Below are 124,087 nucleotides of genomic sequence, written 5' to 3'. Positions count from 1 at the left end.
GAGGACATTTTGACATCAAAACTTTGGAAAAATGACTCATTTATTTTCTGTTATGCATTTTATAAAAACAGGTAGGAAAGCATCACAAAAAATGATTTGGCCAGCTCAGGCATCAATGGTACACTTTGTATTAGATATTTTATTTGTAGCTTTTCAACAGCGCTCAATGGGGGCTAGAACTTTAAATTCAATCGAAATCAACAAAAAAAGGAATTCATAATCTGGGAAAATCTAAAAACATGTAGATTATGCTAAATTATATATAAAAATGAAATTTGTACTCCAACAAATGCAACCCTGTGTCTGTCATTTCCTATTGATGGATTGAATTATAGTAACAGAGTTGCAAATCAATGCTTATTTGAGCTTTAGCAATTAGGAATCAGTGCTTGCTGCAGAATGTAATGCTACTTTCAAGGCAAGGACACACTTAGTTATTTACCTAAAGAAAGATAGCTTTGAATTGAACTTGTTTTATTGTGATAATATGGCAGCAGCACATGGCTTGATAATGGTATTACCTCTGTGTAATGTAACTGCAGTTTTTTAACTTCCACTGCCATGGTTAATGGGTTTGGGTAATAGGGTTGCGCGCATGTTAGGGAAACACCTCCAGTTATTTAAATGAGATGGGTGGATGTATTAACAAAGAAATAGCACAAAAAAGGAAGGTATAGTCCTGCTTTAAATGTTGTATTAGACATTCAAGTTGGTCACCAAGAAGTAGGGACAAGAGAAAAATGCCATTTTCGAGCTATTTGATGTTTTGAATAATATTTTAATACCACTTTTTCAACAAGACAAGTATATTTAACACAACAAGTGCATTTTCAAAAATTGTGGGCATGAATTATTTATCATTTTACAGGTGGGACAGAATATGTCTTCCAACACAACAGATTCTTATTCAAACCCTGAGAGAGATTGGACTTGTAAGACTGGTTTAGCAGATCAATCAGTAGCTAGAGTGAAAAACACCCTTACTTACAAGCAACTCAAATGTCTTGTTCGTCACTTACATGCCACCTGAGCCAAAACTATGCGAATTTCTTTTCAGCTTTCAGGTAACGTCAATGTCATTTTCAGTAAACAAAGGCATGGCAAGATTAAAGGGGATCTCCAAAGCGTCGACATAAGAAATGAACAATGAGGAAATACATGTAATTCTTCCAATTATAATGAATTAATTTGCATTTCCGTAGTTCTGCTCTTACATGTGCTATTTTGAGAGCTAAAGTAAATTATTAGTGAATACGTGGCATAGGGTCATCTCCCTCCTTAGGGTATTACCTCGTCAATAAGGATAATTAATCATTGTGTGTTTAATGTATAACACCACAAGTAATTCCACTATTCACTCTTTATCCAGATTCTGTCTGGAAACCAACGCTCAAACCCGCAGTTTTCTTCCGTCCTGCATCAAGCGTTATCAGTGTTGTGTACATCCGGTTACAATAATAAACAATTTCAAAATAAGATGGTATTTCAAAATAAGACAGTGTTGTGGTTACTCTTAATTATTGATTATTATTTCTTACACTGATTACGATTCCCATTATCGATTAGTGAAAACGATTTATTCCTATTCGATTCTCATTATTCGAAAATTCCACTTTGGGGGGAACCAAAGGGACCGAATAAACTCAGTTTTGATAACAAAGCATTTTCTAGGTTTTAAATGAAAAAAAAAAAATCTGTTGGAAGACATGTTGTAACTTTTGTTAATATCTCAATACACATTTGTGTATTAATGTGAGTGCTAGTTTGTATAAGATGTGGGGAGCAGGTGTCGACGTTGTAATTGTGTGTTTATGACCTTCGTGCGTTGCACTACAAGATTTCTTTGCATGTGATCTGTATTTGCGACAGGGGAAAAAAATTAACAGGTTTCTTTGCGGCGAATGACACATATCTGCGCTTTTACTGTACATGAAAGTGTTACAAAATACAACTAAAAACAATGGGGGACTGAATCATTTAATGTCAAGAACAAAATGTTAAAATTCACATCCAACAGGTGGCATTGTGGTGTGTGTCTTGTGTTGTGTGCTAGGTTGTGTAATGTCATGGTGTTTGTGTTGGGAGTGTGTTTGAGGTCTGCGGAGGGGTGAGGGAGTGTATGATGGTGTGCAGTTGGTGTGGGGTGTGTGTGCCCAAAGAGTAGTAGGACTGAAATACTAAACCAGTTATTGCCAAATATGAGCTCTTCCTGACTGTTCCATGAAAGGGTACAGGATCGTCGGGCCAATTAATGGTGTTCCCGGGAGAAGACTCCTTCAGAATGGTGGAAGGTAGACCTGCAACATGAGAGTTTTGGAGTCCAGAAGCTTGGCAGCGTTCTGCTTGTCACCAACAAGTCGGTCGAAAAATATTCAGCAGAAGAATGGAGGGCAGAGCTTTTGGAAACGGGTTTCCACCCCATGCTGGCCGTACTCAAAGCGAGGGCTGTAAGAGTATTGATTTCTTTTTTCTATGTCTGAATAAAGATAATTTTGACCAACAATCACATTTACTACCGAAATTCAGGGTCTACGTAAAAAATGGTGCAAACCTTAACAACAAATTTGTAATCACGTACATTCTTCTATTTGCATGGAATTTATGTTGTCCTACGAAAATAGTAAGCCAGAAGCTAAACGGAGCAAGTGTGCTACCTGAGTCCTAACTACCTCTCGCCCAGAGTCATCATGCTTGTTCAAATCTAATGAATAGGCATTTGTTGAATAAAAGCAATTTGGAAAATAAACTAATTTCACACCTCTTTGATTAAATAAATGAGGTCACCGTTCTCTGCTCCAGAATCCGGCGCAACTTACTGCATTGTTTCAAAATAGCTTACATTAGAAATAGCAGTATTCCTTCCCTAACTTCGATCTTGCCAAAAAGTAAGTTAATTAAACATCTATGATAGAAACGATGGCTTGATTAACAGAAACATAAACTCCCTTCTTATCCCTGTCAATTTACTTTTCCAGAAAGGCCTGTACAAATTTTACAGGAATATAGGTACAAGGGTTATCGTGGATCTAGGTTAGACCTAGTTGCTACTTTAGCCCAAGGATCAGGTCGGGTTCAAAGCTTGCTGCATCACGTCCACAGAGACACTTTCAAAAAACCCACACTCCGAAAATTGCTCCCGTGTTGTGGTGCGCAGAGTCTGTTTAGTATTTGGTCAGTATTCCCGGCCGTGGGGTAATCAACAATTTGAGGGCAAAACGTGTGCCATCACTCATTCTGAATCTTTACATGGCTCCACTCTTTGGCCGTTTTAAAACATTAGGGGTGTTTAGCCTTAAAATACATGGGTCCCTGCCGTAATCCAGCAACTACCGCCAACGGTCAATTTTCCAGACTTAACTAATCATCGGGAACCTTGATAGCTAAATATCGACAATAAACCGTGCGGGCTGGAATCTATTTGAGAATCCGAAGAAAACAGCATGCCGCGGTTTCATGGCATTGTACACAAGAACCTGGTTTTTTCATATCTTGCGAAATGGTTCTGTTTTCAAATCCCTTTTATCTTATTATTGATTATTTTTTACTCTTAAGCTTCATTATTTAAACATTTATGTTTTGAAAAGTACTATAAAATAAAAGTTAGCCTTGTAGATTCATGGGTTCACTATTCAATACATGTAGCATTAATGGGTGTTGAAACAGGATGACCTATTTTTGTAGGCCAACCCGGAAGTAAGCTCACCTTGGGTTCCTTCGACAAAAAAATCAATGCAATTTCTCCGTAGGATTTTGGAATATTGTAAAAAAAAAGAAAGAAAAAGATCTGTGGAAAACGAACCTGTTTGATAAATGCACGTTTTGTTCAGCCGGATAATCTCCACATGTCTACCCTACTTTTATCATTTTCGAATCATAAATCTAATCGCCAGAAGCAAAATGCTAACGTTATGCTATAAACGAACTACAGAGGAGCACAGAAGGGTCGCACGACTTCAACGTCACACCACCTTAAGAGCGTTTCAACTGACCTTCGTGCGCTTGCATATTTTAACAAAGATTTTCCTTTTAGCCACACTGAATTAAACTAGAAGTATTTCAAGCAGAACAGGGGAAAACAAATTTAGCGGGAGTGTTTACGTGTTCGGCGTAATGACGTACAACGTCCTCGACCGCTTCTGTAGTCCTATTCAGCCACTTGTTAACACTCGTCGTTTTTCAGATACGTAAACTCTTGAAAAATCACCAGTGTGTGTGGGGGGTCACTGCTGATGTATTTAATGTCATAGAACAAAACGTGATCTGACAAACCTTATTTCGAGCTATTTTCCAAAATCCTACGGGAAAATGGCATTGACCCTGAGACAACCGGAAGTTGTAAAATGCTAACTTAGGCACTGCATTGAGCTAAACGCTAGCGCTGCAATGCTAACATGCTCACAATAACAAGGCTAGTACTCTGATGTTTGGCAGATATAATAGTTGTTATTAGAGGGTACACTGCCCGGCCCAAAAAAGGTCACAAGCCTGTGGGGGCTGTGCTATGATCGGGAGTTGCTGCAGTTGGTCTGGTGTAGGTTCAGCAACAAGCCCAAAAATGAGGTCAGCTGACTCCCTGAATATACTGAAGTATCAGGTTATTCCATCCATGGATTTCTTCTTCCCTGATGGCACGGGCATGTTTCAAGAGGACAATGCCAGGATCCATCGGGCTCAAACTGTGAAAGAGTGGTTCAGGGAGCATGAGACATCACTTTCACACATGGATTGGCCCCCACAGAGTCCAGACCTGAACCCGATTGAGAGTCTTTGGGATGTGCCGGAGAGACTTTGTGCAGTGGTCTGAATCTCCCGTCATCAATACAAGATCTTGGTGAAAAATGAATTCAAGACAGAAATAAATGTTGAGACGTTGCAGAAGCTCGTGGAAACGATGCCACAGCGAATGCGTGCCGTACTCAAAGCTAAAGGCGGTCCAACGAGTATTAGAGTGTGTGACCTTTTTTTTGGCCGGGCAGTGTATGTCTGTAATAAAGCAAAGTTCTGTACCAGGGGACATTTTGAGGTGCCCTAAATGGAAAATGTGACAAGTAAAACTAACAGTAAAAACGAAAATCAAAGTGTAAGAAATGTAAACAAATCAAATGTAGATCTTAACTTATTTGGCCATTGAGGAGTTTTAAGATATGCTTGTTAACAAAGCAATAATTAATAAGTGTCTGATTTTGGAAGCCTTACAAGATTGGCAGCTGGAGTAGGTAATAAAAAAACAAAAGCTCTTTCACACGCCATCTCTGCCACAACTATTCAAATCTGCCAGGTACAAACAACGTGTCATCGCATCGCAGACACTTCCCCCATAACGTCGATACTGCTATTTGTGTTCAAAGTAGGCTTGGTGTTTACAAGGGGATCTCCAAATGTGGGGGAAATACAGTCTATCTACCAGTTCACCCGTACTTCATTTGGACAAAATAAAGATTGTCAGTTTATTTTCAAACATTACTTATTGGACAGGAGTTCAGTTTGATTGGCTTTATGTAATTAATCATAATATAACATGTAACAGACTCCCCCCACTGTTTCTTATCTCTGTCACATACTTTTGCACAGGTTTAAAGAAAACACACTCAGTAAAGGAGTTAAGATTACAGGAATATACGGTAGCAAAGTGGTTTATCTGTGAGAGTCTCGTGTAGACTAGTCTGACTACTTACTCCTGCCAAGAGATCAGAGTCAGGGTTTCACAGCGTCTTCCTGCAACAACACAGATACACATTTCAGAAGACACAGTTTCAGGCAAAAAAATCTCCCCTAGCTCCCGAAAAATGTGCTGCAGAGGCTTGCTGTTGTTGTGCATGATGCATGCAAAGGAAGTCTGTCTTTAGTATTTGGTCTATATGTGCAGAGCCGGCCGTGGGCATAGGCAGTATAGGCGAATGCTTAGGGCACTAAGAGAGTGGACCACATCACTCCAGTTCTGAAGTCTTTACACTGGCTTCCTGTCTGTCAAAGTTCTGCTGCTGGTTTATAAAGCATTGAATGGTTTAGGCCTTAAATACATTTGTGATCTCCTGCTACATTATGTACCATCCAGAACTCTCAGGTCTTCTGAACGGGTCAACTTTCTGTCCCCAGACTTAGAACTAAACAAGGAGAAGCAGCGTTCAGTGATTACGCTCCAAATATCTGGAACAAACTCCCAGAACCCTGCAGGGCCGCTGCTACTCTTACTACTTTTAAATCCAGGAAGAAAACATTCATTTTTGCCGCTGCTTTTAATTGCACTGTTCTTATGTAACATTGCACTGTGGTTTTTATGATGTGTTTCTGCTGCATTCTTTTTTAACGCTCTTAATGTCTTTCATGTTTGTAAAGCACTTTGAATTGCCTTGTGTTGAAAGAGGCTACATAAATAAACTTGCCTTGCCTTGCCTAGGGCACATCCATCCATGGGGGGTGCGGTAAATGATTGGGGCACAAACTGAAATCTTGACTAGGGCAGCACATTGGTCAGGGCCTGTATGTGGAGCCAGAGTGAGAAGACAATCGATTTGTTTTTAATCCCAGCGGTAGTTCAACAGCTGATTCAATCAATTGCTGTGTGTGCAAGATTAAGGAGTTTGCATGCTTTAACAACCACAATCTTAGCCAGATAGCAGTTTTGCTGAATTGAAAAAATGCTTTCCCGCACCACGCTATAAATGACCGTAAATCATTTCCTCCCTTACAAAAAAAAAATCTCTGAAACATGAAGACATTGTTAACATACTTTATAACCACTAGGTACATTTACTCAAGTACTTAAGAACAATTTTGAGGTACTTTACTTGAGTATTTCCAATTAATGTTACTTTGTACTTTGACTCCACTACATGTATTTAATCCCTTTAGTTGCTAGGCAGATTAGGATTAATGAAGGTAAATATAATCTCCTTAAATCAGACTGTAGTTCACCTGCAGTAAATCCAGCAGCTACCCTGCAGTATACAAAGCCATTCAAACTAGCTGCACCTTTACCAGCTCTGAGAACACTTTAATGATCAATCATTATAAAACATATCAGAGATATTATTCTGAAATGGACCAATCAGACAATGACTACTTTTACTGTCGCTACTTTAAGTACATTTAGAGGAGAGTACTTTCTACTTTCACTAGAGGAACATTTAGAATACTTTTACTGTGACAGAGTATTCCTACACTCTGGTACTTCTACTTTACTCAAGTACAAGACCTGAGTACTTCTACTTTACTCAAGTACAAGATCTGAGTACTTCTACTTTTACTCAAGTACAAGATCTGAGTACTTCTACTTTTACTCAAGTACAAGATCTGAGTACTTCTACTTTACTCAAGTACAAGATCTGAGTACTTCTACTTTTACTCAAGTATAAGACCTGAGTACTTCTACTTTACTCAAGTACAAGACCTGAGTACTTCTACTTTTACTCAACTACAAGATCTGAGTACTTCTACTTTACTCAAGTACAAGACCTGAGTACTTCTACTTTTACTCAAGTATAAGACCTGAGTACTTCTACTTTACTCAAGTACAAGACCTGAGTACTTTTACTTTACTCAAGTACAACACCTGAGTACTTCTACTTTTACTCAAGTACAAGATCTGAGTACTTCTACTTTACTCAAGTACAAGACCTGAGTACTTCTACTTTACTCAAGTACAAGATCTGAGTACTTCTACTTTTACTCAAGTATAAGACCTGAGTACTTCTACTTTACTCAAGTACAAGACCTGAGTACTTCTACTTTTACTCAACTACAAGATCTGAGTACTTCTACTTTACTCAAGTACAAGACCTGAGTACTTCTACTTTTACTCAAGTATAAGACCTGAGTACTTCTACTTTACTCAAGTACAAGACCTGAGTACTTTTACTTTACTCAAGTACAACACCTGAGTACTTCTACTTTTACTCAAGTACAAGATCTGAGTACTTCTACTTTACTCAAGTACAAGACCTGAGTACTTTTACTTTACTCAAGTACAACACCTGAGTACTTCTACTTTTACTCAAGTACAAGATCTGAGTACTTCTACTTTACTCAAGTACAAGACCTGAGTACTTCTACTTTACTCAAGTACAAGACCTGAGTACTTCTACTTTTACTCAACTACAAGATCTGAGTACTTCTACTTTACTCAAGTACAAGACCTGAGTACTTCTACTTTTACTCAAGTATAAGACCTGAGTACTTCTACTTTACTCAAGTACAAGACCTGAGTACTTTTACTTTACTCAAGTACAACACCTGAGTACTTCTACTTTTACTCAAGTACAAGACCTGAGTACTTCTACTTTACTCAAGTACAAGATCTGAGTACTTCTTCCACCTCTGTTTATAACGCTCTAACTGACTTAGCTCCAGCTTTTATGTTTGTTCTTCTAGATATTGTGTCTTTAACACAGGTTCATCATGTGTTCATTTGTGTGTCTCCACCGCTAAGCTAAAGGTGGCTAATGTCGGCGTGATGACGTTTAGTCTCATTTAGACTCTTGTTAGCAATCACTGTTTTTATGACACATAGAAGCTGAAGACATTCACCAGCTGGGGGATTTAGTGACGTATTTTATTGAAGAAAACGTCTGAATATCTTCAGCTTCCGTAAACTGCAGACTTCTTCCTTCTCTAAGAGGCTGATAGTGATCAGCAGCTACTGCTCTCTCCAGGAACTTGGAACTGTTTCTGTCCATTGTTCCTGTTTGCATGTCTAGGTAAAATGTGTGGTTTGTATTCATTCAGAAAAACATCACTGCAATGTTTGTCTAGACACAACTGGCTGGCGGGATCTCCACCCTACTGAGAGCACCTACGTATATTGTTAGACAAAGGACCTCCAAGAACATAAGCAATGGGATGGTTTGCTAAATGTAAAGGGCTCACAGTATGTGCGTCAGACAAATCATTGGCCCTGATGCACATGTTTTATCTTCTATCCAAAGATCTTTAGTTGCACTTTAAAGAGGAGTTGTTCTTCCTCTTCCTTCCTGCCATGTTCTGGAGGGAAACAACGAGTATGTGGTATACCCCTCAAGGAGATAAATTGTGCATATTTTGCTTTTGTTTCGACAGAAAGGACGCTCCTCTTGTCCAATAATGTCTTAGCTGTCCTTTCTTTTTCTGTCCTGCTCATGTACAACAGGGACATCTTGTGGCCACAACCTGTATGCACAGTTCTGCATGTGTAAGTCTATCACAGGTTATAAAAGAGCACACACTACAGACACGTATTTATTCATCTTTATTTTATTTCATCACACTACTCTACAGGCTAACAGCATTATCAAATATTGGAGACAGTTCTGTTGGTGGATGCAGATATGATTCCTTTTGCTTCCCTTTCACACACCTGCTTGCATCCACAAAAGTTCAATCCTTTCAATTTACGCAATAACTTTTTGGAAATGGTGACCCATGCTTTTCTGGCTGTGGTGGTTTTGCTTCTAGTAGGGGATCGGTCCGTAGTAGGCGGTGTAGGCGGCGATGATTCCCTGAGTGTCCATCATGTCCTCACAAGCCATGTTTAACTCACACACCTCTCTCAGGCTGAGGGGACACACAGTAATGGTTTGAGGTTATTTGTGCAGATAGTGGCATTCATGATAACTTTCTGTACACACACCAACACTTTTAGGACTTCAGTGTACGACTTTAAATGAACCTGTGTTCCTCATTTGGGATGTATTTTTAATTTCAATTCAATGTTAGAAGTCCAACCTCAGCCTCTATAATTAAGGGTGTTGCCATAATACAGATTGTCAGAGCTCTAAAGACAGTAATTTACCCTTTGAAACCAATTTAAACCACAACTTTGACAGTATTAAACCATGCTTTATATTATATAGGGCTTTACATTTAGAGCCCTGTCTTCAAAATTGTAGTTTTTATTCATTTTGATAAGATTTTCTCAAGTTTTCCATATCTGCTAATGTGCTAATATCCTGGACCTTCCATAAACACGCTTTAAAATAATGCCGTTGCTTTTCATTGACATAAAACAGACTGTGAATCAAACATTTAATTAGCAGATATAATAACCTCTCCAGCTGATTCAGGGACAACTCAGCAGCTCTCTTCTGCCTCACCACCGCGGAGGCCTGCTCCCTCTCCACAAACAGACCTGTGAATAAATAAACAACAAAGGTGTGGAAACGATGTAGTTCAGTTCTGATCTTTAAATATGTAACGTTGTAAAATTGATGAAAATCACATTGCTGATTCATGATCTCACCCTCCTCAGCAGGGTTGTCAGCAGGATGGGAACCTGTGGAGTCATCTGTCCAACATCAGGGAAATATATAATAATCATTTTAATATTTTGAATCGTATTGAATTGAAAAAGTAATTAGTTGCCAGTAAAAAGAAATCAAATGCTTGCCGGATTAATAAGTATGAATAGCCTTTAAATGTTGTTATCACAGTATGGTACAGTATGTTTAAATGTACTGGAAAAAGTTATAGTATATGAGTCAAAGTATCAGGAAACTGTCATACTGTAAACATGTGTCAAAGATCTCCTTAAAAAGTCATGGTACTGTGTGTCGAACACGTCAGAAACAAGTCATACAAGGGTGTGACGAATAACTGTCATATAGAATGTTGAAAGTCTGTACCATACAAACACCAGAGAAATTCATAGGAGAGTTTGTCCAAAAATGAACAAAATAAGTTAGTATGTAAAAACAAAACAGACATATAGAACTTCAGAATTCATATATGTATACCCAAATAATATACAGTAGGTGAGACCATCTCAAATGTATCTGTACTTTGGGTTAGGCTTAGGAAAACTAAATAAGTATAGAATGTTAAATGTGTTTACAAAAAGGTTAGAGCATAATATGTCGGAAATACAAAGTCAAAGTATAGTTCCAAAGTAGTCAAAGCCTCAACTCATCAGAAGAAGTCAGAGTACCTGCAGTCAGACAGATGACAGCCAGGGAGCAGAGAACCAGGACGACCAACGTCTTCATCTTTCAGCTTCTTTCTTCAGCAGAATCAGCTTCTCGCTCTTTATTCCTTCCTCTTATATCCATAAATACGCTCTGGGTTTATATATCCGACTCTCAACATGACATGGCTAATGTGATTGGTTGGGGAATCATATATCACACACCCACCAAATGAATAGATACACATCTCCACATTTTATTTATATTTTTGGCAAAAATGGACGCATACGTAAAGTCAGAGAAAGAATGCATGCTGCTGAAAGTTGGGTTTTTAAAAATCCCTGAGAGCCAAGTAATAAAAACAACCTGATTAGACCTTTTCAACGCTTTTCCTAATTGGTTTTGTCTTGTTTAAGCAGATGATAAAACTGTTGTCAGGAGACTATTTCTTAGTTAAGGTTAGTTTTTTATTTATCTCTTAAATAAATTAGCAAAATCTAATCTAATCTGATCTGAAAAAATAAAGGTTTAATGGAATTTTGAGCTCCTCTAGGTGAACTGAGTAATTTGACATTTCCATTTGGGATAACAGGTGTTTTGGCAGGTCACATTTCTTTTGTGAGTGTTTAAGAGCCTGAAACGCACCACTAACCCATGGAATGAACACTATATTTTGACCGAGCCAGTTATTTTTTATGTTGTTTAACCTGCCAACACACACAATGTAAGACTAACACAGCAACAACAATCCTAAATTGATTATAATAAAAAAAGGGACATTTATCTGACGAATGAATCAAAGATATTGGGACTTTTTTTGAACCTGTTTTTTATTATTTATCACAGGAAAGAAAAGTCAGAAAATACATTTGCTTACCATTTATTTAAAGACCTTTAAAAATGACATCATAAACACAAGAGAGAAAACCACTAAGAAAGTTATTTACCAAAATATGTGTTTTATTTTTGGCCTTCCAGGGCTTCCATAGTTCGGTGCCAGAAACCGCCACTTAATTTGTCTTTCATTTAAAGATAGTCACATCTTTTTCAGGTCATTTCATTTGCTGCTAATGAATCAGATTGTGCTTGAATCATTGCGTGCATGTACTACATCTTGAAGTGGAAGGTTTAAGGTATGAAGTGGAAAGAAAAGTAGTCAAATGAACAAAGTAAATGCTGAAAACACTGGAAAAAGTGCTGCAGAATTATGTTATATCACCAGGCCTTTTGCTGCATGCTGTAAAAACCTTGAATGAAATGTGAGGAATGCAGTGCCAGCTGTGATCCTGGAGAGGTCAGAGTTTCCACAGCGAACCGGCACACTCCTCCAGTCAGAGACAGCAGAGAGAAGCATGTAACACTGTAAACTAAAGAGGGGAAAAACCACGTTATGTAACAGGATTTTAAACTCCAGGCTTTTCTCTCTTTTATTACAAACCACTGCGATTTCCTACAGAAGTAAAGCAACATTTAGAAACAGTGTGTTTTAACATTTGTGGGAAGGGTAATTTGAAATGCAGGGAAGATATTTTTACCCAAAACAAGAGGGGTGGTTTGCCATTGAAGTGGTGGAAAGGTTTACACAATGGCAGCAGGACATGTTCATTAAAACAGAAGTAGAGCTGTGTTCATGTAACCTTTGACCTTTGAAAAACATCTTATTCTGTTGCATGTGATTGGTCGATTAAAAAAAGGAACCGCTAACGTTAATGCTCAATGCAGTCACAGTTTCAGATTTCTATGACCCTAGAGCTGCACCATATGCTCACAAAACGTCTTAAATGGCATAACAAAGAATACAAATTAAAACAAATTTATATATTTTTTTCTTCTTTCAAGACCCATAGAATGAGCCTTTGCAATAAGCTATTTAATCAGAATAAATATCTGGTTCATTGCCAAGAATGTGACAGAAAACAGGGAATTTGCTAAGTTTATACGCTGCATAAATGAACACAAAAAGAGGAATTAAAATGAACAAAAATCCATCTATTTGAACTGCTTTACAATAGTAAAAAATGCAAGAAAAAATATATAATTATGTAATATTTAAATTAAAAACAATCCTGTATATCTATTCTATTAATTAAAACTATATATATTTTCCCTCTTTATTTTAAATTGCAGACACACTTAAAACTCCCTTTATGATATATAAACGTCCTTACAGATTTCCTTCAGCTGTTCTTGTTGCTTTTTCTGACAGTGTTATACAGGGTGTAATTTGACTGTCTGGGTCAATGTCACAGACCTCAAGGATTCAACCTCAGCTAGACTTTAATTGTGCACATTTGCGGCGTTTGTAGGAACAGAAAAAAACAACAACATCCAGAACGACTGTCTGACAGGCTGCTCTCTTGAGTGTCTGTCTGCAGCAGCGAGACACTGAAGCACAGATTCCTCCTGAGATTACTACAAATGATCTACACTTAAGTTAACTTCACAGTTTGAAATCAGCAGTAAATGGTGTCCTTGTACAACCCCTTCAATAAGCATGAGGTGGATGCTACCTAGATATGTATTTCATGGCTTTAAATCTTGCAGAGTGCTTATACTGCCTCTGTTTGCATTAATTTGGCATTTACAGTTACTGGTTCATTTGCAGAGATAGATTGTTTGTTTTCAAGGTTAAAGAGGACATATTAAGTTCATTTTCAGCTTCATATTAGTATTTTATTCCTTTAAAGAGACATGTCTCCATGCTTTAATGTTCAAAAAAGCTCTTTATTGTTCTCATACTGCCTGTGCTGCAGCACCTCTTTTCACTCTCTGTCTGAAACCAGAGCCCAGTCTGCTCTGATTGGTTAGCTGCTTCTGCTTGAAGTACTTCTAGTTCAGGGGTGTCCAAACTTTTTTCACTGAGGGCCAGAAATAGAAAAATATACGAAGGTCTGGGCGCCTTACTAGAGTTGAGGTATATTGCCTCTTAAGTTTGGTTATAAATTAGCAAAATCAATCAAATGTAGGTGAGTTAGGCTTGATACTTGAATATGCTGTAGGAAAAAAACAGCCTACACCACAGCTCTCTGTAGGGCTCGCCCAGAGTGCTTATAATAAGGAGATAATGAAGGGTTCATTTTGAGCTTGTTCTGTAAATCAGTTTTTTTTTAATGAACTTAGATTTGTTAGAAAATGTTTTCAACTTTAATTGCCTGAATTTATTTGAAAAGTGGGCTCTTTAACTCATGAAAACAGTGTAATATATGTTTACATATCGTCTTGTGCTTGACTCATATTTAAGTACAATATAAGACAAGCACAAGTTTCATTCGTGGGCCATATGACATTATCCTTTTGAATTAGCTGAGGGCCAATTTAAAATAGCCTGTGGGCCGCATTTGGCCCCCGGGCTGTAGTTTGGACACCCCTATTCTAGTTTAATTCAGTGTGGCTAAAAGGAAAAGCTTTGTTAAAATATGCAAGCGCACGAAAGTCGTTTGAAAGGAATCTTTAATTGGCGTGACGTAGAAGTCGTGCGACCCTGCTGTGCTCCTTTATAGCATAACGTTAGCATTTTGCTTCTGGCGATTAGATTTATGATTCCAAATGATAAAAGTAGGGTAGACATGTGGAGATTATCCGGCTGAACCAAACGTGTATTTATCAAGCAGGTTCGTTTTCCACAGATCTTATTTTTTTTACAATATTCCAAAAGCCTACGGAGAAATGACACTGCTTTTTTGTCGAGGGAACCCAAGGTGACCTTACTTCCGGGTCGGCCTACAAAAATACGTCATCCCCGTGGCGCTCTACAGAAGCGCGACTGTAACGTAATGATGTCTCTATGTTACAGAAGCAAACAAGAGTCAAACGAAGGCCATCCCTTGATCTTGTGTACACATTCAGGATGTTCTAGGCATATACAGTCTATGATTCTAGGTCTATCTTTAACACAAGGAGCTGTAAAATCAGCACGAGCGTCACAGTAATTGGACCGAATCCAAGGGGATGTTATTTATTTATTTCAAAGCATTGGAGACACTCACTGACAGCAGTGCTGGCCTGGATAAATAAGGATAATGTAAGAAACAGATAGTGCATGGCGAGCGACACACTTCATCCGCGTGCATCACGTAAAGCTCTTTAATGTGAACGTGTGATAATAGTGGATAAAAGTTATCCTGAGAATACATGAAGGATTTCTACACGTGTGTAATGATGGGATATAAGTTACATAAAAGTTGTGATACGTGGAGCGAAGGCACGCCGTTCATCCGAAAGACGGTTTGATGGTTCTGCAGGGACTTCCTGTTCAGTAAACTGGTCTCGGGGGCAGGTTTGGGTTTCCAAAGTACCTCTGGTAGGCCTTCTGGAACCCGTTGCTCCTGGCGTAGAAGCGGCAGGGAGTGTAATCCTCACAGGTCTCTGAACGCCTCTCTGCTACAGTCTTTACCTTCCTGCACCGAGGGGGAAGAACGGGGAAGATATGAGTAAAAGGAGCAATAATATGCAGTAAAAATACTCGGTTAAAAGTAGAAGTATTACTAAAGTGTTCATCAACATTGCACTTTATGACTTTGCCAGTTCTTGCTGCTTTCTGTTCTATAGTTTCTCTGAATTTCCTGTAAATCCTTTAATAGCTTCTTGTTCGCTTGTATTACATCTCAAGTTCCTTTGAAAATGAAGACAATTATTTTATTAATTAGATGCATTATTAATATTTAAGGTCATATTATTATTATATCCAGCTTTGTTATTATTAGGGGCGGCAGTGGCTCAGTCAGTAGGGTCTTGGGACCGAAGGGTCGCCGGTTCACGTCTCGATCGGACCAAAAAATAATATGGCGCAAGCTGGTAGCTGGAGAGGTGCCAGTTCTCCTCCTAGGCCACTGCCACTACCTCTATCTGCTCCCTTGGTGCCGGGTACCTGGCTGCCTTTCTGCTCTGCCACCTCTCTTCTGCATGTGGTTGTGTGTGCATGTATTTCCTCTGTGTGTTTAATGTGTGTCAACACAACGGAGTAGAGAAAGCAATTTCCCTGTAAGGGATTAATAAAGTATGTCTTCTTCTTCTTCTTCTTCTTATTGTTATTATTATTATTGTTATTGTTATTGTTATTGTTATTATTATTATTATTATCATAATCCGTCCTTGTTATTAATATTTTAAATAATTTATTTATTATAATATTTTGAATGTATTAGTAATATAAGCATCAAAATATACTTTAAGTACCAAAGGTATATAATATATAAGATGCATTAATGTGTTCATCCCTTCAGTGTCAGCTGTTAAAGGAGTTATTATAAATACTTTATACAATGCTTGGTATCTTAGCTTATATTAATATACAGTATCGGTATAATGTAGGATAATGTGAAAAATACTCAATTGGAGTAGAAGTACCTCAATTCTCTGCCTCCATACAGGACTTACAAATGCAGACAGAGACAGTTGGAGAAGGGTGAGGAGGAGGGAGAGGGTTGTAATCAGAAACAGCTTCAGTCTTTGTTTTATTGCCTTCCTTCGTGCACTCTCACACATGAAGACGTTTAATATTCTAATTAGGTTTTCCCTTAATGGCCTACCATAATGTGTGCCTGTCTCTGCGGGTGTGTGGTTTTTTTCATGAGTGAAATGTGATACTGATGTGCTGTGGTTGTGTCTGCTACCTCCTGAAGTTGTAAAAGTGGCGGCCGTTCTCTCTCGGCGGGTTGTGTACGTTCCCCTGCCTGATGAACGAGTTGGCTTGGCCTTGAGGCACAAACAAATCTGGAAGCACAAGAGTTTACTCGACAAAAAATCCTTGTTTTAATCACATAAGACATGCCCGACGTGCAACTGAGGTTACTGATGTTAGTGAGGGGAGACACTACAGGTGGATAAATGAGAATATTTAAAGGGGCCCTATCCATATCAGTATGTAGTGTCTCTCCTGGGACATGTCTCCATGCTCTAATGTTCAGAAAGCTCTTTATGTTTCTCATCCTGCCTGTGCTGCAGCACCTCTTTTCACCCTCTGTATGAAACCAGAGCCCAGTCTGCTCTGATTGGTTAGCTGGCCGGCTCGGTTGTGATTGGTCAAACACATAGAGACGCCCCTTAGACTATCACATACAATATGTTGGAGCGCTAGCCAATAGAAGTGCGACTGTAACGTAGTGATGTCACTATGTTGAAGTAAACAAAGGAGTCTAATCGAGGCGTTACAGACAGGGGTTTCACACTACAGGAAAGGGAAAACATACAAAAGCTAAATAGGGCCCCTTTAACATAATAGAGCTCAGAAGTCACTGGCTGTTTGGATGTGTTTTGGGTTAAAAGCCTCAAATAAGCTGATGGGTTTGAATGTTTTGTTCTACAACGTAAATTACATCAGTAAATACCCCACTGGTGAACGTCCGTTAAAAAGGTTGGTTGCTAACAAGAGTCTCAATGAGACGACTAAACGCCATCACGCCGAACATTAGCCGCCTTTAGCTTAGCGGTGGTGACCTGAGGTCATGTGCCCGTGCTGTAGTTCCTTTGAAGACAAACGTAAGCCATTTTTCTTTTGGCAATTGCAATTACGCCTCAACTTTGATTCTAGTTTTTGCAATATTCCGAAAGCCAATGGAAAAGTCCCATTGACTTTTTGTTGACGGGGCCCTTGCAATGCTAACTCCTGGGTCCACTGCTCTGAAGATATCACAGATCATACCTAAACTTCCCCAGCCTAATATAATATAGATCATATAAAGAAATGAGGATGATCTAATGCTACTTGTAGGATCTAAGTAGTCAAATAAAAACATAAACTTCTATTCTTTGGGTGTTTTCTTTACTCTAGTCAGGAAAAGTACTCGTCATGCACGCTAAATACTCCCTACATTCATTAGTAGATGTTGTTACCTGTTGTGTCTCACCTTAAAATACAATACATACAGCAGAGCGGGTGGTTTAGTATTTTTTGCATGCATGTTTTTCCATGAACAAGAGACAACATTTAATCACCTTCAATGGATTCTGTGCTTTCATGAGAGTCTACGGGAAAAACATGGGATGAGGTTAAGCATAGATGATGATAAATGGGATGTTTTAAATGTTATGAATGATGGAAATATGAATTGGGAGGAAGGAGGAGGGGGGGGGGGGGTGTTACCATAGCAGATGCAGAAAGAGACCACAGCAAAGATTGCCAGAAACTGGAAAAGGCTCTTCATCCTGGGGCTGGTTTTACCTGCTGGAAAACAAGGACAAAAAGGTTCAGTGAGGCGTAGTGAGACGGGAAGAGAAGGAGAAATGACAGAAGAGGCTCGGATATTTTTTTAAGTGGGTAAACAGTGAAGAACCACACGCGGGGATAGAAGTGTGAAAGCACCGTTTCTAAATCTGTGCTTGAGGTTTCGTGCATACGACCTGGACGTATACATACATACATGCTGGCAGTTTGATGCAGACTTTACCCGGCAAACACCAGAGTTATATATATTTATAATAACAGATTTGCATGGATATAAAAAAGGGCTTTATAGAGCACCAGTGCACAAACTCCTTCAATAGCTGGAGCTTTGTTTGTAGACAAACAATAAGGAGAACTGTCAAATAAATGAAAGCTTAAATGAGAACTAAGCTCATGTTTTAAAAACTCCTATATGCTTTTTCATAGGTCAATGTTATATAACATAGGTAAGGTTTCATGGTTAGCTTATTTATACAGCAATGTGAACAAAGAAAGGTAATTCAGAGTGCTTACATAAGCGTTCACACACAATACAAAATCAAATATGAACACGTAATATTTATATATCGTTATGTTTACTTTTTTATTATTGTGTTACAACTAAAACAGTCCCCCATTCACGTCTATGGAGCAGCTCCAACTTTATTCTGTACCTCGCAAATTTACCTCTCTTGGTTTCTGGGCTTAAGAGACGGTGTGTGATGTTCAAAAATATGAATTAAACTCTCCTTAGCCATGCAAATAACAAAATGCAAAGACATTCATTTATGAAGCGTTGCCCGTTGTGCAGGGAAACAACTTCCTTATTTTTCATGAATAGAAGCAGGTTCTGTGCACACCTGCACTCTATCACATGCTAAACTGACAGTAAGGTGTTTGACATCTGTACAAACACTTATAACAGATGTGTTTAGCAGAACGACACCCAACACACACACACACACACACACACACACACACACACACACACACACACACACACACACACACACACACACACACACACACACACACACACACACACACACACACACACACACACACACACACAGGTCTGCACAGCAGAAAAGCTTTCATACCAATCTTGTGTTTGTGGGATTTGGACGGGATTCTGTTTCAGCAGCAGCCTTGCTTTTTGCCATCAATAGCAGCTTTCATTATACATAAACACTCGCCAACACACACACACACACACACACACACACACACACACACAAACACACACACACACACACACACACACATGCAACACTCATAACACCATCCCTCAGGCAGATCTTGGCTCACAGACTCGCAGTGGGCACAGAAACAGAGAGAGCCCCGGCACAGAGTTCACAGAGACTGGCAAAAAACATCTAGATGTGTGTGTGTGTGTGTGTGTGTGTGTGTGTGTGTGTGTGTGTGTGTGTGTGTGTGTGTGTGTGTGTGTGTGTGTGTGTGTGTGTGTGTGTGTGTGTGTGTGTGTGTGTGTGTAGTGCTGACATGTCTGCAGAGTTTTTATGCCTGTCTGAGACTTGGTAGGGGTCCTGGTGGGTTTTTATTCGCTGCAGGCAGAATGTGCCCACCTAACTGGAAAAAGCCACAGGCATGATGCTGACATGCACACAAAATAACCTGAGGCTGCAAAAGTAAACAGGTATTGTTTTTATATGTTACGTAATGTGCACATTTTTACTTACGTTGTTATTTTTATACCAATATATTTTTCTTTAAATGTTTAAATAAATATTTGTACTTTATTTTAGATTTCACAATTTTACTTTATGTTGAATGCAATTCATTTTCTATTTCACATTTTTATTGAACTTGTTATTTTTAAATTAACATTTTTACTCTATTTATTCTTTAAGGCACATTTTACTTTAACCTCTTGTGTTTATATAATCATTTTTATCTTATTTCTGAATTCAGCAATTTGGCTTTAACTTGTTAATAATTGATTCTATTTAATTGCTTATTTGTTTGAACATTTTTACTTTAACTTCTAATGTTTAAATACATTTTTCTTATTCTGTTTTATTTTGTGTTGCACATTTTTACTTCTTATATTTATGTTATTATTTAAAATCTTTTTTATTTTATTTTTTTATTGCTCATTTTTACTTTACGTTATTTTTTCACATTTCACTTTAACTTCTTACATTTATGTAAATAGTTTTGATTTGATCATTTTTTCATTGCAAACTTTTACGTTAAATATACTTTTATTTTTCAGTACTTTAGGCCTGTCTAAGTTTGGCGATTGCATGTTGCAGCAATGAATTAAAAAGCATTACGTAAATGCATCAGGTAATTCACAAAAGTTAGTTTGAAAGTCCTACTTCTACATTTCCCCTGCATGAAAAACAGTGTCTTTACTCACCGTTAGATTATAATGGAGTCTTGGAAAAATCTCCCTCTGTGTATTTTCTCCCCAGGAATATTTCCTAATTCCTCACAGCAACTGTTTTTATACTCACCTCTCCTAACCCCCACCTCTCTTCATTTCTCCCCACCTCCCCATTTAGCCCTCGCCCTCTTCCCTCCCCTCTCACACTATCAGTGTTCTTTTCCAGCATTTAATCAGAGCCGAGGATTAGCTCACTCTCTCCCGACTCCCACGCCTTCGAAGAGGGAGGCAGAAAAAACAAACCGGGGGTAAACAGGGGGACAGAGGAGGGTGAGGGGAGGCTTTATAACAGGTACCTGATGATATTCACTGCTGTTTGCAATGATATGAAAGACTGGATCCACCTTCTGGCCCACATATGTGACTCTGACAAAGATGTGCAGCAATACATGGGTTAGTAACCACAATTCAAGGAGACAGTTCATCATAGAAGTTAAAATACATATCTGACCTCCTACCAGTGAGGAGAACTGAGACAAAAGCAACGACGCGTTTTCCTGTGAGCTCATACAACCTTGACATGCCTCATACGTCAGCATGTACAGCCTGCAACACTAACCAGGACCCGCGTGCAAACTGTATGCCATACTTTTGAGAAGTTGTACCAACATTAAGAAGCAGTTTTGGACCAGGGGAAGTAAATACACTAAAGCAAAGTTAGTTTTTTCTCACTTATGATCATTTGACAGACTAATAAGTAGGCTACTTAAGTACATCCAGAAACTTTGCCATGTCAACGTTTTCTGTTAAGAAGTTCAGGTTTAGCTGTCGGTCAGGACGGTTGTTTCACGCCGTCGCATATGCAGCCACATTGTGCGTGTTGCAAGGTTTAAAACAACATGTGTGTCATGTTATACCAACAGAATGAGCAGAGAAAGAGGGTAAGAATGGCTGCAAACCATATCACCACGCAGAGGACGATAGGAAGCTTCTGATATTAACATAAATGGCATCCTTCGCAGCTAAGCTGTACCGTCAGCTAGTTTAGCAGAGGCGCGCATTGTGCAGTGATACTCTTAATGGCAATCAATCAATAGAGCTTGTTGTCAGTGCCGGCGCTAAGGGGGGGCATTCGAGGGCCGTGCCCCCCCTAGCGGTCATTGATGCCCCTCCTAGCAGCTGTGAAGCATATTCTCGATCTGTCACAATCGACTATAATTGACGCTGAGTTCGAAGTTGCTAAAGAGTTTTTAATGTCACAAAAGCGAGCAAGCCCCCCACCCCCCGCCAATGACCCAATGCCCCTCCAGTAGATCTGCTCTGGCGCCGACTCTGCTTGTTGTTAGCAGTTTCCTCTAGGAACTACTTTCTTTCTACTGAACTACACCTGACATCAGTTGTTAGAATCCAGAGTGCATCTACATGAGAAGCACATTATAAGACATAAACGACGTCTTTATCGACTGAGCTGTATCTAACGTTAGCTGGATGAATAGCCAATGCTACGTCTGTGCAGTGACACTGCTCGCAGGTTAAGAAATCTTACTCAAGATATTCCACAGACCTTGTTATGAGTCATTTCCTGAGGGAACAATTTTCTTTCTGACGAACTACACCTACAAACCTCGTCACTGCTCCGAAGAAAGCATGCATCTGTTCATTGACGAGAAGTTCGTAATTGCACAAGATAAGCATAAATGAACGCCTATTTACCATATGTGGGTGCGGTTGGTTAAAGAAAGTAGTTTCTGTATGAAACTTGTTTGTGAAAAGGTCTGTAGATTATCTCGAGTAGCTGGGTCATGATTTCTGGAAACATACATTAAAGTCAGACGTCTCTAAACTCTGCACGCCAAAACAATACAGATCAAGTTAGAAGTTTATATTCGGTAAAATGACTCAGCACAATAAACCCCATGGTGTGTATCTGAGGGTTACGTAACACCACATCACTTTTGGCTCAGGTGGAGTTTCTGTGAATAGCCGTGTGGAGGCAGTCCCTCGCCAGCTGTAAACAAACCGGAATAAGATCTCGGGAGGTGCCAGGAATCAGCAGACAGACAGATAAACATCGAGGCAGACATGCAGATGAGATAAACCCGGCCGACAGATACGCCTGAGAGGAGGGGAATTCAGGATTTTGGAAAGACAGGAAGCACATGCTGTTGAAGTGGTGGATGTTTTTGGCGCTGAGGCGGCAGTGATGTGGTGTTATTAGAGCTGTAAAGTGCAAACCCACTGAGCAGCGCTTTGGTCCTCTGGTAAAGATATTAAATGTCTAATTTCCTTCGATCAGATACCAACACAAAGCTGGGAAAGAATCATGACTGTTTTTGTTTAGACCTTTAAAGTTTAATTCTAAACATAGACAGGGAGGAAAAGGGTGAATGAGAAAAAGGTGGAGTGGGTGAGTCAGAGTAGATATTATTCACCCGTCTCCTCTCAATTTCCTCCTGTTAATACCCTCTCTTAAGTCCTTTTCCTGCTGTTGTCCTCATGTGCATGCCCTCTCTTTACCTCCTTTCCCTTTCTCTCACCGCCTCTGATGCAGTAAACACTTCTGCTTCACTAAAGTTTTTAAATGTTGGCTTTTATGGGTAAATACATATTGGCATTTTGGCAATAGGGTGATTATTTCCCAAATGTTGGTGGTTAAACCTCCCATAAAAAGTCTATAATAAAACGGTTAGCCCAAAATACTTAGATCTTTGACGGGAATTCCTCACTGAAACCCATTACCACCACTAGTTTTTACACTTCCTTTAAAATTGTACATTTGACTATTTTCCACCAGATCAGGAAACTTGACTTGTGTTTATTCACCTGAAACCACAGTGAAATAAACGGATAGAAGGCAGTGATGATTAAGACGGACGAACCTGGAAAATCAGTCATTTTAAAGAGTTTTTTTTTTTAAATTCAATATTTTTTGGGGGCTTTTTGCCTTTAATCGGATAGGACAGTGGAGAGTGACAGGAGGATGGGAGAGAGAGTCGGGGTGGGATCCGGAAGGGACCACGGGTCGGGAATCGAACCCGGGTCACTGGCATACGGTGCAGGTGCCCCAGCCAGTTGCGCCGGGGCCTCACGCGAAAGTTTTGTGTGATCACGATGACAGTTCAAGAATGAGTTAAGCTGTATTTTGACCTGGGACTTCATCACAAAGACAGAGTTACTTCACTTGCAAGTCGTCACCGTTACGTTGTGTCTCAAAGACATTTAAAACGAATTCTGAAGTCGTGTGGTCTTTCTCGGCGCAAGAACTACACCACTTTGGATCGTGTGGTTGAGTTCATTGAAGAACAGTTAAAAACATCTGGCCAGCTCTGTGGGTATAGGCGGATGTACAGAAAATGCATGGGGAATGGATTGCACGTGAAGAAAGAAGAGATCCGATTAATTCCGAAAGAACTTGACCCACGGGGTGTTGAAGTCAGAGGACTAAGACGTCTCCATCGCCGAAGCTATTTTGCAGAAGGGCCCAATTATATTTGGTTAGCATATCTGATGGCTTCTTGTTTCGAAATACTTTCTCTTTCCCGTGAGCACGAGAAACTTTCGCGTGATCTTGGGCTATGAAAATGTAAAATTGTTTTTGTTTTCTATTCATAAAAACAGTAGCATCATGTAAAACATAAATCCCATTTAAATGTTTAGAATACTGAAAAAAAAGTGTTTATTTTTTCAATCTGAATCAGCACCAAGAAGCATACAAATCCCATCATGAAATGCATCATGTAAACACACAGGCATTGAAAGGGTTAACATAGTGAAGATGAATGAATAATTGGTAGGTATGATCAGAATTCAACTTGGCTTAGAAATGAGACTCAGTGAAAGTGGATCATAATATTTATATTTAACTGTATGGCGTTTGTTTTTCACCCAGACACTTTTGTCCTTAGATTACCTTTTCTCACAAGTGAGTCAGACGGGTTAGGTTCCGGCTCTGACCGGTTAGTTTCGGTAAGACGAAACTCTTGAGAAATGTTATGACTGCATGGACGTGCGCTGGAGTTTTGTTTTATTTATGAACAGCGAAGAGTGCCAGAGGCTCAGATAAAGGATAAATGAAAAATAGGGGGAAGTGGAAAACTGGACGGGAAGCGCCCTGAGCATGAGAGGGCTAACAGAGAGCACGTGTGCAGCACAGTGACTGAACAGTGGTCAATACAAGAGCTGGAAAAAAGCTTTTTCAACTGAGGCAGATCGGAGGGAACTACATGTCTATGGAGGAGAAAAAATTCTGAGTTAGACTCTATGAAGAAGTGCAGGAGAGAGTCCTAAAACCGAGAATGAGTTAGCATTTTAGCATTTCCTGTAGACCGGATCCCAAACTGAAGCACGTTTTTACTTTCGGTCAGTTAAGAGAAGGAAGAAGTCAGCAGTCGATACCGCTAAAAAAGTAAATAATTAGAGAGCTGCAGGAATGAGTTCTTAACTGAGGAATGAGTTAGCATTTTTAGGACTTCCTGTAGTCGAGATCCCAAACTGAAGCAGATGTTCACTTTCGGTCAGTTAAGAGAAGGAATAAGTCAGCAGTCAATACGAGTAACAGAGCTGCAGTGATGAGTTCTTAACCCGGGAATGAGTTAGCATTTTACCATTTCCTGCTGGCAAGATTCCAAACTGTAGTAGGTGTTGATCACTTTGGGTCGGTTAAGAAGAGGAAGAAGTCAACAGTATAGAACATTAAAATAGAAAGGTGCAGGAATGAGTCTGGAAACCAGCTAATGAGTTAGCATTTCAGCACTTCCGTTTCCCTCATCTGGAAGTCAATGGTCTTTTGGATGTCTGTAGCTTCTTTGAAAAATTGCAGTTGCTAACAAGTGGCTAAACGAAGACTACTAAATGTCAGCAGGCCAAACATTAGCCAGCTTTAGCGTAGCGTGTACGTATTATAAACGTGTGTTTGCTACGGATGTTGTTTTCCTGCAACCAACGGAGATCCAATGGAAAAGTCCCATTGCTTGTTGATGAAGGAGCCGACTCAATACCAATTTCAGGGTGGGCCTACAAAATGACATCAGCAATGCACCACTCTATTATGCCTAAGAATCATCATAGCAAGAGTCTGTTTAAAGAAGTGCAAGTTACGGGAGGAAAAATGAGTCTTTGGCGGGAGAATGAAAGTAGCAGGAAAGTACCAGCATTACATAACGAGGCCTCGACCACCATATAAACTATCTATGTGTGGGCTGCTGTTTCCGTTAGTGGTTGAGCAGGTGTACCTGAACGGATGGACAAACATCCCTGCAACAACAACAACTCCCACATAAAGTCGACCCCTTTTAAAAACACTATTTTTATGTCTCATTTCTCTGTGATTCACTTTTTAGGAAGACTACTGTAAGTGATTCGGACAGAAAACATCATGTGAGTGAGGTGAGTTTGGTCAGACATTACTCAGAAATGTCCTCCATCTCTCAGCCTCTGATGGCCCTGTTGTCCTGCGGCTGTGAATTTTACCATATGAATGTCAACATGTCATCCTGCAGATTGATGCTGGTTGCAAACGCCGGCATCCTGCGGGACAAATGGACCGTTTTCTACCCTTTTGCAGTGACGGATTTTATCCAAATGTGTGTGATATGCACGTGCACATAAGGAAAATAAGGGTTCTGGTTGGTTGTGTGTTTGTCAACAAAATCCTGGAAAAACTGATGGCCCAATTTTCATTAAATGTGGTGCATGGGTGCAACCCAAACCAAACAAGAACCAATTCATTTCTGGAGCAGATCTGAATCACGATGTAGATAAACAACTTGTTTTCCATCTAGTGCAAACCGCCTTGGCAAAGATTTACGATCTCCGTGTTTCCTTAAAGCCATGTTTCATATTCTGGAGTCATTTGAAGAAAAAGCCGTTTGTTTTTTGGGGATATATTTGCCCATCAGTTCTCTTTTTCTTCAGGCATGTTCATGAAACCTTATAACCTTTTAGTCAAAATCCAGGGCACGTCGGGCCCGGCCTCACCACTCCATCAACACTTCACTTTCATCCCCTGTTCTGGAGAAAAAAAGCAAGTGATGAAACATTTACAAGAGGCTGTGAACTCAACTTCTTTTTAGGCAGGTTGAATGTGGGTAGAAGATTGGAAACCAGAGGCAAGAACACATGGTGTGTATGGGAAAGACAAGACAAGGCATGAGTGGAAGAAGTAAAGACATCAAAACCAGTGCTTTGACACCAAATCTGACCTTTTAAATGTGTTGCTGTTTAGGATATGTATATATTGCAACGGTTTGTTTCAAAAGTTTAAAGTTAGAGGTACAACAGAGACATTCCTCATTCCACAAATGAATATTACTTTCCTACGTTCTCTTGCAGTCTTTATGCTGAGCTAAGCTAACTGTTTAGTGCCTGTTATCCCAAAACCTTTGCAAGAAAATCTCCCAAAGCTTTAAATATTTAAAACTTACCTAATCAGTCCATAAATTAACAATATTATACACTTTGTTCCGTAAAAATAACAATGCTAGCCAGACCTCTGAAGCGAGACTAGCTGCTTACATTTGTTTGCATCATGCTAAGCTACCGTACAGTCCTCCTGCTAAGTTCCCCTAACTGTTGCTTTAACGGTATTTTCTATTTTATTCATGCACTTTTGCAACTTGCCCAATAGTTTACATATTAACAATCTTATCCTATATTCCTTAAGTGCTACAATGCAATGCTACCAAGACAGCGGCGGTAGTTTTTGTGATATTTGAACAGAGCGAGGCTAGCTGTTTGCAGTCTTCATGCAAAGCTAAGCTAACTGTCTGTAGTCCCATATTGACAGGCACCACCAAAACTTGCGCAAAAACATTTTCCAAAACTATGGCTTTAAATCACTTCTCCTTTTGTTACACATGTGTTTAATTGCAACTTGCCCATCATCCCACAAATGAACAACATTTTCCACTCCTAAAATGTAACCAGAGCATGTTTTAAATGCTATCGTCGCTAATGATAAAGAACATCTTTTCTACTCTGGAGACCACTTAACTAAAGTAATTCCCGCTGTTACATGACTGAGTTGAATTATATCTGGTTTGCTAATTCCTCTGGCAGAGTCAATGTTTTCAGTGGGATTTTGGCTCCTGAGGCACAAATGACTCATCATATTTAAATGCTCCTCATCAAAAGCCTCTGCAAACAAATCAATCGAGCGAGCTGCCAAAGATAAACCCAGCAGAACGTCTCACCTCTTTCCCTCCGTCTTATTTAATCTCTCGCTCCTGCAGCCAACCTGTTATTACAGAGAGATCACACAAGTATAATCCCAATTAGGAAAGAGTTTGCTTCACTTTAGGATGAAATGGCATCAGGTGGAGCTGCATGATTTTGGTTAGAGATTTCACAACATTTTCTACAGTATTTCTATTTCATGCTACATTAAACTTTTACTCCATTACATTTTAGAAGTACTTTAATACTCAACTAGTTTTATTTGGCAGCTATAGTCACTTTAAAGATGTAGATGATTAGCTAATACAAAATGTAAATCAACTAATAAATCAACATTAATATATAATTGTAAGTTTCAAACTGTACAAAGCATTTTCCAATTAGCACACAGGCTAAGCTAACAAGCTAACATATTGCTATTAGCTTTATTTTCCTCTAAAATCAACTAACAAATAAACATTTACACATATTTACAGGTGAACATACCATGAAGCAGTATGCAAAGTAATTAAAATAAGAATGAATCAGTAGTTATGATCCTGTAAGGATTCAAAAATAGGCCATTCAGCATAACTAATCCTTTTACTTTTGGTACTTTAAGTTGATTTTATTGGCAAAAACTTTTACTCGTATCATATCTTAATCAACCTGGTGTTTTGGAGTGAAAAGTGCTCCACACAAGAGGAATCGTTTACAGACATTACCGGAAACCCCTTGATACTGGTAAAAATAAACTGTGTGAACACATTGTCCTGCTAGCGGTTAAGCTAAGCTAACAAGCTAACGAGCTAGGATAGGTTAATTTCCCTCTGAAATATAAATTTGTCTGAAACTTTTCTATTTTTATTTTTTGGCAAATATCTGCTTCCACCACTTCCTGCAACAACCAAACATTTATAAGTCTTTGGCTTCGAGGCTCGAGCTGTAAAATCCAAAACCCGCACTAAATAATTTAGGTAGGTCTTCAATGTGTTAATAATTGGGGTGAAATCAGGAGACGTAGCACATGTGTTCTGGTGTGTTTCTGTGTGTATGGGTTTCTGTTGCTGGAGTACAATCTGCCACTATTTCTCATAAGAGCACTATCCAAATCTTTCCGTTTTATGTGCTGTTTACTTTGGTGCCCCGCTGCTCTCCTGCTGTGCCAAATCTAACAAACTGACCCGCCTACTCCTGTCAGGAATCTCACACACACACTCACACACACACACACACACACACACACACACTCACACACACACACACACACACACACACACACACACACACACACACACACACACACACACACACACACACACACACACACACACACACACACACACACACACACACACACACACATAAAAACTCTGCATCTGATAACTCGTAGCTCGCAGCACAAACAAGCAATCACTGGCGGCGGCAGCTGCCTTTAAGAAGCGCAGACGAGTGCGGTGATATGAGAGCACAGTAGATTGCTCTGAGGAATTTCCCCAATCAAAGATCCCCCTCAATGATTGCTGCTCTCTCGCCCACAAACACACTAACTGCATCAATCTGTTCATCTGTAAACAAGAATAAACCGACTGCCTCCTTTTTGCAGCATGTCAGATTCTTGATTCCTGCTTCCTTTCTTCTACAAAATCTTTGCCCCTCTTTCATTCTGCATCGTTTCCTTTTGGCGAAGTATTCCTGCTGATTATACAAAGTTCTTGGACTCTGGGTTCATTTTGGGTTTTTCTAAACTTACACGTCAAAGCTGGGGGTTTTGAGCTGACTGTGCAAAGCCAGTCTCAGTGTGTATATATGATATGTGGTTCAACTTGGGTGAACTGGAACATGCACATCTGCACCTTTGACCTCTTGCAAGCTGTCTCGACTGTACGGTTATAGGTCAAAAATGAAGAACGCTTATGAGCTGTGTTGCAGTCTTTCATGCAGTCTGTCAGAGTAAAACTGCTCTACACAAGAGGAATGGTTTAAAGCAGGGGCGTCAAACTCATTAATTCAGGGGCACATACAGCCCAATTGGATCTCAAGTGGGCCGTACCAGTAAAATCACAGCATAATAAGCTATAAATATCGACAAATGGTTCCCTTTGTTTCAGTGCAGAAAAGTACTTCCTGAAAATATAGTGTTTTACTTTTTCATCAAAACAACTTGTAAACTTCTGTGTAGTAATCCTGACACACCACAATACAAACTAAATTCAGGCTATTGGGGAAGAAAGTTAAGTTAACCCCTGCTTTGTAAATAAAATTTTTGCATAAAGGATACATAAATGTTGTGGCAGTGCTTGGACAAGGGTTCCACCAAACCAAACTCTTTGGTACTCAAGCTCTGACTGACATTTGTTTGCACGTTTAAATTTTTACACATTGTAAAGTCATCCCGTGGGCCGGAATGGACCCTCTGGCCGTATGTTTGACACCCCTGGTTTAAAGACATAACCTAAGACCTTGTTGGTAAAACGGAGGGTTTTTTCAGATAGTTGCAGTCTGTAATCTCACCACTAGATGCCACTATTTCCCATGTGCTTGGTTTTTTAATAGACCCCTCTATCTGTGTTTTTGAGTTTCTCTGATGATGTACACCAGGCACCCACTCTCTAAATGCAAATTGGAAAAGTAAACATTAAAGTATTGGCAGACCCTTAACATTACACACTGACCCAATGGATGATCTGGCAGGATTACTGGCATTTACACCAACCTGATAGCAAAACATTGAATTAAGTTAAGGGAAACTGAAGCTATATAAATATTAAGATGACTATTACTATTGCACCTAGTAATTATAGAAATGGAGAGGAAACCAAGAATCTCCTTTACGTCTCGGGTCTTACAACTTGCTTATTATTATATATAAAGCGACTGCAGTACCGCTCCCGCTGCTCCGACTCTCCGGCCCATCTCACGCTCCATTGTTCCCTCACTCGAGAACAAGACCCCGAGATACTTGAACTCCTTCACTTGGAGTAAGGCGTCAATCCCTACCTGGAGTGGACAGTCCATTGGTTTCCTGCTGAGAACCATGGCCTCAGATTTGGAGGTGCTGATCCTCATCCCAGCCGCTTCACACTCGACCGCGAACCGATCCAGTGAGTGCTGAAGGTCACAGACCGATGAAGCCATTAGGACCACATCATCTGCAAAAAGCAGTGGTGCAATCCTAAGCCCACCGAACTGCAGACCCCCTCCCCCACGACTACGCCTCGAAATCCTGTCCATGAATATCACAAACAGGATTGGTGACAAAGCGCAGCCCTGGCAGAGGCCAACCCTCACCGGAAATCAGTCCGACGTGCTACCGAGGACCCGGACACAGCTCTCGCTTTGGGAGTACAGAGATGGGATGGCCCTGAGTAGAGACCCCCTCACCCCATACTCCCGAAACACCTCCCACAGTATCTCCCTTGGAACCCGGTCATACGCCTTCTCCAAATCCACCAATGTTTACATTTATTTATTAATGTATTTATTGATGTCAAGTGTGCCCTGAAAACACAAGCATTTGTTGATCACCTCACTTCCATCTCTTGTTATTACATATTTTAACAATAATAGTTATCAATTTTAGAAAGCTATGCGATCAAATTCAGGTTGGCGCCAAGACCAGAAATCTCTGCTTGTGATCCTCTTGATAGAATCTAATCTTTGTGTTTGTCGCCCTCTTTTATCTGTGTTTTCTCCAGCTCTCTCTTGCCCCAGCCTTCTATCTTTTCCATCCCGTTGTGGTTGTCAGAAGCGGTCAGTGTAATCACACGTATGCAGCCCCAAACACAAGCAGAGAAACCGACACGTCGTCTGAAGCCGAGCGGTGACACGCAGGCAGTCGTTGGTTCGGAGTGACAGCGAGCCACGACGCCGGTCGATGCACCCGACGACCCTTTCAGCTTCTCTTAAACTCACATCCGCTCAGCTGTCATCTTATTTTGGGATGTCTTGGAGAGGGGAAAAGAGCTGTATCCTCGAATGACCAACGAAGAATGTGTAATCATAAGGTTTTATAATCCTAATTGCTGAGTAGCCCGTTCCTTATCAGTGAGCTGGATAGGAGGTCTGGGACCCGGGAGGACATTTGTTAACTTATTTATTATTATTTAAACTATTTCAGAACCTATTAAAAAACACGTATTTGAGTCTTGGAAGTGATCAGAAATGTTTCTTAAGTGAATGAATCCAAGTTAGACGTCCCCAAATGCACTGTTAGAGTTCAGTCTCTCTGTGGGGTCCTATCATGCTTTCTGTGGTTTCCCCTCTCTTGTAGTGTGTTAGATCCCAGAGTTCCCTCCAGAGAATGTGCAAATCAAGGCCACTTTAACCTAGCTTACAGAGGTTTCCTATGAAAGCAATGCAAACCATGTTTTTTTCCAAACCCCCCCCCTGCAAATTTCTGGGAAAAGTTAGAATGGAAAAATGTTTTTTGGCTAACCAAAGCATCATTCTCTGGATCGCAGAAATGAAGCTGTTCCCTGGGTTCTTAATTGGCACCAATGGATGAGATACACTTCCTGTATCTCAATTGGGGGCAACTACATTCTTTGCAACTAAAAGCCTTATAAGGGGTTGTGAAAATGAGTTAGCAGTTTCGCTAACGTTGATGACATTTTCCAAAGATTTCAGTGACAATAAAGGGCAAAAATAATCTGTGTTCACCTTCACTTCTCCCATCATAGTGAAGAGATTCAATACCTGGCGCTGGCTAGTCTCCTGAAGGGTAGTTTAATGCAAAACCCTCGTATTAAAGATTATGCATCCTTCTGAGCCGTCTCTGGCTGACTGTAACATAAACACTGATTGGTATTAAGTTATCAAAGTACAACACACACCACATCATGGTCCTGTTGTTGTTGTCTTTAGAGGCGTCCGCCCCCTGGTGGTCATGGATGGAAACTCATTCTGTTAACCAGAAGAAAAACCCAGATTGTGTTTCGTTAACCAAATCAATTAGAGGTTAGCACAGTGGGATATAGCATGTCATGGTCTATACCTATTTGTATTGGTATATAAGCTTACAAATAAAGATTTCATGCATAAACTCAGGTCTTATCAGAGGAGTTTCAATGCAAACACACTTTGGAGCAGACACCGAGAGCAACAAAAAACACACACTTTATTCATAGCTGAGTCTTGTCTGTGTGAAGTGTGTGTGATGCAGTGTGAACCCACAACAATCCCTCCTGTTTCCCCCTCTCCACCACAGAGACTGGAAGTGAATCAGAGGGTTTACCTGCAGGACGCTCTGCAGAGTGAGACTCATCCGCCCCCTGCAGGAGGAAAACAGTCATTACACTACTGTCTGCATCACGGACTGAAATATGTGTATGTATACAACAAACACAATCAAAAAGACATTTCATATATTGAGAATAAATTGCCCAAGTGCTGCCTTTTTCTTCTGCTCACTGTCCTTTCCTATCTCCTCTCCTCTCGAGTCTCCTCTCATCTTCCCCTTTTGTCTTTTTCCATCCTATTTCCTTTTCTCCATTGCCCTCACATCTCGTATTCTTTCATCTCCTCTTCACTCCTTTCCTCTTTCCCAGTTACTCTTCTTTTGTCTGCTCATCTATGTCTCCTCATCTCTTGTTTTGTCTCCCCTTCCCTTGTCTGCTCATCTATGTCTCCTCATCTCTTGTTTTTTGTCTCCTCTCCTCTCCCCTCGTCTCTCATTTGTGTCTGTTCTTCTGTCTCCTTTGCACTCCTCCCCTCATCTGTTGTCTCCTCTTCTCTTTCGTGTCTCCTCTTCTCTTTTAACTTGGGTCCTCTTCTCTCTTGTCCTACTCTCTTATCTTCTCCTCTCCTCTTGTCTCCTCTGCTCTTATCTCCCTTCCCTTGTGTCTCATTTGTCTCCTTATCGCTTGTGTCTCTTGCTCTGAATTAATAAGCCTCAACCATGAGAATGAAAATCTCCATTTGTAACATCTTCTCCTCTGACTAAAATACACCACATGAATCAGTGCAATCATACAAGTGTTACATACTCAGAATTACTTTATTCATCCCAAACTGGGACATTTTTTAAATACTCCTCAGTTCCCACAATTCTCTAAACTGAAGCGCCTCCTAAAGACTCCTCGGAGCTCCTCTGTGTCTCCAGACTGTTCTGCTGTTAATCTGAACGAGCGCCTCCCGTTAGCCGGAGTCTCTGGAGCTCTCCTGACCTCCCTCTGACTGCAGAGCGCCGCCAGCTAAGACTGGTAATGAGATATAAGTCCTGACAGCAGTAACAGGGGAGCCGTGCAACGTGCTCTTCCCTTATCTCCCCCTCTCTTCTCCTCCCTCACCAGCACCGCATGAAGATCTATCTCTCCTCACTTTCTGCAGAAAGGTGGAGCATCTCCACTCTATTGGCTCTTTCTCTTTTAACTCCAGTCTCCCTGTTTTCTGTGGGAAGTCTTTTTTACACCATCTAAAAGGGAGAGGGATTCAAGACAACCTGGGCTCCACATGACACAGCTGTAGTGTATACGAGACTAAATATACCGTAGCAGAGGTATGTCTGAGCCTATATACCGCACATATATGTCTCCACAGACACATCGATCTTACAGTTGGAAGGCCAGATGTTGTTTATTAGCATGTTTTTGGACGTCATTTTTTCCAGTTAGGGTTTTTTTTATCCCTTCTGGTCATTGTGTGTCTTTGTCTCGCTCATTTTTACCCCTTTGTATTTGTTCTTGTGGAGGAAATTCCACACAAATCACCCTTTTTGGAAAGAAATGACCAAATATAGAAGTTTAAAACCAAGTTGTGTTATTCAATAAAGTCAAAGAATTTAAGAGATGTATTCTATTTGCTCTTGCACGAGAAATGGAGTACAAGATCTGACAAGGTTACACCAGAAACGCAAACAGTAAAAAGACAAAGGGAAGGTCTGAGCCAACATTTTGCTTCACAGGTTATTGAAATGTCGGCCAGATGAGGGCAATGCACACGTGGTAATTACAAACCTAACATCAATCTGATAACTTCCTAACAATGCTAAAGGGGACAGCCCTCTGTCTGTCAAAGCTTGAGAACATTTAGAAGCTTGATGTGAATTTAAACTGCGAGAACATCAACCACAGGCAGAAAGTTACAGAGACCTAGATATAATTAAATGAGGCTTTTCTACAATATCTCTTTTTGAAGCTGTTGTGTCTTATAGGATTCTATTTGTCTCCATTGTGTGTCTCTCTGTAGTCACTGTGTTCCCTGATAGTTCGTCTGTTATATGTTTCTTGGAACTAGTTGCCATGTGTCTCTTCGTAGTCATTTCTTATGTCTCTTTGAAGTGATATTGTGTCTTGTTTTAGTCATTTTGTGTACATATTCCTGTGTGTTTGTGGTCGATTGTTGTCACATGTCATGAAGTAAAGTTATATTATGTTTGTAGACATTTTGTGTCTCTTTGCAGTCATTTTCTGTCTCTGTTTAGTCATTTTGTGTCTCTGTTTAGTCATTTTGTGTCTCTTTGCAGTCATTTTGTGTCTCTTTGCAGTAATTTTGTGTCTCTTTGCAGGCATTTTGTGTCTCTGTTTAGTCATTTTGTGTCTCTTTGCAGTCATTTTGTGTCTCTGTTTAGTCATTTTGTGTCTCTGTTTAGTCATTTTGTGTCTTTGCAGTCATTTTGTGTCTCTGTTTAGTCATTTTGTGTCTCTTTGCAGTCATTTTGTGTCTCTGTTTAGTCATTTTGTGTCTCTTTGCAGTCATTTTGTGTCTCTGTTTAGTCATTTTGTGTCTTTGCAGTCATTTTGTGTCTCTGTTTAGTCATTTTGTGTCTCTGTTTAGTCATTTTGTGTCTCTGTTTAGTCATTTTGTGTCTCTGTTTAGTCATTTTGTGTCTCTATGCAGTAATTCTGTGTCTCTTTGCAGTCATTTTGTGTCTCTTTGCAGTCATTTTGTGTCTCTGTTTAGTCATTTTGTGTCTCTGTTTAGTCATTTTGTGTCTCTTTGCAGTAATTGTGTGTCTCTGTTTAGTCATTTTGTGTCTCTTTGCAGTCATTTTGTGTCTCTTTGCAGTCATTTTGTGTCTCTTTGCAGTCATTTTGTGTCTCTGTTTAGTCATTTTGTGTCTCTTTGCAGTCATTTTGTGTCTCTGTTTAGTCATTTTGTGTCTCTGTTTAGTCATTTTGTGTCTCTTTGCAGTCATTTTGTGTCTCTGTTTAGTCATTTTGTGTCTCTGTTTAGTCATTTTGTGTCTCTTTGCAGTCATTTTGTGTCTCTGTTTAGTCATTTTGTGTCTCTTTGCAGTCATTTTGTGTCTCTTTTGTCTCTTTGTAGTTATTTGTGTCTCTTTGAAGTCATTTTTCATCTGTTTGTTGTTATATTTGGTGTATCTTGTTTTATATATACATTATTTACTGTCCCTTTGTATTAATTTAGCATATTTTTGAAGTTATTCTGTGTCTATTTATGGTGACTTTGCATCTCTTTCAGTGACATTTTGCAGAACGGCTGTAGGTACGTATGAAACACAGCTTCAGTGTGTTGTGCAGCTGGAACATGAAGTGGAAAAACAAAACTGGGATGGATTTGGTTGGCAGTATTCATTATTAAAATACTCTCGGTCTATTCAGATCATATTTCCTGGTTGAGCTATATAGACACTAACTGTGCTCTCAGGTTCACAGGGTTTGTTTTCAGGTTTAAAAACTCCTCATGGTGTTGGTTTCATTATCTCACAGCCTCTCACAAATATAGGATCTATAACAATGTGGATCCTTCTACTTCCTGTGCTTTAATGACTGCCTAAGAGCAGCAATCACTGCATCGCATTGTTATAGACTCTGTAAAGTATTAATGAGTGCATTACTACACTGTGGCCTGGAAATGGGATGTTTAGCTAGCCTCGGGGTGTTTCCTGCTTTGTACACACATGGGACTGAATAACGAAGCAGAACAGATGCGGACAAAGACATAAACACATAAATAAGCAATCATCTCGTTCACTGGCAGTACATTAAGGTGTGCGGCAGGGAGAAAAACCGGTTTAAATGTGTACTAAACCGTGTTTGGTTGCATTAAAATGTATTTTTTGAAAATATGTTGATCACTTCTTCAAGCAGATGTCTCCGTCAAAAGCACTCAGGGTGTTTCCAGCAGTAAAATTAGCTAATTAACGCTTTTATAGTCAAGGCTAAAGCTCTATAAGGCATTGACTGATCAGCGATGAAACACACCAGCTTACTCATTAATTATCCTAGCTTTAAAAAAATGTTCTTTCTTTTCATTCCCAGAAATGAATGCAACATGTATGAGGTCTGCAGGCAGGAGACATGCACAACATGAATTTAAAGAGAGGAATAAGACCTTGTGACGCCGCAGAATTTAAAATCACATCACATTAACTCAAAGGATTAATTTCCCCCTCTGAGGAAACTCACTCAACACAACTCTTCCTTTCTCTCCAAGTTCAACCTCTTCAATCTTTTATCTGCTTTCAATCCATTCTCCATCTGTTCTGCCCTTTTGTTCGCACCTTTTCTACTTTCTTTCCTCCTGGTTGCCTCACAGCTTTGGCAGCAGAGTAAGTAAACAGATTTTCTGAGGCAGTGAAGGAATGTAATTACAGCGAAAGCATTCGTTCTCCGGACGTGTTCCACATGCCAACACCCAGAGATGTACATTAATCCCTGAGCATGTTATTTCTCTCTCCGTACATAGCAGAAAATACACAAGCACATTTACAAAAAAAACTCTGCTAATGGGAACAATTTTTTCCAGATACGTATTTCCATTTTACTCTACAATATAAAACATTTAGAGGAAAATGTTGAACTTTTTACTCTTCAACATTTATTTTTCATTCACAGTCAATAGTTACTTCTGAAATATAAAACACATTTCTATTATGATTTATTATACGGCTCAGTAGAATACTGGATTCTGATTGGGTCAATTTGGACATTTCAGAGGTTGTTAATACTTGATAACAGACTGTTGCTAAGGAGAAATGACTGTTGCTGTGGAGAAATGACTGTTGCTATGGAGAATCGGCAGAAAGAAGTCAGCTGTGGACAACCAACAAGTTTTCATTGATCAGAAAACAACGTGAAATACTTTCTGAGTATTCATTCTATATTTTTGGAGAGCACACAAACGTTCCTTCACTTTCAGCTTTCGTCTTTTCAGATAATTCACTTAAATAATACTTTATTATCGGCAATAATACTTAAATTAAATATTTAAAGCACGACCTAATGTTCCCACTGTTTTGAGTACCAAAAGTTGGCTCAACATTGACTAAATTTAAATGCTGTGACATGAATTTGTATGCGTCAAAAACAGCACATTATAATACTGTATTATTTACTGTAAAAAGGGCCGTTGTGCATAACGGGTATTTTTACTTTTGGTCCTTCAAGTACATTTTTCTGTACTTCTACGCAATTAATATTACAATTTTAGGGGTTTAAGTTCAAATCAAGTATTTCCAGAATAAAGTATTTCTCCTTGAAGCAGCATTTAGCTTGTCATTGGTTTTAAATGTCCTTTTATAAAGCGTTTTCTGTTGCACTATGTATTAATGCATTTCATATTTATTGTAAAGCACTTTGAATTCCCTTGAAATGTTAAAACGGGCGAAATAAATACACTTTCCTTGCCTGCTTTAACTTAGAGAAAGTATCGGAGCACTCCCTCTGAACCTGAGTGTGTGTGCGTACGTGATGAGTGTGTGTTTCTGTTCCCTGGTTTGCCTCCGCCTCCATCAGTTGCCTTTAATGCTTGTTTCCATTCCTCTCGAGAACCGTGAACGTCATCCTCTATCCTCTGTCCTGCTTCATGACAACGTCAGCCTTTCTGAATTGGTGACATCCAATTAGTCTCTGCATCCGAGGAGAAAACGCTCACCGCTCCAATCTATAAGTGTCCCCTAATACCAAAGGAAGCCTTAAAGCCCAGATTACAGCCTGACCCTTTCTTTTTCAAATCCACTGTACCTCACTTTTGCTGTTTTGCTTCTGAACCTCTCTCTGTTTCGCTTTCTACACACACTCCTGCTCGACTGCTTTTTTCTCGAAGTCTGAAAGAGTTTTCCAGACAAAACAAACGCTTCTCCCGTTGTCAGGTCACACTTATTCCAAGTGATTACCTCTCTTATCTTTCAGCACGTTTTCCTCGGCATTATGTATAAACTGTTGCTGCTCAACAGTCCACTGTGCCCTCAGGGAGAGATCAATTCAAATGTGGAAGGCAAATGAAATATCATTAATATGCTACGGGGTTATAGTTGTGAAAAATGCACGAGATACTGGTGAGCTTTTAAGGAAGACAAATGAAACAGCCTTTACTCAAATAATGAGATCTGTTAAGGCTATATATCCACTCCTATACCTATCTTCCTCCCTGCTTTGTAATTGATTTCATTTAAACTAGAAAGACCTGCACCAAGTTTCATGAAAAGTAGTTCCTCTGTAAGCCTGCTGACAAACAACCCAAATGGAAAAGGTAACCCCCTTGGCTGAGGCAACAAAGACAAGGGCAGAGTAATCCTCTTTCTGTCTTAGTTTCTCCGTTAGTTCATCTTTTCTAGTGTCTTCTCTACTCAGTCAGACTCCCTTATAGTCCTGTCCTCGCTCTTATGTTTCTATAAGCTGTTTTGTGTGAAGAGAAATTGATTCAGGGCCAAAAGATCGAGAGGAAAATCTATTTCCCTGCCTATTGTACGACTTAAAACAGCAATTTAATCAAAGTGGAGGTCAAATCTGCCGCCCTTTCTCTTTATTTCTTGAATTCTGTGTTCAATTTCCTACAATAACATTCTTTACCATCACCGAGAGTGAAACCAATCATCCCTTATGTCAAACCTCACATCAGTTTGGCCGGCACATTCGGAAAAATCCATTACATCCTTTTTCCACACGGTCATTTATGCGGATGGATTTTGAGCCGGAGAGGCGGTCGTTTTCACCGTGAAGAAATGTTCACTTTCATTCCTGATTCATATAACATCAAAGGCAAGGTCGAGTGTGAACAAATGGTATTCATGTTACACCGTGCCACATGAATCTCAATGTTTATTCTCCTCTTTTATATTCTGGCTCTGGCTGCAGGTAAGAGAAATTGTCCACTGCCTCCAACCTTTTATTTTGAGCAATGTTTTCATTCCTGCCTCAGATGAACTATACCATATTAATAATAGCAGACCCACAGACCTGCTGCTGCACATGAAGCTCGCCTCAGTCTATGAGGGGAAAAACTAACAGGACATTACGGCACAGAGGTTATAGCTGTGACTCTCGTCTTTGAAAAGTCACTCTTGATGTACAATGCATAAAAACTAAGATTGCTTTTGAGTGTTAGTCATTTAAAGATACCTTATAAAGCTTTTTGTGGTTTTCCCTTTCCTGTAGTAGTTTTATTGGCTAGCGCTCAAACACATTGTACGTGATAGGCTAAGGGGCGGGACATCTCTAAGGGGTTGACCAATCACAACAGAGTCGGCCAGCTAACTAATCAGTGCAGACTGAGCTCTGGTTTCAGACAGAGGGGGAAAAGAGGAGCTGCAGCACAGGCAGTATGAGAAACATAAAGAGCTTTCTGAACATTAAAGCATGGAGACATGTCCCAGTGTGTCCTCTTTAATAGATCAAACATTTGTGTCCTAAAATGTCAGAAAATCACAGAACCAAAGAAATGGCGGACTTTCTGAACTCAGACTTCTGCCTGAAGGATACAAGGATAACATTGTATCTGCAATCTGGCAGGAGTGGCTAAAGAGTTCCCTGAAAAAGTTAAGAGAAATTCCCCATGACGACAAACATTGTAAGCCTCTGAAATGAGATTCAGGTCAATCTGCGCTTCGAAGAACTTCTCCCAGCGTCCGATTAGCTCAGCATGTCGGCTTCTTTAAGTCTTACAAAACACTGAAACACAAAGGACGTGCACAGCAAAAAGAAACAGACAGAACCAGATGCTAAAACAATGAAAAAGGATCTAAAACTGTACCTGGTATCTGTTCAAAACAAGACATAAGTTACTGAAAGCAAAGGAATTCAACGTGCTATCAACACCATAACTTCCACAAACACCAGAGTGTTCTGTAAATGCTTAATCAACAGAACAGAAATAAATTGGAAGGTTTGAAAGGAAATAGAAAGTGATCTTCAAATATGAAATGAATATGTTTACTACAGGCAAATGCATACATAAAAGAAATGTTCTAGTTGCCATGAAAGTAAAAGATTGAGGCTTAAACTGAAGGGTTTGTGCACTTCAAAGCTTAAAGAAGCATGGCGGATAGGAAATGGAAATGCATAATGTGTGTGCATGAATGAGTAAAATCATTAGTGGCATTTGAAAGGAATTTCTGTAAGCCTTGCCGTGGAATTTCAATCACAAAGGGGGAAAGGAGAGGCCTCTGATTGCTGACTGAAGTGAAATTAAAATGACTTATGTAAAATACAAAGTAGGGTTGTTAGGATTTTATACTTTATATTAATGCAACAACATCAATAATCTCGTTATGAATAATATATTTATGCAGCACATAGTGCACAAAGTGCTTCCTTACCAGGAGACATGCAGTGCAGATCAAGAAAGCTATTCGGTAAACAGTGAAAAAACCCAGTAATACATCGAAGAATAGAAGGAGCATCAAGGTCGTTATGAATACAATTAATCAGATCTGGCGGAGGAGACTAAATAAGAAACATTAAAAGATGTTAATAGGTTTTAATGAGTGATTGAGTGAGTCTTTGTTGCACAACTCTGACTAAAAAACCTTGATTAACCTACAAATTTAGTCTGTAGGATCAGGAGATTGAAATGAATGCTCACTCAGATATCTAAAGGCAGCCCGAGGACAAAGACTCCCATCCCATAGCTGATGTTTAAAGGCTTGCTGCAGTGTTTTAAACTGACTGGAGTCACAGCGGTGTCTCATGTAAAACAGAAGCTCCTGAGTGATCAACCTAAACCGCAGCGGGAAAGGAAAAACTCTGTTAGAGGCTATTCACCATTAAAGACACAGGGGGAGAGTATCCATTCTGAATCACTTAGCACAATGAATCCCAACCAGGTGTTAGCCTTCTTCTAACTTATGCCATGAGTGAGGTAACAGAGAAATTCAATCAGATGGCAAACAGTAATGGAAAATGGTCGGACTGTCAGTAGTGGGTAGCCAGATGTATAGAGTAGCTGCTAAAAGGATTACACAACACAGTTGAAATAGTTAAGCTATGCTAAGACAAGCTAAATATAAAAAAAGTGGTGGCAAATCATCTTTATGTCAAATCATGTCGGGGAAGAGATGAGGAGTTTTGTTTTGAAACAACATTTTGAACTGAGCCATGTTGGTTTTCAAAAAGCTGACTTTTCAAAATGAAACAGATCACTTTTGAGTGTTTAGATTATTTACTATAAGTAAGCTAATGGTTAACTGGTTTAAATATTGGCTAAAAATGAATAGGTAAAGAAGAAAAATGCGCTAAAAGTAAAGAAATAATGGCTAAGGTAGAAGTAATAGCTAAACAGTTGATTCACAGTTGCTAGCTGCAAATATTGGAGAAAGCAATTGAAATAGCTAGCTTAAACTAATGGATTGATGGACGAAAACTGAAGGTACAGTTTGATATAGTTAGCGTAGTAAACATTACTGAAAAGTAGTGAATTTAATGGTTGAAATATATGCTAAAACTAATGGATAAATAGTTGATACATGCTAATGGGCTAAATGTAAAAACATAACTAAAAGGAAAAGATAAAACGTCAAAACATGCTAGCCAGCTAAAAGTGCTAGCTAGCATGAGACAGTTGAAACAGTGAGCTTTAAATAAAAAATGATTGGCTAAATATATACTGAAATAAGACAGATGAATACCTTGTTTGATTATTATCTTAGAGTAATGGATATTGGAGAAAAAATCATTTAAATAGCTAGCTTTAACTAACTGATTAAAAGTTGATGCAGTTGATATAGTTAGCGTAGTAAACTTTAGCTAAAGGCTATGAATGTATGGTTGAAATACCTGCTAAAACTAATGGCTGAATAGTTGATACATGCTAGTAAGCTAAAGTAATAGGTAAGGTAGAAACATTAGCTAAAAGCAATAGGGTTACTACATGCTGCTATTCCGACACACCTCTACTCCGACATTGACGTCTAATTGTCGGAGTAGAGGCACTTTACTTTGTTTTCAAACATCCCGACATGGTGCGTTGGGTCTGCATAGCTCCATTTAAGTGGAAGCATTCGGAGCGGTAGTTGACACTGTCAGACATGCAGGGCCCCCCTCCTCCCTCATGGACGCTTCTGATAGCCCTCCCGAATCCACCGCCACGGCTCCTCCAAGTCTCTCCGTCGTCATCCCAGCGCCTGGGTAGACTGGCGGTACTAAAATTGTGTCGGAATAGGGGCATGTCGGAATAGAGGGTGCACCCCGGAGAAATGGATAAAAGGCCTAAACATGCTAGCTAGCTAAAAGTGCTAATTAGCATGAGACAGTTGAAATAGTATGCTTTGAATAAAAAATAAATGGTTAAAATTTAGACAAATTAATACCTTGTGTGATCATTATCTTAAAGTAATGGATAAACAGTTGAAAAATATAAGCTCTGCCAGTTGTCAGATGAAAAGGGCGGTGGTGGCAAAGTCCATAGGGGCTTGGCCTGGGAACTGGAAGGTCACCAGTTCAAGTCCCCGAAAGACCTAGTGCCACCGTGGTGTCCCTGAGCAAGACACTGGTTACCTACACTGCTCCCCGGGCGCCGTACATAATGGCAGCCCACTGCTCCTAACACTAGGATGGGTCAAATGCAGAGACCGCATTTCGTTGTCCTAGTACTTGTACTCTGTGCAATGACAATAAAGTTGAATCTTATCTTATCTTATCTTAAACCATCTTGACGAATTCAACTGTAACACTTCAAAAGCAAACATATCCAGAACATGACTGCTGCTGTTGGTGGAAGGCCCTCTGAAGTCATGGGGCTTTAGGTCTGGCACTGATTCAGTGCATGAGTGTGCAGTTCTGTAGTCAGCGGTCAACGTTGCTTTTATAAACCCCTCAGCATGTTAAAATGGGATTAGGGAGTGTAACAGGTCAGGAGAGGCCTGCTGTACATCACACTCTGTCAACACTCATACTGTCCCAACCAGCATCTGATCGCATATTCAGCAGCATGCCAGACAGTCTGAGCCTCTATTCATAGGGGGCAGACATGTTATGTGTGGTTCATGCATAAGACTATTATTAGACCAGGTGCTACTGTACACACACTTTTATTTTAAAGCTCAACCCATGAAGGCTGGAACGGTGGCTGCTTAACATTTCTGTCTTAACCGTGACAGGTTTTCATAGTAAGAGTAGTAACCTCTCCGCTGTATTTTCTCCAATATATCCAAATAAATGCATGCAGTTGTTAGGAAAGTACAATATTTGATCTTTCACAGATGAGTAGGGGTCTGGAGATATAGCGGTGTAAGCCTGATCGTGATATTTACATATTTTGTAATATTGTGTTAATACTGTCATCAAACCCCTCGATTTCCTCCTATAGTTCACTTTTGTATAGTTATGGTTACAGAACCTCCATTAAGTCATATTTTCAGTGATATTCATTTGCAAAAATCGCACAATAAACAACGTTAATGGTGACTTTGACTGATCTTTCCCCCCCTAAATGTTCCAAATATCCTGATGACATTGTTAGCTTGAACTCTTGCACCGATAACAATTGTATAGGCTATCTTTTTGGTAGATTTTTCTTTATTTTGACCATTTCTCCTCTCTTACTGTAACCACAAACATCATATTGTAGATGTATCTTACAACCGTAACATCCTGGGTTCAATTCACAGCCCTTGGGTTCTTTATAATACACCTTTTTGAGCATTTCCACCATGTCCTCTATCAAAAAACATATGGAAAAGCTACAAAATACAGCTAATATTTCACCCTTGGAAGCCCGATAAAGGTTTGAATGGAAGCTGAGTGAGTGTTGATGTGTCTGGAGTCTTTCCCTTTATATCCTAAGTTCTATTTTTTGGGGGAAACCAGTGCCTTTAATATAGTGCAGTTCAGAAACGGGGAGACAGAGGGGAAGACGAGTGGCATGGGGATCAAACCTCAGTATATAGCCACAAGCTATACCCACTGAGCTATACAACGGCCCTAAATTCTATCTTTATGAGAGAACTTTAAACCAGTTTGTGCTCATGGTCACGTTTCTACAGCTTTGAACTTAAACATATAAATTACTCTTGGTGTTCAGAGTCCAAAGTGAGAGTATAGAGACTGTGGTTCAGTCGTGTCTAGACCCTTTCTGATTTAAAAAAGCTGCATTCATACACTGAGAATAGTCAATCATGGTCTCTTTGAGCTTTCTGCAGAGTGGGGAGCAACCCTCCATACATCCAACATCCTCATATGTGTATGGCTGCACTGTGTGTGGTGAAAGCTCAGCTGTAAAAAGAGTTTGGTTTCCTCTGAACACACACAGGAATTCATGCTTCATGAAAGAACAGATCTGTCAACTAAAGTCATACTTAGCTGATGTTTGACAAGCTGATAAATGAACACACACACACACACACACACACACACACACACACACACACACACACACACCACACACACACACACACACACACACACACACACGCACGTCTAACCTCTGCGTCATTGCACTGGCACTGTTCTCTTTTTCAAAGTCCCTCGGTTAATTTAATTAGTGGCATACGCACAGACTTAAGGAGTGTAAGCTCAAAGATTGAAATAATGACCTACAATGAAGACGTCAACAACCAAGTACAGCTCAGCGCAGTCATGGATGGACGGTAGCGAGCTAAAAATGACATATAAAACAATTCAGCTCAAAGTGAGAGAGAAAATGATTGAAAAACAGTTGATGTTTATAGTGACATTAGCTCAAAAGTAAAGCTGTGAGGGGATCAGCCCCTTCCTACATCCAGAGCCTTGGTTAAACCATACAATCCACCACGTGCACTTTGCTAGACACACTGCAGATCTTCTGTTGCAGACTGAAAATGCATCTGTTTCCACTGCAATTAAATGCACTTTATAGAGTTAGCTTAGGCCTTGTTACAAATTCCCCAGCTCTTACAATGGTGGGACTTGCTTGAAGTGAATATATTCTGCACTTTCCTTGTTGTTCAGGAGTTTGATTCTCTACGTTTTTCGCACTTATTGTAAGTCGTTTTGGATAAAAGCGACTGACAAATGAACTGTAATGTAAAAGGAAAGGATGAAGGTTAATACCGCTAGCTAGCTGAAAGTAATGATTCAAACAATTAAAATAGATAACTCAAAGTAACAGAGAAATGGCTTAAAAAATGAAGTAGAAATGAATAGCTTTAAGTAGTATATTGTTAATAAAGTTAAGAGCAACGCTAGCTAGCTAAAAGTCCAGGAATTGTGATCACTGAGGAGCATTTTGCTAATGATCTGCCTTCATACTCACAGAAATCACAGATAAACACGCCTGAGTTAACTGTATTTACAGCTACGTTTCTGGTGTCAATACACATAGTTAGCACGTTAGCATGTTAGCATGGCATACTCGATTTGTGGTGTGATTGCTTTGATGAAACAGGCTGTTCTTTCACTACAGACGGATAATCCAGGGTGCAAAGACAGCAGCCTCCACACTACTGAAGAGGCTCACCCATTGTCCTCGCCTGCTTTGGGAAAAGACTCAAAGATGCACATGTTTGCTTAAGTTGATAAATGTACAGCACACGCTCAACAAGGATTGGAAATTGCTTAAAACATGTTGGGTTTCTTTCTAAATATATTGATTATCTTTAAGACTGAACTTGATTTCCTTGTTATTCTAAAAACCCAAATACTTCTCATCACCATTTAGTGAAGCTTGCTTCCAATTTCACATGATCTGAAGAACATCTGATTGTACAAACTACTGAAAGGATAGACGTTTAATTAGAAAGGCACGTCTAAAGCACGCACCTCCAATAAGTTATTACCTGTGGAAGTCTGTATTTGTTTGGATCATTTCAATCATTCTTTAATTAAATCCCGCGGTGACGTTAGTACCAATTAGCGCTCTGTGTTGTGGCGTCAGAACGTGTCCCATTTCAACAAGTTAATCCTCGATCCTCCCTTTGAGATTTCCATTTTCCACAAGCAGGTGCCAGAAATCATCACGGCGAAACGCTCTGTTATTAAATTCACCCCAGTCTACATTTTACATCCTGCACCTTGACATTTTGGCAATTAAATATGGGTTTTTTAATTCATCTCGTCCAAATAAGAAGTACGTAGGTAGGACGTTTAAGGCAACTTGACCTGCTGATTCCTCAGAAACTCCAGGTCTAGTATCATTTGAATATGGGAGGCTGTGGTTACAGTGGGTTAGTGCATTGGTCTTCGGATCAGGGGAGCACTGGTTCCATCCCCGTGTCGTTGTGTCCCTGGGCAAGACACTTCACCCCAAGTTGCTCCTGAAGGGATTGCCCACAGTATTGAATGCGTGTAAGTCGCTTTGGATGAAAGCATCTAACAAAGTCTATTTACGTACCTGGTGTTAATCAGTTGTAATCACTGGTCTTCCCCCATTGGTGGCAGCTCAAAGTACAAGGCTGTGTGGTACCCCTTTACAACGGGTTTACGAATAGTTTGTAATTGATTTATTAATTAGGTTGTGAACACTTTATAGATCCTCAATAAGCTTTTATAAGACAAGAGATAAACAGGGCAACTGTGACCAGCTTGCCAAATAGTGAGCCCGCATTTACCTGTACTGCTAAGCGTTATGTTGGCTACTTAGCTTACTCCGTCTTCTTCATGAAAGGGGGGGAATCAACTCAGTGAACAACAGATACCAAGGATGCTGCCTGATGAAGAAGAGGGAGGAAGCTAGGTAGCCAATATAAGGCTTAATCATCTTGCCAAATAGTGAGCCTGTGTTGCTCTATGGCAGGGGTGTCCAAACTACGGCCCGGGGGCCAAATGCGGCCCGCAGGCCATTTTGAATCTTTATTTATAAGGGTAGTGTTATTGTAAAGTGGTACCGACTGTGTTGTTTTTTTTAAGGATAGGAAGGAATTTACCTGTAAAATAAGGTTTACTGAAAGCTTACAGAGAATGGAGAGTGTAATGTTTGGTGTTAAAGAGGACACCTACTCTTGTCACAAAAGCATCATTTTCACGCCCAACGATGTTCAGAAGTTTGTCCTAAAGTCCAAAACCTGATCAAGGGAATGATTTCCTAAAAAAGTATTTTAAATTCCCTCTTATTCCCAATGAAACATTCACTTCATATATCAGATGAAGTTGAGGCTTGTGTTCAGCTTGCCTTAATAATCTACATATCTATATCTGTATCTGTGATAGCGTAATCCCACACGTGGACAACAGCTTCTCACATTGACTTGAGACACAACAAGCAGATCGTCGCCTCACAAAGCTAGATGCAGGCGTGCTGGGGTTTAAGAGGAATTAGCCAGATCAGATCCTAGCAGATTAATCTTTGACATTCTCTGCCCAGCAAATTGGGTGATGGGAACAAGGACGATTAGAGTCAGGGATGGGGCGGGAGGTTTCCAGCTTTTTCGGTGGGGAGGGGGGGGGGGGGGGGGGGGTCATGTGACTTGAAAGAGGAGGATGTGGGGATTAGAGGGGATATAAAAGCACGACGCAGGACGGCGCACGTCAATTGCTAAAGGAGAATAGAGAAGCTGATCGGCGGTGGCCTCTTGGGATATCTGTGACAACAGGTGAGAGCGACCTTACTCAGGAATGACAGTCTAATTAGGAATTAGATCAGGACGAGTTAGAGTTTAAAAGATGGGGAATGGCTAAAACTGTAAAAGTAAGAAGGGTACAACTTGAATGCAAATGGCTAAAAACTGTCTTGGCTGGCAAATGGATAAGACTGGATAAAAACTCTTGGTTTGAGTACAGATAAATGTGCAATAAAACAAAAAGGACAACAAGAAAGAAAGGCAGGAGTACAAGCTCGAAGTCGGCGACAGGTGTGTTTTTCTAATCCCCTCGCACTAAGAGGATTGACTTTAAGGGGTTTGTTAAGGGCTTTTTTGTTTGTCTTATCGTGTCTCCAAGCATAGACAGATAAATTCTCAATCTAGATCTGTTACTGCTAAAGCAACTACTGCTTCAGTTTGAGTTTACAGCGGGGTGGTTTTTCTGTCTTTAACGGGATTATCAGGGTCAGACGTCAAAGGAAGGGGGGGGGGGGGGTGAATTAAGGAGCTAATGATCCAGAGCCTCCGTGATAGATCCAGCGTCATTGGGTTAGCAAAAGATGTGCAGGTTTGCTGATGATGTGATTGTATTAGTTGGTATTTTGAAGTACCACACATCAGTCCAATGAGGGTCTAAGTTGAAAAGGCTGAGGTCACAATGCATATCGGTGATTTCTGAGAAGGGTAATTAGCCGTCTGCGCCATCAGAGCGGGATTAGCGCTAATCTGGCTGTAGGAACTAATCTGTGTAATCTGGGATAAGCAAAGGGCATCAGAGGAGGGGGGGTATGTGTAGGGGAACATTTCAGTGTGGTGACACTTGCCTTCTGCCTTTTCCAGAGACCCTCAGCAGAAATGAACACTGCGCCCCCGGCAGGAAGTGCCCTGGCCCCCGGGAGCACAGCGGGCCCAACCACACCCAAGAAGGGACCCCCCAAATTCAAGCAAAGGCAGACGCGTACATTCAAGAGCAAGGCACCCAAGCCAGGCCAGAAAGGGTAAGAAAAACTACTGAAAATACAGTAAATGCAACCAAATGAAGGCAGGTTTATTTATCATGTATTCAGAAATAGTGGATCTGAAACCTGATAGATACGAGTCGTTCAATTAATAGCAGCGGCAAAAAGAAAAGTCTTCAGCCTGGACCTTAAAGTAGTTTGAGTTGCATTCTGGGAGTTTGTTCCAGATATTTGGAGCATGATAACTCAGCGCTGCTTCTCCACGTTTCATTCTGACTCTGGGGACAGACAGCTGACCCGTCGCAGAGGACCTAAGAGTTCATAACGTAGCAGCAGATCAGGATAACCCACTCGCTCACCTGCTTGTGTTCTGTCCTCCAGCTTTGGCGACGACATCCCCGGCATGGAGGGCCTCGGCACAGACATCACGGTGGTTTGCCCATGGGAAGCCTTCGGCGACATGGAGCTCAGCGACTTGGCCAAATACGGCATCATCTAAACCTGATGCCTTCCTTGCCTGCCTGCACCTTTCCTCGGTCTAATCCCCCTCCTCCCGGCTCGGCATGCCGCGATAAGGCTGCCCGAGAACCCCCCTAATGCCCTCTCGTCTAACTACCTCATGCTTCGCTCCACTGAGTGGATAGAAAAGCATAAATATGGAGTTATTTTTATATTAATACATGATGCTGTTTATATTATACATATATATATATATACTTGAAATGAGAAGACGAGAACTCCACCTTCCTTATTCCCTTCATCCATCTTTGATAGTCCTTTACTTCTCCTCCCCTCTCTCCCCCACGACACTCCTCGACCCACGGCAATGGACGCAAGCAAAACACTAGTCACCACTAGAGTGTATTTGCTTCTAGCTGTCTATAAAAATGTAAATATTTTGTTCTCAGTGTTTTGACCTTGTACTTCCACCCTACCTTTTGTACTTCCTCCCGCTTTTATTTTGCGTTGTATTTTGTACTCCTTGTGAACACAAGGTTACTGTGAACACCAGGGGATGCAAGGAGAGCGTGCAATATTGCTGTAACGGTGAAAACTACAAGGCGTTTTCACTTGATCGTGGAGGATTAACTCCCCTTTTTATCCCGAGTCTATCTCCTTGCTGCTATCTGTCCCTCTCCTTAGAGCAAACAAAGGCATGTACTGTTTGTTTTGTGCTACAAACACACTCATAATGTACTGTGCACTGGTATGTCCTGATAGCTGCAGTAAAATGAGAATATTTTAAGTAATCTTGTTGTGTGCGTCTTTTATTTCTGAAACACCTCATGGAAGGTTTTACATCCTCCAAACTACCATGATTAAAGGCCTTGGATCATAAACAAATTGACTCTCTTCCCTTCCCGGCAGTCTTCTAACTCAAATTGATGACATTTCCTTCTGTGTCTCCCGACCACAATGATGTCTGAGTACATCTGATAATAATTACCGCTCACTTTAAGGCTTCCTGACATCAACCCACTCCGACACGGCTCTCTGTTGGAAAAGGAAAACAACAAGCCATTATATCACCAGTTAATAAATGATTCGGTAGCAAGTGTAGGATCCGTCTCACAGATCCAACCCCTTATTGCTGTCATGCAGTAAGTGGTATTACAGACATTAGCTAATCATACTCATCTAAAGAATCATATAATCCCTTTCTACTCTATTTAACAGGATTTACAGTCACAACCGAGCTCAAAGCTAACAAAGCATGCTCTCATCTTCACAATGACAATGCTAACATGTTTACCATTTTAGCATAGCATTTTAGCATAGCATTTTAGCATGCTAGCCTTCGCTAATAAGCTCAAAACACAGTGGAGAGCTGATGGGAATGTCTTGAGTTTGCCAGTGTAGGTAGACACACCCTTTTTGAATTATATCAACCCATTACCTGGGCGTTAGCAGGGGATTTGAGCATTAACACATGGTTTAGGAGAGGCCTTTTACGCCTATGAGTAGGATCAGAGAGCGGTTATCATATATTCACATGTTGGCTCTGATAACGTAGCTACACTAAGAGCTTGAGGGAGAAAGCAAGAAGGAAGGATAGATGGGCAAAACAAAGACTTTACTGACCACAGGCTTAGGGTTAGGGTTAAAACTACACTTTTGATTTGTATTTTGACATTATCATAGCGCCAGATGCAGTAGAGGGGACTTATTGCGGAAGTCTGTCTGTATTTAGTCTTTTTTCCTACTTAAGCAAAGGGATGTGCGTACTTCAACCCAATGCTTGATCTTTTAACTCAAGCTAACCATATAGATTTGGCTCGTAACTGAAAACTAAAACCTAATGAAAGCGCTCCCCTTCCTGCCCTTTGGTTGGTGTAGTTGGTCTTTTCTGAAGCATTAGAGCAGGGGTGTCCAAACTACAGGCCCGGGGGCCATTTTGAATCGCCCTCTGCAAATTCTAAAAGTATAATGCAATACGGCCCACAAATTAAACTTCTGCTTGTCTTATATTGTACCTCAACAAATATATATATTAATTCATGAGCCCAATTTTCAAATAAATTCAGTCATTTAGAATTTAAAACATGTTCTATTAATCTTAGTTGATAAAAAAAAGCCCAATAACTTATTTCTGTACCAGCTTGAGATTTAACCTTCATATTTACTCTTATTATCAGCAGTCTGAGGCTCCTGTTTTAAGGAATGAGCTGCCAACAGAATAAATGAACACCTAAAGACAGACTGTTGTAGGCTTTTTCCTTAAACCATTAAGTATCGAGCAATATTCTCCTACATTTGATTTGTTTTACTAACTTATAACTTACCTTATGAGGCAATATTCCCCTCTAGAAGTGGCCCAGCTCTCTGTATATTTTTATGTGGCCCTCGGTGAAAAGGTTTGGATACCCCTGCATTAGAGGAGTAGCAACAACAACTCCTATTGTCTTTATTAGGGAGATGCATCAAACCTGCAATACTTCCAATGGCCAACAGGGGACGACAAAACTACTTGAGGAATAAACATTTTGATTGTAGAGAAGTCTATGAGAAAAGGATCCTGATTTATAACCTAGGTTAACATTTCCTGGATGAATTTAAGGTCTTCATTTCTTACCACTGTCATATAGCTTCTGTCAGTGTCCCAGTAGAAGTGTATCCACTCTGAACCAGTTGATTAAGACGCCAATAATTCCTCCAAATGTTCATTTCTTTTTTGCAATATTCCAAAATTGTACCTAAAATTCTCTTAAAATGTAATTAATTGGCTTCTGTAGTCCTGCAGGACTCTTTCAACAGTATGACCCACTATCATTACTGAGTGCCTGAGAATCTGAACCCACTCCTTTCCATTCACACCATGATGACAGTTACAAATTTTGCGGGAAACTTCAAATAAATGACGTCATGCTTAAATTCCATTGGGATGAGGCTACACGTCAAGCTTGATATATTCACTGTATGGATTTTATTTTATAATCTACACACACATGCATCTATGCTGCTCCTGCAGCGCGATGATTGAAAGAGATAAAGTTGTGTGTCCCATGACAAAGGGGACTCTACAGTTGAATAATGACTTAAGATTCAACCGAACACACCCTATAAACTCTGTGCTTGTGCGGGCACGAGTGGAGGATTTACGTACAGGCTTGTTGAGGACAACAGTTGAAAGAACTCTCTTCTACCTGACGCAACTCTCCCCTGAGGCTGAATCACCGATCCCAAATGTTGTGGCTGTGGTTTGTGCAGTAACTAAGGTGACGCCAGTTTCTGTTCTGCAACCAGAGGAGACTGAGGTGAGTAAGTTGGACCCTCACCTGCAGGTTTGGGGGTTTACAGGTAATTGGATTAGGTAATCAAGTTATAAAGAAAAGGTAAATGTATTCCCTTACAGGTACATAAAAGCAATCAGATTACTGTTGAATTTCTCGAAAAAGCGGATTACTTGCAGGATAAGAATACATTTTAAAGTACAAATCTATTTATGACAGGTAGACGTACTACCTGAGTCTTTTTGGTTTTCATTAAGCCTACTTTTTATTCTTTATTTAAATTCATTTGGCTTTTCATACATGTTTCAAATTAAATCAGCATTTTTAAACTTTACTATTCTGTAGGGCTGGCCTTCAATTCGACACATTTTGGGATAAAATATCCAGTTTTCTTACATTTTTCTTAGTAAATCTTTCTTAAGTTATTTCTTTCCTCTTGTATTTATTTGCAATGCATTTGATATTCAGGTAAATGAAAGTAAAGGATGGTAATCAGGTACCATTACTTTAGGTTATTTCTTTACATGTAACTAGTAATTGTAGCGTCATTTATATATATACTATACTATATATAAACTATATACTATAACTATGTATATGGGATGTGTTTCTGCTACTGTGGTATGAGTCTATATCTCTGTTGCTGCAGCATTTTGGTTTATATACACCGACCTGCCTGCCTGCCTGCCTGCCTGCCAATCCATCTATCCATCTATCCATCTATCTATCCATCTATCCATCTATCCATCTATCCATCTATCTATCCATCTATCCATCTATCCATCTATCTATCTATCTATCTATCTATCCATCTATCCATCTATCCATCTATCTATCTATCTATCCATCTATCCATCTATCTATCTATCCATCTATCCATCTATCCATCTGTCTATCCATCTATCTATCCATCTATCTATCTATCTACCCCAACACCGCTCACCTGATCTCCATTACAACAACCTGTTGTGATGAAGTGTTTCAGTTGAATATCTACTACTCTACTCGCTCTGGTTATCAAAAACAGGGATGCAAATTCTTATGGGAAACGGATTCATAGGTAGGGAGGGGTGAAATCTCCTGTGTGTTTTTGTGTATCATCAGCTCCAGGTGTGTGAGCCCCACCTTTATTCTGAGGGAGGGACACACACACACACACACACACACACACACACACACACACACACACACACACACACACACACACACACTCTGAGACAGGAGGGGTTGGACAGTGAAGCTATGAGTAGTGATGCAGGTTTCTCTGCTTTTTGCCCAACCTGTTGATTGCAAGGCACAATCTTTCTCTCCCAGTGGCTTCAGACCTCCATCGCTTCACACTCTTTGCCATCTTCGAGCTCTTGCTGTTAACCCTCGGGCCTGCGGAGATATGGGAACATTATCGGGATAGGAGGCGCATTTAGCAGCCGTTTATTCACACACTTTCAGAGAAACTTCGAAGACTTTTGGAGGAATATTTCAAAGTGTTTCCAAGGGTATAAAGGTAAGTTTCCCAGTTTTTTTTTGAAAGATTTTAAAGAGTTTGGTCCTGCTTTGGAGAAGGCATCTTATTGTGGAGTGTGTAGACAGTTTAAGCCACTAAAAATGGTCCTTATAGTTCCGAACAACCGAATATCTGCACACGAATATGTCTTCTAACAGCTATTATAATTGGCTATTATTCATCAGAAAATGACTTTAAAATATGCCGTTCAACATCTTTCTTACACATGTAATAAAATAGAAGCAATCCCAATAATTGGTGTCTTTTTCACCCATTGCTTTACAAATCTGTCCCCCATTGTATGACCTCCAGATGATCCATATAAAGACATAATTGAGGTGTTATGTTTACTGTGTGACAATCCCACTAAAGGTCATCTTTGATTCGGTGTCGCTGAAACAAAGGCCTTGTTTCAGGCAGGAGGAAGTGGCCATCAGATATCTTGAGTGGATATCTCTCACTTTAATCTGTGTTAAATCACAACGCCCTGCTGCTGCAGTGCTGTAGAGCTGATGCAGCAGAAATGTTATACCTGCTTCGTTGTCCCAGCCTCACCTCCATGTTCTGCTTGTTTCTCACACACTCACACACTCCTCGGCCTTGTTCTGGCATGTTTGTGCGCTCCCTCCTCCAGCGTTGTTAAGTCTCAAGCTGTCAAACGGCTCTGCCTGTGTTTCTTCCACGCCGTGACCTCTGTGTTATCCTGTCTTCCATTTCATCTCGTTTGTTGTTTTTTTTTACTTGTCAGTCACGGACTGAGCTGGGAATGTGCTTGAAGGCATATCTAACATTTATGCAGTATTCACTTATTGTCCCAAAAGTCTCCTAAAACAATCTGTCATTCTGATCAGGGCAGTGCATCTGCTTCTTTTGGACGCCTATAATTGCAATGTATTCCCTTATTAAATGCTTCAGGGTTGTGGTTGTCTGCTGGAAGTTGTCATAGATTAACTCTTCATCCAGTTTAAAGCCACAATTTAAGATTTAACTTCAAAATGATTGGTTGTTTTTTGTAACTTTTGATTCATCTTCAAGTACACGTTTGTTCAGTGGTGGGCCGTCAGGGCCAGCAAGGCCTTCTCTGCTGGCCTAAACATCATCAGAATATAAATTAAATGTTGATATATTTTTTCCACAAATACGTATTGAATTATTCCCCATAGTCTATTCTCTTCATTTTATAGCGTTCGTCTTGGCTGCGCTGCTTCCAGCCTCAGAACGAGATTTGGAGGGCTGGCCTTTATGTTAGAGCTTTTATCCAATCATATTTCAGCCATAATGTGTTGCTAGGGTCAAAGAAATCTGCCCTTAGGCCTTCAGAATCAACAGTGCGGGCGCCTGTAGCTTAAAGTGAACGCAAACAAAATTGTGGCGTTAACCAATCAGATTTCGAGGTGGCGACAACGGGCCAGCTAGCAGGCGTACGCTAACGTTAGCACGTGCACATCTTCTGATTGGATACGCACTATTGAGAGGCAGAGCTAGGCAGTAGGCAGAGCCATACAGTCTATGGGCAAAGCTAGCAAACAGAACTAGAACTTGAGCGAGCTAATTTGTGTAGATTTCTACAAGCTATTTTTTTCAACCCACAATGGCTGAAGGAGGAGAAGAGATCAATTTGGTCGCAGATATAATTACAACGCCATTTTCAAAACGAACTTTTCAAGTAAAGCTACACATCTTGAGAAGGGAACGGCCAACTCCAACGCTAGCGAGCCTAGCACAGCAGGGAAACTACGAGCGGTACCCCTGGCTCACAGCCTCCGAGAGGCACTGCAAATTGTACTGCCGGGAATGCCTGGTATTTGCAACTGATCGATTTGGTGTTTGGAGCCACACTGGATTTGCAAACTTGAGTTGTCTAACCAAGGCAGCAACGAGACACCAAAGCACAGCTGGGCACTTTTGGGGACACCCAAGTGGATCTACAGCTCAACGAACAAGTGCGCAGGGAAACGGAGCTCCACAACGAAAGGGTGAACAAAAATAGGGAAATATTGAAAGACTGATTGATTGTGTCCTGTTTTTGGGTAAACAGGAACTTTCATTTAGGGGACACGATGAAAGCGCCGAGTCCAGAAACAGAGGAAACTACATGGAGCTTCTTTCTTTTCGTGCTGAGAACAACACAGATTTGCATTACCACCTGTACACAAACCACATGTTTACTGGGACGTCAGGCAAAATACAAAACGACCTGATTTATGCTATTGCTGAAGTGATGGGAGGAGAGATCAAAATGAAGATTAAAAAAGCACCCTTTGTCGCTGTTATGGTGGACGAGACGTCAGATGTGGGTAATGTAGCACAGCTGGCACTTGTTCTGCGTTATGTGACGGACACAGGTGTCAAGGAGCGGTTTGTCAGATAATCTGATTAATTAAGTTAACTGTAAATGCTGATGTATTGATTATGCTTCGGAAATATTAATATAACTCTGTACTTGACTATGTTAAGGTGATGCAATGCCCGGTTATACTGCGTTTCTGTCTAAATGTATAGTTTCTAGAGCCATGGCGTCATAATGATGGCATTAAGAGGTGGAATAATTCAGGTAGGACTGTGTAGGACATCACTGAAGGCCTAGGTGTGAAATGCACGGCCCGCCACTGCGTTTGTTGGATCCACTTCTGGAGCTTAAGTTCTTAGACAAACAAGGCTAGCAAACTTTAGCATTAGCATCATAGAAACACCAATATTTTGGAAAGAGTTGTATTTTTAAGTGTTATTAAAGATGTTTTTATTACAAAGTGTGTCTCTTGTGGAAAGGAGGAGACCTCTTTGGATAATTTATCTCCAGAACAACTTTCATCATGTCTGGATTTTTACGTCTGCAGTAACGAGCAAAGTTAAGGTTAGCTATTGGCTTCCAGCCAAACTGCATTGGAGAAACACAGATTTACATGAAACTACTTAATTCTGTGTTTTAACCGGCTTGATTCACATAGTACATTTGTTTTATAGGTGAGTAAACCTTTGTAGATAAGGTGAAAGCCTCCTAAACAAAGAACAATGGAGGAAATTTAACCAGGAAAAGCCAACATGCTATTTAGGGAATGACGGTGAACTTCCATGATGCTACATCACGACTCCACCCATCGTTCTCTTCTGTTTTGGGTTTAATTGAGGGAAAGCTAATGGCAGTAAATGACATACTGTGCTTTAAAGGAAATGTTGTCCTTTTTGTTTCAGGTGGAAAACATCTTCCAACTCTAAGGACACGTAAAAAAGAACGGAATCCCTGAGTGGATTACCAAAAATGAACATGGCCTTTTCATCCGAAAAGCACAAATCCCTTTTCCCACTCCTCCTCTTCTTCCTCGTCTTCGTCCCGCTCACTTGTCTATGCCAGACAACCAACACCAGCTCCTCCAATGCAACCACCAACATCCAAGCCACTTCCTCTCCGTCCTCAAATGGTACCATCCTGAAGCGAATACCTGGCTGCAAAACAGGACTGAACCCCATCTATAGGTAAGACTGAGGATAGCATTCAAAAAAGCTCTCAAAACTTTCCGGTTCTATCTTGCTTTCAACCCACCCCTTCCCACTTCTTCTACTTCGCTCAGGACTGTTTTTGTTTCCCTTGCATTTTCTTTAAAAGCACCATATAAATATGATGTATTATTTTAGGTACCTGTGTGACCGCCGGGCAGCCTGGGGGATCGTCCTGGAGACCCTGGCCTCCTCCGGCTTCCTGTTCAGCATCTTTCTCCTTGTGAGCCTCCTCCTCTGGTCCCTGTGGCTCTGCATCACCTTCAGGAACCAGCGCAGCAGCGTCGGAGGAACCGTGGCCTCCATGTCCCTGTTCCTGCTCGCCATCGCCGGGATCTTCGCCATCACCTTCTCCTTCATCATCCGACACACGTCTCAGACCTGCCCCACCAGAGTCTTCCTCTTCAGCGTCCTCTTCTCCCTCGCCTTCTCCTGTCTGTTGGCTCGATGCCTCGCTTTGCTGGGCTTCGCAGCGGCTCGAGGATGGGGGGAACCGGCCGTGGCTTTGGGACTTTTTACTGTCCAGGTGAGTGGTGTAAAGTCACATTTACTCAATACATTAAGATGCACCTTTACCAGCTTTGATAACATTTGAATGCATCAATTAAAACACATAATATATTACTCTGAAATGGACCAATCTGCACAATGACTACTTCTACTTTTACTCAAGTACAAGATCTGACCTCTCCCACCTCTGGTCCAGGTTATCATCTCTACCCAGTGGCTAATCATAGTCTTGGTCCGGGACAAGAAGCCTTGCGAGTACAGCCAGGAGGAGTTCGTCATGCTGCAGATCTACGTCATGTGTCTGCTGGCCATCAGCTTGATCCTCTCCATGCACTTCCTGTGTCGCTCCTGCAACACCTACAGCTACAGCTACACCGGCGCCATCGGCCAGCAGAGCCGACTTCACGCCACGCTGATCTTCCTCACGCTGCTGTTCTCCGCCTGCATCTGGGTGGTGTGGATCACGATGCTGGTCAGGGGGAATCCAGAGTTGGACCGTCGGCCTCGATGGGACGACCCGGTGATCAGCATCGCCTTGGTGGCAAACGGTTGGGTGCTTCTGATAGGCCACGGGTTGTCCCAGATCGCCTTTTTCTGCAGGGGGGAGGCCAAGTCCAAGGAAATCCCTCTGAGCTTTGCAGGATGGACGAGTCCCAGCGCTGATATACCAGGACTGAACAGCCCCAAGGAAGGGAAGGAGAACGGGAGCTTTGAGAGCGATAGCGAGACCAGAAGAGGTGAGAAACTGAGTGGTATAAAGGTGGTGAGTTATGGCAAGGGGCATTTTAAAAAGTGAAGGTTGCAACTAACCTTTTTTTTTTTGGTTTGGTCAATAAAATGTAAGAAAATAGGACAAAATCATCACACCTACACTTTTCTTGTTTGGTCAGAACTAATCTCTTGGAACAGATTCGAAGTTTTGGAATCGGAAGCGTCCTGATTTCTGTGAGTAGCTTAAGTAGACTTTTGTTTAAAAACAGGTAAACAACAAAGACTTTAAAGCAAGACTATGTACCTCTTTCTTAACTGTGGTTACTCCTATTATATGGACTAAAAGTAAAAAGACCAAACCTGAGCACAACTACAGAGAAGTTAGGCAACTGACCCTGCTGTCTGCACAATACCTAACCAGAGTTTGCTAACGCTAGCTAACATTAGCAGCCATAAAGTAGTGCTAAAAATCCTTAACTTATGCAATAGTGTTTTAACAACTAGAGATTCAAATGTTCATATAGAAAGGGCAAGAAATTGAGTTGTGATTTTAGGGGCTTATTATCAAATAACACCACAGCTAAATGTAGATATAATACTTCTCTACAAGCAAACAGGACAGCAAGATCTTTTACTAAGTTAGCTAACATTAGCCACCATTAGCTAGTAGTCGTAAAAGTTAGGCTGTAGCAACACAACTCTTCAATTAAGCTATATACGTTTTAATGGGTAAAAAAAACACGTGTACTGGTTTTACTTTAATGGGCTTTTAGTCAAATAACAACACAGACACATATCAAAATAATATGTTACCCTACAAGCTAGCAGCAAAGCAAGATGTATTTGAAGTTTGCTATGCTAAGCTAACGTTAGCAGCCATAAGCTATCGTTACAGAGCAATTTAGACTGTATAGAAACTAAATTATGGTTTTGTTTTAAAGAATTCTTTGTGTTTTACGTTAAATGATACAACTTGATGTAAATATTCTATGCTAACCTACACACAAGCAGCACAGCAGGATCTATCTGAAGGATGCTAAGGTAAGCTAAGCTGTGGCAACAAAACCACTACATAATGCAATGGTGTTTTGATGGTCATACAGCCGCAAAAAAATAAGAGACAACTTCAGCATTATCATTCTCTCCTGTTTTATTATTTATAGGCATGTCTTTATGGAAAACTTATTATTGATTTCCATAAACTACTGACAATTCTTCTGTGTTGAAACTCAGCAGACACTGGACTGGCAATTCGGAGTGGTCTCTTAATTTTTTGCGGATCTGTATATTTAACTTTTTATGTATTAAGGGGTTTTTCTTCCTGTTTGGTGTAAATTAACACAGCTTACTGTAAAAATCTGATGCTACCCTAAGCCAAATATTCACTGAAGGCTGAGATATTACTACAAGACACATTTAGTATGGAGCCGGCGTCCAACGTTACTGAATGACTCCCAGTATCAGTCAGCCCAGCTCTCACTGCGAGCCTTTATGATGAACAGTATATAATGAAACGATAATTAGTGAACTGTATCGCCTGTCTCCCCACAGGCAGGAGGACGGAGCAGTCGCTGCGATCACCCTACGAGTCTGGATTCTCCATGACAGTGAGTAATAAACCGGATTAACAATCTCACTTCACACACTCGGCAATTAGACCCCCGTGACCTTTCACGACTGCAGCCAATTAACACCAAGTAGGGTGAATGAACGCACAGTTTATCAAAGGCATTATTAACCGCTCTGACGTGATGAATGTGTGTTTCCATGTTTCAGGACATCGACCCCGACAAGGATTACACCATCCCTCGCCCGACGACCACCAACTACCTGGAACCTTATGATGAATATTGATTGAATATAATTGTTTGATTCCTACACACACACACACACACACACACACACACACACACACGAACATAAACTGATGTATACCAAAGACAACACCAATGACCCAACTCATGCACTGACCTGTGCTCTAAGGGATACTTTAGCCACCCCGCAAATACCATTTAAATATCGATTACTCACCGAGTGTTATCTTGAATTCTTGAAAAAGCTTTACTGAATGCAGACGACAAATCAAAACACTCGGAGAAGTCTTAATGAAGGGAAGTAAATGGTCCGAAAACTGCATTAAACATGACTTACAAACGTTTGCACGACTTTCAGGGTATAATTGAAGTCCTTTTTATCCAAATATATGCAAATTATTTTTTAAAACATAGGTATTTTTCCGAATATCTCACTATTTAATACACTTTTAAAGACCTGTGCAAACGCGCTACAATTGCCCGAAACACAGCGATGTAAATATAATAACACACGTGCAAAAACGCATGCAAATGAAGAAACTGAAACTGCCTAAATGAAATCAAGCAACAGAAACGGGGACGCTAATAAGTGACGCACACAGCTGTTGACCTTTGCGGATTATAAAGTTCGTCCACTGTAACTGTCACAGAGTTAGCCTGTCTCATAACTCTTAAGTGTTTCGTCAGGATATTTGAAAGCACTACGTTAGCTATGTTAGCTTACAGCAGATCTGCATTAATATTGGAAGGAATCGAGCCTCGTCATTGTTTAAATGAAACCAATTAGAACTCCTAATGGAGTGCGTTTACCCCTGTCGGCCACCGTATCGAACAGTTACGTCTTGTCCTTGCAATCTGGGTTTTGTTGTTAAATGTGGGCCTGATTGTATTTAATTAATCAATAATTCAAATCCGTTTCTTAGCTCTTAATTCACTGTAGAGGGACGCAGGAAGAACGCTAATATTTATCCAAGAGTTTAAGGTATCACCGGGGTGAGTTGATATTTACCGTCATATTTTCATTTTGTGGAAGAAGTATTCCTTTAATGTACAAAAAAAATGTGTTTCTCTACTTTTCATTTCCTTGTGCAAATGTAAATATGTGTCATGATGTGTTTTAAGAAACGTTACTTTATAAATGTGCCAATAGGATGTAAAACCCTCTCTGCTCAGCTGCCCGAGTTTCATCATGGAGGAGCGATGGGTTCAGCTCATGGGAAATCCACCACCAAATGCTCTGTGATGGTGTGTGTGTGTGTGTGCGCGCTGCTCTCAGAGTGTATATAAAAGCCCTGAGGTGAGAGAGGAGGCGTGAAACTGCCGAGGAGAGGAAGGATGAAAGTGTGGAGGGGGATTAGATGAGAGGAGACAAGAGGACGACGGTGCCATCAGCGATTAACATCTTCATATTCAAAGTCACATTACGCTGGGTTTTGTTGGTGCTACAGAAAACAATGTGCACTAATGACACGAGGTGGGCCTCTCAAGTGACTTTCTACACATGCTCAATAAAACGTTTCATCTATAGAAGTTGTGTTTGCTTCTTCCGCTTTGTGCATTAGTATTCTAACATATTCTGTGTTTCATATTGTATATTCTTTCAAAGATTCAAAGGCTTTATTGACATTTATACAAAAGCTAGGGTGTAGTTTTGGCAGTAAAAAAATGCAAGTCTCCTCCAAAAATGCAACATTATACACCCACATGAGACAAGAAAAGAAATGGAACTAGTTGAAGAAGAAATAGAATCGGAGGATGAAACCCTCTTTATTGTCACATACATGCACACACAGTGAAATTGGTCCTCTGCATTTAACCCATCCTAGTGCTAGGAGCAGTGGGCAGCTATCGTGCAGCGCCCGGGGAGCAATGGGGAGGGGGGATTGGAGGTGTCCAGTGCCTTGCTCAAGGGCACCACAGCAGGGCCTAGGAGGTGAACTGGGACCTCTCCAAGTAGCAGTCCACTTTCCATATTTCAAGTCTGTTCGGGGACTTGAACCGGCGACCCTACGATTCCCAGTCCAAGCCCCTACTGACTGAGCCACTGCTGGACAACTTAATACTAATTAAACAGTGCAAGAGAATGGTGCCAATGAAGTGACACTAGTGCAATTAAAATGCATAAATAAGTATACTATAACCCCCCCCTCACTGGGCACTTTATTAGGTAATACTGTTCAACTGCTCGTTAACGCACATATCTAATCGGCCAATCACACGGCAGCAACTCAATACACTGAGGCATGAAGACATGGTCAAGATGACTTGGTTAAATTCAAAGAGAGCATCAGAGTGGGGATGAAAAGTGACTTTGAATATATATATATATATCAGTGGCGGGCCGTGCATTTCACACCTAGGCCTTCAGTGATGTCCTACACAGTCCTACCTGAATTATTCCACCTCTTAATGCCATCATTATGACGCCATGGCTCTAGAAACTATACATTTAGACAGAAACGCAGTATAACCGGGCATTGCATCACCTTAACATAGTCAAGTACAGAGTTATATTAATATTTCCGAAGCATAATCAATACATCAGCATTTACAGTTAACTTAATTAATCAGATTATCTGACAAACCGCTCCTTGACACCTGTGTCCGTCACATAACGCAGAACAAGTGCCAGCTGTGCTACATTACCCACATCTGACGTCTCGTCCACCATAACAGCGACAAAGGGTGCTTTTTTAATCTTCATTTTGATCTCTCCTCCCATCACTTCAGCAATAGCATAAATCAGGTCGTTTTGTATTTTGCCTGACGTCCCAGTAAACATGTGGTTTGTGTACAGGTGGTAATGCAAATCTGTGTTGTTCTCAGCACGAAAAGAAAGAAGCTCCATGTAGTTTCCTCTGTTTCTGGACTCGGCGCTTTCATCGTGTCCCCTAAATGAAAGTTCCTGTTTACCCAAAAACAGGACACAATCAATCAGTCTTTCAATATTTCCCTATTTTTGTTCACCCTTTCGTTGTGGAGCTCCGTTTCCCTGCGCACTTGTTCGTTGAGCTGTAGATCCACTTGGGTGTCCCCAAAAGTGCCCAGCTGTGCTTTGGTGTCTCGTTGCTGCCTTGGTTAGACAACTCAAGTTTGCAAATCCAGTGTGGCTCCAAACACCAAATCGATCAGTTGCAAATACCAGGCATTCCCGGCAGTACAATTTGCAGTGCCTCTCGGAGGCTGTGAGCCAGGGGTACCGCTCGTAGTTTCCCTGCTGTGCTAGGCTCGCTAGCGTTGGAGTTGGCCGTTCCCTTCTCAAGATGTGTAGCTTTACTTGAAAAGTTCGTTTTGAAAATGGCGTTGTAATTATATCTGCGACCAAATTGATCTCTTCTCCTCCTTCAGCCATTGTGGGTTGAAAAAAATAGCTTGTAGAAATCTACACAAATTAGCTCGCTCAAGTTCTAGTTCTGTTTGCTAGCTTTGCCCATAGACTGTATGGCTCTGCCTACTGCCTAGCTCTGCCTCTCAATAGTGCGTATCCAATCAGAAGATGTGCACGTGCTAACGTTAGCGTACGCCTGCTAGCTGGCCCGTTGTCGCCACCTCGAAATCTGATTGGTTAACGCCACAATTTTGTTTGCGTTCACTTTAAGCTACAGGCGCCCGCACTGTTGATTCTGAAGGCCTAAGGGCAGATTTCTTTGACCCTAGCAACACATTATGGCTGAAATATGATTGGATAAAAGCTCTAACATAAAGGCCAGCCCTCCAAATCTCGTTCTGAGGCTGGAAGCAGCGCAGCCAAGACGAACGCTATAAAATGAAGAGAATAGACTATGGGGAATAATTCAATACGTATTTGTGGAAAAAATATATCAACATTTAATTTATATTCTGATGATGTTTAGGCCAGCAGAGAAGGCCTTGCTGGCCCTGACGGCCCACCACTGATATATATATATATATATATATATATATATATTTAACCTTTGGGATGTGGTGGAATGAGAGATTGGCATGATGGATGTGCAGCGGACAAACCGATGCAATTGCTTGTCAACATGCGTCTGTAACAAATCAAATTCCCAATTGGGGATCAATACATTTAATCTAATCTAATTTAACTTTTTGCACACTTTCACAGTTTAATTCAAGTCCAAATTTGTAATATTTCTATCACAAAACATGTGCACTCTCTCTAAAATGCTACTCTTTAATACACTTCTGAATAAACAGGTATTACTCGTCCTTGCAGCACAGGCTTTGCTGTAAACGTGGCCCCCATTTGTCTTCAGTTTGTGTGTTGGTATTTCATTTACTGTAGTTAAGAGACAAATATTTCCTAAGGATTTAAGGTGACAAGGCTGTGAGTTAATGATGCACAAAACCCTACATATCACATTACAGGAAAGGACTAACTCCAAAAAGCCATTTTAAGCAGCAGAGGTGCAGTAACACTTTCTGAACCACCAGGGGGCAGTGTTTAGACATACTGAGACGAAACTACCCGAAATTAACTGGCAGATTTAAACAGTATGAAGGAAAAAGTTTGAGCAGTATTGGCAGAACAACACTCTACAATACAAATGGTATAATATTCACACATAATAAATCGACTAAAAAGGTTTCTGCCACTTATTCTCCCCCCCTGTAGTGACACAGCCGCCCACAAAAGGTCAATACCTCACTTCAATAGATTCACCAACACCCCCTCCCACCCCCTCCCCCCTCCCTTTTTATCAGATGGCCTTCAATCTATTCTTCCAAATAACTCGACTTCAATTACTCAGAGAGCTTGCCATCAAATTGGCAATTGGCCTCTTGTGCATTGGAGCAATTAGCAGGATATGAGTTTTCCCGCCTCATTCAACCCATTTACGGCCATTAACTCCAGATGCAATTAAAGATTGTTCCAGATTGTGTGTGACCCCCCACCACCCACCACTCACCCAACACCACCCTTGGCACCCAAAGCAACTAGATTTACTCGAGGCCCATTTGAGGTACTTTTGCTTTAAGGTTATTTAGATGCTAGTACTTTTGTACTTTTACTTGAGTAACATTTTGAATGCACGACAGAGTGTTCCTACACTCTTGTACTTGTACTTTTACTCAGGCAGATGCGAGTACATTAAAGTCAATGCATCCCAAGTGTTTTTCTGTTCATCAATCCCCTGGAAAGTTTTGTGCAGACAGTGAAAGCGTGCTCCTCGGTTATCCTGTAATCAAAGCATTGCAGCACTTTCTCTCACCTCCTGTTCGGGGTTTCATCTCGTTTGAGAGTCCATTCAGACGCCCTTTCTCTGCCTCTGATTGGATACCATCGTTACAGCCAAACACTGGAAAGAAAAACGATAAGCCGTACACAATCGTGGGAAGGAAATGCGTTAATGGTTACCAGCTGCTGAATCAGAGGGAGTGTGCTTTATCAGCTCCTGAGGACTAGTGTAAGGGCTCGGGTTCATGTGTTAGAGGGACTGTTCACTCCAGAGTCAAATACACATACAGTGGGGCAAAAAAGTATTTAGTCAGCCACCAATTGTGCAAGTTCTCCCATTTAAAAAGATGAGAGAGGCCTGTAATTGTTATCATAGGTAAACCTCAACTATGAGAGACAAAATGAGAAAAGAAATCCAGAAAATCACATTGTAGGATTTTTAATGAATTAATTTTCAAATTATTGTGGAAAATAAGTATTTGGTCAATAACAAAAGTTCATCTCAATACTTTGTTATATACCCTTTGTTGCCAATGACAGAGGTCAAACGTTTTCTGTAAGTCTTCACAAGGTTTTCACACACTGTTGCTGGTATTTTGGCCCATTCCTCCATGCAGATCTCCTCTAAAGCAGTGATGTTTTGGGGATGTCGCTGGGCAACACAGACTTTCAACTCCCTCCAAAGATTTTCTATGGGGTTGAGATCTGGAGACTGGCTAGGCCACTCCAGGACCTTGAAATGCTTCTTACGAAGCCACTCCTTCGTTGCCCTGGCGGTGTGTTTGGGATCATTGTCATGCTGAAAGACCCAGCCACGCTTCATCTTCAGTGCCCTTGCTGATGGAAGGAGGTTTTCACTCAAAATCTCACGATACATGGCCCCATTCATTCTTTCCTTTACTCGGATCAGTCGTCCTGGTCCCTTTGCAGAAAAACAGCCCCAAAGCATGATGTTTCCACCCCCATGCTTCACAGTAGGTATGGTGTTCTTTGGATGCAACTCTGCATTCTTTCTCCTCCAAACACGACGAGTTGAGTTTTTATCAAAAAGTTCTATTTTGGTTTCATCTGACCATATGACATTCTCCCAATCCTGGATCACCCAAATGCCCTCTAGCAAACTTCAGACGGGCCTGGACATGTACTGGCTTAAGCAGGGGGACACGTCTGGAACTGCAGGATTTAAGTCCCTGGCGGCGTAGTGTGTTACTGATGGTAGCCTCTGTTACTTTGGTCCCAGCTCTCTGCAGGTCATTCACTAGGTCCCCCCGTGTGGTTCTGGGATCTTTGCTCACCGTTCTTGTGATCATTTTGACCCCACGGGGTGAGATCTTGCGTGGAGCCCCAGATGGAGGGAGATTAGCAGTGGTCTTGTATGTCTTCCATTTTCTAATAATTGCTCCCACAGTTGATTTCTTCACACCAAGCTGCTTACCTATTGCAGATTCAGTTTTCCCAGCCTGGTGCAGGTCTACAATTTTGTCTCTGGTCTCCTTTGACAGCTCTTTGGTCTTGGCCATAGTGGAGTTTGGAGTATGACTGTTTGAGGTTGTGGACAGGTGTCTTTTATACTGATAACGAGTTCAAAAAGGTGCCATTAATACAGGTAACGAGTGGAGGACAGAGGAGCCTCTTAAAGAAGAAGTTACTGGTCTGTGAGAGCCAGAAATCTTGCTTGTTTGTAGGTGACCAAATACTTATTTTACCGAGGAATTTATAATTAATTCTTTAAAAATCCTACAATGTGATTTCCTGGATTTTCTTTTCTCATTTTGTCTCTCATAGTTGAGGTATACCTATGATAAAAATTACAGGCCTCTCTCATCTTTTTAAATGGGAGAACTTGCACAATTGGTGGCTGACTAAATACTTTTTTGCCCCACTGTAGGTTACTTTACTTAGTGCTGCTTATCATTCTGGACTGTTTGAGTTGCAGAGTGTTGGAGGTAGAGATGACTCCCTTCTCTTTAGTATAATGGAAGTACATGGCACTTTGTTTCTGGTGCTCAAAGCAACACAAATATACAGTTACAGCAATGCCTCCTTCCAAAAATCACGACTTGGTTACTTAAAATAAAACACAGACCTTGTTGTGAGCAGCTTCCTGTAGGAACTACTTTCTTTCTACCAACCTACATCCTGGTAACGTATCCCTACACAGAAGGGATACGTCCATTCAACTGTTATAGGAGAACAGGCCCACATTAATTATGAATCCCACAAGAAGAAATTCTATGTTTTCAGAGTACATAGAGTACACCTGAAATATAGACACATATAACGCTTGCAGTTTTAGAGATGTGTCAGAGCAAAGGGACTCTTGGTTTGGACTAAACGAAGACTCCCTTTTAAACAATGACCATCGATCCAAAGCCAAGCCTCTACATCCAGAGCCATCGCCACATGGTTTGGTTGGGTAGAATGAAAATGTGTCCTACTGGTCTGTAAGGGGACTCGAACCAGCTACCCTCTGAATAGTTTCTGCATCTGCTCCGGGATTATTTCTTGAGTCAAAGGATCATCATATCTGTGAGAGACATCGGTTTAGAGATTTGCAAATGTTTTTTTTTGAGCATCGCAAACCAGGGGCCATGTAGTTCCTCCTCCCTATTGGAGACATCTCCAACATTCGATAACTCACACTAATAACGCTACAGCTAAGAGGAAACGTATGTATTGTTGTTTTTAGGGACAACCCTCTTTTTAAACCTGATAAAGGTCTATGAGTTTAGTATTTGGGGAGGCTGTGGTGCAGTGGTTGAGTGCGCTGGTCATCAGGTAAGGGGAACAGGGAAGCACCGGTTCAATCCCACCTGGACCATCACTGCAGTCATCAGGTCTTTGATCCTTGAGCACGTGTAAAAGCGCTCAAATGTATTATTATTATTAAGTATATATAAGTAATAAGTAATTCACAGACCAGCTTAAAAACCAAACAGTTTATTTATTATATACATTCAATAATAATGGAGAGAATAAACAGAAGGCAGACACAAGGATGGCAAAATAAAACACGGTGAGAAAATACATGTCACTTATTGAGAAAAAAAATCACTTGGATAAATGAGCTTTTAAGAGCATGTGACATTACAAAAAGAAAAATCCACATGCAGTTTAAATTCTTTTATGAAATCCCTGTACAAAAAAACCTCCCACTGGTTCGGCTCGAGTGCAGGGGAGTCGGGGTCAGAGGAGAACTTTGTCCCAGCATGCACCTCTGCAGCAAATCCGATTCACTACCAATAGAGTTAGCGTCGCAACGGCTCCAACGACAGAAAGCCAATGGGATTTTTTTAATTAGCTTTTGGAATATTGCAGGAATTAAAATCAGTGGCAAACACATTTATATTATACTTCTGTTCAGCAAGATAATATCCATGTTTTACTGCTAATTGTATTACTTTGAATGTGCTAATGACGGCTAATGTCGTCTCTCTTGGCCCGCTTGATAGCAAACTGTTGGTTTTCGAGCACCTAAAAGCTTTGGATATTTACTAGTGGGTTATTTACCGACATATGTCCTGTAGGAGAACAACACGTAAGAATCTTGTAAGCTAACGTTAGGCTAAAAAGGACTTCACGCCACATGACTAAGCTAAAAGCGGCTAACGGTCGGCCCGATGGCGTTTAGTCGTCTCTTTTAGCCACGTGTTGGAACAAATCATGACATTTTCTTTAGTTTGTGATAACCACAGACCTTACTTCAGGCTTCTAACCAAAATATAAATTAAAAAAAACCCATTGAGTTTGAGACGAGGGAGTCTAAAATGCTAACTCATTCCTGCACCACAGTGGCTGCTCAATGCACCAGGACGGTGGAGCTAGCTCTGTTTCACCAGCCTCTTCTTTTCACGGTGAAGCCGAATGATCATACGGGGATTTTACTTTCGTTATAAAAGAGAACCGGGGGGAGGGGGGGTCGAGACGTCTCAAATTAAACTGGTGATTACAACAGAGGCACCGAGCAGCCGTAACCCGGATTATTGAAGCGGATCGAAATCAACTTCCAATCCTCATCGGACTTTTTTACTCCTCACATCCTCCTCTTGTTTTGTAAACACCCACCCCCCCACTCCCCCTTCTGATCTCCCTCCTCCAGCACTATGATTTTTGAATTCATGCACAAAATGAAAAAAGGATTCTGTCTTCCTCTCTCACAAAAGCATGCATAGCAACACTTCTGATAATACTTGTAAGGAATAATAAAAAGACCCAAAAAAGAAGAAGAGGTAATGCTCGTCGAAAATACTCATTGGACCTACTGCACACAATCATACAAAAACTCCTCGCACTGGAATAAAAAAAACAACAGACAGCAGGGGACGTTTGTTGTCCTGTCAGCTGATGATTAATGGCTCTCACCTTCACGATACCCCTCCGCTCTTCCCTCTTTGTCTGGACGTTTCTCCTCCATTTACTTCACTGTAATTTGGCCCTAATGGCTAAAAAACTATCCATATAATCAGCTCAGTCTTCCTGCTTATCCCTCATGACTCCATCTGCTCTGACGTCCCTTCTCTTGTCAATAAATGAGTGGTCTGAATTTGTTTTTGTGGGTCAAAAAAAATCCCAATCCTGCTCCTACTGTTGCATGACATTTCCCAGGGTGCTGCACTGAACCAAATAAAAGGCACAAACGAAAAAGAAAAACCACAAACAAAACAAAGGAAATGCATCAGGACCCAGATAAAACAAAAATGTGCTTATTTCAGAATCTTTGGAACCAAAAGAAGGCAAAATAAAAGCAACAAAGTGAGGGTATATGGAGACACGTACAAAATACTCGGACGCCAAAAACAATCCCAGAGCAATAATGACGGTGTCCTTAACGAGGATGAATATAAATATCAAAGACTCTCTAACTCTGTCTAATTCTGCAGAAATCCTTCTCTGATTGGCCAGGAGGGACTCCCCATTTGGCTGGATGACGAGCGTCCCGAAAGTGTGGGTGTGTTTTCCCGCTTGAATCGGATTGCTCGTTTTCATTTGCAGGAATGTGTGACGGGTATGCTGGAAGAAGCGCTACGAGGAGAAAATCGAGGACGAGCCTTTAGAGACGGAAAAAAGGACGGAGATACAGGATCCCGTCTTAGTGTTGCAGGACAGGAAATGAATGTCTCTGAGGCTGAAGACGCTTTATATACCGATCAAATGGCAGCAAAATAAGAAACAGAAAAAGTGAGGTAATGCAGAAAAAAAGAGTCCGTTTGATCGTCTTTTCCCTTGTCGTTTTTTTCTCTAACATGATTGTAAATTCGGGGGAGAGTAAAAAGAATCCCATGCCGTGTAAAGTGGTTTCCGTCAGTATGAAGCTCCCAGTTCCTCTCGGATAAATGCACAAAAACAATAATAATTCCTACATTTTGTTTCACCATGATGGTCTTCTGTGCGGGGGGGGGGGGGCTTTAATGTAGTGTTTAAAAGCAGAAGTACCTTTTAGAGGAGCGTCTTTCTGAAATGTAGAGGACACCTTAGTGTGTGTAGAGGTGAAATGAGCTCCTATAGGGCGGTGGGTATACTCTCAGAGAAGGGCGGGAAAAAGATGTACAGTCTCGCTCCTTCCAGGTCCCGCAGTGTTGTACAAAAACGTCCGAAATCGTGCCCTCGAGTTCAAAGTCGCAGGGTGGTTTTTTTTTCTTTGCGTGGCAGTTTTGGTTCCGACAGAAGAGGACAGACAGTTTGATGATGTGGCACGATGACCTCTGTCGCCACAAGATGACAAAAATAAAACATGAGTGGTCTCCGTTGTCCGCCTGCAGGAGAGTGGAGGGGAGCTGCTGCCAAACAAAGAGCTGGAAAAAGGTTTTTTTTTTGGAGCGATGTGAAATTCCTCAGATGTGATTTGTGGGCTGTTTTCTTTTTTTTAGTACGGAGCAAACCTACTGTATCCTGCCCGGTATAAACTGGCCTGGAAGAGACAGAAAGGGACAACGTGTCATCGAGAGGACACTGTTTGAATACAGCAATGCATTATTCATATGAAATCTACAGATGTTTACGGAGTTAAATCCACAAAAGATGCATTTATTGGGATGCAAATGTGCACTTTTTTTTTCTCCGTCTTAACTCACTTGCAACGTGAGTGCAATGTCCTGCTGAGGACACACAAAGAAGAAAGTTCTATGGTGGATCCAAACATAGCTTAACATCTGCAGACCCCATGCATCCACTTTGCCTCCAAATACAGAGGGTGCCGTGCATCCTAACCTCCTCCCCCCCCCCCCCATAAGAGTATGAATGGTTTGTGTTTCGTGCAGAGTGGTTTTTGTCAGTTTTACTCACCATTGCTCCCACTCCGTACGCAGCAGCAGCTGGAGTTAACCCGTGGTAGGGGTCTGTAGTGTACACTCGGCCATAACTAGGAAACACAAGACAGGAAACAGGAAGTTACACAATCGGGAGAAAAACTTCAAGGCTTTTTTTTTTTACGGTTAAACCAGAGATAATGTTTTTATTGTCTTCATTGTTTTTTGTTTGTTTACTTATTGCATGCATGCATTTTTAGATGCAACTATAACTGTTATTCTGGTGGAGTAAGGTTTACTATAACACAAGTGAGGGGAAATATTGCAATCTGCTTTACTAAAACTCTTAATATTTCAGTATTGTATTGATTTATTAAAAGCCCCATTGATATGATTTTTAATATGATTATTTCTCAAGAATTATTATCTATTTTCACATTTTTAATTCAACATTTGTAATTATTTTTTTACCTTTATTTATATATTTTAATGATTTATTTTTTCCTTCTCATATTTCTAGGTTTTTTTTCCTGTTAAACGTCACCTTTTTCCAGATAGTAAACACCCTAAGGCATGTCTCTTTTTGAAATTGTATTTACACTATGCATGTTTGGATGAAGTCTATAAATAAACATATAATTGAAAATGTCCCTGATGGTTGTTTGGGACCAGACCTCGGCCCTGTGACATTTCAGTTTGTTTTTAATTGGCTCTCCTCTTTTCCTGATTAAAGGCAGAACTGTGATTCTTAAAAACTCGTTTCCACTCAACACAGAGGGGGTGGATTCAAACGTCTGGACCCAGGCAACCATCAGAGTCCACATACCATGCTGCAGTAATTGGAAGAGAGGAAACTAAATCCAAGGAGAAGTCTCGGCAAAAAGTGACCCGGTGTGTGTGGGTGTTTGTGTGTGTGTGTGTGTGTGTGTGTTGTCCTCACCTGTCGCTGTAGGCGGCAGCTGCAGCGGTTGCTCCGGTCACGGCGGCCGGCTGGGCGTAGCGGTAGGCGGCGGCCGCGGCAGCAGCGGCAGGATAACCTCCCTAAACACACACACACACAGAAAGAGTTAATCATGCGTGTATGAGGAGGAGGAGGAGGAGGAGGAGGAGGAGGAGGACACTAAGGTGTGGGGAAGATGGGGCGCCATATAGAGGTGGAATATACTGACATTTCATTCCAACAAATATTAGGGGTCTGGAAATATGAGGGACTTTTTATAATTCTCTAGATATGTGGCTGTTTTTGTAATCTATGGGATGTTTCGTGCACAATGCAAAGGTTAACGTTTAGAAAGTTATATTGTTATGCAGTTATAGGCTTTATAAACTTTTATTAAACACATTTTCTCTCGTGTTTAGTAAGAAAATAGGTACCAAAATATGTGAAAGCCTCTTTCTGAACCTTTCACAGCTTCTTTTGTGGCTGGTCTTTCATTGTGTTTAAAGCCTTGGAAAAATACTTCAATCCTACAAAATATTCTGCTTCTTTAACACATATTTGTTGGCTTCTGGACTTTAAAATAACCAACATTTCAGAAAATCCCATTGGCTTTTTAATCAAGGGAAACAGGGAGATGCTAACCTCCAACTAAACGCCATCACGGCAGCCTCTATGATAAAAAACTGATGTTTTCCTCAGTTTTTCGGGTGAAAGTCATAAAAAAGTGGCTTCCAATCCTAATAAATGTACACGTTGGTACAGCCTCTAGTAAAGAACAACGTACATGTGACGCATTAAGGTCCAAAAGCTGTTTATCACACATATAGACTAGATTATATACGTCCAGAAAACCAATTCAGTGTCAGTATATTGCATTTCTGTACGGGGGGTGTTTTATCAGAGAGACAGAGGGAGGAAATTGAACTGTCGAGGGCGAGTTAGACTGTATTATTATCACTACGGGAGGTAAATCAGGGGGAGACAGAATGTTCACAGTCGAGACCGTATAGAAAACTCAATGTAATTATGGGACACGTTTGTTGTTGTTGTTATTTGTGTTTGTTTACATGGATTTCAGGAAGAAAAGAGGAAGATGGGGGGGGTGGGAAGTCACACACACACACACACACACACACACACACACACACACACACACACACACACACACACACACACACACACACACACACACACACACACACACACACACACACACACACACACACACACACACACACACACACACACACACACACACACACACACACACACACACACACACACAGAAAGCCCCGTGTCATCAACAGAGAGAAAGAGCAAGGGTTTCTGGGTAAGTTGGATCAGTGTGTGTGCATGCAGCAGCTGATCAGCACATGCTTCAGGTGTTATCCACGGTTCATTCAGGAAGAGGCCGCGCTCTCAGAGCACTGACTAACTCACATACTCCGCTAATGCTAACCTCTCTGCTACAGTGTCCATTTTTTTAAGGAGCCAATTTTTTACTATCAATATCTTTGGGTCCAATTTGTAAATGTTAGGGTTATCATTATTGGGACTGTCACGATCTTAAGGATTTCTCCAAGTGATAATTGTGACTAAAACTATATTCGATGATGATATTAAAGCAGGAGGGCTCGTTAAAGAATTCACGGTTAAGGGTTGAGTTCAATTTTCATCTTAAGAAATTGTAGATGTTTAAAATCTAGACCTTTTAAAGATCCATGGAGTGCTGATAATGCCATAAGTCCAATTAAAATGTGGTTTAAACTGAAAAACACCAATAATAATAATAATCCTTATTATATATTTTAGGTATCAAGATTTTTTACAAACGCTCAAAGATGCTTTTCAAAATAAAACGAGCCTAACGACACAAAGTCTCTGTTACCATTACTGTATATAAGCGTACCAAAAATAAAAAGTTCCCATCAATTACATTAGAGCCTCGATCGAGAGAATGGATGTATGGACAGGATATTATAATGTGTATTTAAGAATAATCTCAATATTTTATTCTGAAAATATCATGTTTATCATCAATACGTGTTTATTGTGACGCTGGAAATGTTCATTTTGGCTGAAAAATAAGGATTTCCTTTAATTTTACACAACCAGACAAAAGAGACCAGGCTCTAGTAGAGGAAGAAATGTGCACACTCACTTTAGTGATTTAGTAAACAAACAAGCACACAAATCCGAAGGGTCGCACACTTCAGAGAGTTAGTAGACAAAGACAGGAACTAGTGAGCTATGAACACCAACACAAAGTCAAAGCAGTGGTCATTTAGTTTTTAAAAGACAACACGTTCCAGATCAGAGGATGGTTTATCAGAGGAGGGGGGACAGGAAGAAGAAACACACTGTGGGTGACCCTACCTGAGGCAACCTGGGACTAAGGACTGAGTCCTGAAACACTAGTCTATAGAGAGAACAGAAACAACTGGTGTCAACCCGGATACACACACACACGCACACACACACACATTCATACGCTCACACACTGATGCACGCTGCCACATCCGCCCACAGAGCAGCCCTCATGGTGTTTGAGATTCCTAAGATTTTGCAGCTATTTTTAAACCTTTTTTGACCCAAGCTGCGTTCAATGACATAATGAGAGGTGTGTTTACTTGTTTACAGGCAGCTCTGTGCAGCGCATGACTGGACACACATGCAGCATCACCCCCAGAGGGAAAGAAAAAGCAGGAGAAAGCTGAGAGGAGGAGGGGGAGATAGAGAGGGTGTGTTGGTGGGAGGTGAGTATACTTACATATAAGTCTGCAGCTCCGTAAAACCCATCCTGATACACCACACTGAGAGAGGGGGAAGAGGGGAGAGAGAGAGAGTGGGAGAGGAGGGGGTGCAAATGGAGTGGTGCACAGTCCCGAAAAAACCAGAGTGGAGGAAGGTCACACAGCAACAAAATAATAGAGAGAGACAGGGAGAGAGGGGAGACAGAGAGAGAAAAGTTAATTCACACCCATGCAGCATGCAGAGGAAATACAGCCTCCATTTAAGCTCCACCACTCAGATAAAACATGTGGAATAATAAATGCATAAGGCTGACTATGCAGTCATAGGAGTGACATCAAACACAGACTGAATCTGTAGAAGAAAAGTAAAGTACATGAGGACACATTAAGATAATTAATTAAAACAATACGGGGAAATAAATAAATGTGGAAATACATATTTAAATAATTACAAATAATTTAAAAAACAATGTGGGAAATTATTATTATTAATAATAATAATAATAATAATAATAATAATAATAATAAAACAAATGTGGAAAATAAAGAGAAATAAATACAATTAAAAATGTTAAAGCAAATAAAACATTTATAATGTAAAATAAAGACAAAGCTACATTTAATATATGACATTTAATTTGAAGCATTTATTTTTATTCACATTTATTTCCTTATTTATTAATTAATGTTAATATTTTTTTTGCATAAAGGCGATTCTCTATGTGTTTATTTTCTAAATTGATTTATTGTAATTCTTTATTATAAAATGTCAAAAACATATAAGATATAGGGATACAGAATATATTATAAATAATCCCAAATCAAATCAAATATTTTAGATGAAATTCATGAGAGTTTAAATAAAAGATGTCCATCTTTATTTGTTTACATATTTCCCTTAATATTTCCACACTTATTTTCCTCATCTTCTACAGAACGGCCCTCCTATGACTCCATAGATAACAGATTCATTTCCTTGATCTGAAATGCCACCATAAAGATCGTGTATTCCCCTGCTGCAATAACACCAGGTCATTAAAGCTGCTTTGATGCTTTTATGAAATCTCAGAGGTGTGCTTTGTTGGAGCAGATATGGAGAGGGTATTTCCTGCAGCCATTCAGTTTCATTTGAATCATCATCATCATCATCATCATCATCATCATAGTAAGAAAGGCCATTAACCAATCAATTCTGCTTTGATCTGGAGCAGTCACGACCCCATTAGCCAATCATCACAGCACAGCAGTAACATGCACAGTACACACAGCGACTGATGGACAAAACACACACGCTAACGTGGAATTATTCTGCGACTGCTCCTGCATAATGACTCGATGTGCTTTGTGTTTGTCTATGCTAATGTACTGACGGCCCGCTATCTGCGAGCTTTTATTCAAATGAACCTCCACTGGTGCAATCCCATCAGTGCTGAAGAGCTTATGAACTGACTGACAGAGTGCCAGTTGGACCGCTGAAGGGATGTGGAGTGTGAATAATGTGTGAGCTGGAGCGCCGCTGTATTAAACAGAGAGCTGGGGAATGGTATTCATCGGGTGTTGCTCAATAGATTTACCAGCCACTCAACAAAACAATTGATCCTGACTCTTAGTACTTCTCAAATGTGTTGTAACAAACACCGATATAGGGCAGCTGCAAATGTGTGTAAAGGCAATAACTCTCGTAGTTCTGATTTCAGAATCAGATTTATTGCCAGGTACGTTTACATATACAAGGAATTTGCTTTGGGGTCTGGTGGCGGCTAAAACACACTTTTAATTATGCATTTCAGAATCATACTCTTGTCATTTATTGTAAAAGAATATTTCTATTTGATTAAATATTATTAATTGATTCATTTATAGCACTGTTTTAATTCACTGAATTGTTTGTATGAATATTTAAATTCTATCTTATTCTTTATCCTTTTAAAGCACATTTTACTTGATGTTTTCACGTTTAATTAAAGCACGTCTTTTCTTACCCAGGGTATGTAGGGATGGCGGGCTGAGGCACGGCTGCACGAACAGCGCTGTAGACGGGTCGGCCCCGGCCCCTCAGGTGGGCACCGCGAAACGCTGCTGCTGCTGTGGTGGCTGCTGCTGCTGCTGAAGAGTAGGGGAACCCTGGGACTGAAGGGGGGGGGGGGGGGCAAAAAAGAAAAACTAATTAAGTATTGATAGCAGAAGCTGCATTGTTGCTTTCTGAGACCTTTATTTTGAAAAATAAGCTTAAACCTGAGCTTCCTCAAAGTATCAAGTGACTCTATGGGACTTTTATTTTGAAAAATATGACTTTTCCTGATCTTCCAGCGAGGACACCGTAAGAGGCTTGCTTTATTTTGAAAAACAAGCCTCCTCCTAAGCTTCCTGTAAGGATTCGTTAACTTTATGGGTCTTTTGTTTTGAAAAACCTGTCTCTTTCTGAACTTCTAGTAAGGATTCACTTACTCTATGGTGCTTTTACTTTGGAAAAAATGCACCTGGTTGAGCTTCCTTAAAGGATACAGTAAGTCAATGGGGCTTTTATTTTGAAAAACTTAACTCTTTCTGAGTTTCCTGTAAGGATAGTAACTCGATGGGGCTTTTATTTTGAAAAACGAAACTCTTTCTGAGCTTCTTGTAAGGATAGTAACTCGATGGGGCTTTTATTTTGAAAAGAAACGGTCTCTCTGAACTTCTTGTAAGGATTCCATTACTCGATGAGGCTTTTATTTTGAAAAACGAAGCTCTTTCTGAGCTTCTTGTAAGGATTCCATTACTCGATGGGGCTTTTATTTTGAAAAAAGGAGTTGGGTAACTATGTTTGGTTTTAAAATTTTAAAAATGCCTCTTCCTGAGCTTCATATAGGGACACAGTAACTGTATGGAGCCTTTATTGTGAAGGAGTAAGGGGGTGTGATAGGAAAGGGCACTGCTGACTCTGCCGAATGACAGACTGTGTGTCGTTCTCCAGTAACACAGACTTAAGGGGAAAAGGGAGATGAGGAATAATCCAATTGCTGCCTTGAGGGTCTCGTATCAATAAAAGTGCCAGGGAGGAGAAATACTACGCAAGCAGAGCAATAATATAAATGAAAGATAGGAATGTGATTAAAATGTAAAGTAGGCAGCAGAGACAGTGAGAGAGGTGGGAGAGTTACCTGCGTAGATCTCAGGTGCGTACATGGCTCCCATCATGGGACTCAACTTCCACCCGGCTGGCATTCCCAAAGAGAGAGCATCGTTAATTTGGGCTGTTTATAAAGAGCAGAGTATTTAAAATTCACACACGCTCTTTTCTCTACACAATCAGTGCCATTTCTTGTCCTTTTTGGTTAGTTTTCATCGTTCACAAGCTACTTAAAAAGCCAGTTCAATCACAGCGACAGAGAGAAACAGGGAGAGCGCCACAGAGCAGCGATTCTCCCTCAGCAACTCTAACTCTGGAGCTCTTCCCTTTTAGCATTTTTAAGTAATATAAGAAACATTTCATTAAGATTTTACATTGTATTAGAACTGAAACTATCTAAATACAACTGCATATATCAACACTTACTATAGCTGTGTCATAAACCAGCTGAATAGGGGGACTCAAGTCATGATTCTGAATCATTTTAATACAATACATGTCAGTGAAGTCACTATCTATCACTGAATGAGGCGGAGCAATGGTCCATTAGTGGACAACAAATTGCAATATAACACAGGTTGCACATTTCCAACTTCTTAGCAAGATAATGGACTACTTTCACTTTCAATAAAACGACAATATGTGTAAATATTAGTCCTTGTTGAAGTTGGAAGCAGTACTGAAGGGATGCACGATAATCTCAGAGTTGATCTGACAGTGAATTATCATGGAATCAAATTAGAAATGAACATTTTAAGCAACAGATCTAGAAACTCTTGAGCTCAATTTGAAAGTGAACTGCCCTCAAGGCGGGTAGGAGGCGTTACAAATAATAAAGTCTAAAATAAACTCCTTGAAATTGTGTTTGCTGACGGCCTTACATAATGCGGTCTGCAGCTGCGGGAGGGAAACGCTGTGTGTGTGTTTTACATCCGCCTCTCCCTGTGAAACCTGATGCTGTTTGGATTATTAGTGTGTGTGTGTGTGTGTGTGTGTGTGTGTGGGGTTGTTACCGTAAGGCAGCGTGCTGAGAGCCTCTCCGTTAGGATACGGGCTGACCATTTTCTTGTTGGTCATCACCCGGGCCGTGGCATTGTTCACCTGGAGGAGGAGCAGACGGTTAAAGACAAGAGAACTCAACGACAAAGAAAAACTAAAGAAAAACAAAGAGCTAGATCCAGGGCTGATGTGTGTGTTGGGTTCTTTGGATAGATATACATTTACCGTGTGCTGGTCTTTGTTCTGTGTATGTGCTTTTTTTGTATACACATATTTTAGTTATATTTTACTTCACATTTTAATTTTAACTTGTATGTTTGTATACATTTTATTTTATGTCATCCCTTTTTTGCACTTTTTACTTGAACTTCTAATGTTTAAATATATATTGTAATTATATTTTATTATATTCCACTTTTTACTGAACTTTTTCAAATGTCCTTTGTGTATTTTATTGTATTATTTAAAGTCAATTTGAATTATTATCAGTTCTTATGTTTGATTTTAGATTAATTTATGCTTTTATTTTGTTATTGCACATTTCATTTTTTGGTTCTTTTTATTTTTGTACTTTTATTTTTGCATTTTTTATTAACCCATAATAAGAAAACTGAAAATGTCACCAAATAATCTTTTGAAAAAGACACATGTTACATCCAAAATGTCCGCCAGCTCTTCTGTTGTTCTCTGTTTGTGTGTTGAAGTGGGTCGGGCTGTTAGGGGGATTTTTAGTCATCATGCAATTAAAAAGCGAATTGCCCATCGGAGATTTGATGATTCACTGCGGGCAGATATTAACGTCGCCAGGGGAGACGATGGTTATATTACCGCTGTAAATTGCAGCAAAAGAAACAACGCTGTACTTTTATTTTGCATGATCAGGTGTTTCTTTTTAGGTTTGTGTGTGTGTGTGTGTGTGTGTGTCTTCTACGCCTGACATTTCAGTCTAATGCTCGAGCTTTCAATCCAAGATGGTTGATAATCTCCTCTCTGAGCTTCAAAGGCTCTCGCTCGGCTCCCTTGATCTTCCCTCATCTTCCTTTGATGGGTTTTGAGAGAAGGGGATTGTAAAAGACATACTGTCCCGGTGTTGAAGCTCTACATCTGAGTGTGGCGAGCGAGAGATTAATGACCTTTTTGGCTCGATGAGGGGAGAGTGTGTGAGTGAAAGAAGCACTGAGGAATGAGAGTGCACACACACACTCTGCTCTCCCATTAAGGAGACCATTAAGGCCTCGACTGCAATTCGCACCGGCTCCCTCGGTGAGTCATGTTCTTTATCGGCACAGCTCCATTCACATGGAAATGAGGTTTACCTCATTTTTCCCTCATTGCAAATGACAAGGTCAATGGCAAATGATTCAATTAGCTTAGCATGGTTAGCTATCTGACAAGTGTCCGCGGGTGTCTGAGTGGAGACATTTGGAAATGGAAATGTGCGTAATGAATCAAAATAATGTTGGTTTTCTTTGGTCGATGGGAAATTATGTCAAGACTCATTAAAAGTTTTCTATTGACCGGTAACTTTCAGGGGTTAGCCAGAGAGGCTTTCAACAAAAGATGCACATTAGCAGCAGCAGCAGCATTGGTGAAAAATGATTAACACTTTACTACTGTATAGAGATTTCATTTTGCTAGCTTAGCATAACACAGCTAACAAACATATTTAGCATCAGGAAAATGAGAAAGCTACGTTGTTCCTCCACATTAGTTACGACAACTTTAATGTTTCTTTTTACGTTTAAGATAATATCATATTTTATTTAGCTAGCATTACATATCACAGACAAAACCTATTTAGCATTGGAAAAATGTAAGCTATTGTTACTGAAAGTAGCTTTAAATGTGTACAGTTTCAAGGTAATGTCATATTTTATTTAACTAGCATAACATTTGAACGCAGCTAACAAAGCTAAACTAGTTAGCCGGGGTGTTCATGTACATGAGTTGATGTGAGCTTAACATTTTGACAGTTTGACTAACATTAGCGCTATTTTGTAAAATGTAGCGTTTAGAGTTTGTCGTTTGAAAAGACAAGTGAGATGAAATTGGTTTTTAACAAGTTCATTTTCTTCAATTTCTTTTGTCTGAAAAATACAGAAATGTTGTTAACATGTTCTGAAGATATGTGGCTTTTGAAAAATGCTTACTTTGGTGACAATGGGGGAAAAGAGTTTGTCATAACCTGTGTTTATTGCTGTGTCTGAATGCAGAGTAAATAGTTTTATGCATGTTTGTGTTTTTTTGCAATACGGTGGACAGGATCACATGCAAATCAACAGAGTATGGAAGGCAGATCTCAAAGTGTTAATAATTAATAAAACATTCAGCCTCGCTCATCCCACTTAACCCTCCCAGTCCAGCCTGAATCATAAACCGGGACAACATGAAGTCACTTTTCCATATGAAACCAAACTTGTGGGGTTTACATACCTAAAAAAGAAAAATATTCCAAAAATAAAAAATACAAAGGGAGAGAAAGAGGGGGGTGCAAAAACATTTCTTTGGACAAAATTAATAATCGTATAACACAGAAATTACACACAGCCAAATATGGGCGCAACACATGACCAAGAGTGAGTAACAAACCAAAAAAAGTAAAAAATTCAGCCAATCAGCAAGCGTCGGATGCAGCATAGAGACCAATCAAAACGATCGCAGCACTCCCACATCGAAACACATACGAGACAAAGATGGGACAGGTAAGTTAAGAGGAAGGGATGCAGGTGAGAAGTAAAGAGACAGAGCCAGTCCATATACAAATAAAAGAAAACAGGAGAACATAAAGATGGAGTGAAGAGAAAAAAGGGAGAACATGTACATGAGCAACACAAAAAATAACAATTACTGTTTAAAAAAAAAACATATATCCCAAGGTGCATCATTCAAATAAAGCAATTAGATTTGGTGACCATTCTCCTGAAAATCTCATTATATGTGGTGGGTTGAGAAACAGAGCACCAAAGGATGGAGGGAACAGAGAGGAGAGAGAGATAAGAGAGAGATAAGAGAGAGCGAGAGAGAGAGAGAGGGAGAGTGAGAGAGCAATCCTCATTCCCAAAAAAAGGAGAGAAATTAAATAAACATGAGACACTTTTTGCCAGGCATTAGAACTGTGTGTCACAAACTAAAGACCAGAACACTACGACTACCACTACGACTGCTAGTACACAGACAATCCACTACAAGAAAACCAAACCAAAAAGAGAAAAAGAAAATGGCAGCATAAAAAGAGACCCAAAACACAGTACGGTAAACCCCATATCGGTTTAGAGATGCATATGGTTACACAACACCGGCAACACTGATTTAACCACATTTGGAGCAGCAGAATTAGATTTCCATGTATTTATATGAACTCTTTTTGATGCTGTAAATCAACACAAAAGTTCTACCTCTACGAGATCATTTTTTGGAGGTTTTTTCCTCCTAAATGTACCGCTTTAATCTCAGAGAATACCCACATTTCTTTCTCGCTAATTAGGATTTTTTTTTTAAGCAGCATGTACAACTAGCTGGTTATGATACGGCTAAATAAAGACTAGGGGTGATATTTAAAAAGGCATTAATGCAAAGGTGTATTATAGCCATTGTTGGTTAATTACCCCTAACTCTTTTTAAGACCCTGTGAGGAGGATTATCTGAAACTGACAAGAACAAACTAAATATCCTCCAAAAATAAGCTGTAAATTAATGCTAAAATAATTGAAATTTATGGGAGGATTTTAGATTCTTTTGTCATACATTTACCGCTTCAATCTCCAAGGGTGTCCGTGTTTTTTCTCACTTAAATTAACAATATTCATCTTTAATGAATTAAATTAGGCTACCTCAAATGGCCCTAATCAACCGTCTTAAAGTAAAGACGAGACTTTCTGAAACTGGCGACAATACGGTAAACCGGGATGCTAGCTAGCTACATGACGTACATTAGCAACATTAACGCCTTTTACTTTTGCACGCTGATTCCAATTGGTTATTTGCCAAATACACACTAAGCTTGAAGTGAAGTGAATCTTAATAAAGATTCAGAACCAGAGCGTCGTTATTTGCCCTGCAGCTTCGGGCGCCTGCATTCACTCAAAGCAAATCGTAGAGAAGCAACAGGGAGCAAAAGCTTAATTTCAATTCTGTTGATTTCTTTCTTCTTCTAAATGTTATTAATCAAGAAAATGCACACTAGATATAAAACATTGAGTCCAAATGGAGAATTAATCAGATGGATTGTGGATAGCCGTGTCATTGCATAGAGGAGGGTGATTACATTCGGTCATTCCCAGTGAGGTGTTAATGACATGGTGTGAGAGGGGGAGGGGGGGGGAGACGGGCATGTGGAGACAATATTACCGCTAAAATAATCCATCTGTTGAGGGATGCTGTGTCCGTGTGTGTGTGTGTGTGTGTGTGTGTGTGTGTGTGTGTGTGTGTGTGTGTGTGTGTGTGTGTACTAATTTCTTTCTGTTGTAATCAGCTGATGCTAAAAATGCTAATAATGCTAAACTGTGCAAACTACTGTATAAAATGCCCTTTTTTAAATTTTCAGGGGTGGGATGGGAAAGGGGAAGGGGTCAGTTCAGTGATAGATGTTTGTACACAACTTACCGTTGCCGTAGAAACAGCGAGTGGTTACCGTGGAGACTGACAACAACACACAGAAGTCGTCAGGGAAACAGAAAAAATATAATAAATAAAGGAACAAATAATCCTATAGGAACAAAAGAAACCTAAACGATATCTCCCCCCCCGTCCCCGACTCCTTTGCTCATCGTGAAATAAAAAACCCTGATAGCAGCAGCAGTGTTACAGCTCAGAAGAAGAAGAAGAAGAAGAAGAAAGAGGAAGGAAAAGGGAGAGAGGATGCTAGCTCTAGATGACTAACGGAGCTCAGAGCATCATTAAAAACGATCGGAGCAGTGACAGGAAGTTATTCGGTGCTCGAGAGACGGGAAAGGGGAATGGAAATGTGGGGCAACCTCATCTTTAAATCGGAAACTAGCCTGCTGAATGCACTGGGAAGCAGCGAATCGGCACACTTCCAAGGAAAAGTGAGAAGAAACAAATGCACAACACAACACCCTTCTTATCAACAGCAGAATCGTTGTAGTTAGTTTAAAGGGGCCGTATTCTGCTCATGCTCACATTCATATTTGTATTTACTGTCTCCATGCTCTAATGTTCAAAAGGCTCTTTATTTCTCTCATACTGCCTGTGCTGCAGCACCTCTTTTCACCCTCTGACTGAAACCAGAGCCCAGTCTGCTCTGATTGGAGATGTCCCGCCCCTTAGCCTATCATATACATTGTGTTGGAGCGCTAGCCAATAGGAGGTTTGAGTGTATGGGAGAGAAACTTCCTCTGGAGGGGACTTGCATATTTGAGCCTTTGCAGACCATTCCGATGCACTAAAACATCACAATCATCACTACAGAAAAGGGAAAACCCCAAAAAGCATAATAGGGCCTCTCTAATGTTGGGCTATAATTGACTCATTCTTGTGAGGCTGGGTTGGGCCACAAGGGAAGAGCCCATGTTTGAAAATGTCCCAAATTGGGATCAATCAAGGAAATCTAGTCTGATTGGTTTTGAATAAAGTGTCCGTAATTTCCTTAAAGTTTTAACCGGTCACCACAAAATAACATACTGAAAGTTGTCAAACAATAATTTAGGACGTGATATCAAAAACAAAACAGGTGACGATAAATGGAAACAGAATAAGGCAGGTAGTGATGATGGCAAAAAAGAAGGTTAGAAAAACTTTCAAAATCAAACACAACAGGACAGAAAGACAAACTTGACTGGCAACAAGAGATGAAGAGAGAGAGAGAGACGACACACACAGAGGGTTGGAAAGGGCAAAGTGCAAACTCTTTCCCCTTTTCGTTCAACCGTTTCTACGTTTCCACTCAGAGCAAAAACACACACGGATACTCGCACATTTCATTCATGAATCGATCCGAATCATGCAGCAAAAGAAACGTTCAATAACAAAAACAGAACCAGTCCAATCCAAAGCCAAGGGAAGAAGAGGAGGAGGAGGAGGAGGAGGAGGAGGAAGAAGAGGAGGGTTTATGACATGGGGAGCTGGTAAGCCTTCACCTCAGGCTATCACCCATCCAACAACTCACAAACAGCTGAACAAAATCGCCCCAAAAGGTTTATGGAAATGGCTGATTTAGGACCCAAAGTGAGCTGACCAACAGAGTCCCATTCAGGAGTGAGATGGTTGGTAGAACATGCAGAAACAAAAGCAATAACATCTTCGTATCGTCTTCGCCGCACAAATCCATGCACTGGTGACGCTCTTAATTCCCCCATCTTTGCATGCAGAGCACTGCTTTAAATCTGTCAGTCTAAAACTCTGCACTTTAGAGGAACAGTCACTTCCTGTCACACAACCTTTAGAGTTCGTGAACAGGAGCCTTTAGGGTTCAGCGTGGTCTCGACAAAGCGCCCGATCCTTTGAGGACGTGTTCAGAGCCTTTGACGTGAGTAATTGCTTCACTTTTGTCCCTTGCCGTGGCAAAACTACACTGGATTTTGCACTAATCTACAGCAAGCAGAGCACGAAGTTCTCCAGAAGGTCGATGCAAAACGAGGTAGACCTTTTGTGCAGCGCTGGTTGTTTCGTGTCGATTAATAATAATAAAAAAAGACCAAGGGTTTACTGCTTTAGTACGTCCTGCATCCCCAGAGACAATGGAACTATTATTGCTGTAGTTAATTGCTTCTGCCGAGGAGGTTATATTCGTTCGGCTTGGTTTGTTTGTCTGCTTGTCTGTCAGGAGGATTACTAGGGAAACGGTGAGTTGGATTTTCATGAAACTTGGTGGAAGGGTGAAGCATTTGCCGGGGAGGAACCCATTAAAATTTGGAGCGGATCCCAATAACAACAAATTATGTTTCACCTCCATTAACCCTGAGAGAGATAGGGCGTTTATGCTGCATTAATGAGGTGTCCTGACTTGGACAATCCATGCGAAAAGTTACCTCAAGTTGGAAAAACGACTTGGAAATAGCCATTAATGACTCGTGTAAACACAACATGTCTTCTTTGTAGGGTCCATGTTGTTTCCACATTATGATTTAATGCTCTTGAACACACCAGTAGGTAGAACAGCTTCCAAACTCAGGGAAATTGGACCATTCGGGGAGCACCATTGGCCCCGGCGGAGGTTCGCATTATCCGAATATCAATCTAGCTGCTTTTGTTACAATACATCAGAAAACATGTAGACCTTTCCACTGTCATCTCTAGAGAAACCGGTTCAGAACACGATATAATTTAGGTTAATTGGACCACCAGCTGTTAAGAATTGTTGGTGTTTCTCAATGGGATTCAATGGTCAGGAAAAAGTCCAATTGGCGCAACCATTGACTTCTTTGTTTTGTATTTCAATTTTACTAATTTAGGTTTGTGGTTGCACACATGAGACCATGCAGGAACCCTAATGCACTTCCTGTACAGCCAGTATCTGCAGCATAAGGAAGAAATATATAAATGATGTCCTAACAGTCAAAGTAACACAAGTCAATGACAGCCAAAATGTGAGGAGATGTAATGAGTGAGAGCAGCTTCACCATTTCAATGTTAGAGCATACGCACAATCATATGAGTGGGTGGAGGTGCCTTTATATATAGACCGGTAGGAGTCTATATATAGAATGAATGGTGATGAGATGGGGTAGAGGAGCAGGTAGAGACAAAGTGTAGTTGGGCCACTTACATGGATACATTGGAAGCACACAGGAAACCTGACTTCTTCAAAGCGCAGAGTTTTAATCCAGACAAAGAGAAGTACATTAAGCACAAAAAAAATCCCCTTTCTATTTCATAACATGCAGGCTGCTGAGCTGTGAGAATAAATACTAACCGACTGACATGCACAAAGAATGAGAAGTGTCAGTACTCGTTTTTGTAAAATCATTCCTCTACAACTGCCTCTAAAAGCTCGGGATTCAGCCTTTTGCTCAGTGAAGCCTACGAGGCACCCAGGTGCAACTGATTTCATGCTAACTGAACAAATCCCATCACCAATTCAACAAACGGACAAACATGCAAGAAAATACATCCAGCTGTGTCACATATTTCCATGATGAAATACCGACCATGCAGCCTAAGTCAACTAAACTCATGCCAGTGATCTGCACAGTCACACACAACAACCATTATATACAGTACGCCTTGCTTTCAGAGATTAATGAATTATAATAACTCTTTTTATCTATAATTCAACATAACTCTGAAATGAAACAAGCAATTCAAGCCAGAGTTACTGTGCAACATCTGCCAGAAAGCAGAACCGCCACATGGCATTGCCTCAAATAGAAATGTTTTTCTCCTCCGTTGAAAGAATGTATAAACACTGATCCAGCGCCAGCCTTTTGTCTCCTCAAGCCCATGCACCATAAACAGAGAGAAAGAGACTCCTGGCCCCTCCATGCAGCTCACTACACCACTAGTGGAGGTACAACATGCAAAGTGGCGCCTGAAAACGAAGAGTAACTGCTTTATGATTAATCCCAGTCACTGATATCTCATGCAAAATGTGTGGAGGGAAACAGAGTAATGCCAGGGAGGATAAATGTTGTGTGTGAGACTGATGCAGTGTGAATCGGCTCCATCAGTATCCATCAAGCTTGCTGATTGGCTGAGGGCGAAGGGAGATGTTGAACCAGTGGATGCAGGTGGCTGTATTTCATTCACCACCACAACTTAGAGCAAAAAAAAAGCTTCATCCGTCATGCAGGAACTGACACACACACACACACACACACCACACACACACACACACCACGTTGAAATCACCACAGTAAGCCCATGCAGAAATCCTGGCTTAGAGACGTTGGTCAAAGATCCAAAACTGGCTGATTGACTCACATGCTTCAGTAAAAAACAAACAATATTTAAGAAACCGGAACACACATGGAGTCTGCAACCGGAAAAAAAGTGCACACATCTGCAACGGTGCGTTCACACCAGCCGCGAAGCAAAGACTCCCATCTCGCGCGAGTTTGACCGCGGCTCTTAGTTGTGTTTACTTGTGTCACTCAAACAAGACGTGCTCGTGAGGAGGAGGGGCTTATCTACATGTAGATACAACATTAAAATATTCTGCCGCGATTTCATTGTAATACTCGTATCAAAACAATGCCGAAAAAATGACACACTTGTTGAAAATGCGTGTTTTTCTGAATGGAGATCGGATCGACGCGGCTAGGCTAAGTTACCGTTGAAGCTGCTCCGTCCACACTCCAATAACTCCACACAGACAGAACGCAGGGAGTGTATGCGCCATGCCATACACATTTGGTGGTTTGTGGACATATATATAAACACTGATTCTCTTAGCTCCGTCACCCAGCGCCAAAGTTGGTGTTTTGTTCTGGTTTTCTGATTCAACTCCGTCAGTAACGAGAGGTGGAGATTCTCACCGCTGATTGGCTTTTCGCGAGACAGCGCAGGCTAATTTATCCCTCTAGTTGTAAGAATTGAACTGCTTCGGTCGCTGTATTCACGCTGCCCGGAACAAATTTGCGTCTAAGTGCGTTTCTGCACTGACTCAACGTGTAATCACGACGTGTAAAACATTCGCTTCGCATCCGGTGTGAACGCACCTCCAGAATCCAGGCTTCCATAGAGTGAACATGCGCCGTGATTCCCAGCATGCTGCTGTTGCCACCAGGAGCCGTAAGCTTTTCACAACCACTTAGCCACAGCACCGGGAGAGGGGGGGAACACAGAAGGACTTCTACACTAAGGAAGACGGGATGGGGAGGGGGGGGGGAAATAAAGACGGCAATCTGCCATGCATCCTCCTTCCACTGCGTTCCTCTCCAAGCCCTCCGGTGCCCAAACATCATTCACATGTTGCCAGAAAAACATCAGTGTGGCTACCAGTCGAGTGAGAGGGGGAGAAAGCTTAATGTGAAAAATAAAAGCTGCAGAGGAAAAGTACCCAGCATGCCTGATGTAGTGTTCTTGCACCCCCACCACAAAAACAAAAACAAGAAGGAAACAAGTCTTTTAATACAAAAATGTAAAAATGGGACCAGGGAGTGGGAAACCAGTGGGCTGCATCAGAGCATATCACTAAAGGGAGCATGGGAGCTAGCTAGCAGTCAGTGATCAGGCAGAATTACGAGAAGAGAGAAGAGGGGGAGATGAAGAAGGGAGGGAGAGAGGGAGGAAAATTACCTCAATCTTACGACCTTCCACCAACGTGCCGTGGAGCTTTTCCCGGGCTCGCTCTGCGTCCGCGCTGGTCTCAAACGTCACAAAGCCGAAACCCTGTGGAGCAAGAAGATAGTGTGGGTGGTGAGGGAGTACACCGAGCCACGGAAGAAGAAAGAGTCTTGGGACGCAGGTTCAAAACCGGCCTCAAACGACCCTTTAAAACACTATTACTGTATAATAAAGGATCAAAATAACCTTTAAATAAAAGAATCAGGAGTCTCTATACCTAAGAGTATCTATACAAAAGAAGCTAAATATTACATTTGGGGGACAGTTATCCTACTTAAGTGGAAATTGTGTCAACATTGTGTGGTTTTGTTGCAAAAAAACAATAAATACCAGTTATACTTTGTTATTTTGTTAATTCACAAGACAATATTCTTATAAAACAGCAAAAAAACAATTCATCCTATAAAAAAAGAGCTGTTTTTTTGTGTGAAAGTGAACAAAGTGTGCTGTCAACATGGAGTTAGTACTGTGGTTTTCAGAGAATAAATCAGCATCAGTGCACTTACCTTCGAGCCCCTCTCATTGAAAATTATCTCTACATCCAGAATCTTCCCGTATTGCTGCAAACACATAAAAGGGAAAACAGAGACAGAGAAAACAGTCAATGACATCTTTGAGCTGTATCAGAAAACTTGTGACTGAGTCAGTTGCCACAGCTCACCACCAGGTGTCACTGTTACACAACCGCACACATTTCAATGAGTTTCCTCTCATCCTTTTGCATTGAAATACTCAGATGTTTACCCCTAAATGTAGCAATACCACTGTGCAAAAACACTCTGTTACATAAGTAATTAGAATGTACTTAAATAGGAAATTGTGAATATTCCCATATTTCTGAAATGCATTTGAGTGCTTGTGTTTTATCTAATTTACTGTTTGTAACATTTACAATCTCATAAAACAAAGAAATGAAACAGATGTCCCCACATGAGCCAATAGAAATAATATAAATGAACAATTCATTGATTATCCGAGTCAGATTTTATGTCTACTTTCTACCAGATAGCTGCGCATAACTACATCTGATATAGTCACTCATGCTAACACTCAGCCAACTGTCCCCTTAAAGCAGCAACAAAACCCCATGAGGGTCTCTCCTTTGTGGTAGTTTGATTACATCATCTCTCATGAAACCCCTAACCCTCGAGAGCAGGAGGTCCCGGGGGCGTCTAGACTGGATTTATTGTCGCTATCAAAAAAGAAGAAGTGGCCCCACAACATTCCCCACTTTCTTACCCCAAACATCTGCCTGAGGTCGGGGTCCCGGAAGCGGAAGGGGATGTTTGAGACGTGGAGGCGTTTGGGGGTCCCTTTGGCCTCCGAGGGGTCTCCCACAGATCCTCCTGAATCCACTGATCCGCACTGTACCCCCGCCTCGCCCAGAGACACCTCCTCTGTCTTACCCTGTAGGGGGGAGATAAGATGTTGTAGTTGTATAAAACATGCGTGTCATTATGGTGATACCAATAAAGCTTTTTGAATTTAATTGAGTTTATTTTAGCATCTAAAAGCAATTCTATACCTTCGTTTTAATGTATCCCTGATGGAAATGATGCAGAGAGCTATTAGTCTTGATATAACCGTGTAATAGCATTATCATTTCTACTGGATCTTAAAAGGAAATGTGATTATGGAGCCAGGCATGCTATGTGAGGAGGCACTCAGCTGCAGTGTGTCGAGCTGTGTCACCATGCTAACACGCTAAGACGCTAACAAAGACAACATGCTTTAGATTAGCAAGGATAGTGTCTTTCAAATGTACGTGGCCCAAAGATCACACACTGCACATTTGGTTCAAGAGATTGTACAGTTTTTCTGAAGATAAACAAAACATAAATGACACAAAGCAATGTTTACAATCTCAGTCTGACTTATTAGCCTCCTAACAATTAAAGCAATTAAAAGGAGGTAGCTCGTAAGCAAGGATTTATGAAGCGCTACGACTGCAATATTACTGAATACAGATAATCAAAGGTCCTTTAATTCACACAAAAATCTGATTCTTAATTCTGCATGCTTACATTGTTGTTGTTGTTGGGGGAGGGAATGGGGGTGGCTCCATTGGCCCCGACCCCTACCTCTGCTGTGCTTTGGCCCCCAGCAACAAACATGGCCCCGGGGCCGAACTCTGTGCCCGGCAGCCCGTTCTGAGGAGGGGGTGGAGGGGGGAACGCTGCGAAGGGAGGGGCCACCAATCCCTCCTGTCCTCCTGTCGAGTCCTGAGCACCCTGGGGGAGAGAGAGAGAGGGACGAGTTAAAATATGGGAGCAGTGCTTATAGCGTCCTGATGGGGGAGATTGGGTTAAAATCCTGCCTGTTAAAATTCTCCCTCTTTCTCCCCTCCCCTCCCTCCATATCTCGGAGTTTGCAGTCAGCCGACCGTGAAATATTTACTGAAAACACATCTATTATTGAGGCTGAGAGAATTCGATACACGCTTTGAGATACAAAAGATGCTTCCACGGTTCCAACGGGAGATAAAAACCTCTAACTGTGCCTCGTCACCCGTGACATGTTCACCGCGGCTGCTGCTGCTGCATTGTGGGAAACGTGTTCCTGTTTATTTGTGGGATTTCTTTTAGACTCCCATCTATAATTCAGATTCCCTGCGTATCAGCCGGGAGTTCGGCCCCCAGGATCTGCTCCTCTGCGCACCGTTACAACTAGCAGCAGCCGGAGCGTCTGCAGAGGCTCTATAGCTGCTGCCCTGGAGCACACACACACATCTCATCTTGCAAGTGTGTGTGTGGTGACTCTGCAATGTTGCTTGCTTCAATCCCTGCAAACACACCCAAGGGCATCTTAACAATGTCTGTTTGCAGCAAAGAGTGAGAGGAATAGGTTCATTTTTGTATTGAACTGTTTTATGTTTTATCCGTTCATTTCTGCACAATAATGAATCATTCATATTTTTAAGAAAGGGGTTAAGAAATGAGACGGGGAGGGGGTGGAGGTTGAATTTCTTTGTTTATGTGCAAAGATGTTAGTATTTATTTCCTTTGTTCCTCAACAAATGATTCCAAATGTTCTAGTTTAGATTCAGGATGTAAATGATCTACAATCGTACAATGCTTGGCGTGACTGTATGTCATTATGGTCTTGCCAATAAAGCCATTTGAATTGAGACAAACAGCGAGGTCAAGGCTGTCCTCTCCACACCAGACCAGGCAGCGTGACACACAGCATCTCCCATCAACCCCTGCTCCTCCGAGGGCTGAATATGGGCCGGGTGAAGCCGGGAGACAGTGGGTCTCCAGACGGCCTTTTTAATTAGACCGAATAAGTGTGATGCCGCAGAGCAAACGCTCTCCCTCTAATCCTGCGGCCCGACTGCTCACTCTCCTCCTCCAGCTGAGGCTAGGAAACCCATCTGCAGCACAGACGGCTTCTGGGGTCTGCGCCCAAAAGATAAAGGAGGAAAGAAATCTGGTAAAGTCGTCCGCTGACACCTTTTACTGCGGCGAGGATGAATGTACGTTATGGAGGAATGTGTGAAAGCTGAGCATGTGCTACGGATCCCGACAGGAAGCATCAAAAGGCTGCGAGACAGAGACTGGGGTGCATTGACATTCATCGGTGAGGCATTAGCCGACCCGGGCTAGGTGTTCTTGTTAGGACATGTGGGCTCTTCAGCATGCACTAGCCCGTACTCATGAGGGTGTGTCCCATATGCATAGTAAAGCCCGGGGGTTACGCACCTACACACACACATTGAAAATGCTGGGTAGAAAACAGAGTATTTAAAGAGTATTTAGAAGGTTAGAGCTGATTACACAAAGAGGGATTAGACTTAATCACGTACAAAGGGTGCTCAATCATGTTTTAAGTGTCAGATAATCAGAGTCACAGAGGGTTTGATTTAAATTGGATTTGATGAATAAATACAAATTGACTGGACTGCTGGGTATCCATGACCCAGGGCTGCACAAATGTCCTGTTTTCATTTTATTTAGAGCTTTTATTGAGGTTAAGAAATGAAGCTTTGAATGTCTTTCCTCATATTTTAGAATGCTTTGTTAAATCTTGAGCACTTTTAGGTAAACCAACTCTCCCTGTAATGAATGAAACTCCTGAGTGTGTGCCCCTGTGTGCAGCGAGTGTGAGGGCAGCATTTCTTTTGACCGCAATACAAATTCTGTTTTTGAAAAGCTGAACACTGACAAATATGCGCAAGGGCAGAGTGTTTTGTTATTGAAAATATGTAATAAAATTGGAAATGATTTGTTACCGTTTCTCCGTATTTTGACTAAAGGACTTTTTGGAAAAGTTTTACAGCTTTAAAAGCTTTGCAGCTTTTCAAATGTTGAGAAATATAGTATGCGGGCGCTAACGTCACTTCCATAACCCCTGAGCACGTTGTATCTCAATATAAAACACGTGTTCTGTGATATTGACCGTGGTGTGTTGGTATTATTAAGATATAATAGCTGGAGTGCACACTTGAAAAGGATTTGGCTGCTGCTGATAATGCAGTCCTAGTATCATCATGTGCTCTGCAGAATATGCTTAAGGGCGCCAGAGAAGCAGCTCGTGGCTCATAAAAGCTATTTTGTTTATCCTATCCCAAGGATCCTAGCTGAAAAAAAAACGGTGAAGCCTGAGCCAAATGGACTAGATGTCACAACACAATGCTTCCACATGATGTCATGATGACTAAAATAAATCCATTTCAGTCCTTGTTCGTTTATGGGGATTTTTCCCTTTCCTGAAGCACGTTTTAAAGGTTTGTGCGTGTAAATGGTCTGCAAAGGCTAAACTCCCAAAGGTTAGGGTTAGACTCCTTTGTTTACTTCTGTAACATAGTGACACCACTCTGTAACACTCGTGCTTCTATTGACTAGCGCTCCGACGCATTGTACGTGATAGGCTAAGGGGCGGGACATCTCTAAGCTGTAGACATGTCACAACAGATCAGATAACCAATCAGAGCAGACTGGGCTCTGGTTTCAGACAGAGGGGTGAACAGAGGAGCTGCAGCACAGGCAGTGTGAGAAACATAAAGAGCTTTCTGAACATTAGAGCATGGAGACAGTAGAGGCACTACATACTGATATGAAGCTGAGAATGAGTATACTAGGGCCTCTTTACGGGTTTGTTTTACCTAACTAGGTATAATGATTTTTTACTAAGCTTACGATAACAAACGACAGAGGGCAGTGTTAATTGATGAACTAATAAACAGGCAGGTGAAATGGAAGTCGTCAGTAGAAGAAAAGCTGGAGATAACACCCCTGTTAAATCCACACAGGCATTCCTGACCCGCTGACTGAGGAGCAGTACTGCCCTACATGGCAGCATCATATAGTCCAAAGGAGAGGAGGGGTGGGAGGAAGGAAAAGAGAAATAATGGAAAAAGGAATGGGCAGGGGGGGGGGGGAGGGGGGGTTAACTGGAGGGGGATTATGGGAAAGTGTGACACGGCGTATTAGAGTTATATCTGCTGCAAACTTTCCACAGGTAAGAAAACAGGAGGACTCAGGGAGATAAAGAGCGAGAAACGTTTTCAATCTGATACAACAAAGAGGACCATCTGGAGGAATACCTATTCATCCATTCACTCTCCCCTCATGCACACACACACACACACACACACACACAGACAGGCAGCAGTTGTGTTACCTGAGACACCATATGTTTTTCCATACACGGTGAAAGATGAGGGGGAGGATGGGAGGACTGTTTTTTTTTTTTTTGCACGGCAGACCCTGTCGAGCGTGTCTGTCTGCAGCCTCTCACCACCCAGAGAGAAGCAGACACTAACCTGCTACTGAAGCTCATCAAACATGCCAATTCAGAACCATTCGTCTGTTCATTTAGCGCCTGCAAAGTTGCGTGTTTGAGTGTAGAAAAAACACCCTTGAACAGATTCTTCTCCCTGTGCAATCTGCCTCTTTTCTCCCCCCCCCCCCCCCAACTCCTACCCTCTCTTCGCCTGCCACGCTTGATGAAAGCCAGAGGGAGATATCTTATAAACCCCCCACACCTCCCCTCATTCAAGTCATTCAAAGATTTCACATCTACAGCTCTGTGATGTCAATCAAAGCGTAGGCCGCCGCCCATCTCCTTGTATGGTCGCCTTTTTGGAGAACCTCCTGTCGCTGCTTCCTGACTTTTAGCCGATCAGATTACACAGAGACTGCTCCTTAGAGATAAGTCAATAAAGTGGTGCAGGGATGCCGTATTCTGTAGGACATCCCGAGAATTAAAATTGAAAGGGCTCCCTCTGCAAAAAAGCCAATGGGATTTTTCAATTGGATTTCAGAATATTAGATCTGTGGCTAAAAAACGTTTGCGATACTAATACGTTTTGTTCAGCCGGATAATCGCCACATATTAACACCACTTCAAGTGCTAACTCATTTCCAGGCTTAAGGACTCATTCCTGCACCTGTTTATGATGCGCTGGCTAACAGTGACAAAATGTGCCCTCTATCTAAGCTCCGATTTAACCTAAAGGCAAATACAATGCTGTCTGTAAGTGTCAGTAGCTCGGAGTCTGACGGTGCTGAAGTCTGTGACACACAGCTCGTCTGTTTGTGACAGATCTGATAATCATTACCATCATCATCATCATAATCTCACTGACAGCCTTTCTCTGACGCTACGACGTACAGGGCAATACGACAACAGAAGGCCAATGCACAATTCAGATTTGGTTTCTCCTTTGTACATATTACAACAGACTAACACTAATGTACAACCTAAATAATCAGAATTGAATACGAGGATGGTGTTCTTGTTCTGTGTTCTGTTTCATCATGGCTCGCTAGTGCAATTACAGAACAACAAAAGAACAACACCGCTCGCAAGGCTGTCATTATTTTTATAGCTTCACCACACAGCTGCTCATAAAAGACCACCCACTGTTGGTCAAACAGATTGAGATATTTGAAGACATTCCCGCGGTCTGTTACACAACTATTACTATTTCTGTTATTTCTTGAAATGTTAAAGATGGATTTAATGTCTCACTTAGAAAATATTCCCCCGATGAATCGATTACTGACTTTAAAACTGTAATTACTTTGTTCAATTATATATTTATTCATAAAAATGAGTATATGTTGTTGACATTTTGGAAGCTGGCATGTCAAAGGAACACTGAAACCTGAACACTAGCATAAAAGGGCCACTTTGAATATGATGAATGCTTCTTATAAATGATGAAAAACACACGTAACCTGCCTCAGCCCGTCATTATCCAGACGCATTATGATTCATGTGTCAGAGCTATGACTTCCTCTGTATTACTTATTATGTGCTCGCCATGTTCAAATTGCTCATACCTAACCACTGATTGACATTCACTCTGTAAGTGTAGCGTGTAACCTGCAGTATGTCATTTGGAGCAACGAGAAGAGTGGAGGGGGTATATGACGTCTTTGACAGGCGATTTTATAAAACACACAGCTGTCTTACTGTTGGAGATATGTGATGATGACAGTCCATAACTCTAGCAATTTATTGTGTATTTTGATGTGGAAATACTACTTATTAAATAGGTATTTAATCCAGCTTTTCCACACTGATTGACAGAGAGTAAAATGACCCAGATATTTGCATAAAATGTGGCCATTTATCAAAGATTGTGCCGACTGCAAATTAGATAATGCACTTGTCTATGTGGCAGTTCAAAAAAACATTGTGCACCCTAATGAGCTTTATCCACGAGGATCCATAAAACCAATACTAAAGACAACGAAGAGAGCATCTGAATAATTCAATTTGCATGATGCAGTGCTAGTCCGATGAGAATAATTAAATGCATTCCTTCGTTGCTAATTCTGAGTATACGCAGCAAGAGGGGGATTTTCTTTTCAACACTGCTGTCACGACATCTGCAGAAAAGGTCCAATTTAAAAACCCAGCCGCACGGAGCGATGCTGCAGAGTCAGCTGAGGCTACGCTGTCAGCAGAGCTTCAACAGCACCACGCAGGGGGAGCAATCCTGAGAGATGCTGCATACATTAACTGCACCTATGTGCATTGCATCGCTAGAAAAGCATCTTTCTGTGCGTGTGTTTAGCGGTGAGGTAACGTGCCGAGTGTTTCCACACCTCGACCCACTGCGTACAGCCCTGGGCGGTGGCAGTTAGAGCAGCATTAGTGTCGGACAATAGCATCACGGCTGTACGAGCACAGAGAAAACAGTTAACCCTGAGGTGCAGCGGTGCCACGCAGTGCATTAAGGCCCCGATATTGAGGTGTCTGCACTTTGGTTTAGTGCTTAATCTGTGCTTAGACTGTGTTTCTTCTAATGTAAGAGCTGCTACACACAAGAAAACCTCCTTAAGCCCACAGAATAACTCCATGAAAGAAGCTAAAGGAAGTCGTGCAGCAATGATCACGGAAATGGTTTAAAGCACTCGCTGTTATCCCGCTTAAGTCAATGTTTTTCTGAATGTGTTTTTCGTTGAACGCCTGAAATAAAGTCTGTGGTTAAAACAAGCTGAACAGATATTCACATCTTGCTCTACGACATAGAGCACCTCGGTGAATACCCCACTGGTATTTGTCCAGAGGTTTAACGTGTCTTAACGGATGCTCAAAAGTGTCTAAATGAGACGACCAAACGTCATCACGCTGAACATTAGCCGCCTTTAGCTTCGCGGTGGTGAGTTGAAGTCATGTGACCGTGCTGTAGTTCCTTTATACACTTACATTTGCTTTTTACTTCTGGAGATTGCATTAAGACATGTTTTCTAACTATTACAGCACGTTAAATACTACATTACGGTCACATGACTTCCCCTCTCCAACGCTAAGAGGCGGCTAATGTTAGCTCAGTGGTTTATGCTTCAAAAAACATAAACGTGGTGTAAATGTGGAAATTATCCTGCTGAACAAGCGTGCAAGTGTCATTTACGTGGGTTTGCCACATATATTCATTTCAGCGATATTCCAAAAGCAGGCCTAAAGGAATGCGTCACCCCTGCAGAGCTCTAGACGCAGTTGGCAGTGTAAATCCTCTTGTTTTAACCTGACGCAGCAAAACCAACAGGTACTTGTCAACATGTTATGAGAGGCAGCTGTGAAACTCTGTCCCTTTCTCATGAGCCACACTATCTCACACACACCCACACACACACTGAACCCTGAGGGACACACACTTGGGTGTGGATCTCTTGCAAATTCTTTGAAGGCCTGTTGTCGTACGCTGGCTAACCAAGCAGTCTTGTGGAGATAATATGGGAGGTGGTAGAAGTCAGGCGGCCTAAGCAGTCAAATGCTATTCAGCTGCATTGCAAACCACTCAGTGTAACAGCGGATTGGATCGACACCTTTCCTCGTGTGCTCAGAGCCAAGCAGTTGGGTTAAAGGGATGATGCAACACCTCTGGACTTCTACAGATACACTGAGAGAATCAGCGAGAGAGGGAGGGGATAAACTCAATGTGCACATGAAAGTTGGCCAGTTTTTTGTTCTGGTTTTCCATTGGCAACATTTTTGAATAGCACCTGGTATTTTTATTGGTCAAGGTTTCAAGCGAGCTGAACCAATACTTAAGGGTGGAGTGAACACACTGCAGATCTGAATAAATCATCACTAGCTTGTCTTTGGAAATCCTGCAGAAACCCGCTGTTTATAACCAGCTACGCTACCGCCACGAGCGGTCGCAACGTCAGCCAAAGTGCAGAAACTCCTCTGTGTGGTTGAGGTGATTCTTTACCTGCTTGCATTAAAGAGGTACTATCCGCAGTGGAAAATGAAATAGAGATAAAACACCTGGTACCAGAAGGGCGTTAAGTCAATTGAAATGAGGCACAAAGAGGTAACAGTACTGAGGTGTCACCCAAAACAGTGGACTGTACCATAAAGGTTTACGTAGACAATGAGCCTGGTGGTGTGTCACCTTTAAAGTGCATTCCCACATGGAACCAACACCAACGCCTGGTAACACCTTTGTATTTACTACCATCATCTTCCATATGGCGTCACTTTCAAGTTTCCAATCTGTTTAACCCACAGCTGCAGGGGGGAGAACAAATGGTAGGGGGAGAGAGGACGAGTAAAGAGACAACCTCTACTGCACCATGTAAAAGCAGGATTCTGTATTTGAGTTCTAATGTGGTTGCAGGACGTGCAGATGCATGAAGAGGGTCTGTTACCAAACGTGTGTTGTTGCTGTGCATTCATCAACAGCAGCTATGTGTTTCTGTAGTGCTAAAAGAAAGGGGGGTAAACTACTCCTGGCAACAACTGCTGTGTGTGTGTGTGTGTGTGTGTGTGTGTGTGTGTGTGTGTGTGTGTGTGTGTGTGTGTGTGTGTGTGTGTGTGTCTGTGTGTGTCTGTGTGTGTCTGTGTGTGTGTGTGCGCTGAAACAACTGTGCCTTGGCACCTGTCTCCCTCAATCGTCAGACAGATGAAATTTAAACTGCATGGACAGCATGGATGACACCGTCGAATCGCTCGGCAGAACCTCGGCCTCCACCCCGCCCGTGCACATGACGTGACATGACACACGCACAGACATGTGGAATATAACATGACACATGTGTGCAGTCAGCGTGGCGGCCGGGGCATGCAGCACGGGCTGTACATACATGTCAACGCAAAGCGAGGGGGGGGTGGGGGGGGGGTTGCTATCTGGTGTCTGAATGTTCTTCCGCAAAATCCCAGCAAGCGATGCCTCCTGAAGGCCCAGAGGAACCCAAGAGCAGGAACATGCTCGAACAGAGCCGGAGAACCTCAGGCTGTCTTAGACGGACACGCCCACTGTAGGCTAAGAGAAGCCTACCTATTTCTCAACTCAAAACTCAGCTTTTCAGAAGTGCTTTCAATCTGTCATTATTGTTGTGTTTTAGATATTTGTGTTTTTTTATGAACTTTAGGATATAGTGGTTTGAGTTCCATGAAAAGCACTCTATAAGTAAAATGTATTATTACCATCATTAGCATAAACCATTTTTTGGTGCAGGGATGGTGTATTTTTGTAGGCCAACCTGGATGTTAGCATCGCTAGGGTTCCCTCGACAGAAAGCCAATTGGATTTCTCCATAGGATTTTGCAATTCTGCAGAAAGTAAGATCAGTTGCAAATAAATATTTATGCTATTTACATGTTAAATATAAATGGACACATGAATACAGTCTCCAGAAGTAAAAAGATAACGTTAGGCTATAAAGGAACTACAGCACGGTCACATGACTTCACATCACCACCGCTAAGCTAAAGGCGGCTAATGTTGGGCTATAAAGGAACTACAGCACGGTCACATGACTTCACATCACCACCGCTAAGCTAAAGGCGGCTAATGTTGGGCTATAAAGGAACTACAGCACGGTCACATGACTTCACATCACCACCGCTAAGCTAAAGGCGGCTAATGTTGGGGGTGGTGACGTTTAGCCCTCTCATTTAGCCCTCTAGTTAGCAACTGCGGACATCCACCAGTGGGATATTTACTGATGTAAAACATAATATCGTAAGATTGTGATGAACACTGATCTTTTCCTGACCCATCAAAAAAAGATAAACGAACCAGAACTGCTAAATGCTAACTCATTTCCATGTTTTAGGACTCATTCCTGCACCCCTCCAAATGGTGCAGTGTTAAGTAACTATGTTTATAGAGTGACATGAATGTTGTCAGCAACATACTACTCAACAGACACTCAAGTGACAGCATGCTGCAGAAATACAGAGCAGTTTAAACCCAAGATCATGATCTTTTCCCCCAGGAATCATCAAAAACACACGAGTGCAAGGGGTTAAAGAAATAGAAAAGTAAAAAGCTGCAGGGACAAGCCCCACTGTTTCTCTGATGCTCTGCCAACTATCTGTCAAAAAAAGGCCTCACCTGGGCCAAGCCACAGCACACCCCCCTTTAAAAACAGGCCATAATATAATATAAACACCGGCAATTACAGCTCCAATCAAGCCGAGCTAAACCAACGCCACGGCATCATCAATCACTGTTTGTTTATGCTGCGACACGTGCACGGTTTAACGGAAAGAAGCTGGGAACTTACCGGTAGCATTGCTTGGTAGTACAGCCCCATCATGGTCTGATCTAGAGGAACAACTGCTGCCCAGTTCTCCCCTTCCCTCTCGTTTTCTCCTCCTCCTCTCCCCCGCTCTAAGACCATGAGCCGACGATGGCTTCAGTCCACGTCTGTCTCACACATTCAAATTCTCCCTCGTTTCCACTCCCCTCTTCCTCCCTTTTGGTGTCCCTTCTTGCACTCCTCGTCCAGCCTGTCACTTTTTTTTTTCCTCTGATCTCCCTCGGGCCTTTTCCGTCTTTCTTCCTCCCTGACAGCTTCTCTTTGCTCTGTCACTCACACACTTCGCCTTACTGCTTCCTCTTGTTCCCGCCCACCTCTTTTTAAAAACTTTCCCTCCCTCGCTCAGTCAGTCCCTCCTTTATATATATCATCCATCCCCTAAATCAGAAAGATGTTGTTTCCCTTCAAAACCCACTGACAGGAGAAAGGAGATTCTTCTATCCACGATAACAGGATCAAGTCCGTCCTTGATAGATACCATCCATCCCTAAAATCAGAAAGATGTCTTCATAACCCCTCGAGAAAAAGAGAACCAGGAAGGAAGGAAGGAGAATCTTCTATCCATGAGTGCATGAACAAGTCCCTACATTATCCATCCCTAAATCAGAAAGATGTCTTCAAAAAAAAACCCGAGAGAGAGAGAGAGAAAGGAAAACAGGAAGGAGGATCTTCTATCCACAGGAACAAGAAGGCGACCCCCACTGCATTGCAGCGTTTTTTTGATGATTTATTTATTGCAGCTCCAAAAAAGCAGCAGTAGGTAGGTAGGCCAGTCTGTAGATAAGCTAGGTAGCTAAAGCTGCGTGGGTAGCCTGCTCGATCTCTCTGCTGCACATCACAGAGATGGAAGAAGTCGCCCGGATACTGAACCTCAACATGCACATGAATTTCGCTGCATTGCGCCCTTTTTTTTTTTTTTTTTTTTAAACTGGCTCGGTTCCTCGCTTCTTCCCACCACTGGTATTGTTATAGGAGGCGCTTAATTGGCTGAGATGAGAGTGCAGTTCCTTGCGCCGCATTTTCATATGGGGGAGGGACTGAACTCTGCATGGGGGGGAGGAAGGAAGGAAGGAAGGAAAAAAACCATGATGCCAAGCTTTCAGACATCTGCTGAGGCTGGCGAGAACTGATTCCAGAGGGATGGTAGGGGAAGTGACTGGAGGGTGGGGGGGGGGGGAGGGGGTAAAATAAGGCAGCTATAGGCTAGCACGGTGGATGCTAGCGAAAGATAACGGGATAAATGGATAAAGGGCCGGGTGAAAGAAAAGAGAGGCAGGGATGACAGGATTAGGGGCTGTAAGTGAGGAGGATGAGAGGATGAATAGGGGATGATCTGAGGATTAAACACACACACTGTGATAAACACACACACACACACAATGTACACAGATCATATTCAGGCGGCTGCACTTTGGCTGGCACACCCAAACAAAAAGAGCTATATATACACAACACACACTCATCAGTTCAAACAGAGGCCTGCCTGCTTCACACACACACACACGGACACACACACGGACACACACATGGACACACAGCAGATAATCGATGGAGCAGACTTAACTTTTTATAAAGGAGTAATCCACAAGACTTTCAGGAGGTTTGCAGTCAGCCATGTGAGAGTTATGACCGGAAATAAGCCGCGCAGAGAACGATTAGTGTAAGAATTAAACTAACTGAGCAGTTTAGCATTAAGGTCTTTCTGAAGACCAATACAACACTAGACATATTATACACGTTTTACATTTATTGATTTTATTATTGACCATTTACACATTTTGACGTTACCTTCTTATGTTAAAATAAATCGTTTTATTTTATTAAATATTTAACTTTAACTTATTTAATTTATATTTGCACATTTTTAATTGAAATTCTTAGGTTTGTATTAATAATTGTATTCAATTTAATTAAAAATGATCTACTTTTAACCTATTTTCTGAAGTTTATATACATCTATATATTTTATTTGATCTTGTATTACGAATTCTTATGTTAATAAAGATATTCGTATTATATTTTACTTTATGTAAACTTGAATTGAACATTACTTCCCAAATTTATATAAATATTTGAAACTATTTTATTTGATCTTTAATTGCAGGTTTTTATTTTACTTGATAACTGTAACGAAACCCACTTTCCCCCCAGGACAAACGATAGTATTCAGCACTTCTTTAAATATAAAAATACCGTTGTGGACAGGATAAATCAATTCAACTATAGAAATAACAAACAGAAGAATCCAACCTGAATATAATCATTAATAACAGTCCTAGAAACTTGATGTAAATTCAGTATTGCTGCTGCTTAGAAGTGATAGGGCAGTGAGAAGCTTCTGTGTGTTTGTTGTCTACCCGGATCATTTCTGTGACCTAGACAGCAGGAGGCCGACTTTTATGGCCCCAGGGTCAGAGTGGCCATTCACACACAAACATTTACCTCTAAATGTGCAGCAGCAGGGACCCCCATGAGCCTGTCATCACTTAACACACTCGTATTGACACAGACAGGCCTGCAGGCAGCTCAAACATGCACACATAACACCAGACAGGCATCACCAAGACTAATGTACTGCAGCCACGGCGAGCGGACCGGACCGGGCTAGCCCCTTATTAGCATGATAACCAGCAGCCAGCGGCCGGGAAACTCCCTGTGTGTGAGCTCAAGGGCAGAATACATGATCAGGGACGACTTTTAAATCATTTATTAAACAAAGGCTGCAGCGGTTCAATTTAACAGATGAGTTGAGATGTACCGCACGTGTTCTGTGCCCAGGTTTCTGTCTTACAGGGGAACAGGCAGGACTGGATCGCGTGTGTGATGGCGCAATACTTTGTGTAATATATTACGTAACTGACCCTTTATTCAATATGCGACTAGAACTCTACTAATCATATTGATGTCTTGAGTCTGCACTGTCCCTTAGGTGTAACATTGCACCGTTCCCCAAAGTGGGAAGATTCCTTCTGATTGTGAAAAAATAACTTATTTGGTTTATTTTGACTGGTATTGCATTTGCGATATTAGAGATATAACACACTCCCCCTCGGCCTGAATCGCCTCCACTGGCCTCTTTTGGTTTACCTCCGTATCATGATGACATCACTACATAACACTCACTCTTCTATTGGCTTCGGATCGAACACATTGTACGTGATAGGCTAAGGGGCGGGACATCTGTAAGTGTTTGACCAATCACAACAGAGAGTTCAGAGTGAACCATGTACTGTTGCAAGGCCATTTGCATGCATGAATTAAATAAATTGACACTCATTCCGCCCCCCCCCACCCCCAATACCTCTGTCGTTTCTCTCAGTGAGGGAGCATTGTCTTTGTACTGTATTGCCGTCTTTCCTGTCCTGTTTGTCTTTGAAAATGTAAAATCAAATCTAAATGAAAAGTAAGTTATATTTTATTTTGTAGTTTTAGCGTTTAAACCTCATTTTGAAGCATCAGACAGATTATTGGGGCGTCCAATTTCACGCATCTCCATTATTTCTCATGACGGTACTTGTATTTCTGACTGTTTTTCAATAGATCAATGCAGTGACTCCCTCTGTGAGTCTCCCTCTCTCCCCCTTGGTGAGCTGTTTTCCCAAGTTTTACCAAGCCGAGTAGAACGTGTAACAACAAAAAAAACAAGACAATGAGAGGGGGTTGTAAGAATCTCCCTTGTTGTGATTTGGGGGGAACAGACCAACACTCCCCTCCTGTGGCACTGCCAGAGAGCTGCACATCCCTAACACCATCCAGGGACGCACACACACATGCAAGCTCTCAGAGAGACACACACACAAACACAGGAGCTGTTTGAGCCGCTCACTGCTATGCTGCTCGGAGGTAGATAAGGAAGAGAGTCAGCTGCACACATACGGCGCTCATTACTCACAGCAATATGCATGCAGAGGATGAGAAAGCGCGCGGATAGAGAGTGTATTGTGCAAACACCGAGTGGGTGCAGGGCTTAGTTTAAAGAAGGTGATAGCCTAATTTCTCTTCCCGAGGGTCAGGCGTTAGGAAGAACTCAATCGCTACCAGTCGTCCTTTCATCAATTCTTCTAGCAGATATCTTTTATATGCTACCAAAGGGCGAAGCATAGAGGGAAGATAATGATGTCGGGTGTAACCGAGCCGGTTTAAGGAATAGATGAAGACAGATGGATTCTAAAAGTATAGAGGTTTTAATTTTGGGGAAAAAATGTCTCGAATTTTAAAGGAAACCCTATTTCTGGAAATCTTCTATATCCCTAAAGAAACATTCTTATAAAGAGTATTTATTTTAGTTTGAAGGAGGCTTTAACACTAGCATAAAAACACTATCTGAATATTTATAATATATTTATTTAAATTATATTTCTATCCGCGGAAAATTGGGTTTAATTTCTCCATTTTAGAATTAAATTAAATTAAGAAAATCAATTAAATTTTAAAAAAACAATTAAATTAAAAGAAATCAATTAAATTTAAAAAATCATTGAAATTAAATATATATATAATATATTAAGAATAAATATTTAAAAGTATAATAAATAAAATATATAGGTACAGCATATAGACCTTTTAAATATCCTAAAAATAAAATATAACAGTGCAACAAATATCCAATGCAAGTAAAAACGCCAATAGAAATATTTGTGTCGTTGTTTTTATAGCTTATCTGAAGGGACCCCACACGCCTGTATGACACTGTTTGATTTTAAATGTTTTGCCACAGAGGGTTTACGAACCGTCGCTAATCTCTTACCTGACTGTGAGTTGGGTATCCATGGAAACCGGGGTTTAGCGGCTCGTTGTTCTGCAGGAGGAGAAGAAGAGAGGAGAGCGGTGTGAGAGGTTTTACAAAGATGAGTGGAATGGATGCAGCCAGAGACGGTCCCAAAAACATTTAGATTTCTGTGTGTATGCACTCTCAGACGCAGCCTGTTTTCAAACAGACAAGAAAATTAAGAATGCTTTTCGTCCTTATTGATCAAAGATTATTAAAGAACATTCCCTCTCAGCTTTTAAAAGATCAATATAAATGAATAAACCTTCACATACATGTTTAACCTTTTCCTGCAAACTACCTGCATCCCTATGTCTGTTGCACTTGTTTGTCTTTTATGTTAGATTGTGCGTTGCATTGATGACACTTCACATTTTCAAGGCAAACTACGCTTGATCTATCAGGGCACATGACCATAAACCCTTTGAATCCTTTGAATGATAAACTTAAAGTGGCGCTTAGTTACACAATAAAATTCAAAACAATAAAAACAAAGTCGCTCCCCTGACGGAAAAAGACTTAGGAGTAAATTAAATTAACCGCAGTGAGTGTGGATGCCGTGACTGGTGAACCGCTACAAGAGTTTTTAATATCCAGCCATAGTAACCAATCAAAATCCAGCCCCCCACCCCACATCGACCCTGCCCCAGAACCCAGTGTTGTGGTTAATTGCTCTGTAATTACTTTTAATTAGATTATTTCTGTCTCTCTCTTCTCTCTTTCAACTATTATTTTCTCTCCCTGCTGCCCCGACAAGAGCGGCCATTGTTTGGGGTTAGGTGAAGAGGAAAGACAAAGGGAAGGGGGGAGAAAGAGGAGGAGGAGGGGAACAATGGAGGAAAGTTAACGAAACTATTATATTTTGACAGCAGAGAAAGACAGACGGAGAGCTCTCGGAGGAATTACAAACTGACAAATGTTCACTGGAGATAAAAAAAAGTCTTGAAAGCAACAGCAAGAGACAGAAGGACAACACGTTTGGAAGAAAGACACAATAAAAGTCCCTAAAGAACATAGAAGCTAACTTAGCTAACAGCTATTGACACGGTAGAAAAGTGTGAAGGCTACGAGAAGCTAAGCTAAGGACGTAAAAGGCTCCAGACAAAGGATTAAAGACACCAAACTCCAACACAGTCTTCCTCCAATCTAAATAAGCTGTAGAATAGTGAGGTCAACTCTTGCATATCCACAAGAAGTTTACATTTGACCTCAAAGTCCATAAAGCTAGGCACTGTGATAGCTAGCCCGCTGAGTAGCATCCATAGATGAGAGCAGCATTACATCACGTCCTGGTGAAACCAAGGCATCGGTGCCAAGCGGAAAACCCTACATGATGATGCTAATAGGCTAAAGTCAAAGGAAACAGCTGTAATGGCAAAGAAGTGAAGACTTTATTGACATTTACAAAACACTGATAAGCCAAGGAAATCCCAGTTTCAGTGTTGTGCTGCTGCCTCGTTCACCGGCAGACTGACAGGACATCGATCCTCTGTTGATTTAAATGAAATCTCCCCAATAAGGAGCATTATTCTACATTTTTTTAGGTGATTGGTAAATGTGTTTACCCATAAAAGGGGCCTGGCCATGACGTAGGGGGAAAGTACCCGGATGTGTTGCTCTCATCTACAGGGAGCAGCAGAGAGCCGTCAGCACTCTTCAGAATGAAATGGGACAATTCTGTTCCTTTTGTCCTAAACGATCCAACAGGAGGCAAGAAAAGAGTATAAACGGTCTGTCTGCAGACGCCACAGAGGACAAGGCCTGGTTCTATCTAACAGAGAGAGATGGCACTAGTGTAGCTGCTGGCGCGCCTCTCACAGAGAACATGACCGCCTGGTGAGACTCATGCTTTCTCCCCTCCAGTCTCACATGGGGAAAAGGGGGGGAGGGAGTACAAGAAAGATGCATGTGTGTTTTTTTGGTTGGGGGATGGGGTGGCAGTCCCTTAGAGCTGCTGATATTTTCGTTAAAGCAGAAAGAAATGTCTCAAATCTGCCTCCCCTCCAGCCTGACTCAGCAAACAGCTTGAGAGTGGGCCGCCGTAATGAGAGCATTTGGCTTCTGAAGAGTGTCAACAGAGTTAACCTTTCGACCCTGACCCGGGAGCTGACCCCCTGAGGAAATCACTTCCTGGTCCCGGCAGCCGACGGAGGGTGAGGGTCTGAGACGGGGGACGGGGGGGGGGCATACACACTGACACACTGTTTACAGACAAACAAAAATCAAAGCAGGGCTGGATTTAGAAACACAACGTCTTTGTTGCCTCATCAACAAAGACTAAGACCCCCATGATTCAGACTCATACAAACTAAGTTCAAATGTTTAAAGAGGACATTCTGCTCATTTCCACGTTCATATTTGTACTTTCTGTGTCATGTCTCCATGCTTTAATGTTCAAAAAGCTCTTTATTTTTCTCATACTGCCTGTGCCGCAGCTCCTCTTTTCACCCTCTATCTGAAACCAGAGCCTAGTCTGCTCTGATTGGCTAACTGGCCGACTCTGTTTTGATTGATCTACAGCTTAGAGATGTCCCGCCCCTTAGCCTTTGACCTACAATGTGTTGGAGCGCTAGCCAGTAGAAGCGTTGTTTTAGTGATGTCACTATGTACAGAAGGTAAACAAAGAAGTCCAATGGAGGCGTTTCAGGCAGGTGGGGATTGTGGGATTGGAGCCTTTGCAGACTACATATAAAATATAATATAAAACTGTATTAAGGAGCCTTTTGGAATATAAATTCAATTTGACATGCAGTCGGTTCAGGTTTTACACCAAAGAAACTCGCAAAAACTCAAATTCTAAGAGACTCTGACTTGGACATGTGTTTTCCTAAAGCAAAAACAGATGTGGGATGACGTGCGGATAAATGAGGGAGTGTCTAGACAGAGCTGAGTGAAAGAATGAGACAATGTAAAGAATAAGTACAAATGGTAAAGTTATTTTCTTTTGATGCAATACGTTTTGACTCCACGTGTGTATTTGCGTCCTGAACCCGCCGGGCCGTCCTCTTTTTTTACCCCCCCCATGACTGAAACAGCCCTTTCTTTGTCTCCACTCTCCACTTCCTGTTTCATCTGGAACCAATTTCCCCCTCGTGCCTCGTCCCCAGGGGGAACACTCTCCTTGGTGTGCCGCAATTACAGAAAGAGGGGGGGGGGGTGGATGGACAGGCTTATATTCAGCGAAATACTGAGGGAGTAAAAAAGCCCAGCAGATGGAAAGGTAGAACGAGACGGGAGTTTAGAGCAGGATCTCGAGGAAGCCATGGGCAATGTCAACGGGAATGAGAAAAGTCTTCCTTTTTTAAGCTGAAAAAAGTTGCATGTTGGGGGTCCGACACTCGCTGCATTTCAATCGGATTTAATGCACCAAAAAGTGGAGTTAGGGCCGAGGAATCAGCTGAGAAAATGTGTGAAAGTATAACGTTTATGCAGCACATTTCACACACACGGGCAATTCAAAGTGCTTTACACAACAGAAGATGAGTCATAAAAGAGATAGGTTGCTAACTATCCAAATCGTAAACAGAGTTGAAGCTGCAAGAGGTGCATAAGTGTACAAATAAATAGATTTTAAAGGAAATAATTGGTCAAAAGAAAGGTTTTAAGCCTTTAAAACTCAGGGTTAGAGCAGGCGTCAGAAGCATAACTAAAAGCTGCTTCTACTACGACAAAATACGCACAAAGTCAGGCGATCAAAGAGTTTAAATTCTGTGTTTTTGTCGCTTTTGCAGTCGTAGTAAAGACGCTGCATTTACTGCACGAACTGGGAGGGAAACTGTAAAGTCCAAAACCAAAATTATACCCAGACGGTCAAATTATAGAGAGGTTCTACAGTGGATAAAGTGGAAAGGAAGAAAGGGAGAAAAAGGAGGGAGGAGTTTACGTAAAAGAAGAAGAAGAGGAGGGAGGAGGAGGGTATAAACATCTGGAATCAATCTGTCTGCAAGAAGAGAGGGAGGAGGGAGGATGGAAAAGGGTGGATGGATGGGGGTAGGACAAGAAGAGAAAGGAATAAAAAAAAAATCAAAGCAAAGACAGAGAAGGCGGTGGGGAGGAATGCGAAGAACAAGACGACCAAAGCCAAGGAGAAGGGGAGCAAAATCAAAAAGCGAACGGAGACAATGAGTCATAAGCGAGGAATGCCGTGTGATTTATATTTTCTTAACAGGGTGGGGGAAGGGATCGGGGGTCTGAACTTGATACCTAGTTTTCAGAGAGTCTCGTGTTTACCCAAAGTAAAGCACACATTCCCCTGCCCCATGGCACTGCTTTCTCAACTATATTACATGCCTTGAAACGGGAACAAAAGGCAGCCCTTTACGCCGGCCATGCTGCTTTTTTTTACGGAGAGCGAACATGGCACGCAGCGCTAAGCCTGTCCGCGCTAAAAGCTCGCTTTTCCTGCAAGTTTCCATTAAGTTAATTCCATATAGTTTGGGAGCCTTTGAAGGCGCCGGCGGGCTGACAGTGAGGGTTTCAGACGGGATCAGCTTAAAGCACAGTCACACACACACATATAAACACACACACTTTATATGTCGCAAACTTCGCGGAGTGGAAAACTAAAAGGGCGTCGCTCTTGTTTATTTTCACCCACTCTCTTGTGTGTGTGTGTGTGTGTGTGTGTGTGTGTGTGTGTGTGTGTGTGTGTGTGTGTGTGTGTGCGCGTAACTTGCTATTTTAGGAGAAAGTTGCCAGAGCTAACGGGTAAGAGAAGGAGAGGAAAAAGAGGCAGCAGTGAGGGGAGGAAGGCCAAATGACATGAGGTCAACAGATGGTGAGGGGAGGGGAGGGGGGACAGGGGGGGGGGGGGGAGAAAGAGGGGGAGCTGGGTAATTAAGGGGGCTGCTGCAGGCATCCATTGGACCCTAACTGAACAGCCTGAGGAGGTGGACTGGGCCCAGTTTATCACCAATCCTATCACCAAATGTAGGAGATCTAACACCTGCTACCAGTCACAGTTTACCGAGGCTCTGAGGAAGAAATATGGAAGAACTATTACTTTTAAACAATGCAAATAAAAGCTTTACAACATTTTAGTTACACACACTCATGCCAAACCCAATTCTAACACTGACTTTCATCAGTTCAGCTTACCAACCGAATATCTAGAATACAAACTGAATATAAAAGGCATTTTATAAAAGGTTAAGGTTAATTGAATTGGGATTTTTTGCTCTGTTTATTTATATTTTCTGGTATTTTATTTTTATTTCAGCTCCTGTGCATGACCTTAAGTTCTTACCTCGCTTTAAAACTTGTTCATCATAAAGTTAGGAGTTATTACGTCATTAGATGTGATCAAAAACAATCTAATCGGATAACCCACGGGAGAGCTGTTTGTTTTATAAGCTTTGCACTGCCCTGCCTCTTTAGCTAACTCAGTTTTCTTGCAACTTGACTGTACATATGAATACCTAATTAGCATAATAATACCAACAAACCACTAAACAGAAGGAGGGATGGAGATCTAAGAGCCAGAATTAGGTCAAACTACTTCCTCGCTTACATCGAAATATCTGAGAGTCAATCATCTGTCAAGTTCACACGACATTCTTGGCAATCTCTTATTATCAGCAGCCGCAAAACTCAGTCAGTAAATCACTATGGGGGGGGGAATGGATATGAAAACTGGTAATGAGGATCAAACAGAGCCGCCATAAAAACGCAGAAACTGATGCGGAGAGAATGAGCAGAGCAGGCCGAAGGGCACGGGACAGAGTGATGGATGTGAAAGCGATACGCTCCCAAAAAAAGGTATCAAAGCCAAAATGATGAGGTTCGAAATGACAAATGCAACGGAGATAGGGCGATATGCGGCGATGTAATGACAGGGAAAGAAAACACAAAGGAGGGAAGGGGAGAGAGCGAAGACGAAGTGCAGTTCCCTCTCATGCTGAAGGCTTATTCCACAGAACCATTTTCAGAGCGAAGTGTAGCCACAGAATGGGAACGCTACACCAACCAATTTACTTGTTGTTGGCATTTATGTCCTTCTCTAAAAGAGTGGGAGTTAGACACCTCTGATGGGATACAAGTTTTCCAATCTGACGCCGACAGAACACGTGGCCCGGGGGCTTTTCGCTGGGTGGATTTATCGATGGCTTCACTCTGACTGCTAATAACAACCGATGACCTGCAGCAGTGTGTGTGTGTTTGTGTGTGTGTGTCTGTGTGTCTGCAGAGCTGTTTACATTCCCGCAGCAGGCATTCATCTCTGCTCCGTCGGCATTGTGTTATAAAGTTTCTGGAACAAAGACATTACAGTTTGCAAGCGTGGATAGCAAAGTTAATTCACTTGTAAAGGCTGCGAGGAGCGGTTCACAGCTGCTTTTATAGGAGTAGACATTCGAGGTCCAGAGCGACTTTCCAATCGAGTGGTGCGGAAATGAGTCACCTTTTTTTAGCTGGGTTCCGTCTCAAAGTCACGGGTTGTTTTTAATGTGTTTTGGGTTAGAAGTCATGAAATAAGTCAGTATAAACCCCACTGTTAAATGTCTGAAGCTTCTCTGTGTCCTAAAAACAGCGGTTGCTAACAAGTGTCTACATGAGACGACTACGCGGCATCATGCTGAACATTAGCCGCCTTCATGTGACCGTGCTGTAGTTCCTTTATAGAAAGCTGCAGGAATGAGCCCTGATACTCAGAAATGATTTAGCATTTGAGCTATTCCGGGTTCCTTCGTCTCCAAGTCACTTTTTTAGGGCCGTCAGTACGAACATTCTGCGCTTTTAGCTTAGCGGTGGAGACGTGAAGTCATGTGACCGTGTTGTAGTTCCATTATAGCCCAACATTAGCCACCTTTAGCTTAGCGGTGGAGACGTGAAGTCATGTGACCGTGCTGTAGTTCCTTTATAGCCCAACATTAGCCACCTTTAGCTTAGCGGTGGAGACGTGAAGTCATGTGACCGTGTTGTAGTTCCTTTATAGCCCAACATTAGCCGCCTTTAGCTTAGCGGTGGAGAGGTGAAGTCATGTGACCGTGTTGTAGTTCCTTTATAGCCCAACATTAGCCACCTTTAGCTTAGCGGTGGAGACGTGAAGTCATGTGACCGTTCCTTTATAAGCTAACGTTAGCTTTTTACTTCTGGTGATTGCATTTACGCTTCACAATCATGAAGTGGTGTTAATATAAGGACATTATCCTGCAGAACAAAACTGTGTAAGTGTCATAAACGTGTGCTAGCCACATAGCTTATTTTCTGCAATAATCCAAAAGCCAATGAAAAAATCCCATTGTTTTCTTTTTCAAAAATGCTCTTTGTATGCAACACAAAACCTCCATCCCTGCACCACTCTATGACACATGTCTGCTGAAGACAAACACAAACACACAAACTCAGGAATATTTCACAACTGAATTTTTCATGATTCATGACCCGGTGGCAGCTGTGACAACACAGCCATCACAGCTGACCCCATGCAAGGGAAACACTGAATTGACATTTCGCTCTGCGTGTGGGAGATGGCAGCACATGTGACAGTTTGGGGGCAGCCGTGGGGGAGGGAGGGGGGAGTAAGCATGTCGGGTGAGGGTGGGGGAGTGGTGACATGATGACCATAAAGGGAGAGTTAACATGGGAGTGTCATGTTAAGGGAATGCTTTACAAGAGTACAGAAGCAGAGAGAGGGTCTGTTTTCTTGTTTTTAAGAAGGGTGCTCTTTCTCATTGTCTGTTTATCTTCAGTCAAAGTAGAGATGACAAATAATACTCTGACACAAGAAAATGTCCTTCAAAAATCCTGCTTAAGTGCAAATATATAGACATCAAAACACACTTAAAGTACCAAAAGTAAAAGTTCTTGTTATGCTTTATGGTCCATTTCAGATTCCTATAAATTAAATGACTGGATTTTGATTATTTATGCATCCATTTGTTCTTCCCAGCTGCTAAGAAACAGCTCATTATAATGACTTCATATACTGCTGATGGATATTTTAACATATATTAGGAAGTAACTAAAGCTCTGTGACAAATGTAGTGGAGTACAACGTACAAAGTCAGCTTCCAAAATCTAGTATAGTAGCATAGAATGAGAGTACTACAGTAAAGTACATCCATGTAAGTACAGTTCTTGAGTAAATGTACTTAATTACATTACAAGACTCGTGATTTTTGCACAATAACGCAGGTTGACTGGGACTGAACACGGTGTCCACAGGAAGAACACAGAGAACATAGGAGTTGAGCAAACTGTGTGTGAGGAATTATTAGCTTATCGTTGCCAGTTCAAAAGTCAAGGGTGACTCCTCGGCTCAAAGTTTAACAGCAATCATTAAACAGCAGCGAGAGCTAGCTAGCATCGCGTACGAACCACTGTAGTAAATATTAACACACATTAGTAGAGGCTCTGCAGGAATATTAAGCGTCTGCAGAGACTTCTCTCCTTTCTGTGAATAATGCAGGCGGCTAACTTCTGAAGGGTTATTAGGACACAGTTAGACAGGTGATACACAACTGGGCTTATCAGGCTCTATGAGTACAAGCAGCATTTTATGTTGATGTACGACACTCAATGACTACGATAATTCCTTTGTAACTTTGCAAATGCTTCTATTTACTGTATGATGTTCAAATCTAAACAAGATATCCAAGTGAATTAAGTTTTGTACACTCTACTGTAAAAACATTCTGGTTGCCATTTACTTTTTTACGAGTGCAAACCAGCCTAAATATCTTTATTAATACTAAAAACCACTGTTTATTTTGTAATATACATACATCTATAGCTTTATTGTTGTTATTTATTGAACAATATGCAAATGTTTTACTATAAATATTTGTATTTTATTTTACTTTTTTTTACACATTTTTTATTTCAATAATTTTTATTGTATTTTATTCTAAAATGGAATAACTGTCAAACGGAAATTTCCTCCCAAATTAAATCAGTATTTTAATATAGAAAACTAGAATTAAGGAGTTAAAAGTCAGACCATTTTTTTCCCCATTGCAACCAATGGAATAAAATGACGGACTTCATTTCTCATTTGGTTACTAGGCAGAAAACAAGTTCACTCAAGTGTTCAACACGGCTCAAATGTTTTTGAAAAGTGATTATGTTGAGCTTTCTGAAACCTAAACTCACTCCTAGTATAATAATCTCAGTGATCCGTCCATTCATATCAACCCCTTCTGAGCCCCCCCCCCCCCCACCTTCACTCTGGCCCGTTAAAGCGATCAGTCTGCTTAATGCCCTCTCCGAAATGAGCTTTGATCTCGTTAGCGCGACACAAAGCCTCTTTACTGCCAACGATAGGACAAATCGGCTCTCCGAGAGAGAGGGAGTTATAAACTGTACACAGAGTGGACCGCGTTGCTGCCTCCAGGGCAAGCATCAATACTACGGAGAGACGGATAAAAATAAAAAGAGATAGGAGGAGACAGGAAGGAGACGAGGAAGGAAAACAACAGATGACACAGAGGTGGATCTGGGGGGGGGGGGGGTGACGGAAGCATTAAAATCGAAAGAAGCTCAATATTTCTTAAAGGAGCCGTATGATGCTCATCTTCAGGTTCACATTTTATGCCTCTACTGTTCAAAAAGCTCCTTATTCTTCTCAGACTGCCTGTGCTGCAGCACCTCTTTTCCCCCTCTGTCTGAAACCAGAGCCCAGTCTGCTCTGATTGGTTAGCAGGCCAGTTCTGTTGTGTTGTGTTGTGTTGGATTGTGTCTGATAGCCAGTCATGTACAATGTGTTGGAGTGCTAGCTTATAGAAGGGTGAGTGTAACATAGTGATGTCTCTATGATCTGAAAGTTTTTAGCTTTTGCAGACCATTTACGTGCACACAAACCTATATAACACACTACAGGAAAGGGAGCCACACAAAGCACATTACGGCCTCTTTAAAAAGGCAGAATATGAGAAAATATCTGAATGAAGCAGCAGATGTAACCCCAACTACAAATACTATACCATAGACTTAAAGGTGCCATAGAAAGCATCTATCTGGTCTTTCAAATTGTTCTCTATTATGTCTACAAAGAAGGTATATAACTTTGGTTGATCCAAAAAATGTCCAGATGCGGTTTTACAGACCCATTTACAACCCTATGATTTGGTCCTAGAATGAAACAAACTGAACGTTACGGAGCGGTGAGGGTTAGCGTTAGTGTTTCCAGCAGCTGGTGAATGCAAACGTTGGGGTTGGACTACCGTGTGTGACGTCACACACAGGGATTATTGTAATTCGCCCGTTTTACCGCTGTGATATGCATATTCAGGATTTGCACGTGAAGGAGGAGACAATGGTGTTTGAGGTTCACGGTATGTCAGTTCAATGTACCGAACTCTCCTTATTCAGCTGTGCCGAGGTAAACACAGTTTTCCATTCTACGGCACCTTTAACAAAACAACCTTCTTTTTGGTACAGATCCTCTTCAATGATGACCATTCAAACATCAAAAAGTGAAATGAATGCATAAATTATCCACCCTTCCAATATCGTAATCAAAATATCAGTCGCAATCAGGCTTTTTTTCTCCACATCTTTCAGCTCTACTTGATTGGATTGAAAGGGGGAAGATAATCAAAGATGGCACAAGAGGGGGGGGGGGGGGATAGATGGGACAGTAGAGCGAAAGAGTGGAAGGGGGGAGGGGTTTACATCACTAAAAAGCCTGTGAACCAGGAGTCAATTAGCAATCTGGAAAAATGCTTGGGGGAGAAATCAGAGGACAGCTAGAGGGTACGGGGGTGTGTGTGGAGGGGGGGGGGTCTGCGGTTTGTATGAGGCAGGAGCAACAAAAGGGGGAGGAGGCTGCTCTCATTTATTATTACAGTCCTGATTTACAGTCAGAGAGGAAGGTCGGCAATCTGCTGCCTGCAGCTCTCAATGGGGATAGTATGGTAATAAGAGTGGAGCAGGAATGAGTCTTAAAACACGGGAATGAGTTAGCATTTCAGCACTTCAGGTTAACCTGTCACAAAGCCTAAGGTTTTGTAAATGTGCTTTCGGTTAGCTACCTGAAATAAGGTCTGTGATACGTCATCATGCCGAACGTTAGCCACCTTTAGCTTAGCGTTGGTGACCAGGAGTCATGTGACTGTGATGTCATTTATAGCCTAAGGTTAGCTTTTTACTTTTGGAGATTATAGTTCTTCTAAAATCTTAAAGGTGTTGTTAAAAGTATCCTGCTGAATGAAATGTGTAAGTATCATAAACATGTGTTTGCCAAAGATCTTATTTTCGACAATATTCAAAGATCCAATGGAAAAATCCCATTTGCTTTTTGCTGAGGAAGACCTTGCAAAGCTACCTAAAAAAAGACGTCATCCCTGCACCACTATATTGTTGGGTTGCATGCTAAAGGGGCCTCCCTTTTTACATTACATGTTACTTAGCCCATGATTTTATCCAAAGCGCCTTACATACACTGAAATGCCTCAGGGAGCAACTCGGGGTTAAGTGTCTTTCCCAAGGACATTTCAACATCTGGGGATCAAACCGATGAAACTCTCATTGTTGGTTCACAACAATACCTCACAATCGCCCAAGAAACCACTTCTCCCCCGTGAACCCCTCTTCCTCATCTCGAACAAGCAGCGAGAGATTTCCATGTGACTGCATTAGCCCCTCAATGTCATTTTCTATTTTATTTACCCTTTTGCTTTAAGTGTTATTCCACCATTCATCACTCAGAGCCTATGTCTCTCCCCCCCAGTCAACTGATGGTGTCATGCCCGCCATCCATCACTTCCCCTTCTTCCTTTATCACGCTCACTGATGGATGCAAAGTAAAGTAATCCCTCTGAATCCCTTTTTCTTGTCCCCTATCTCCTTGATAGAAATCCATCCCAGTATTCTACAGACTTGATAAAAGTGGTTCAGTTTCAAAAACAATCATTCTTTCTAATATCACAGATGAAATTTAAATTGCAATATCATTTATAATCATCACAATTACTTTTTCCAAATCCTGCAGCGCCCTCCCTCAAGGCCATATGTCTGAGTCCATTTCTTTTCAACAATAAACCCAAATATGGTCCTCTTTGTCCTGCACCTCATCCCCCCCTTTTCTCTTATGAGCATCACCTTCCATCCATCAACTATGTCCCTCCCTCCCTTGCACAGTCCTCCCCCTCATATTTCCACCCTGACCCCCCGATGCCCCGGCGATCAATACAGCTGATGGGCAGCGAGATCCCTCCCCGCGCCACGCTGCTCATTGTCACATCGTCTTTGCTGGCGGGCTGTAGCCTTTCCCCATCATCAGCATCCGTCCAAAGCGGAGCATTATACAAGGCACCCTCTTTTTTTGTGTCATTGCAGTAGGTCAGCCTCACAGCCAATTAAAAGTATTTCACCAGTTCCCTCTGGATTCAATTACCTGCGGATGACCTCAAACCGTGCCCTTCCTCTACTGTAAGCGCCGTTTCCCTGCACTAAGAAACACCAAACGTCAGCTAAAATGTTCCCCCTCGTGCTGCTGGATTATGGACACTTGAAAGCATGTGTGGGTGTAGGAATGATGCATGTGTGAGGAATAAAAAGCTGTGGACGGGTTTTACTGTAACACACACGGATTCGTACGGTGGAGGCGGTTGATGCTGCCTCAGCAGTCGAGTCATGAAAGCAAGGGAGACCTGTGTTAAGGAGGGCCCCCCTAGATCCCCCGTCCCCAAAAAGGCTCTGTTCTTTGTCTTTCACTGGGGGTGACCCCTCCCCCAATCCATGTCTGCCTCTCTTTTTTAACACCTAGCTACAATCAAGGAAGGGGGGGGGGGGGGGTGGTAGATAGATAGATTCAAAGGCACTGTGGATTATCATCACAAGTCTGGGTGATTTCATACATAACAATAAAAGGAATACACTAAGAGAAGGAGAGGGGCTACTTTCTGGAAGACAGGCATGATGAATGATCTGTCATAGCAATGGAGCCTGTATCATATTACCTTTGTCTGGCTTCTTGCAGCTGCAGCATCACACTTTCTACGTGTGTAATTCAGAATCTATCACAATTAAAGGATTTTCCATTTGCTGCAATGATGCATGATTACGTTGTTGATGAGTGGGGAAAAGAAAAGGTGGGTGGGGGGGGGGCTGTCAAAACATTATCATCACTGCCATGCTGATGCCTGGGAACAAAAGCTTTCACTGGAGAAGGGGAAAGGGGAGGGTAGAGGATACTTTGGTAGAATAAATGCACACATGGAAGCTAAACAATGAAACTCTTACCTGTCCGATGTCGCCAACGACAGCCCCGCTGGTGCCGTCTATCCTGGGTCTTTTGCACTCCGCCCCGACTAAGTCCGTCAGGGCAGCGGCTGTCTGAGCGTCGGGCTCCGGGTCTCCTCGCTTCATCCCCCGGACAGAAGCTGCAGCTGCTGGACCCCCGGCCGTGTTAGCGAGGGTCCCGGCTGCTGTATCAATGTCTCTCTCCATTATCCCCCGACTTACGGGCAGCATTATAGAAGCAACGTCGGTCGACATTAACATTGGACGGCAAGACAGTCCTCCAGTCAAAAAAAAAACAAATGTGTATTTCTATACCTTGATATAATCACAATGGATCCCCCTAATTCACATTAATAATAAGCAGCTGGTTCTTTTTTTTTAATTCCCAACTTCAATGCTGAACATTATGCCTCTTTCGCAAGAAGTAGAAAAATAGTATTTTTTTTTAAAACGACGTGACCTATTTTTGAATAAATGATCACACGTCTTACTCTTGGATGCCTGACAAGCTAATTAGCTAGCTAACTAGCATGCTAGCATTACATTCCGCTAGCTCCCTTTATAAATGTAGCACCGTTGCCAAAGATAGAAAACGTTGGGAATTAGCTTAGCGGGATACTTCTCCTTAAGCGAAGCAAAGCAGTCGTTTTTCCTCCTCTTCGTCGATAAATTAATATGTTTTTTTTGTTAGTAATGAACCCCTCTGTTGTTCCTTGGTTTCCAGTCCCTTCTTATCGCACCGTGGTCTGCTCTGGATGTGTCTTCTTGGCTGCGGACGAACACCGTTTCCTCTGCTCTCCGAGTCCCCGGTTGGTTGTGTGAGGGAGCCCCGGTGAGCTGATCCAGGGTCGGTTTGTCTGCGGAGGCTCTGAGCAGAAAGGCGGGCGGTGAGGGGAGGCAGGCTGATCTGAGGTCTGCGTTTCCTCCGTCTACTTCTCCTGCTTTTTTCCCCACGATTCCCAGAGAGACGCCCCCCTCCTCCTCCTCCTCCTCCTCCTCCTCCTCCTTTATTCTCACGTATTTCAATGTTAGGACGAAATGGAAGAAAAATGTTATTATTTTTCCGCTCATGATACAGCCATTTGGGTTGGCACGAAATATTTTAAAACTGTAAAGAATTATAAAATACAAAAGAAAAAACGTTCAAGACTAAACGGGCGAAACAAAAAATACATTATAATGATAATTAAAAAACAAACAAATAAATATATAAAATAATTATAAAGTAAACAAAACAGATTATAATGTTTACAACAGGTCTGAGTAGGACAACACATAATATGAATTGCACGTTTTTTTTACAATTGATTCTCAATTTTGGATTATTATCATTATTTGTATGGGACAAATCTGACAACTCTTAAAGGCCTTCATATTAACCTAAATATAAGCCTATATGTTGCTATTATATGCATTTAAAGTGGTCAAAATGATAAATAACATAACACAACATGTCTCTTGCATGTTTATACATTTAATAAAAGACAATAGAGTTGGAAATTCTTATATAAGCGTTTGATTAAGTATAGAAATCTGAAAAAAATCCGACAATTCTTGACATATTTCAGTTATCGTCCTTAAATCATTACCATTTAATCAAATGTGTAGCTTTTATGTGCTTTTTTCAACCCAGCCCAGTACATTTTCTTATACTGTGAATAACCAAACGTTTTTAAGAAATAAACAAGACACAAATCATAAAGAGTCTCTGAGTATGATTACCCAGAGGGAAGGATTTACAGCAGGCATGTTTGTAATGCGTTGGCGCCCCCTGCTGGATTCCACACGACATGGCGTCTGAAAGGAAGGGGATTTCCATCTTGAAGGGGACAAAGTTGTGATGAATTCCAAACAAAAGCAGCAAATATCTAATACAGCTGCAGTTGTGTATAAATATTTAGCATGGCAAACCTAAAATAACTTAGAGAGGAAGAGGATACTTAAAAAAAAAGGAACGATAATTGGGTCACACACACACACACACACACACACACACACACACACACACACACACACAAGAAGTGAAGTGTAGATATCTTAAATTTACTGTAAGGCAAGGCAAGTTTATTAATAAAGCACATTTCAATTAGGCAATTCAAAGTGCTCAAAACATTAAGACCAGTGCAACAGAATCATATTGTAAATACATTAAAAGCAGTCATTAAAAAGCCAAGATATTTGACAAAAACTAAATATTTGGCTGATTTTTAAGACGTTTACCGTTGTTGTCGTATATACTTTCTCGTCCTATAGGCCTACATCCTACATCAATCTATATTGTGGGGACAGTGTTTTACATTTTTAAATCTAATTGAATTATCCGGAGCCTCTGCTGGCACGTTGTGTTTTCTCATGGCATGATGTGTTAACTCTGTTTTCTAGGAACCACCCACACAATCACAGAGCATTAATAAGGTGTGAGCGTGACCTGTGTCATGTGTTCATCGCACCAACACACTGCTGGAGAAACACGCCTCCTAAGCGTTCACACCTATATGAATAGCTGTAGGGGAAATATATAAGTGATCCACCAGGTTTACTTTCTAAACACATAAATACCATTACACACGTGTTGCCTACTAAATTCCATATAGTTTTGCACACTTTCAGTGGTAAAAACATACAGATATTGGACTTGTTGGGGTTTACCCTTCCTTACCTTAGTATGTTATATATGTTTGAATGCATGCAAAGATTCTCTCCCACAGACTCCCCCAACCCTCTCACCTGAAATGACTTCATTGAACTCCATTGTTTACTTCCAGAACATCATTACATTACACCGGCGCTTCTCTTGACTAGCGCTCCAACACATTCTTCACTTAGCAATTGATCAATCACAACAGAGCTAACCAATCAGAGCAGACTGGGCTCTGGTTTCAGACAGAGGGTGTTAAGAGGTGCTGCGTGCTGCAGTCAGTATGAGAAAAATAAATTGCTTTTTGAACATTTATGAAGCATGGAGACAGTAGAGGCACACAATACATGTATGACCCTTTAAATGAACACAGTATGTCTTCTTTAAGTACAGTACTTGAGTAAATATACTTCATTTCACCACTGCTGACTTGTTCAGTTTTACGCTCTGTGTCTCTAATGCGGGATCATATTTGTTTTTCTACACACGTGGAAGAGGAAACGCTAAAACTGTTTTTGTGAGTTGTTGCACATTTATTTTCATCTTTTAACATATGGACAAAACTCTTCCTACAAAAGACAACAACACTCTGGTCCTTTTATATGCTATTACAAAGAATGCATTCTGTCAACACTGCTCTCCTTGCCACTATCCCCCCTGCTGAGCACTCTGAACTCTACCTCCTCACCCCTGACGTGCCTCTCTGCTACTGTGACATCAAATCCCCTCCTCCGCCTCACTGTAACCACAGGCCAGGGGAAGAGACAGTTGGAGAAACTACACCTAGGCAAATCTGCAGGCCCTGAGGGCACCAGCCCCAGGGTTCTGAAGACCTGCGCCAGCCAGCTGTCCCCTGTTCTTCAACACCTGTTCAACCTGAGCCTGCACCTGGAGACCATCCCGGTGCTGTGGAAGATGTCCTGCGTTGTTCCTGTCCCTAAAAAGATGACTCCTTCTGGGCTCAATGACTATTGGCCAGAAGCTCTCACATCTCATGTGATGAAGGTGCTTGAGAGACTGGTCTTGTCCCATCTCACACCACGGGTGAAATCATTTCTAGACCCTCTGCAATTTGCCTACCAGCCTCGCTTTGGGGTGGACGATGCCAGTATCTGCTGCAG

General features: G+C 41.3%; 5 protein-coding genes across 11 annotated transcripts; 2 read left to right on the top strand and 3 right to left on the bottom strand.

The window, feature by feature from the left end:
• Window positions 1–9,227: 9,227 nt before the first annotated feature.
• Window positions 9,228–11,002, bottom strand: bglap (bone gamma-carboxyglutamate (gla) protein). The gene is made up of 4 exons (XM_063904536.1): window positions 10,898–11,002; window positions 10,214–10,258; window positions 10,021–10,102; window positions 9,228–9,528 (listed from the first exon to the last, which is right to left on the bottom strand). The coding sequence occupies exons 1-4, from the start codon at window positions 10,953–10,955 to the stop codon at window positions 9,426–9,428; spliced, it is 288 nt and encodes a 95-aa protein (XP_063760606.1). The 5' UTR covers window positions 10,956–11,002; the 3' UTR covers window positions 9,228–9,425.
• Window positions 11,003–14,820: 3,818 nt separating this feature from the next.
• Window positions 14,821–20,514, bottom strand: mgp (matrix Gla protein). Of its 2 annotated transcripts, none has more exons than XM_063904189.1 (5): window positions 20,399–20,514; window positions 17,956–18,036; window positions 17,808–17,837; window positions 16,487–16,586; window positions 14,821–15,271 (listed from the first exon to the last, which is right to left on the bottom strand). In XM_063904189.1, exons 2-5 carry the CDS (start codon window positions 18,014–18,016, stop codon window positions 15,127–15,129), a joined length of 336 nt encoding a protein of 111 aa, XP_063760259.1. In that variant the 5' UTR covers window positions 18,017–18,036; window positions 20,399–20,514; the 3' UTR covers window positions 14,821–15,126. The 2 variants fall into 2 exon arrangements, with proteins under 2 accessions (XP_063760259.1, XP_063760260.1); XM_063904190.1 differs by having other exon boundaries at window positions 17,956–18,033; window positions 20,399–20,511.
• Window positions 20,515–48,043: 27,529 nt separating this feature from the next.
• On the top strand, window positions 48,044–50,400 carry LOC134878362 (retinal cone rhodopsin-sensitive cGMP 3',5'-cyclic phosphodiesterase subunit gamma-like). Its single transcript, XM_063904358.1, has 3 exons — window positions 48,044–48,203; window positions 49,032–49,189; window positions 49,532–50,400. Exons 2-3 carry the CDS (start codon window positions 49,047–49,049, stop codon window positions 49,647–49,649), a joined length of 261 nt encoding a protein of 86 aa, XP_063760428.1. The 5' UTR covers window positions 48,044–48,203; window positions 49,032–49,046; the 3' UTR covers window positions 49,650–50,400.
• Window positions 50,401–52,888: 2,488 nt separating this feature from the next.
• LOC134878773 (G-protein coupled receptor family C group 5 member D) lies at window positions 52,889–62,445 on the top strand. Of its 3 annotated transcripts, none has more exons than XM_063904988.1 (7): window positions 52,889–52,905; window positions 54,196–54,385; window positions 57,578–57,859; window positions 58,019–58,406; window positions 58,587–59,127; window positions 60,653–60,708; window positions 60,878–62,445. In XM_063904988.1, exons 3-7 carry the CDS (start codon window positions 57,645–57,647, stop codon window positions 60,953–60,955), a joined length of 1,278 nt encoding a protein of 425 aa, XP_063761058.1. In that variant the 5' UTR covers window positions 52,889–52,905; window positions 54,196–54,385; window positions 57,578–57,644; the 3' UTR covers window positions 60,956–62,445. The 3 variants fall into 3 exon arrangements, 2 of the variants coding, with proteins under 2 accessions (XP_063761058.1, XP_063761056.1); XR_010167721.1 differs by lacking the exon at window positions 52,889–52,905 and adding an exon at window positions 59,281–59,335 and having other exon boundaries at window positions 54,115–54,385; XM_063904986.1 differs by lacking the exon at window positions 52,889–52,905 and having other exon boundaries at window positions 54,116–54,385.
• A 6,558-nt stretch (window positions 62,446–69,003) lies between these two features.
• On the bottom strand, window positions 69,004–121,218 carry LOC134878142 (RNA binding protein fox-1 homolog 2-like). 4 transcript variants are annotated; one of them, XM_063903988.1, is made up of 13 exons: window positions 120,329–121,218; window positions 107,126–107,176; window positions 92,392–92,598; window positions 91,607–91,774; window positions 90,874–90,927; window positions 90,320–90,412; window positions 80,140–80,227; window positions 79,158–79,250; window positions 78,000–78,147; window positions 76,035–76,077; window positions 73,265–73,365; window positions 72,362–72,437; window positions 69,004–71,987 (listed from the first exon to the last, which is right to left on the bottom strand). In XM_063903988.1, exons 1-13 carry the CDS (start codon window positions 120,587–120,589, stop codon window positions 71,943–71,945), a joined length of 1,428 nt encoding a protein of 475 aa, XP_063760058.1. In that variant the 5' UTR covers window positions 120,590–121,218; the 3' UTR covers window positions 69,004–71,942. The 4 variants fall into 4 exon arrangements, with proteins under 4 accessions (XP_063760058.1, XP_063760059.1, XP_063760060.1 ...); XM_063903989.1 differs by lacking the exon at window positions 76,035–76,077 and adding an exon at window positions 75,641–75,683; XM_063903990.1 differs by having other exon boundaries at window positions 79,158–79,214.
• Window positions 121,219–124,087: the final 2,869 nt, after the last annotated feature.

Source organism: Eleginops maclovinus, chromosome 16 (assembly GCF_036324505.1).
Source record: "Eleginops maclovinus isolate JMC-PN-2008 ecotype Puerto Natales chromosome 16, JC_Emac_rtc_rv5, whole genome shotgun sequence".
Lineage (NCBI taxonomy): Eukaryota > Metazoa > Chordata > Actinopteri > Perciformes > Eleginopidae > Eleginops > Eleginops maclovinus.
This window is presented reverse-complemented; position numbering and strand designations above follow the sequence as displayed.

Bases quoted from the DNA above. Each gene is read 5' to 3' on its own strand.
- bglap (XM_063904536.1), bottom strand. From the start codon at position 10,955: ATGAAGACGTTGGTCGTCCTGGTTCTCTGCTCCCTGGCTGTCATCTGT. The intron at 10,103-10,213 runs GTGAGATCATGA...ATTTATTCACAG, and splicing joins TGACAACCCTGCTGAGGAGG to GTCTGTTTGTGGAGAGGGAG. The intron at 9,529-10,020 runs GTTATTATATCT...GTGTCCCCTCAG, and splicing joins TCCCTGAATCAGCTGGAGAG to CCTGAGAGAGGTGTGTGAGT.
- mgp (XM_063904189.1), bottom strand. From the start codon at position 18,016: ATGAAGAGCCTTTTCCAGTTTCTGGCAATCTTTGCTGTGGTCTCTTTC. The intron at 17,838-17,955 runs GTAACACCCCCC...TTTTTCCCGTAG, and splicing joins CTCTTTCTGCATCTGCTATG to ACTCTCATGAAAGCACAGAA. The intron at 16,587-17,807 runs GTGATTAAATGT...TTGTGCTTCCAG, and splicing joins AAGCACAGAATCCATTGAAG to ATTTGTTTGTGCCTCAAGGC.
- LOC134878362 (XM_063904358.1), top strand. From the start codon at position 49,047: ATGAACACTGCGCCCCCGGCAGGAAGTGCCCTGGCCCCCGGGAGCACA. The intron at 49,190-49,531 runs GTAAGAAAAACT...TCTGTCCTCCAG, and splicing joins CCCAAGCCAGGCCAGAAAGG to CTTTGGCGACGACATCCCCG.
- LOC134878773 (XM_063904988.1), top strand. From the start codon at position 57,645: ATGAACATGGCCTTTTCATCCGAAAAGCACAAATCCCTTTTCCCACTC. The intron at 59,128-60,652 runs GTGAGAAACTGA...GTCTCCCCACAG, and splicing joins CGATAGCGAGACCAGAAGAG to GCAGGAGGACGGAGCAGTCG. The intron at 60,709-60,877 runs GTGAGTAATAAA...TCCATGTTTCAG, and splicing joins AGTCTGGATTCTCCATGACA to GACATCGACCCCGACAAGGA.
- LOC134878142 (XM_063903988.1), bottom strand. From the start codon at position 120,589: ATGTTAATGTCGACCGACGTTGCTTCTATAATGCTGCCCGTAAGTCGG. The intron at 92,599-107,125 runs GTAAGAGATTAG...TCTCTCCCCCAG, and splicing joins GATACCCAACTCACAGTCAG to GGTGCTCAGGACTCGACAGG. The intron at 73,366-76,034 runs GTAAGTATACTC...GTGTGTGTTTAG, and splicing joins ACGGAGCTGCAGACTTATAT to GGAGGTTATCCTGCCGCTGC.